The following is a 121000-nucleotide window of genomic DNA, read 5'->3' on the forward strand; positions in this document are numbered from 1 at the left end:
ATCAACTGTAATAACGGCCCCCCTGCTTAGATTTTGTCTCCACTAAGTTGTTTCTACCTGGTTTCCAAACTTTGGGAACTCTGGATCTCTTTTAAATCGTATTCAACCTTTATTGAACTCAGAATTGGAGCTGCTAAAGAAAATCATAATTTTTAATGGGTACTTAATTGTTTAAGTCTTTAAATAGGAGGGGGAAATGCAAGGAATCTTCTCTGTGTCTCATAGTTTAAAAATAAATAAATTGTAAACACAAACTGGGTGTGGAAAAGATCATTTACACACTTATCTGTATTGAAAATAAGTTGCAGCACTAGGCATGATTCAAATGATCATTTCTGCAGCTTCTGGTTAGCAGAGAAATGGCTTATAAAGTTGCCGGGTTGCTGGATAAAATGATCATAATGTTTGCAATAATCTCTTGTAAAGGAAAACCATCCGCTCAGTGTCTTGTTTGCACAGATGAGGGACTCTGTGGTTCCCTATCTAACATTACAGGGTTTTTATCTTATACTATATAGCATCTTGAGATTGCTGCTGTTGTGATCTGGTGCTATATAAATAAAACTGAATTGAATGCCATCAACACTTTGGGGGAAACTAACAAAATTCCATAGCACAGAACAATGTACTGCTTCTAGTGAGTACCCCAAGGCATACAGAAATATTATCTTTATGAGACTAACGAGTATGGGTTCCTTGGAAGCACTGTTGATGACAGTCACAGATAAGCAACAACTTACAGATAGGCAGCTGATAGTTATTGTTTGTCCCTTGTTAATTATTCATGCTGTGTGACTCTCTTACCAGCCAGAAAACAAGACGAGTGCTTTTGTTCCAGGTTTGGGGGCGTGGGGGGTGAGCTTGAAGTGTTTTCTATCCCTCTGTGCTCCTCGTGTCACCAAATCTTCTACAGATGGAGAGCAAGATAAGCGCTCCGGAGACTGATCTTTTTTGCCCACTCCTCTAAGGTCATGACACTGACATTCCCACTGGCATATGTGATACCTCCAACCCCCAGTCTCCTGACTCTTTGCTCATTGGCTCTCGGGACACGTCTGTTATTTTAAGTGTATTTCTAATGTTAAAAACAACAACAGCAAAAAAAAAGAAAAGAAAAGACATCCAGCGACTTAATGTGAAGTTTGGAGGAGGGCAAAGATTAGCTTATGGAAAGGCTGGATTCAATAGCTCGTCGAGGTTCAGGCGTAGGGCGAGTAAAGAGAGGTATATCTGGAATGATTTGGCTGCAGAGAGAACAGCTGTGAGGTATTTTCCTTTTGGCTCCTTGGGTATTTTCAGAGGGCTCAGAGTAAAGAAAAGCTGAAGTGAATCACTGACTAAACAGCCCCACTCCCATCTGAGCGCTCACATGGTTCACTGGCGATGGGAGATGTGCACTCTTTAAGCTCTGACACGGTTCAGTTGAGTGATTATTTGTTCTTTTCTTAGCTAATCAGTGATTGATCAACGAATGTACTGATCTGTTGTCCACATGATGCAGCACGTCAGTCACAGTCAATACACAGCCACAAAATTGGATTACAGTCTCGGGTTTTGACCTTTATTTGATGGCCTAAGTCGTATTGTAATGGCTTAGAGTGACATTTTATCCCCCAATACAAAAGAAAATCCAGGAAGTTATTTGTTCTCGAAACTCCAAGTCATATTTAAGGTGCTTCAGATGGAAACTGGTGCAATTAACCATTTATTTGTTTATCATTGCTGAGAGTTTCCAGCTAAGTCATGTGCATGTTAAACTGTTTAGAATTTGGATTGAAAGCAGACTTCATTACTGTTTCTCCTCCATCCATGCAGCTGCAAGTAAAATTTACTTTTGTGTCCATGTTAATCACATAAGATACACATGCTGACACTCGCAGGCAGAACTATCTCAGCCTATAGGCAGCTCCTCACATGCACATCCTTATCGCACACATACCCATTTAATTCAATTTACACTGCCGGCACTTCAATTTCACACACATAGCATCATAACACATGCTATCTCATTAAACTGGCCATGTCCATGCTTCACAAGCTCACACAAAGTGGGGCTCATTGTTATGTACACACAGAGACATGCATAAGCACACACAGGGGATGGAGTCTGAAGGAATTTCCCCAGCAACAGCATAGGAGTAATTTAATTTACCGCATTTTGTGTTAATGCAATGCTGTCTTGTTTTCTCTTTAAATGTTTTGCAGCATGCAAATATCAAGTCCTTATGAGCAAAGGATGAAATATCACCATTGTGTAGCCACAGGAGGGAGAAAATAATGCTCCTACACTTCAGCAGCACATTTTAAAGCCGGAAAATCTGTGAATGTTTCTGCTTGAACAATCATTTCAGCCATTAATCAATACATAGAGAGTGACAATTTGTTTATATCGATCAGCTAATCAATAGGGTAATTGTTTGTGTTCTAGAGGTTGGCTAAATATGTAGCTAGAGTCAAGGGGCCAATAACTTGGAGGGGTAGGATCACATAGGTTTGTACTTCTTCCTACTCCTTTTAGGAGTTACTTATATGCAGATGCATGGTTAATATATTCCGTATGTTTGAAATAAACAAATCTATCTATCCAACTTATCTTAAAGACTGAAAGCAGATGGAAACAGCTGGCTAAAAACTACTACCAACACCCATGGAGCTTTCACGCTAACACCGTAAGTTTACATTTAAAACACAGAGGAGCCTGGCCACACCTTCTGGAGCAGAACACATTTAGCCCCATTATATGCATCTGTCAGCTGAAGTGCTACTGGCTAGAGCTCTGTGTCTACTTAGTTGTAAGAAAGCTAATGTCAGTTATGCGTTAGCAAGGCACTATTTAGCCCTGAATTAGCAAACATAATTAGCGTTACTTATAGCTTTTAGAGTATTTTACATTGCAGTGTAACACTGTTCAGTGAGCTAAAGGTGATATTTGGATTTTTACCTTATTAGTGACATAATGCTTGCTCCAATGTTAGATATACTGATAACTGTCTGATTCTTTCAGTGTTACCTCATATCTTATATCTGTGTTACTTTGGTCCCTGAAACACACAGGATTGACTTTCTTGCAGTGCAAATTAAATGAAGCAGAATTAAATTGTATAAAAGATGGACACAGCGTGTGGGTCTGAAAAGTAAAGGCAACCGTAAAGAATCTTTAAACCTGCATTGTTTTTTGGCTAGCAAGAGGTGACGCCTCTAGGTGCAAAAACAGTTAAGATTGTATAAATTTCTATGCCAAAGGTATGCCAAATTATGCAAGAACTGGACTTTCAGTGGCAACAGATCTTATGGGTAGAATGTGAAATTGAATGGAGGTGGTCAGCAGAGAGGTACAACAGTGAGTGTCTAGACCCATCTGTAAAACACGGTCGAGGGTCTGTCATGGTTCGGGACTGCATTTCTAACAGTGATGTTGGGGATCTTGTCAAAATTGATGGCATTATGAACACAGAAAACTATAATGAGATTCTGATCCGTCAGCTAATACCATCTGGAAAGCATCTGACTGCCAACAGCTTCATTTTTGAACATGGCAGTGATGCCAAACACACTGCCAATGCAGTAAAAGCATACCTAGATAGCACATGTTTCAGTAAATCACTGCACCTATTTTTCATTTCCCTTGCAAAATATAATGAAATCAAGGGTGACTCTTGCACATTACTGTAAACAGAGCAGTCCAGCCATAGATTTTTATGACAGATCAATTTTTTTACATGTTATTTACTTGAACAAACAGAGCTTTACTTGTCCCAAACTGCGCAGTTTGTCAATTCTGATTAATGTAAGACCCTTAAGCGCAAACAGTACACAAATGTGAACACATCCTTGCAGCCTCAATCTGTCAGGGGGCATCAGCCAATGCCCAGGGGGGACGTGGCATGTGTCCCAGCTTTTCTGCCCCCTCTAAGACTCCAGGACGGGGCTCAAGCTGTGAGGCAGAGAGTAGACTCATCTTTTGGATCAGGGCTGTGTAACACACATTCAAGTTGCAATGCCACTGCACTGAATGAGCTTGCTGTCTTTAATTTTCCATTGTATTGTTTGAGTCATAATTTGGTTTTCCAGATTGAATTTAGGCATGCATTTGCCCAGAGAGGAAAAATGATGATATATATATGTGAAATATATGGGATTTAAGCTGAAGCAGTACTTGTGAAGAGAGTGGCAAACAAATTTCCCCTCTATGACTTTGTCTGCGACACCATTTAAAATCAGTGTGCTTTCACATGAAATCATGTGTGAATTCATGCGGCTCCATCTGGCTTAGTGAGCCTGTCTGCATCTGTCACGTTCACCAAGCTGATGGAGAAGGGTTAGAGGAAGGTGACAGTAGACGTGTCTGTTTCACTCTTAAGCCAGAAGCTAAGGAATCATCTTTATTTGGAAACACCTTCATCTTAACAACTCTGTGGTGACTGCGTGTGTGTTACCTGGTGGTAACCTAGCAACAAGCCCCCAGCGCTGTTTAGAGGAGTAATTGGACAAATCCGTGGGAAGAGGAATAAAGAAGGAAATCAGAGCATTAGCAGGCTAAATCTGGAATTAGAAAGCTTTGACAGTATCTTTAAGGCTCACTGTATTGAGACCGCTCTGGATTGTGTTTCTCCCTCTGCGTGTGCATTCCTTAGCATTAAAAAACACCTGTAGGCAATCTAGCGCGATGCCTTCCTCCACCTTAATAATTATGGATGTCTACCTGCTGTATCTCAGTCTGTGACAGGAGCCTGAGGATATGAGGGGGTGTGAGGGGGAATACCGTAGAGTTATATGCCAGTCTAACCAGATACTTTATACACCTCTTCATTCAGGAATGCACACAGCAGAAACATCTGGAGGGCCTGAACTTAACCAAGCGGAAAGGGGAAAAAAAGAAGCCACACACGAGGCTTATAGGGCCACGGGGTGAGTGCAAATGGAGAGTGTAAAGATGGAAAAGAGGAGCGAGCGGTCCATTTTTTACCTTTACCCATCCCCTCTTGCTTGATGAGTGCAGCCATTTCTTTGCTGTCTCGTGGTGGCAGGCCAAGCGTGGCTGAACTCCCTTCATATACCGTACCTCCAGTCTTCCCAGGAGGATGAACTGGCTGATGAATGGAGGAAAGTAGGCCAGGCAAGCCACCGCTGCATCCCCTCCTCTGATTCACTGGCAGGGAAAGATCCATTTGTCTGTCACACTGAATTTCTCTCCTTCTTCGTTTGACATGGGCTGTTTGTTCTAGCTTAGATACAACATGCACTTTCTACTCTGTGCGTGTGCCACACAGTCTGCGTATGTTTTGACATACTTAATTCAAACAGGTTTACAATGAAGCCGCTGAAGCCAGTCAGAGCCCCATGGTGCTTTGCAGAAGTATGGAGCTCTGTGGTTACTGGTTGAGCCAGACACATTTTCTGGTCTGGGAGTCTTGGAAAATGGAACCATGGGACATAGAAGGGTTTTAAAAATTAATGATGATTTGTGGACTTAGGTGTTGTGGCCTGTACAAAAGTAGAACAGTTAGTCCTAACCTTTACAATCTTATGTTACCCCCTCCACCCCAAACACATTCACTTTGTGCATAAGACAGTCAGACTCAAGCATCACTACATCAGTACCATCGCTCATATTCAAATGAGTTCATTTGAACCAACATTAAAGTAGAGACATTACAAGTAAGAGACTAAAAGGATCCTGTAAGAAGTCTCCAAAGATATGCTACCCCTGCCCTCAAAGAGCCAATCATCCGAAAGAGAAATGAGCCAATCAAACTGTTGCACTGATGCGCTATACAACAGTTCAGCTAATATCTGGTGGGAATTATATCCACTTGCTATTGGAGTAAAGATGTAGGTGAACGTTAAGCTGTTAATAAAGCTGTAATAATATAATGTTGGGGGAAAAGCTTCTTAAAACTTACATATTGGGGCAGAGACAGCAGAAATTTTAATCGTTGGCAGTTCTATAAACAATTATACTGTAAAATTGCTCCAATTTTAATTCCGATTACACCTAATATCACTATAATTAAAAAAAAAGATAAACAAAATAAAAACTATTATTGTGCTGGATTCTGATTTGTAATAATGCTCTTTCAGCTTTCAGCTTTCATTTTCCTTTTTCCCTTTCTCAAAATGTCCAAATTCACTCCACGGAAAGGGAGGCAAAGGTATACAAGATACCTGCCAGAGAGCCCTCATGCACTTGACAATTTGAAAGCCCTTGGCCCTCATGGACTTAACAGAAAGTCTGTGAGTGTGAATTTGAATGTCTTTGCTGCTTTTATGTCACATATTGGGCCAGGATAGGCATCAAGTTTTTGAGAAAATGCATGACCCTCTTACCGTAGCAGCATTTTGCACCCATGAGTCGCTGTTCTGCTTCTACTGCGCCTCTCAATTCCTTGATTAAATAGTAATTTAACATCTGGGATACAATCACTTGCTGCAGAAGATCTGTGGATCTGCTGTGATACATTTAGAATGAAGAACTGCTTTAAATTGCTCTCTGATGTTTTACAGTGTACTTTGGTGGCTTGTCAGCTATAGCCTGCTTGACTGGTTTTGAGTGGAGAGCAGCAGTCAGGTGTGGAAACAACATCACGGTGGTCACTGTTTTTTTTGCTTTGCGTCTTCTCTCTCTTCGGGCCAGTTTGGGACCTCGTTGACCAAGTTTGATGTGAAAACCTGTTTATAACATTTGAATACGGGGCCATAAGTCTAACGACTGTCATATCCAACCACTCTGGTTGTTGTTTTAATGTCCTGTGCGCCAATAATGACGTTCACAGAGTTTCTTTTGGATCTGATACACTTTACATTGCAGCCTTCCTACAGATGTCCAGGTAATTTTCCTCCTTTGGCTTCAGAGAACTCGTATACATAAATGAAATATGGATGTAGCTTGAAATCATCTCCAGCGGCATCCAATCTCTTGAATCAACTTTGGGGATGTTTCCCTGCCAACTTCTGCTTGGATACCAGCACTTCCTTAGCAACTGCATGGCCAGAGGCTATATATGTGCATTTAATGCTGACAGGAGCTGCAGGGCTCAGCTGTTGATGGAACACAGTTATCCTTTTTCTCATTACTGTCTGCTCTATGTGAGATTCAGCAGGCCTGAGGGAAACCATCAGAGACTTGCGCGTTTGTGTGCACAATGTGGCCAATAAGGAGAACAGGCCGGCTCCTTGGAAAAAAAAAACACCTGTTCAATACCCCGAACAGAAATCTGAGCACACAAATGAAGGATTTCTTCCTCATCACACTCCAGATGTCATCAGATATGATGTCAGCAGAAGAAAAATTGCTCAGACATGTTCAAAGCGCCAGAACTTGCATGCGTGATTTTCGCTGAGCTCCCGAAACACAAATCACAGGCTTTTCCTGTGACCCTGTTTGTACATGCACTGGAACTGCAGGGTGGGCGGGTACTCTAAATCCACTCTGCAAAACAAAATGTACCATACTGGATGGACCTCTATTTTGGGCCTAATTCTAATGATAGATAAAAACCCCAGGGCAGAGAGACGTAATCTAATTTTTTTTAATGAGACATCTTGACATTTCATGCTTTACAGCTGGTATCGCCAGACAAGTTGCGATGCTTGTTAAACCAAGTAGCTGCAAAAGGAAAAATGTCACAGAAACCTATAATGTCATTGGAGGAGAAAGCAATATAAACACTGTATTCCTCTTTATTGATTCCTCTCCTTCCACCCACAGAACTTATTGTGCGTGGGCAGCTCCTAATGGTCGTGCAAGGTCAACAGCACAGGCTTTCCACTGCCACAACAATGCATTTATAATTAAAGTTCAATATTGTGGAGCCGTATAGTCTTCAAATGAAATCTGCAGAATCTCCAAAGATATACAGTTAACTGAAAAACTGTCTAGATTGTGTAGTTTATTGTTTAAAGCTTATTATTACAATTGGTCTATGCTCACTTTTTGGCTCCAAGCAAGCTTAAGATTTTGAATTGATTCGGTTTTTTTTCACCCATTAAATTAGTAAGCACCTCCTAAACTCTGTGATCTTGTTACTTTGCACACTCTCATGAAATCAGTGAGGTCTGCTGACCAGATGCTCCCGGCTGTCACGAGGTCCAGATAAAACCACTGACAAGTAGCTACTTCTAAGTTGTTGAACTGTCTGCTGCTTCACACGAGGATCTCACTGAAATCAGACGTCATTAAAAACCCAACTGAAAACACTTTTTTTAAAAATTCATCAGCTTTTAAACCAAACTGAGTTAAGCCACGTTGTGTTACTTTAAACTACAATGACTCGATTTGAAAGGTAATAATATGTCTGTGTTGTGCTTACAACCAGACTGCTAGGTTTTCAGCTGCCTCCAAGAGCCCAGAAACTCAGTTAATGCAGGGCTTTGTGAGGGCATACAGTACTAAAGATACATATAAAGTAAAGGGAACTTGTGTCTGATTAGATGATAAAGTTAGCTCAAGTATGACTGTATTAATATGTGTTGAATCTAGTTTTTACTCACAAAAATGTCATATATACAGCATGTGTGTTTATGACATATATGTGTATATAAAAATAGTAATAATAATAAATAAATAAATAATAACAAAAAAGAAAGATTCTTTAGTTTTAATTTATGGTTTAGGGCTACCTCTCATTGTTAATGAGTCAGAGTTAAGGAAATTTGGAGATAAAAAGCTATCTCGACAAATGCACTGCACTTATAAATAGCGTTGTGTTCTTTTTTCATTTTAATTTTTATTAGTAGTAGTATTAGGAATAATTATTTAGACATAACATGTAGACACAGAGTAACCTTTTAAGCAAAGCTATTAATTTGTACTCCACACCTCCCATCTGTGCTTTTAGTGATTATTGCCTCGCTGCCTTGCTGTCAGATTCACAAGCTACTGTGTTCAATATCAGTATAATTATAGGGACCAGGTGGTAATTATTAAAGGGTACAAGCAATCATAAACATCTATCACAAAAATTGGCATCTATTAATTTTTTTGTTTTGCAGAAAATATAAAGTCCTGAATAGTTCAGGACTAAACCTTGTTAGTCACAGGTATTCGTTCATCATCGACCTATGATGAGTTTAAATCTGAATATATTTCTCAGTTTGCTCAGACTTGAAAGGAACAAACAAGGGTTGGTAGCTACACGGCCCTATTAGTTAAAGAAAGTCTTAATGCTCCATTGCATCGCTGAATTTTTTTCAACAATGCTGCAATTCAAGTACTGGAGTAAAACGCACACTTAGACGACATACTGTTTACCCGTAGATCATCTAATTACTTGGCTTGTAATTAGATGATCAAACTGATGTTAAATGTGACAAACATACTGCATATCTAAATCACATGGGCTTGGCAAGGCTCAGCAGGCAGGTCCAAGCTGCTCTCTCTGCCACAACAGGCAGGCACTTTAAACAGGTATGACTCTTCTGCAGGTGCTGGGATGCCCTTGTGGCAGCTGTCATGCTAAGGGCCTCCTCTTTTGTACTTTCTCTACAAGGGAGACATGGATATGTAAGTAACAGCAGCAAGCAGGTTCTGGGTTGGTGGAGTCAAGTGTGCATGTGGCTATGAGTGCATGGCTTCTAGGTTGGGGTTGGAGGAACTCTTCCTACCCCAGTCCAAAGATATGCTTGTTGGGTTAATTAGTCAATGTTTGTCTGTCTCTTTGTTTCACAGCCCCTGACTAGCCCTGTTATAGACTGTCCGGGTTGGACCCCACCCTTTGTACTATGACACACCTGCCCTCACTCGCAGTGGTTAAGAAAACACATGGATAGATCTCATTTTTCATCTTAAACTCTTTTGTGCTGATATGAATTTAAAAAAAACAACCCTCACACATTCTCAGCTGTTTAATCTCTTAATGATCAAAAGATTAGAAATTATAGACAGCTATAAACATTGATGGACTGTAATTAAGTAGCTGCCATGAAGACAGCAATTACAGCTTGTCCACTTGTTCTTGCTGGGACAGTCACGACACCATCAAGTCTGTCAAAGAACGTGAAAGGGCGAACAAGAAATAGACATTTATTTGTTCACCGATAAAAGACAAAGATGATAGCCATTTTGTCAAAATGATGTGACACTTTCATTTACCGATGAATCCCCATCTCATTATTTGAAGATGTCCTAGGTGTCGCAGAGACAATCCGGGTGATTGATTAGAACAATCTATCGTGACAAACTGAGAGTCCATGGTACAAATCTTCGTAGAAAGGACGAGGTTGGTGGGGGCTGATATAATGTTTAACCTTGAAATCACATCAATGGCAATGAGTCAAAGCTCAGGCTGTGCTTACAGAGTGCAAAGCTGAACTATTGCTTTATCAAAGTCCAGCTTCAAGATCCAATGTAGCAGCTGTTCCAAGAATAAAACATGTATAAAACCGAAAGGTTAACAAAAAAGGAAAATAACAGGGAAGTTGAAAAAGAAAAGAAGGGGAAACAACAAAGCACAGGTTAGTTCTCATTTTCCTCATCCTGTCAAAACTCAGCAGGTAGTTTCAGGGGAAACACCTGACTGCTGAGTTTCATATAAAATCACATTTTTAAATCAAAAATCCACCCTGGCTCGGGTCTATCAGGGGAGAATTGATGCCTTTGTCAGCTGGCAGTGTACATATTCTTAATAAAAAGGATCTGATTCTTTGATGCGATATTTATATTCCCCTCGGGATGAATGTTCAATTTGCTCCGATTCTGAAACTGACAGTAACATGCAACTATATACACTGCATCAGTTTATCTTGTTGGAGCTTTACAGGAAGACTTGTTATGAATTTGTTCCCGGCAGTCAGAGCGCGCTTCAAACTCGACTGCTTTCTGTTTCTTTATTAAGCTGTTGTCCTAAAGGTAGCTGCCTTGTTAATTACTGCTAACAATAGTGACGTTTGATTGCCGCAGGGTCGTGTTTAATAATGAATGCATTTTCCTCTCCTGGAAGCGGGGTGTGATAAACTGCACAATACTGGTAAATTGGAACAAATGAATTCTTTTAAGACAGCGCTGCTTTAAATACACCGTCCACGTGTCAAACTCAAGACTGAAGAAAGATTTCCTTTTTTTAAACTCGTATTTATTGATTGTCACATCACATGCCCATGGTTTTAGGTGCTTGTATTGTTCAGTCTGCTGTATAGTGTGTTGATCTTTTAGAGTGTTGTTGTTGTCTTCTCTTGGCATTAGGCGCGTCATTGGCCTCATTAATATGCAGACTCCACTGTATCTTTCTTTGTGCCTTTTGTCTGCTATTTACACAGGCTTAGACTGCTCATAAAGAGAAAAAAAACAAACTAGGAGCTGCATTGTCTTTGAGCGGAACAATGCTGGCACAGTCATGTGAGAAAAAAATTACACCCTCTGTCAGATCTAAGGTTTTATGTATCAGGATATAATAATAATAAATAATAATTTAAAAAAAGCATTTTGTCCTTAGCAGGTTATAAGGTAAATGGTAATTTGGTAAATGAACAGCAACACATGATATATTACACCCTGCCATTAATTATCATTTACAGCAACTAAGCCAAAATGCAGAAGTGGGAAAAACCAAGTACATCCCATGATTTAGTAGCTTGTAGAACCACCATAGTAATCGTTTTCTGTATGACTTTATTAGTCTCTCACATCACTGTGGGGGAATCTTGGCCCACTCTTCTTTACAGAGTTGTTTCAGTTCATTGAGGTTTGTGGATATTCATTTATGCACAGCTCTCTTAAGTTCCAGGCCACAACATTTCAATCTGGTTGAGGTCTGGACTTTGCTGTGCCATTGCAACACTTTAATTTTTTTCTTCTTTTTCAGCCGTTCTGTTTTAGATCTGCTGCTGTGCTCGGGATTGTTGTCCTGTTGCATTACCCGGTTTGTCCTAAGCTTTAGCTGTCGGAAAGATGGCCTCATATTTGACTCTAAAATTGTTTTGGTATGTAGAGGAGTTTCTTTCTCTTGGCAGCCTTTCCAAACAAGCCTTACATATTCAGTCTTCTAATTGTCCTGTCGTAAACTTTAATATTTAGCATGCTAACTGAGACCTGTAGAGTTTGAGATGTAGCTCTTGGCTTTTTTGCAGTTCTCTGAGCATTGCATGGTCTGACCTTGAGGGTGAATTTGCTGGGACATCCACTCCTGGGAAGATTGGCAACTGTCATGTGAATAAATTTTCTCCCTGTAGAATGATGGACTTTAAATTGTTTGTAAAAAGCCTTACAACCCCTCCCAGACTGAAGGGCAGCAACAGCTGTTTCTCTGAGATCTTTACTCATGTCTTTCCTGCTTGGCACTGTGTTAACAAATACCTGACTGCTCCAGAGTGGCAAACCGGAAAAACCTCTGTTTTCACAGAGGTCCTCACATGTGCTGATGATCAGTTAACCACGTGCATTTGATTATCAACTCTATTATTTACCCTGTCATTTCCTATAGAAGCAGTTAGGCTATACTTAGTTTTTTCACAATGCTTCTGTATTTTGGCTTCGTTTTTATTAAATAAATAGTGACTAATATGTTGTGTGTTCTTGTTCATATTAGTTTGTATTTACCTAATTGTAAGACATATTAAGGACCAGGGGATTTTGTTTTCTTATGTCCTCATATATAAAACCTTAGAAGTGAAAGAGCATGTGCTTTCTTTTTCACATGTAGCTGGTAAGAATGTCTGTCCTATAATGCAGGATAGTGCTTTTAGAGATCAGCTTAAAAAAGGAATCTTGATTATAATTGACCGGCTATTTGACAGAAGTAATTTCATGTCTTTTCTAAGCTCCAGAACCAGTGTGCATTGTGGTAGCCTTCCCGTATGAGACAGAAAGCAAGCAGCAAACTCTAAAGTCAAAAACTGAAGCCAAGCACAAAGTGCTAAAAACTGAAGTTCCTCTAATGGCCACTTGAGGCTGTCTCAAAAAGTGAGTCAATACACATAGACTCCCATGTTAAAAATCTGCGTGTTTACACTCTAGTGCAAGAGTTTTTTTCTATTCTATATAAATATAATTATAATATATCATAGTTTTTCTCACCATCACAACTGTACAGTTAGCTGAATATTTGTACTTCAGTTTTGATGAAATTCTAGCATTAGCCTGACACTTAGCATAATTACCTGTGAAGTGTCAGACCTGAGCAGTTTATGGATGCAGACTGCTAAAAAAGCAACATAGCAGATTGAAAATAACCCCACGCCTGGCTGAAAAACAACGACGTAGCATTCCCCTAAATGCTAATGTTGACACTTCACAGTGCAGAGTGCAGAAAACAGTGAGTATCATCGGCTTAACGATGTACATCTTTTATAAACAGGCTGTGGTCAAAGGTCAAGAAGCCCAACAGATACTGAACAGTTGAGTTCCAACAACTTTATTATTGTTACTTTTAGCCTGAGACATTAAAAACTCAGATACTAGGAAGGATGTCAGACAGATTACACATTCAATTTTAGACTTAGGGCTGAATCAGGTGACTCTGAACCCTCCCTTCGTTATTGTGTTGTAGGCTTAGGTGTTATTGAGGCTTCCCATGGCACACTAAATGTTTATTCTTCACTCACCTCTTTTCTGCGATGGCCCTGAGAGTTCAAACACACTACAACTTAAGTAAATGCCACAAATACAAAAAAAAAAAAATCTTTGAAAACACAATGGAAGTGTTTTCAGAGAGACAATAACTTGAGGGAAGGCTGCAGAAAAGACAGAAACCAAAAATGTCTCCTTGTAGTAATAACTGGATTCAAAAAAGGAGTGATTTTAAGAGACAAAAGCTGAGGAGAAAGCTTTGGGAGAAAAAAGCTGCAGGAGGAAAATTCTCCAAATGTTTATCGACATTGGGGTTAATGATCTGTGGGAAGTCTTATATTCATAAACAATACAACAGTTCAAATGGAATATAACCGAAAAGCTGTTAGTAGGTGTTCATGCAAAGACTTGGACTGAAACCTGAACATAAGAGTTTGAGGCAATATGTAAAAAGTGTTCCAGGTCAGTTTCTGTATTGACAAAACATTAAAATATGTTCAGAGGTTATATTTTTACAACAAATATGGAAAATAATAAAAAATAATCAGTTTCATTCAATATTCTCTTTAACTGGTAAATATCTAAAAATGTTAGAGAGATATCGTTTGCACATATTGCTAAGAAAAACAATTATAATACCAAAACAATACTTTTAAAAGACAAACCTATAGCTACAGCTGCTCTGAAGAGTAATAAACTTAGTTATTTAAAAATTAAAGACATCCAAAGACCAGCTTTGAATGATAAGAGAAACTGAATGTTTTAAATAATTAAAAAAAGACTTTTCTGCAAAGTGAGAGGTGAGATAGGGAGGAGGACTGGACCATCCTCTATTCACATCATTCCCTGTGAACCCACTTCTAATGGCTGTTTAATTCATTGTACTAACGGATTATCAAAGCCTTTTAAATTAGTCATTATGGAGAGGATGGATTGTGAGACAGCCATGGGAGGTTGGTCACGTTAACCAAAAGGCCTGGAGGAAAGATGGGGAAAGCATGCAAATGAAATATAAAAAGGATCATTTTTCTTCCCTCCCTTTAGATTCCAAGGACTCTACGTATAATTTAATCTGCTATAAATCTGAGCCCACTGTGGGAGCCTCTATGCTGAACCTTTACCAGAAATAATGTTACAGATTCAAGAGAACTTCAAGAGAAAGTGCAAAGACAAAAGAGGATGTGCGCATTAGAGAACAAAGCTGGAGAGAGAGAGAAATGGGGAAGCGGGGCGCCGAGTGTGAAATCCAGGCGGCACAGAAGCCAATAAAATATAGATCTTATGCACATTGAAGTGACAGGGTGACCTTGTAGCCAGGGAATGCAATTTATCAACACAGAATGAAAAGGCAAATACAGTAAGATTAGACTGTGTTCATTTAAAGTAAGCCTTTTTTACTCTTCCTGCTTTTCAGCTCTGTTTCCACATGGCCAGAGAACAAGATCTATATTTTAAATTTAAGAGTAGTGTGAGCAACATTTATCAGTTTTCAGTGTAAAAAAAAAAGAAAAGAAAAACACATGGGTATTGTTGTTCTTATATTGACTTACCTATTTTTGCAATCAATGAGAAGACTGATGTCATATAGTCTGCACCTTAAACAAGTTCCAGCAACCAGTTAGCTTAGCTTAGCGTAAATTCTCAAAGCAGTGGAAAAAAAGTTAGCCTGGTCCTGTCAGATACATCTGCCAATATATGCCTCTAAAAGTACAACACATCACATTTTGTTTATTTGAAGTGTAAGAGCAACATAATGATTTACACCACGCGACTTCAGAGACTTTTGATGTCAGGCTAGCTGTATCTGCAGTCCTAATGCTAAGCTAGGCTAACCATCTTGATGCTCTAGATCCATGTTCATTGGACATTAGAGTGGATCCAACCTTTTCTTTACATGTTGTGTTGTTGCTCAAAAAATATGACAGAAAGCTTGGTCACAGTCCTAGCAGATTAACCAATCCCATGGCCAACCCACATTGGCTAACTACCCATCTGAAACCCATACTTGCATCCAACTGCCAGATGGATTGGCAAATACAAGCAACAATTGCTCCACATTTGCAAGCCACCTCAACCCCAGCTCCAACCAGTGCCCTGTCTGTTGTCACATATGCCCGCTGTTTAGCAGAGGAGGTGTTGCTGTGTGTCTCCATGACTGCAGCTTTCCACCAATGCATGTGGAAGGTTGTGGAGGTCTGACAACAGAACTAAATTTTCAAATGCTTTTTTTTTTTTATCTCACTTTAATAAACCCTAAAAACCTGCTTAAAGATAGTCAGTATTTATTCAAATATTTAGTATTTTTTCATGCATGTTTTTTCTCAGTTTATATTGATAAAAACTCTTGGTTTGTATTTACGTGTAGACGGTAGACAGGACTATCAGAATCAGCATACTTTATTAATCCCTAAGGAAATTAGGGACGTTTACTCTCACCCAGTGTGCATTGTGGTTAACTGGCTATTAGTCATTGTCATCTGTATGTTTTTCAGTTCCTCCAGAGAGTATGAAGGATATAAGTAAGTTGTGAATGTAAGTGACCCAAACCCTAGCACTGCTTGGTGCAGATAGCGCCCGTCTATGTGAATCCACTTAGAAGTAGAGAAATTAGGCTTACTTGTTACATTTGGGATGCATAATTCATGCTTTGTGAATTTATCTGGGTTAGCTAAGCATTTGCTCAATACAGGCGCTAATGTGCAGGTAGACTGTGTGGTGATAAATCAGCAACATTTTTTTCTTGCATGAATTCATTTTATACAACAAAGTGAAACCACTTCTGTTTCTTGATTTTGTGAGGGGTCTCTTGGGGAGATGCTGCTCACATGACCCATTCGCTGCATGTAAGTATGCAGGTGGAACGTGAATTAAGACGGCAAAGTGTGTTTGTGAGTTTATATATTCTGGTGGGCTGGATTGGAGTCTTTGCCGGGTTGATTCAGTCTCCCTGGCCTTATGTTTAACACCCCTGGTGTAGGTTAACGCAAACAGACAAACCTACACCTGCGTGAGATTATTATTAGTTAGTTAAAGTTCAACACCATCTTTATTATGTCCCACACTGATCATACCCCCTGCCCAGCCCATCGCTTAACCTGATATAAAACAGAAGAAACAACAGAGAGTCTGGATTCTGTAACTTGTCAGTATTCTGTTGTATAAATTGCCAAATCAATTAACAAACTGCTGTTTTTTTTTCTTTGCTCACTGCAGTCAAAGAATACTGTGAACGCTTCATTACCACGGCTCTGCAGCAGAGATTAACTGTTCAAATACGGAGCACGACTGAAGATATTCAAATGTATGTTAAGCACAATGAGTGCTTAATTTGCATGTTATAAAACCCAGCATCATTATTCTTATACAGTATGGTGCTGAGCAATGCACTTGCGCCTCCACACATGGGCACACCGACACAAATGTCTGACACGGACCACCTCATCAGCTCATGTCTTTGCTCGCCACAGGCCACTGGCTCTCCTCCACCGTGAAAATATCTTCCAAACCGTATAAATATTTATGTCCATTAATAGTAAAGAGGCAGTGCGCGTAGATGCATAATGCTGTGTGCTGGTCTTATTTTCGAAGGAGATGCACTCCAACTGCCACGACGTCTCCGTCGCCATGACAACAGAGTTCAGTGTTGCGAGCCGAGCAGGACGTGGCCCCGTCAGTCTGCTCGCACAGAAGCAGCACGACTGTCATGGAGAGGTGAAACAATGTGCGCGTTAAGTGTTCTCCGGCAACAAAATGCATGTTAATGTTCACTTGAAGCTACTTAAACTGAAGACATTCATCTCAGAAGTAGAGTTTGAACAGCACGCTTCAGTGCCGCCTCTAAACAGGCTGCGCCGCTCCGTCAGCATGTGGACATGGACGTGATTAGATGATCTCAGGCCATTTCTAAATGTTATTACTGAGTAGCAGGAGCCACACGGAATAGTTTGACCATATAAAGATGTGGATACTCATGAGAAAAGCAGATGTGAGAAATTACAAGCTCTCACATTTAAATTCCACAGACCATAGTGCACCAGAGTCCGAGTCCAAAACATTATCTTAGGAAGGAGACAAAGATTTATTGTCCTCTTGCAGTCAGAAGGGTCGATTGGAGGGATTTAAAGTACTCACATCGGACTGCACATATGAACGCACTCGGTCTCATTAACAAACAAATAATTTCCCCATTGCTTTACTTTTGCTCTCTCCCACACACATATACATGTGGTTGCTGTTGCCTTGGACTTTTATCATGTCAGTGTTGACGTTTTGTGAACGTGGAGACCGTTTCTCTTTGCACTGATATCTGTCTTGGGAACAACAACATTACTGGGATGTGAGGCGGAGGAGAACGAAGCGGGATTCTTTCCAGGTCTAGCCAGTGGATGAGGCACAAATGAAAGACAGGAAGCACCAACAAAGCTGAGGCGCGCGTGAGAAAAACAGGAGCAGAGGGTTATTAGAGTGCACGTTGAACACAGCACACTCCACGAGAGATTAGAAGGCCGAGCAGCAGGAGCGCTTTGCCCCAGAGAGTAGAGCGTACAGACTTTCAAGGTAACACGTCTTTCACTTCCAGACTCAGCAAGCACGCACGCATCAGCTCAAAGTGCCTCTTGCAAGATTAACAAGAAAGTTTGCTCGTTGTGTGAAGAAAAGACATGTCTTTCATCAGAAGGAAAGTTGTGTTTCTTAACTGTCTGGCTCTTGCTGTACTCAAAGATCTGACCCTGAGAGAGAAGCCCAATTGAATTAAGTTTATTCTTTGTTTAGCACCATTACCGATGATGTTGCATAACAGCCACGTTTTTTCCTGCTTCAAACTTGAAGTTGAATAGCTGGATACTTCCAGGAGACAGTAAATGACTTGCAAATACACGGGGTCAAGTATCTAACTGAGCAGATTTATAAAGAGACATATAAATCAGTAGCAACACTTAATAAACAACTGTAAATATTTAGAGCAGGGCTTGTCAATCTTTTTAGAGCTAGGACCAACGTTTTTAAGTCAGCAGAAGGTAGTCTATGTCTTTAGTAGTAGTCGTTTATAGTCAAATGCTTGTTATGCTTGCATAGATTTATACACCAAGAACACATGGGTCAGGTTTAGGAAAAGATTAATATTTGGGTTAATGTAGGTTAGGAATTTTCACTATGTTTTTCTGAATTCATTTCCATCAATTTTGAGAAGATTCCCAACATCACTGGTTGAAATCCAGTCCCAAACCATGACAGAGCCTCACACTCACTGTTGCACCTCACTCCTGACCCCCACCAAAATGTTCACATTAGGATTCAACACTCCATAAGACCTGTTAGCACTGATTTTCAGTCCAGTTCTTGTGTAATTTGGCAAACTTCAGCCTTTTCTACCCTGTTTTCCTTCCTAAAAAAAGGCTTCTCGACAGCAACCCTTCCACAGAGACTATTTCTGATGAGGCTTCAATGAACAGTAGACGGATCATCTAAAAGCAAAAGTGCATCTTTCAGGTTCAGATTGTGCTTGATTTCTTTTTCTATTTATTAAAGACATGACCTTCAGATACTGTTCATCTGCTGCCAATTCTTCATTCGTCTTCCACTTGTGCAGTTCCCTCAAATTTTTTAGTGACGCACTGCAGACTGTGCTGAGATATACAAGGTTGTCTGTTAATAGCTCCTTGGGAATCACCTTGATGACATAAAAATACTATTTTATGTCGGTTAAACTGTTTTATCTTTGGCATTTTTTATAGACTGTTCTGAAGAAAATGTAACAAATTATGTGTTTCAGCAACAAGCTGCTGGTAACAAAGTGCTAAAAGATACAATTAAAATTCATTCTTTGCTTTATATACCAGAGTGATTCATAAGTAGGTTTTAAGCTTTTTAGCAAACAAAGAAGAAAAACATTCCTCTGAAGATGATCCGGTACAATGACTGGATTGAAAAAAAAATGTAGAAAGTCAGGCTCCTTGGAAACAAAATATAAAGAAAAGAGCGGTTTCACTATTGTCATAACTCAGTGTGTCAGCCAAAGACCCCAAAGGAAAATAAATAAGAATGAGCTACCTTTATCTTTGCCAAAAAAACAAACAAAAAAACTATGGAAGGAGGCAGTGGAGACATCATGTAAGTTTGTCGGCGTAAATGGTCTCTATCTGCCAATGTACACTTTTTAATATCGCAACTTTATAATCCTCTAGGAGTTCCCCACATCCACTGATTTAGGTTTATTGATTATAGCAAGATTGCACCGAACAGATTAGCTAATCGTGGGATGTGATGACTTCACTTAAAACGGTCAGACTGGAAAACAATCAGTCTGAAATTATTTGTAAATATAGAAAAATGTGAACAGTAACATCGTCTCACACCCTGTAAATCTTTGTCACAGCTCATAGGCTGACATTGTGCTACAGCTATGGGTTGGCTCCCATATAAACTGTTCACAAGGGTTTCATTCATGTTCTAGTTATTACTGAAAAAAGTAATGCATTCCACATTACTCTGGAAAATTGCTACTTCTACTTCCTTCCTTTTTACATGTTACATTGCTGTTGTACAATCCCACAGCATATATTCCCACCTAATTACCAGAAACATAAATATATATGTTGGTGTTTATACATTAATGCTGCTGACTGCTTATTGTTACTTTTCTTACCTGCTGAATATCGAGCTCGGGCTGCTTGGCTTAAATCCACATACACACAGCTTGAACATCACTCTGACTCTCAGGTTCCACACTAGTAGCTTTGTGTTAGCATGCTGTATTTCCAAACAGGACACGGTTTGTGCTTTAGTCTGCCATTCTTGTCCTTGTGCAAAACATAAGAAAAAGGAAAAAAAGTGCTGTGCTAAACAAATAAAGACCACTGCCATTTTTTCTTCCTGCACAGGAATTGGTCAGATGATTCCAGGAAAAGGGCTCTCTCTCTCTCTTTGCTTATCCTGCAGCTAATCAAAGAAATGATGCAAGTAACCACACAGTTGTTACCAACTTGTTACCAAATGCACTGTGATTACAGTTACACAAAGGGTTTAATGTGAGATTTGGCAGGTAGGTAAATCCTATGATCAGGTGCAACATGGGGCAAAGAATCACTTAGACATAAGTCACATCGATTATAAAGCAGATTTCATTCTGTGTGCAGGCTGTCATCGTGTGACCTGCTCTGCTGCTCTTTGGGGATGTGTTTCTGCTTTTATCTTCTTGGATTCCCACCCTTAGACAATATGGCGCAAGTACAAAAGGTAAAATCATGAATCATGAATGAATCTAACCAGCATCCTTACTTTAAATCTAAATTAGCTGATTTAGCCTAGCATTTACCATGAACACTACAACCTATTCTGCACCAGTGTTGTTGTAATTATTATTGTAAACTTCACTACAGAGCTGCAGACTACCAAAGTGGTTAGTACAGTATACTTGTGCAAAATTTGGATAACACAAGAAGAGCACACTTAAGTTTGTTTTGCAAGAAATTCAGAAGAACAAAATTTAGCAACACATTATGTACAGAGACAAAAAAATCTGATAGTCTTTAACTAATTCCTTTTCCTCACCCCCTTGTTTCGCTCTTATTTTTGCCCACAAGTGACAGTATCAAACATTGATGTGTTTTTAAAAAGTTTTCAGCAAACATGAAATGCTTCATGTTTGCTGAGTTGATTGAAAAGTTGCACCTTAAATTGCTAGCCGCTTCATAAAGCTGTCCCTTTTATGCTCACTCCTCTACGGTTGTGCTAACTAGATGCTGAAGCGCCACAAACGTAACTTTGACATCTGCACCATGAACCCATCACAGGGACGAGAAGGAAAAAGTGATGAGCTGAAGGTGTAAGCGGATGGTGGGACGTCATTATTTTATTGAAACAACACCAGGAAAAATTAACTCTCTAACTGTATTATGTATTAGCCTTCATACAAGATTCAATTGCTCGTTTATTAAAGGTGGCCGAACGCTGTTCCAGATTGTTCCAGCCCACTTAAACCCCTGGTTACACATTAATGTGGAGCATATCAGATCCAACACTGACCCCCTAATAAAATAGTTTAGATCAGATGGTTTAGGGTTCTCAAACTGACACGCTTTGGTGCAGATCAGTAACATTTGATGCTGAATGAAAGCACAGTGAAGAAAGAATGTCGAGCGATTTGAGAAAGAAATGGTCATTTGTCGCGTTACTTTCAACTGCAGCCAACATAAAGAGTAAACCTTCCTAACACTGACAAGTATACTTCTGTCAATGGGGTTTAAAAAATGTATACACATGAAGGAGCCCTGACATTTTGATTATAGCACAAGCCAGACATATTACCGGCAGTAAAACTGTTTGATGTGTGCATTTCTTCAGCGCCGGCCTCAATTATACGCTCACTCACTAAGTTGGCTTTGAGTCGTTAAAAGTTTGAGAACTCTTGTTTTAGTTTTAGATAATTGGGCGTAACTTTTGGCTTGCTTAAAACTGTTTGACTGAGTAACCCCACCCACCCTTTTTAAAAAATTCCCTCAATTTATTCAAGGAGACATTTGTATTATAGCAATGCTCATATTCACTCTTCAGTCTCTACACATGATCACAGCAGTATGATAAGGTGGCCGATTAAGCATTTGAGATTAAAATTCTTGCACCTGCATCTGTTTCACATGGATGGGAGAAATCAAGATTTAGTGCAAATGTCTTGGCATCAAAGCAGTGACCCTGTTGTTATATTTCCCTCACCTTTAGGACAGGCTTGTGGTGAACGTAAAACTAACAGCTAGTTGAAATAATGACTGCACCTACACAACAGCAGCCAGTATATTCGCATTTCCCTGGTTCTTGTTAGAACACTGCTTTGTACTCTCTGCTCATTAGAGGGGATGCTGTTTGTTCAGACTGCAACCCCTCCCAACATCCCCCACGCCAGCTCGGGAGGGAAACCGACCCCATGCAGAGACAAAATAAGTAAGAGCGTGAACGAAGGCTGGCCAGTCTGGAGTGACAGCGTGATACACCCCACACTCTCTCTCTCTCACACACACACACACACACACCAACCCTCTGTGTCATCCCTGGTAGCCCAAAAATTAGCAGGAACCCCAGGGAACAAAAAAGGGTGGAGGATCAGAGGGTGGTCTTCTGTGATCGGCTGTATCTTTGTATGGGTAGAGCTCTAGACTGCGCCTGAGGACAGTGAGACAGCAAAAACCAGGACAGTAATGCACACATAAATACACACACACACACATACACACACGCATGCACATGCACATGCTGCTCACTGTTATTAATACAGGTTGTCAATTAGGCATGACCCAGAAAGCCTGTCTGCACGCAGGGTGCACAACAAGCTGAGACAGACTGACGGGCTCAAAACACTCAAAATCCCTCCACTCAGCTCGCTGTCTAGGAGACTGGATTAACTGACAACAACAACAAAAAATGGGTACAAGCATTTACGACACAAAATCCATACAGACAGAAAAGGCCAGTTAACTTAAAATAAATCTCTTGAGCCACAAAGCAGATTTGCAGATGCACCTACTGCAAGACAAGAAACAGATATGGGTGGAGCTGACGTAATTAAGGCATTGTGAAACGGTGCTGTTGTCAGCAGAAGAAATAATTAGTTCCAGCATGTCTATGACTTGTTTCGGAGACTCTGCAGGTGCACAACAACAACAACACAAAGCTGCTGAACCATGTACTCTAACCTGCACTGAGTGATATGGATGCCCTGCCTACTATTTTTTTGTTCCTGTGTTTTGCTTTTTTCTTCTGGAGTGTAGGGAGCGACTGTCAGCTAAGTGAGAGTATTAGCAAAGGAGGCGGGGGGCGGATGTGGAGGCAGAAGGATGTTCTGAAGGTGAAAAGGGTGAAAGTTGCCCTCCCGTAATCGGGGTGCGCTCTTTAGTTAGCGCGCAAGGACATGCCAGGGGCAACCAGTGGTGTTTGGCTCTGTTCCCTGCCTCTCAGTTTTCATTCACGGCCTGGTCTTAAAAGCTTTCCCCCTCCTTCATTGTTTCACAAGGCCTATCTAAAGGGTTTATGCCTCTGACTTGAGCTAAGCACTTTGGGTGACACTGCTCATCACAAATCCTAAAAACCTCTGCAAATGCTTTTTTTTCACCCCTCCTTCCTCCCTGCTCTCTATATTATTGTTTTCACTCCATCCCACCGCCCAGACCCGTCCCTTAGTCCCCTCCCTCCTCACTCTGTGCTCTCTTCATCTCTTAATGCCTCTATCTCCTTTCCACTCTCACTATGACAGTGGAGTGCAGGCGTGCTCTAATCTAAGCCAGATGAGCTAGAAAAACACAGGCTTCCAACGCCAGTTGCTTTCGCCATTAACCAAGAGGCCCATCATTTCTCTCTCCAATCACAAAGTAGACTTCTGGGGTTTACCAGCACAACTACATATGCACAAAACCAGACGAGCCAGTAAAACTCATCTATAAGTGATTTATAATGACACTTGGACGGCTTTGCTGCTGCCATCGTCTGTCTCGCCATCACAGACGATTTGGCTGTGGCTTTGAGCCAGTCTCGTAGCACCTGTTGAGGCGACTGTGCTGTCAAAGCCGTTTTACATGATTCTCTCTTTTTATGGATGGATTTCCAACATATTTCAGATCCCAAAGGTATTTTTTTCAGATCATATGGGTGCAGTGTTGCATGTAAACGTGTGGCCTCTGACCACAGCGAGAGTCCAGTCACCTTCAGGGTTGAGCTGAGGCGCTGTCCTCTCTGTCACGATGAGTTTGGGCTGAGCATTTCATTTAGGATTCGCTGAGTCTCGCTCACTGCTGAGGCAGAAGGACGTCAGGTCCCTCTGGGGACATTGCTGTCCCACCCTGTCACTTCCACTCTTGTATCCACAGACCACAAAGCACATGGTGCACAAGTCCAGACTGCAGCAAAGCAGAGGAGGAAGGAAGAAACCAACTGGACTCCTGGCACAGGGACAGAGAATTGAAGGAATAACTTGCATGAATTTTTATATGGCATTTATCTGACTTACAAAAATAGTTTTGCTTTTCCACTTTCCTGTGCGTGTCAGAAAGACTGATTCTACTCTTGTGTCGTATGGTAAATGTGAATCACCAGCAGCTGATTAGCATGATTCAGCACACAGACCTGAACCAGTATTAACCCAGTAAATATAAGCCTCTTTAAGTAACACACTATATGTTGTTATTTAAACTATAGAAAAACAAAAGTGCCAAAATATCAAAGACCATGTCTGGAACTGGCTAATCACGTTTTTGTAATGTGACAACATTACAAAAGTCATGGAAAAAAGACTACACCAGAAGGCCTTCAGTGCACTCTCAACAAGCAAGCACCAAGACCTTTTCAATAGATAATTAATGTTGTGAAGCATCCATTTTAATTGAAACCATTATCTTTTCCTTAAGATAACTGAGGGTTTTTTTCTTTTACACCTAACCAATGTGTGACTGAAAATTGCTTTAAGTAGTGCCATGTTTACTTTTGGTTTCAGACAAAGCCCTGCTTTTGATCCTTTTTTGAGGGGGGGGCAATTGTGGCTCAAGAGTTGGCAGTTCGTCTTGTAATCGGAAGGTTGCCGGCTTGAGCCCCGGCTTGGACAGTCTTGGTCGTTGTGTCCTTGGGCAAGACTCTTCACCTGCCGCCTACTGATGATGGCCAGAGGGGTCGATGGTGCGATATGGCAGCCTCGCTTCTGTCAGTCTGCCCAAGGGCAGCTTTGGCTAGCTAGCTTGCCTCCACCAGTGTGTGAATGAATAGTGGAATTGTAAAGCGCTTTGAGGGTCTCGAAAAGCGCTATAAAAATGCAATCCATTATTATTATTAGTAGTAGTATTTTATCCATCACAACCTTAAAGAGAAGTAGTAGGCCTAAGAAAATAAGCCAATCTGGAATTGCCAAAAACTGCAGTTTCCCTAATGGTTACTTGGAGCTGATCAATTGAATGAGGCCTAAAGACTGATCTAGTCATAAGGGGAAAAAAATTGTATTCCTTGAGCAGTTGGTGAGCGGTTGCTGGAGCTTGATGGCAGTTGCAGGAAAACTGATGCTAAAGCCTCAGTCATGCAGGCAAGAGTACAAACGGGTTCAGTGCCCCCCTGTTAACCACTGGTCACTTGGGAAAAATCTGTATTCCCCAAACCTGTTGGTAAAGACTTGTGATTGCTTTGCTTGCTAGCATATTGCTGCAGTTGCAGACTGAAGGAAGGTGGCAGACCTGTCTACAAACACTGTCCAGCCACTCTCCAAGCTTTAGTGAAACTGTGGAAAGCGTGAAACAAGCAGGAAATGGAGACTGTTTACTGTTGAATTAAAAGTGGCGCCTTTTGAAACATGTTACCTGCAGAGCTAAAACACAACTTTTACTTTGAAGGTGAACCTACTCCATTTCCAGTTTGTATCACATTAGTTTGCCACTAGTTTGCAAGTGTTTAAAGACAAACTGATGGCTACCAATGCTGACCCCAAGACTCCTAGTAGATCTGTGGTGTCTGTTTCTATGGTATCTTTGTCACCTTGTTCTCAAGTTATTGCATACACAAATTTGGGTGTTCACGCCACCCACAGTAGGTGGGTGACCTGGACAACAATACGCCATGACCCTTTTACGGCTGAGGGGTAAAAACTACCGTGGCAATCTGTTTGCAAGCAAAAAAAATGCTGGGAGGTTTTTGCTGCAGCACCTTCTTTCAACCAATTTTGCCCAGCAACCTCCAGGAACCACTGCCAACCAATCAGTGAATAAACATTTTTCCCAACCAACTGGTGACTGTATCACAGCCAGTATGACAGACCACTACTGAGCAATGTGCACATGATGTCACATGATAAAAATGCCCAATTTCAGCTGTGAAAACATGTTTCTTTTGGTACATAAACACTTTCGTCTGGATGGATGGTTCTCCTTTTATAACATAATATGCATGACAATTTTTAGAAGTTCATTTATATACTGTAGAGGTCTGACAGGAAGGGACTCGGCAGCTTTGATTAGCAGATGTCTCGACACTAGCCGCTGTAGCCAGTAGCTGTCTCCAAGGCCTCATCTCTGCTAATTGGTGACACTGAACTGGACCTTTTTACCATGTTGGAGCCTTTTCATGGAATTATCTGAACTATTATGTCAAATGTAGTAGAACCCACCTGCACCCATACATTTTATGAATGTTGCTTTGTATCAAGGCTTGATAGCATTAGCTGATAACACGTCAACCTCAGGCCACAGTGGCTACATCCATCTTTATAGAATTTCTATGGCCACGCGCCAGTCTCTTTTCTTTGAGTTAGAACTATGGAATCACAACCAGCATGACTGGCCAGCTGCAATGATGGTCCAGGATCAAAGTGCTTATATTGAAGGGACAACACTAACAGTTATTCCTGAAAAGAAAGCAAATATACTAATTTTACCACAATGTCAAAGCAATCTGCACATGAAACAGGCTCAGAATGCTATCATGGGATGCCAGTGGTTCTGTCATGTGAAAAAAATACCACTGGTAATCCAACAGAATCAAGAATTATTCATCAGATCTTTTGTGAACAGTTTGTTTCAGTTTCCCATGTGGGTGACAGAAATCTTGTGGCTGCAGAGAAAGGGAAAGGTAAAAAAAAAAAGAGGCTGTTACATCATGCACTGCTAACTGTTTTGTCTCCTGTACCTTCTCCTCCACACTCTTTCTTCTTCCCCTTGTGTCTCTCTTGTCATCCACCTACCTTCAGCTCACAGCAGAGGGTACAATATGTAAAGACTTCAAGGCTTCAATCAGCAGCAAGTTTCAGGGAGTAGAAAAAAGAAAAAATTCTCTATCAATTTATCATTTTCCAAGTCTTCCCGTGGCTACTCGTCTCTTACAGAACACATCTAAGATGCTAAGTTAATAAAACCAGACGAGAGCGTGGTGAGCCAGGAGAATAGGCTCAGGATTGCACAATAACACACTCGGCAGTGAGCCCCACATGAATCAAAATGACAAAGCCAATCTGGCGACAAATTCTCTCTTGCTGGCTGTAAACTGCTCAGCTCTCGGGAAGACCGGATACAGGAGTACAAGCTAGGGAAATTTAAAAAGTGAAATTCAGTTAGATGTACCGTCTATATTACCCCCCCACCCCACCAATTCCCTGTGGAGGAGTTAATCAAATCCTGGTTTACTAGACTAGTCTTCTTCCCAGTCCTTTCACTTTATGTGAGGGCACACGTGTATCGTAAAGACCAAGAAACAGAGACGAGGAAGATCTCTAAAACTCGAGTGTGTTCGTTTATCGCTGCAGATGCCTGAAGAGTTCAATCTAATGAGAACCTCAAGTGTACACAGCATGCTCTATGCAGAGCTATTTCTCAATTTTACTGTTTGTGCTGTAACTAGAAAAAAATAACAAAAAAAAACTATACATGTGGTCCATAGGTCATCTGACAAGATGAACTGATTGTGTCTCGCTTCAGATACACCACATAGTTACTGGTGTTTTCTCAGGTTACTTCAGTTAAGTGAGGGGGGAAATCCCAGAGTTTAAAACACATTGTTTTTCACTGTGTGTGGGGTTTTTTTTCCACAAGGTATGCTATTTCCTCAGTGGCACTGTATTTGAGATCATTGAGATGCTGTTGTCAATCAGACGCTTTCCAGATGGTGTTGCATGATGTATGAAAATCAGATGGTGCTTTCCTGCATTCATAAGCCATCAGTTTTACAAAGATCCCCAACACCACTGACGTATATGCAGCCCCAAAACAGGACTAAGCCTCCATCATGTTTTAGAGATGGCTGCAGACATGCACCGTTGTACCTCTCTCCTAACCAACTCCATATATACAACCAAAAATTTCTAATTAGGATTCATCACACCACAAGACCCACTAACACAGATTTTCAGTGCAGTTCTTGTGTAATGTGGCATACCTCTGCCTTTTCTACCGTTTCCCTTTGTAAATATGGCTTCTTGACAGCCACCCTTCCAATGAGCCCATTTCTGATGAGGCTTGAGTGAACAGTCGATGGATCAGCTGAAGGGTCAGATGAATCTCTTAGGTTCTTTGTCAAGCCTTTGGTGGATTGTTTCCTATTTCTTAAGAACATGACTGTGTGAATAGAAAGTGCAAAAAGAAAGTATATTGATGATGTCCAGCCAATAGCTTTGCCGTATAAATCTTTTTTTTTTGTTTTTACTTTTTTGAATATCCTTTACTAAATTGATGTAAACATACCTTTAGTAGTTTCTATTTGCAGTGTACTTGTGAATGTAATCTCTGAATTACAATAATTTTGAGAAATACATGTCAAGCTATGAGTCTTATCTCTGATTTCTGAGCAAATACTTCGCACAAAGGTAATTAGATATAAAGGTATTTAGATATAAGTATGAAGACTTGTTTCTCATGTCTCTATGTTCAGTTTAGACTGAGTTATGACTGAGATGGAGAATTGATTCTGACACAGTTGCAAACTGGGAAAACAATCTATAAGGGCTGAAATGAAAACATGAAGCATCAGGACAACCAGAGCAAGGAGACCAGGGGTTAAGCTTCTTTCTCTAGCTGAGCCCAGGTGCAGCGGGCTTCACCCACAGGTTGTGAGAGAGTGCGCATGCCGAGCTCTTTAATAACCTTGAGATGGAAGCGCACTATCCCCCAGTAGCCCTTAAAAGACAGCGTTTCTCCATCCCATTCCCCCCGCCTGTCTGGTAGGGCCTCGTAAAAGAGTTAACTGGTCTCACATGACCCCCCTGTCCACTGGTGCAGTGATTGGCTGAAACCTTAAAAACAAGGGGTGTGATTTGTTGGTTTTTGAAGTGGTTCACAGCCTCACAGATGAGCTCATCCTGTCCTCCTTCCTGGTCATCAGAGATCAAAGAAAAAACATTAGGGAAATATTGTTCACGGTCTCAAAGAATTGTGATGCCACAAGAAAGTTGCAAAAGAGCCAGTCGTACCCAATCAAACTGCAGCCAAGTCTTTTTGTAGCATTTTCCATGTGTTTAGTTTTTTCCCATGTGTTTAGTTTAGTGTTTAGTTTTCCCTTTTAGCTAGGGTTTTGGTATTCTTGCAGTTTTTATATTTGGAGCATATTTTCCTTGGTGTTTGTATGGGTTTTTTTTCATTCTCTTGCATTTACACTTTGGTCAATTGTGTCTACTTTACAGCTTTTCCTTGACCAAAGAGGGATATTTAGCTTACAGAACAGCAAAACAGGCATATCTAAATAGACATCAAGCACTGGGCACAATAAAATCGATCATAACTTACAAAAAAGTTCACACATAGACTGTCCTGATGATAATCTATGTGTGTGGTTTGCTGAAAAAAGGTGAATTGAGGAGAACTCGAGTGAGAGATCAAAGTGAATCAGCTGTGTATGACCAAGCACCCCCCCCCCCCCCCCCCCCCCCCACAGAGCTGAACAGTGTGTCAAAAACTGCAGTTCCTGCCGTGCCAGTGAGGCAGACTCAAGAAGCAAGTCCGTTCCCATGAAGTTCCACGTTAGAGTGCCTAACTTAACTTCGTTTAAAAAGGATGCCAAGGCTTGTGGATGGATTTTGCTGTCATATCCAAAACTGTTATGGCCTCTTGTTTGGTACAGCTCAGTCAGGTTTATGCTCCAGATTTGATGAATGAAACTTACACCCTCTTGTGTAAATATGGTCGTTTTTGGCTCCTAAAAAAAAGAAAAAAGACAACATAACAGGGGCCAAAAATGCTAATGCTGAGGGGTCAAAATTCAGAGACTAGAGTCATTGTGACTGTGTCCATCTTTTATATACAGGCATTGAGGTTGACCACAGACTCTGCAGTACAGAGTGTGTGTATGTGTGTGTGTGTGTGTGTGTGTGTGTGTGTGTGGTGGGGGGGTCTTTGGGTGTTTGCTTGTGGTTTAGAAAATTAGTTTTTCCTCAGCTGGGGGAAGGTAAGCGATGCGACCAGAGGGCACTCGCACCCTGCGAGCCATCCCTCCATCTGACCTCTGCTAAATTCTCTCCCTGTTTGTCACAACACTGAGGCTGCAGCTGCTGGGCCAACAGAAAAGGGGAATCGTGAGATGCGAGGAAGGCCATTAACTCCAGCATGACTTTTTTTTGTAGTGAAAGCTGTTAGCCTGCGCACACAGACACGCTTCTGCTTAATAGGGAACACTTTTGTCTGGCACAATCACACTCTCAACTATTTCCTTAAGACCCCGTTTCACTCTCTCTATCGGACTCTCTCACACACAGCCACAGGCATTACCAACGCATTTGTGTCTGTTTCCACATCTGGCTTATTATTTTTGTTTTGAAGTATCGTTATGGCAAAATGGCAATTAGATCACAGTTTATTGGACCCAAAGCACCTGAACAATAGTTTCATCTTCAGTGTTCACTGTACACATATGCACACAAAATGTCTGGATTAAGACTTTCTTTGGGGGTCAACAGAGCTGAAAGCCTCAGATGTTCTCCCCATGAACTCATCTTTCAGCTTACTGAGCTAAAACAGCTGGTTCTCCCTCCTCCTCCTCTGCACAGTTTTCCACTGAGCCCTGAGATGGACCTCTTAGCATGTGGCTGCATATGAAGTGTACACAAGCACATACATCTAAAAGACACATACTGGGTTACTCCTTTGAGTGACAGTACCTGAGAGCTTCAGTTTACTGCTTATATATGAGAAAACCAACAGCAATCGCCCGTTTGTCATTACTCCTGCTAATGTGACCCAGCTGCCTTCTGCCTGCCTTTCATATGGCTCCATCCGTACCCATCCCAAGGTACTTTGTGCGTAAGTGTGCATGTGTGTGTGTGGTGGGCTGCTAAGAACAGTCTTCCTGTCTCTCCTTCCTGAAGAAGACAGGAGGACTGTGAGAATCGTGTGCTGTTAAAGGTAGAACTCCTCAACTGGGATCATTAAAGAACTTGGTGGTAAACAGACGGATCCCCTGCTGTCCCAGTCCAGTGAAAACACGATTTCCTCTGTGAGGACGTGACAAGCAAAGAGGAAGAAACTGAGAAAAAGAGCAAAATACGAGCCGAAGATGGGGACTGTGAGAAAGGGACAACACAGACAGCCGCAGCAGGGGGCATGCTGTTCTCCGTATTAGTCTGTCAGTGAATCTCATTAACAGGGCTTCTCTAATCAGCAGCCGAGAATATTCCACTGAAGGCCATCCGCTCTGCTCCCCACCTCCTTCCTCTCATTTTGATTACTCTAATGCATAAATTTACCATTACCTTTTTCTTCTTTTTTTTTAAAAAAAATAAAGGGTTCTAATTTAAACTCCTCGAGAAAGCGGCGTCTGTTCTCAGCTTCAATTATGTCCAGCGTGGGCTCCGTCTTTTTTACATGTTAAACACAGCGGGCTGCCGTGTTAAAGATATCCACTTTGCCCTCGTCACATTAAGAGAGGCTTGCTTTCCAGTACTTTTTGCTCCACTCGGTAAGCAGTGGAAATAAATGAGCACTTGTGCTGAAAATGTGTATTTTCCAAATGACAGCTTGCCGGGCAAATACAGCCAAATAACTTCAAAAAGGTACTCGCGTCACTGCTGACAATTTGAAACGTGTGAATTCATTTGTAAGTGATTGTGGGTTCTGTTACATCTCGATGATCCGCTTATAGATGAAAAGCAAAAGGACGGCAGGATATTTATGCCAGTTTAACCGCGGGGAGTCAAAGGACAAAAAGAACACACACAAAAAAAACCAAGACAGAGACCCCAACAGGAAGCTGAATGGTTGTTAAACAGGAAGGTCCGAGTCAAAGCACGGGTGTTCCTCTTTTTTTTATTATCCCTGTGCTTTTCCTTAATGAGCGCAGCTGGTATCCAACAGAAAACAAACTCAGGCTATTGTCCAGAGACATTAACAGTTCAAGCAATGTTTGATTGTCCTTGGAGAAATGAGCGTGGCATAAGATGAAACAGAGGAGATTAGAGGTTGGAAGCAAAGAGTCATGCCAGAGACATTCCCAGCACCACACATGCTCATTCTTTAATCATGATCACGTCCTGCCAATATTGGGAAATCTGAATTCCAAAGGACGCTCGGCATCAAAAGGCACTAGTGCAGCCTCCGCTGTCTCTCTAGCCTATGACTGTGCCTCATGGGAGCCGCTGAAGCTCCTCTTTGCCGAAAAGACCCAAACCTAAACATCCTCAACAAATTCACAGACTGAGAATCTCCACTTATGTCCTTGTGAAACAGCCGCGGCTCAACGGTTCTGACACACGTCTTTACTGATTTACAGCCTGTCCTCTGAAGTCCTCCCTTTCTCGACACTCCCCAGCAGCTCGAGAGAGTGTGTTCACGCAGCCCTGCGAGCTCTCTGGGCGTGTTCCTGGCTCTAACTAAATGTGCAGATATGATAAATAAATCACACACAGGCCCTCTGGAGAAAAGAGAAACCGAGTGGAACGGGCTACAGGGAATAAAGAAGACATCTGGTGGAGGAACTGGAGCCTGTCTGCTGAGGAGAAAATGACTTATAGAGACACATTATTATAAGACACTGACTACTGGAGATGATTGTGCCAGCTCGCCTTGAGTTCAGACGTAATGGAAGTGCTAATTAAAACAATATTTACACATCACAAAATTAACACAAGCCGCATCGTGGGTAGAGATGTTGTTTACCAAGTGTCAGGTGCACATAGCTAACTTGTGTGTGAAAATGATAATATACGGTAAGCACATCTGACCCAATATAAAGCTGTATATGTTTAACATTTTGGCATTTTTATGAATTTTTGAAAGTTGTACAAGAATTCTGATGTTCACCCCTCAAAGGAGCAACCTTTGCAGGCCTGTGTTGACTTCATGTTGATTGCTACATATGTATACATATATCTCTGTGTACCCTATCGCCTCCTTAACAGGTGGGACAAACTTTGCATGAACATCACACATACAGTGATTCTTAACATTGATATGTCTTTGAAGAAGACTTATTATAAATCACAACTCTTTTAATTTTCATACCTATTTTATGTTAATTTCATCATCCCTTTAATGTAACGTTCTCATTTTTCATTTACTTCAGTTCAGTGTGTCATCCGTATGTGGTTTAGTGGTCACAAAAATCTGTATGTGTGAAAGAACTTTATTCGAGTCACCACTAAATACAAAATGAAGACTTTAAACAAGCCGCGTGTGGGGTGGGTTTTTTGCTAGCCTACGTAAAAGATATACTTCGCCACTGATTCATCACCTTCCAGTTCATCGAGTGCCGTCTTTAGGACTTTGAATTTTGCCTTATCGGTGTTGCTATCATATTCCAGAGTCTGTCTTTTGATGAGACAGGTGGACCACTATCAGGTAAGGGTAGCAAACATGAATGCTAGCAAATGCTTAGCAACTTAGCCACAGATTGTGTGGGTGCATTGCACAGACATCTGCTTATTGGTGTTAATGTAGAAATCAAATACATGATTTCTCCCCAAAAAACTGAAGTAGCAATTTCACAGATGGGGTGACATTGAAAGTGACTTGAAATCAAACCATATTATTTATCAGGTTTGTTTCTTAAGTGGTCGCCACAGTGAATGGGTGCACATACTTGATCAGACAGATTTTACACTACATGCTCTATCTGATGCACCCCTCCTGTTTATCCAGGTTTAGGGCCAGCACTATGAGTACATTAGCTTGTGACCCTGTTATGCTAGATTTGTGTCTCAGGGTATTTTTGTGTGTAAGCTGAACGTGTTGACCACTGCACCTTAAGCTACTTTTGTTTGGCAGGTAATTGCGTCAGAAATGCTTAAATATCCCAACACCACAGATGCACTTGATAGGTCCAGTTCAGTGACCTGAATTAGCTGAGGAGGAGCCTAGCTAGGGCAGCTAGCAGCCTAGCTGGGACCTACCTTTTCTTAAAACACCTGATTTTAAACCTTAATAAAATGTCAATAAGTCAGTTATATATATGTGCTTGACACATTTATTAAATCACCTGTCATAAAAACTAGTAAACAAAAATATTTTAGAAATTAGAGGTGTGTCGATCAATTGATAGTATCGATAGCAATCCTGGTATTGGTATCAGCTTAATACTAGCGTGATAGGACTGATAGTTTGATTCTATCTTCCAAGCTCAGTACATAGACTATTGAAATGTGTTAAATGAATTATTATTATTATTTATTTTTTTAATGAAAAAGTATATCTCAAGCAAAACCTTAACCCTATCATGACACAATAAATTAGGTACAGAGACTTCTTTTTTGTTGTTAGTTTCTTGCCTTTGTAGTCAGAACTGTAGTTATTCGTTACTCCAAACTTACCACTTATTTGTAGACTTTAGATACAAATTTGGATTAAAATGTACATCGCTGGCATAACCAAATGTGTTTGAATTGAAAGAAAAGTTGTCTCATTCAGAGTTCAAATTCACCAGAAGGAGAGATCACGTCTCTACCAGCCAGAAAATAAGTCAACTCGGATGGCTTATGTTGTGTGAAAGCACATACTGCTGCACATACTTGCTGCCACATTTGTAGTCCATACACAAACGCAGTCTCGAAAGCTGGAACGGTTGATCTCGTATCAGCCCCTGTCCCGATAGGTTAGTGAGCACAGATCCTATTAAATACTGTAGCTGCTGCTCTATTCAGTAGAGAAGGGGAGGGTGCTAACCTCCATCTGCTGTGGTCAATTTTGGCAAGGAGTCAACAAGGCTCTCCAAAGGCAGAGCTTACTTTGTGTGTGTGTGTGTTAACATGAATGTAGAAGAAAGTGAGAAAGAAAGGACAGGCACAAGGAGATGGATGAAGCAGGGAGGGAAACCGGGCAAAGAAACAAAAAAAAAAGGGGGGGGGGGGGGGGGGGGCTGAAGAAGAAGAAGCGAGAACAGTCATCCGCAGCAAATGTGCTGCAAGGCTTTCGTATCAGGGTGACAGGTGCATTATCATAGGTTAATGAGAAGTCTAGTGCTGCCTGTAGCTGCAATCAGGGGGAGTGCTGCCTCAACTGCAGCCTCCATCAATCAGATCAGACGTGAACTCCCACTCAAGCGCCAAATACTCACGCACACAGACACACACTCACAAATACATAGATGTTTAAAGTATACCAACACATCAGGCACGTACACAAACACCCTCAAACATTCAATTCAGAGTTATCTCATTACAGCTGGAGGGAAACAGTGATGAAGAATGCAATCTGATGCAGAAGATTGCAGTGTTATTATGAGGTATTTATGGACACAATGAACAATAATTAGTACCTCAAGCACAACTGTCAGGTGTGATCTAGAAGATGTGTTAGCTACAGGTGCTACCGCGGTCTGCAGTTTCTTTGTAGATGATAGATTCAACATTCAGATCCTCCAATTACATTTTCTTGCACAATCAAATTTTGATTATGAGTTAGAGCGATTGCATTAATGTAGTGTAATATTCTCTTTCAGTTTTTGCACTGGCCCTCCAGGGTATCGCACAGACAACTATGCAGTCTATTTAGAATCACCATTTAAGCTAACATGTGTGTCTTTGGACTGTCGGAGGAAGCCAGAGTCCCCAGAGAGAAACTGGACAGAAAGGCCTGAGGATTTAAACTCTCGCAGAGGATTTGTACCTTCTTGCTGGGAGGTGACAGTGTTAACCACCATACTTCCTAATCCTAAGTGCCAGAGTTGATGTTGCATGAGACATGGCACTCCAAGTGAAAATACATAAACAGTATGTAAAAGATGGTTGTTTCCTGTGTTCTTTCTAATGATGAACACCGTTTTGCCTGCACAAACAGTAATCCTGAGTACGTTTCAGGGCATGGGGAGAGACAAGCGAACACCTCATCTGTAACATCTGGTTTCCAAAACCAAACTCAAGATTTCACAATGGGACATCGCAAACCCAACAAGCGATGTCACTGTGGCTACATCTAGCTTTTATATAAAGTCGCTGTCAACCACATGTGCACGGTTAGCACATTTATACTAGCTTTCAAATAGGAAGATGCAAGCTATCTTGATTATTTCTCTACAACCCTACGAAATCGTGTTTCAAAGCAGTCAAAGCTTTGCATGAAACCTAATTAATAAGGAGTGTGTTGGTGGTCTCAGATAAAAATAAGTCACCATCTGATTCTAAATTATTGCTGACTCAGGTTGGATGAGAGCAGATTTTTTTAAACCTCCATGTTGAAAAAAAATGTATAAAATACTGTATTTATGAATCCAGCGCCTCTATCTAATGCTGTAGCCATGGTACAAAAGAAAATGAACCCTCTATTAGTTCCAAAGTTTGTATTTATTGTACATGTATCATGTGTAATAAATATAACACGGTCATTAATAGGCCTTAAAATCAGGCAAATACAACCTGAAATTAACAACCACACATGACTGAATACACCGTGTAATTATTGTTATTTTTTTAACAAAACTAAGAAAAAATGCAGAGGAAGTGTACAGAAAAACTAAGTACAATGTTACTGCTTCTATAGGAAGAAAGAGGGTAGAAAGAGGGTAGTGGTGGGGTATCCCCCAACCGCTCTCCCTGCCAGTGGCAGACGCCCTCAGACATCGGTGCATTGGTGGTTCTTGGTGTCTGGGGATGGGCGTTCAGGTACGCACCGGCGCACTCCTGGTGGCTGCTTGTTGGGGCCTGGAGCCTGGGGCTCGCTCAGGCCCCTTCGGGGGGGGGGGTGCCCTCGGCCTCTGGGCCTGGGGCTCGGTCACTCTGGCACAGCTGGCTGCCAGCGGAGCTTATGGGCACATCACTGCAACCCCCCACCCCCCAGCTGCTGAGTGACCCCTCATCTGGGGCTCTCCTCAGCTCTTTCCGGGAGAGTGGCATAGTTGCCCCTCCGTTGGTCTTCCTTGGTCTCTTCTGCTCTGAGGGTCTCTGGATGTCTGGAGCCTTGATCTCCTCTATACCTGCTTCATGCCCTGGAGGATGGGGCTGTGGCTCCCCACACCCTCTAACAAATCATTACATGAAGGAACTTTTTAAATACAAGCGCGCTCACGATCACAGGTGTACACACGGGTACTCACACACACAAACTGCACCCTTTTTGGCTCCTACCTCAAAGCACACTGTGCGCTGACGTGCTGCACAATAATATTCAATATTTAGTTTTTACTGTTATGTTCACATAGATTATCGCGATGATGTTGTTTATTATATTGCTCTCTTTTTTTGCTTGTTTTCTCTTTTTTCTTTCTCAACAGGTGATCCAGGTGATTGATATATGTATTTTTTGTTTTTTTGCCCTTTATCACCGTTCCTCTTCCCCGCTGTTTTTCTTTCCTTACCTCTCTTTCTTTCTCCCTTTTCTTTCCCCCAGTCATGTCTGTCCTGTGTGTAGCAAATGAAAATAAAATAAAATAAACAATAAAAACAAAGGTCAATCCATTGGGCATCTTTCTTGGCCTTTAGACAATAATTCTGATTGCAAAAGAACCAAACGGGACAGGTGGGGAAAAAAAAAAAAAGGAAGAAAGAGGGTAACAAGGAACCAGGAGCTACTGGTCAAAAGCACTGACGAGTGGGAGAACTTTCAAAGTAGTTTTGCAGTTTTCTGGTCTGAAACATTCAGATGTGGGTTAACGAAGATGAAAGGCCTCAGCACCGATCTTCCCATCAGTCTGGAAAGGGTTTTAAAGACATTTCCAAACAATTTGAAAACCATCCTTCTACGGTGAGAAGGATGATGAAAACCATCTTTCTACAGGTGAAACACTTTCAAGAGAGTTACCAAACTTCCCAGGAGTGGATGTCCCAGCAAACTGACTCAAGGTCAGACCATGCAAAAAACCAAACACAGCATATGAGTAAAAACACCTCATTGAGTCGATGACTCAGTGACTTTGTATACGAAAGCAGCCTTGAGTCAAATGTGAGGCCATCTGCCTGACGGCTAATGCTTGGCCCAAATTAGGTCATGCAAAAGAACAAATATCCCAAGCACAGCATTAAATCTACATCAGAGTGAAAATAATCAAAGTGTTGCAATGGTCCAAAGTCCAGACCTCAACACCAGTGAAGTTCTGTGGTGAAGAGTGGGCCAAAATTCCTCCACAGCGATGTAAAAGACTGATAAAGTCATACAGAAAACAATTACTCCAAGTTATTTCTGATACACATGGTTCTACAATCTGCTAAATCACAGGGTTCATTTAATGTTTCACACTTTTAGGTAAGATTTAGGTTTTGGGTGAGGTCATTTCAGCATGTGATCTCACCAGCAAGCTAGTTTTGATTTAAAGAACAAAATCTCAAAGTCATCAAGACAAAATGCTACACCCAGTGGATATGAAGCAATTTGCCAGCTGTCATAGTATCCTCCCTGGACAATTTGCCAGTCTATCATAGATTAACACAGAGAGACAGACAATCACTGACACCTGCTGCCAATTACGAATCACCACTTAACCTAAAGTCCATTTTCTAGACTGTCAGAGGCAGAATAACCCAGCCTGTGAGGACGTTCTTGCAGGATTTTGTTGCAGTGAACTGATAATTTTTCAAAAATTGGGGACAAAAACAAAATGCATTCACAGTGGCATAATTCTTAATATATATATAAATTTCACATTTCTTATATTATCCAGGCATATGCTCAATATATAAAGTAACAGATCTAACATAGCATCAACTCCCAACATCTGTTTAATTTCTTTTTGAACATCTTATCAGTAAATGAGGCTAATCGCAAATTCCCGATATAGCCACAACCTCTCCAACAAAGTTCTGATGAGTTATTATATTTTGAAGTAATAATTGGTACGTCTCGTTTTGATTTTGATTTTCCATCTTGGGCTATTTGGTAATTTACGTCCACCTTTAGATGTTTCCTCCCATTTTTCATCTGCTATAATTGGGCTTAAATCAGGTTTCCATTTAACTTTAACCTTTTTTTTGTTCACACATGAAATATAGAAAATAAGATTTTTTTTTTAAGTACTTATGGACAGGCTGCTGCTTCACAGCTAAACAATTCTGGGCTCGAGCCATCTGGTCAGCTGAGGCCTTTCTCTGTGGTTTTTATAGCTGTTTGTTTCTGCATGGGGGATTTTTCCCCTCCAAAGTCCAAAGAAATGCTTGTTAGGCTCAGTGGTTGTGAGACTGTGCTGTTATCTGTCTCTGGTTGTTTGCCCTGTGATGGGCTGGCAACCTGTCCGCTGTACACCCTCTATCTCACCCTGTGTCAGCTGGTAATCCCCTCAAATGTAGTGGTTTAAAATATAAAGTGTCAGGTAAAAATAAGTGCTTAAGAGTTGTACTTTTTCAAAAATTTCACCAGCGGAAGTAAAGTTTATGTGGCGCTTTTCTGGAAAATATTAGACAGGGCAGCTGACCACAGAGTCCAGCTGTAGTTTCTTATTTCTCTCTCTTCCTCCACACTTGGTGCCAAGATTTTTCTCTCCGTGCCAGTTTCCCTTTCCTCTATCTCACTGGACTTTAATAAGTTTTCACAGGCTCCCGATGGTTAGCGGAGTGCCAGAGTGATTTCAGCAGTCTTAACTCTCCACAGGCCAAAGAGGCCACATGAAGAGGAGAGCTTGCCCTTATCGTGCTGGATTTGCCCGCAGAGGTGGGGGAGAGACAGAGGTATAAAGAGCTGAGGAGAGAGGAAGGAAGGTGGCTCAGAGTGTGAGTCAGAGTATCATTCTTCTGGTTTCTGCCAAGCTGCTGGGCAGGAAATGAGGCAGAGGACACCCGCTGACCTGCCGCCACTTGCCGCCTATCAGCCTATCACAGAAACAATTTAAACAGCTAATGGAACCGGGCCGAACCTCTTTCGATCTCATACAGGGGGCACCGTGACTCATGCTCCTCATTTCTGATTAGAGCTCCTCGGGCTTCAAGCGCTCTGCACCAGACAGGGGATGGACCCAGCTAGTTATTTTATTAAACATATCTTTCAGGCGGATGTGTGCAACAGACTGAGTGCACACAGTTTGTTTACGTATGATCGCTTAGAGAGATTAAAAACAGGAAGGACAGTCACGGCCTGTGCAAGAGGAAGGGAGTTGGTGAGGGGGGTCAGTGTGCAGGTGGAGGTGGGGTCCGGCAATGGGTGACTAAGGGGCGATTAGGGATTTTTGCCTGAGCATGTCCCTGACCCAGTCAGAACAGGATGAGGGGGAAATAGGCAGAGGGGCAGCTGCAGAGAGACCCCAGCAATTGTTCCCTTTTCAGACCTTGTGTGTGTTGACGGCAGAGAACACACATTTGATATGACAAATATATTGAATCATCTTTTTATATGTAAATATATTTAACATCATGTGGGATGAATGAAGTTGCAAGATTTTACAAAAGTGGGTGTTCACTAAAATGCCTCCTAATCAAACATTCTCAACAAAGAGATGGATTTAAAGTCCTTCATCAGTCTCTTCATCAATCATTCCATGCAGTCTCAGTGGGATCATCATCTTTCCTACTTCCTTTGACCTCCGCTCGCTGATTGACAGCTATGTGGGAAAAAAACAGAGGAACGCTTCCTTCCTCGTTGTGTTTGACCAGAACAATGCGAGTGTGGGTGTGTGATCTGATGAACCAGCAGCAGCAGCGCACCACCCTGCTCTACAGGGGTTTGTAGACCTGTTTTTCACAGCCTATAGCAAAGAAAATGTAATGTATGCAACTGTACATGTGAATAACATGTAGGGCTTCTGTCAGTAGTTGTTTACTTTATAGAATCGTGTGGGAATAGATGTGCCTGGAATAATCAGTTTGTTATTTGGTGTATTAGATAACGGTGAAAAGCACCTTCATGTTAAAGAGTTTAAATGACTCGTGAAATAATTATGAAATAGTTACTAAATATTTGTTGCAGCACTATAATCAACAAAAAAAACATTTAAGAAGACTGGGATCATCATCTCATCAGATTGTACCAGCGATCCAGTCTTCTAGGTAAACCCAGTTCCTCATAACTTTTAGCATTTTATGCCGACATAAAACAGCAAAATTATGAAATTCCTCAGCCTCTGAAAGCTGCAAACACTTAAATATATGATAAACGTGCTGGATAGATTGCTTTCTGATTTATGATCTTCTGCGATGCAAAACTGTTAATGTTAGAACAAATGTAATTATATGACTTTCAAGCAAAAAAAAAAAAAAAGTCTTTTGTTTCAAGCTGAACGACTCCGTCGGTGTGACTAATTGTCAGCATGGTTATCGTTTTGTTCCTTTGTGACTTCTCTGGCTTTCTTGTAACTACACTCGTATCTGAACACACCTGACGGGCTCATATTATATATGGTTTTTTTTACCGGGATTTAATAGTGTTGCCCAAATGATGTAATCAGTTTTACACCTACACCTATTAACCCCTTCAACGGTTACACCTTGCTCAAACTCCTTTTTTGCCTTCAGAACTGCCCTAATTCTTCATAGCACAGCTTCAACAAGGAGCTGGAAACATCCGCCACATCACAAAGGATCTTTACTGGATTGAGATCTGGTGACTGTGGATGCCATTTGAGTACAGTGAATAGTGTTGAGTACATGTTTAAGAAAGCAGTTTGAAATTATTTGAGCTTTGTAACATGATGTGAAATCCTGCTGGAAGCAGCAATCAGAAGACGGGTACACTGATGGTCATAGATGGATGGACATGGCTGTGGGGTTTCATCAAGCCTAATTACACTTAATTATCGTATTATACCACCAGCAGCAGCATGAAGGATTAATAGAAGGCAGGACAGATCCATGCTTTCTTTCCTCAATCTCAGATCCTACCATCGGGATGCTGAGGCAGAAATCAAGACTCAACAGACCAGGCAACATTTTTCCAGTCTTCCGTTTGAATTGTGGTCTCAGATTTCTGTTTTCAGCTGACAGGAGTGGCACCCGGTGTGATCAGCAGTTTCTGAAATACTCAGACCAACCATGCCACATTCAAAGTCCCTTTTCTTCTCAGTTCTGATGCTCAGTTTGCACTTCAGCAGGTCATCTTGTCCATGTCTTTATGTCTAAATGTATGGAGTTGTTGCCATGACATTCGCTGATTAGATATTTGCAGTTGAACAGGCGTACCTAACAAACTAGGATGAGTGTGAGTTTTTGCCAGCGTGAAAATCTTAGAAAAGTTTTGGAAGTTTTAATTCTCGCTCCTTTTGGACTGCCCTCTCAGCAGCCACAGTTGTTTAAGTTCAGTGTTGTGCTTTAAATGATGAGTTGATGTTTGCCTCTTGAAGTTCACTGATGAGATGTAAAAGCAGCCTCCTGAGAGGACACTAAGCTGTACTCATTACACCGAGGTTGAGGGCCTTAGACAATAGTGGATTAGAGCAGCAAGGTCTGTGCTGTAATTGTCTTGTTTCCTTTAAAAGCAGCAAAGGTATTGGTGAGGTATTAGCTTGTGGTATGACATTACATCATGGGGCTCGCTTTCCTTGATAAGAGTCACTGCATTTAGATCTCATAAGACAATCTTACAGGGGAAAAATCCTGTTGAAGCAGCGAAATTTCTGCATGTGGAGCTTTTTGTTGTATTGAGCCACGGGGTAGTGAGACTACATTAACATAAAAAAAAAAAAACTAAGAAAAGAAACGATAATACAAAAAAAAGAAATTATTTAGCTTAGAGGTGCAAAACTGGAAAGGTAGTGAAATAACCAATTTCATAAGAATCTGGATGAATCCCATTAATTAAACCTGTAGCTTTTATAAATCAGGGTTTTAGAGCATAATTATTCCAGTGATGAGAATTCTTTCATTTTACACATAAAAGGCCATAACAGGGAAATTTACTAATTTTAGCCAAGTGCAAATGTTAGGTGTACACTGCCATCTTCTGGTTGCTTTGAGTAAAACACAAAACAAACACGTGACATCTGAACACACAAATAACAAGCAGCCTGAGAAAGATTGACTCCAGTCTGTGCGTGAAGTCGTACCAACTTCTAACTGGAGTTTTAAATAAAATGAAATCAGCAGTCAACAGTTTCTAGTGGGTTCATGTTTATTAATAATTCTCAGTAATAAAAAGAAACAATTAATTACTAACATGGCTTAAAAGTTCCACAAAGGTAAAAGTGTACAAAATATTCTAAACATTAAGGAAACCTTCATTTTTCTTAAACTTAAATTAATGTTTTCAATTTGGCAGCTCATGCAGTAGAAGCTGACTGTAACAGCTTTTAATCCTCTGTAATTACAGCGTGTTGAACACGCTTTCGAAGGCTCATGAAAGTGCTCATTAACCATAAATTGAGCTATAATAGTGTATTGAAGTGAAAAGATGGGATTTTATGGAGAAGACGGCTAAAAAAAAAAAAAAAACATAAATGAGGAAGAGAAAAGGTTTTGTAAAAAGTATTTTTAGAGAAGAAAGTATAAGTGGGAGAAGAGTCAGTTTCTGAATATGTAATAACTTACAACTTTTTTTGTCTTTCCTTTTTCTCACAGACTGATACTATAAACTAACTTCTTGGAAACGCTATGACAGAAATCCACTGTGGTCACACAGCTGCTAAAAGACACGAAAAAATGACTTTTCAAAATAAAAGCCAAGAGCTGTGTGTAAGTTCAAAAACAACCACGCCATGTTAAGGAAATGAAAATATAGCTTTAAGACTGATGACAATTTACCAAGGGATCCAATTTCTCCAATTCAGACCAAAATAGTGCTGACGGGCAGCCGTGCTCTGCTCTTCATCAAGAACAGAAGGAACCGAAGAACAATGGGACGTCTTAAAACAGGAACATGTGGGTGAAAGCTTTCCCATATAAAACGCTGACCGAGCTCTCAACATGCCACGATCACTATCTAAAGTCATATATACAGCTGTTTAAAAACAACAAAAAAGAACAGATAACATGAAAATACTAAAAAAGAACATAAAGAAATAAAATATTCACTCAACACGTCATACGCATACGTACTTCAAACAGAAAAGTTCATTTCGAAGAGCCGCTCGTTACGAATCATGCGAAAGGAAGACAGACATGATTTAGAGATGATGGGTAGGCATGAGGTGGAGCCGGTGGTGGGTGTCAACAGAGGGCTACTGGGTACGAGGAGTTGACGACAGAAGCCAAAACCTCCACCGCAGCAGCCATGCCCTGCATCCATCCTCCACCCACTGCACCAAAAATACCTTGAGAGGGTAGCATGCTCCGTCCCATTTTCCTCTCATCTCCGTGCCTTGAAGTCAGAATAACTGGCTCTCAGCTAACTCAATATCACTAAAGTGCTCTCTTTCTCTCACCAGTTAACCCTGTAGCGCCAGGTGTACATTTCATACATGAGTTTTTGAGACTTCTACATCATCAATGAATTGCACTTTTTTTTTTTAAAGCAACAGAACATTTTTAAACATAAAAAATGGCTGTGGCAAATATGATACCAATTTAAATGCTTACACGCAAATTAATACTTCCTTTTTAAAAAATGCGTCTGAAGGTTCAATTAAGACACAATAAATGAAGAATTTTCTGGCAGTTTTCTTATGACTTTACAGGGTTAAGCGCATCACTGAGGTCAGCCACGGGGACACAAAAAAAAAAGAAAAAAGACGACAACATACAAATGAACACTTGCATAGTATCAAACGCCAGAAGCTTCCATCAAAAATAAAAACAAATAAAATGAGGAAAATTAAGTAACTTTTCAACTTAGGGTCCACAAATATATCACACTTGAGAAGTGTGTGTGTGTGTGTTTGTGTACATGTGGGCGTGAGAAATCTGTACAGCTGTGCAGACATGAGAAGCTCAAATGGTGGAGACAGCTGTCATTTGTCTGTGTGTCTGTGTGTGTGTGTGTGTGTGTGTGTGTGTGTGTATAAGACTGGGCTGTGAGGAGAGAGAGGGAGAGTCCGTCCATCTGTGTGTGTGATGTGACGCTGGCTCCAGCTCAGTACTTCGGCACTTTGCTGTAATCTTCCCGGCCAACGTTCTTGCAGAGACACATGGAGAGGATCATCCCGAGGAGCTGGAGGAAAGAGAAGTTGTCAGCTTAGATATTGCATTTGAAACTGATGAGCAGAGTGTGCACTCAAACATGCAGGTGATAAAACCAAAGAATTTCTGTGTATTTGCAACAGGCTACAATTACTGAACCACAGGCTTGGTTTTTTCTCCAAGTCTGTCTTGAAACAATATTCACATACTTTAGTTATGTCCACTGCAGAGCTTCAACCGCACATGTCCATTTACGCTGGCATGAGAAACATGTTTCCCCAAATTCTGCTTTAATGTAATGTGCCCTTAACCCTCAGCTTAGCTTCAAAAAAGGGTATTTTTTGGAAATATTTTACACTGTCTTTTAATTTTACATTTTTTAGTCTGCTGTTCGCTTTATCTTCTTTTTAACATTTTGCATTGTGTCAGCACTTTGTGATTCCTGTCTGTGAGACGTTTTGGAAACACTACATATCCAGTCTTAGTTTGAAAACAACAGCACCGTGTTTTAGTCCAAAAAGGCAGAAACTGAGACTACTGGAAACATTATTATATAGAAAAAGCAGGGATAGATACTACATAAATAAAGAGCCAGATTCTAATTTCACCTTCAATTTTACTGCAAATTCTAAAGGTTCACACACTCTCCTCCACCTACATTTATATATTATTCAAAAAAGGTAAGCTATATAAATACGTTTTTGCTTCATTTGTTTAACTTGGTTTTCCTAAAACTTTGGAAGTTTTGTTTTCTAAAGGCTTCTTCACTTTCCTTTTAGTGCCTCTGACATTCAGTTAAAGAGGAAGGAGAAGCTTTTCTTTTTAACCAAACTAGATTCTGCCTACAAGAGTTATGTACAGATGCTGGCCAGCTGTTTCACTCTGCTTCCAGCTAAGCTAACTGGCTGAAGCCAGAGGTATGGTAATGAAGACCAAACTTTTAAAGGAACAGTACATGTGGCACCTGGGTGTAGGATTAAGCTGCTGTTGTCGGTGTAGTTACACATTCACCTAACAAAACAAGCAAAAGATCCATAAAGGAAAGACCTTGGGAGAAGGCACAGATCTTTTTGGGGTTATGCCACAAAAGTCTTCGACTTGAACTCAAACCCACTTTGGTGACCTTTTGTGAATGAGGAAGGAGTTAAAAGTAGCCTATAGCAGCATATATGGAGGATTATAAAGTCTATCTACTACGATAATCTAAAAACATATGTTTGCTTTCTGCCATCGTTGTGATGAACGAACATAATTTAATGCATTTATTTTATTTATCTTGTGTCTGCCTGACCTAACTTGAAACTGTATACCAGCTACGATCCAAGCAAATGCAGACAAGGTGCAGTTAAAAACAAATATACTGGCAGCCTTAAGGCACTCTTGATAAAAATCAGAACAGGAAGAGGCGGATACTGTACCTCCACGACTGCCACGGCAGCACAGATCCCCAGAATAACTCCCAAGTTATCCTTTAGCCATGTTTCTATGGTGGTTTTACAGCCCTACAGGAGAGAACAAGAGAAGGGGGGGGGGGGCATGCAGAGAGATGAATGATTACAGGATCACAGCCGGACATGAACTGAGCCTTTTGAAAGCACAACTGTTAGCTCTGGGTTGAGCCTGTGAGGGGAAGAATAACAGGTTTAGCTTAGCCGAGGAAGGGAGCGACTGGGGAGTGTAAAGTTTCTCAAACAGGCAGACCAAACAACAGAACGGTGGAGCTGTACTGCTGTTTGGATAAATCAGGGCAGTATGAACAATTCGCCTCGGCTGTCACCGATCACGGCGCTGATTGAGTTTAACCACAGTCGCACACTGAGCTGCCAGTCTTAGTCAAACAGTTATGTAAAGATTAAAGGTGTGACGTCTGTGTCATCTCCCTAATCATGGCCTGGACTTAAAAACAAAACAAAACAAAAATCCAAACTGGTGGGTTTTCATTTTGAAACGTGTAACTTTTGCTATGTTTATGTCTACTGTCCATTCTGCTCCACAGTTTTAGGACCCTTAAAACAGAGTTGTGTTTTAAGATCTCCACCCAGTCTTAGTCTGAAAGCTTCAGCAATCTGTTTGGTAAGACTACTGGAAAATTCAACTCCGACATCTACTTTACCTTAATGCTGATTGGGCCTTATCAGATACAAACATTAAATGTTAAAAATCTTTAAATTCCCTAAAACAAAGAATCATAAATTAAAAATCATTCCTATGCTTACGTGCAGCTGCAAAGTACTTCAAATAAGTCTATACTTCTTGTAGTACACATCCAATCAATAAGTAAGATACTTTTTAAATGCAGTGATAATAATGTAGTAAAAATCCGATGACAGCAGATCATCTGCCTCCATTTCATCCCATCCCTAACATTCGCCTAAGTCACAGCAACCGTCTACACGTCCTCCTTCACTACATCCATGAATCTTCTTTGTGGCCTTCCTCTTTTCCTTTGTTCAGTGTATCCACTAACCCTCCTCTGCACATGTCCAAACCATCTCAGCCCTGCCTCTCTAACGTAGAAAGGCCGAATCAAATGCAGATCATCAGTTACTTTTTTGTTTTTAATACTGTGATATTATTAATTTTACTACAATATTTTGGGGCTGTCCCACTGCCCGGAGAAAACATTAAAGAAAATACCAAAAAAAAAAAAAATAATAATAATAATGATAATAATAATTTGTATAAGCAGCGATATCATGGTATGGAAATAAAACAATTTCAGTCTTGGTTGTATAATTTAACAGTTGCTCGCCTAATTTTCAACTCTTGGCGCACAGACAGGAGGCTGCAGACTTTACATTGTGTTATTTACCGTTTCATAAACAGGTGGATCCGAGGACAAGGTTGAACACAGGCCTGCTAGCACCTTTTCCACTCCAGGCAAGGAATCATTACGACAGGAGCAGGAATACTGCACCTGGGTGCTGTTCTTGATCACAGGGTTCTCAGACCAGTTGCCCGGCCCAGTAAAACCACAGCATTTCATCTGGTAATATGGGAGAAAGCAAGGATGTGAGACAAATTAGAAACACAAAAAACCCCACAGAGGATGGATTGAAAAGGTTTTGCTGACTTTTATTTCTTTAAAAGAGACAAAAATGAATTGGAAATGAAACTGGATCCAAAATTAGCAAATCCCTTGGCTCTGTGAATGAGTACTTGTATTATGATATTTGAGAACAATATATTCTTGGCTGCTGCTTTCAGAAAGACCAGGAGGAAAGAGGCTTGGCAAGAAAGAGGGAAAGGTGGAAGAAGAGAGGGAAGAAACTGGATACAGGCTGATTAGTTTAATGAGGTAGTTCATCCAAAGTGCAAAGCATACGTATATTTTCACGTATCCCTCAGATCAGTTTTATTTGCAGAGTTCTGAAAAGGCTGTCTCCAGAAAACGGTGGATGTGATGGAACTTAGGGACCCCATCGTATTGGATGAAAGTTAAGTTAGACGAAGGCTGCAGGTTACAGACCTACAACTATTCAGCACAATTAGTCTCTCCTGATGTATGGAAAGCTGCAATCACACTGTTAGCTGCTTGCATGATAATTGTTGATTGACTGAGTTACGCATTAAAAAGGATAGAAAAGCTGCTTATAATGTATTGTAATGTGATTCTTGAAGAATTATTTAGAGTAATCACGCCTGCCACCAAAACAATCCAAACTGAAATCTAAACAAATGACTGATTACGTTTACTTTGTTTGATTTGAAATAACTTCCACTGTGGAAAAACAAATGGGTTTTTTGGGGGGGGGGGGGGGGGGGCGCGGTTGACAAGGCGTGGAAACACACTGAAGCATCAACTCACCGTCCTCTGAATGTAGTCCAAGGGGTGTTCTGTGGTCCTGTTATTGGGGTAGGTGATGATCACAGTCTTAATAATGCTGTCCATCTCATATGCCAACTGGAATTGAATACGAGTATATTATTATCAGTGTCTAAGAATCAGAAAACACACCATGGCTGTACGTAAATAAAAGTGCTTTTTATTTTAGGCATTAAAAAAAGGTTGAACGCCAGCCAGAGAGGGTAAGTGAAACAGTGGTGATGAAGGAAAACAAATAAACAAGCAACAAACCCCCCAGAAATCCCACAGATGATCATTCTTTTCCAAATTTTAAATTTATGTTTCTTCAAGCACCGCCGCAGTCGTCTCTTGCTGGGCTCAAACATTGTTCAAATACAGCTTAGCAAGAGAACGACTCCGTGTTTATGTGTGTACGACCACAGAGCGGTTGTAGAGATGCAGCTTCTGAGGCTCTACAGCGAGAGCCTCACCCTATTCTGGGAATGGGCACCACCCTGCCCTGTGGTGAGCCTTAAACACAGGGAGGGTGTCTTGGGCTACAGATACGCAGATACACATGTACGTACACATACATGCATATAAATGCTGGAGGGCTGAAACAGCCACCACCTATCCTGAGCGCAGTGGTGAGGTTTATCAAGGGAAAGGCTTTTTATGTCTTGGAAAAGAAAGGCCATGTTTAGAGAACAAAACCGGTTTTAGATGTTTATGTGCTCCAACTTAACACTCCCTTTAGAACAACACAAAGGTGGTGCTATTACTGGTTTGACCTGTATAAGAAAAGTTTTAAGGGGGGAAAGCATTAAAACATCAAGAGTTCAGAAAAACACATTTACAGCTACGCAACAGCTTTTTAAAATTTAATCCAATACGTTTTGAAACTCTTAAGCTGTTTTTTGGTGTTGTTGTCATGGTTTTTATTTTAGCCAGCTTGCTTTCTAATTCAAACCCCACCTGCCGAGCTAATAACATCTATCAAAGGATTAAACTTTGCCACAGTTTGGTTGTTGTGGTTTAAAAAATTTTTAAAAAAGAGCAGAAATGGGTGACATGACACTTAATACGATGACAATTTCTGCCTCTGGGGTGTAAAGTACTAAAGTATAGAAGATGAAGACAGACTTATTTCATATGATTAAAGCTTTAAAAACATCATTTAATGTGATTCTCCAGCACACTCGCTCCACCTCACTAATATGATGACGAAAGCCTTCGATTACAGCAACCCACAAACTACTTCCGGTACTGTTATCATATATCTCCTGTCCTCCTTCTTTATCTCACTTTTCACAATCCAATCACATGACACAAAGTCACATACTGAAACTTTCCATTTGTTGAACTTTGGATTACAGGTTAAGGTACACACAGCCAGCGAAAGCTGTGAAGGGGAAACAAGTACCCAGTGGGGCCAAACTGTACTAGTGGGTGGAGGAGTAGTGGGTGGTAGAATGCACGAGAAGCGGGGGCAACAGGTTAAATTGGGAAATATGGTAAAAATAAAAAAGGAAACAAATATAACACAAAAAAGAAAGAAGATGTGAAATTAAAAATATAAGGGAAGAGAGTAAAGCAGGATAAACTAAACTAGCTTCTTACCCGATCTCTCTGGAAATAAATGAGAACTCCAGCAGTGATCTGGGCAACGAGGATGAGGAGGAGGCAGGTGAAGTACTGTGAGGGGACACAGACGTATGTCAGTTTTACATAACCACTGATAAGAGATGAAAAACACTGATGCAAATTCTTTTTTAACAGGAGTGAATGAAGTAAGAAAGCTTGTATTGGTGAACATATATCTATAGTTCCCATCAGCTTTGCAGTTTCACAGCAAGTTTCAGGTAATTATAGGCTGTTGGTTTAGTTTAGGTTTTTTATTTAGTAGCAGCAGGAAGACTTTCAACAAGCTGATAGATAGAAAATAGATTATTAAGTCATGAATATCATGAACCTCGGTTATTTTTGGGCAGCCAAAACACCAAAACAAGTGTTGACACTTTTTCTGAATGAAAGAAAAACCCTCTAAAAACAGATTCAGAAGAATTTAATGAGGACAATCTCACGTTAAAGCTTATCTTCTCAGACATGTCTGCTTTGGTCCCGACAAGTTCCAGCATGAATACTGTTTTTAGATCTTATTCCGTGCTCTATGATTTAACCACAGACCTCAAACTTGCACAGTGGTCAAACTTTAACTTGTCTTTTCAAATCAACCTGAAGTTTGTGTCAGACTCCACAGTTTCCAAGCCCTAAGGCAAGTGTGTGGGGAGAGGTGCGAGACCGGGGGCATACTAGTCACTTTAGTTTCCAACATGGTGCACAGTGAATTCATTCCCCGCGGTGAAACTGTCAACGTGGAGCTCTATTCGAACTTTCTGGGGCTTCTGAAGAAGAACATTCAGCAGAAGTGATGTGAATTATGGTGCATGTCAGCCAGCCATCTCCTGTCAGCTCAGAGCACAGTCAAAACGCAGGAGTTTCTGGACCGCTCACCAGTTTTGCTTCCCTATATTTTCATCCTTTTTACGAAAATGACAATCAAGTTGCAGGTCCGCCGTTATGACACACAGGAGGACATCCAATGAATATTGCAGAAGCATAAAAGTAAAGAGTCATAACAGGACTTCGACTAAGATAGCAGCCGTGCTGAAAACAGTGCAGGAGACGACTGTGAGATCAGCCAACGGTAAAGCTTTTAATGTTTATAATCCTGTTCTCTTAACTTTTTTTTATTGCATTTCACCCTCACACAGTTAATGTACTGAATAGATAGAAAGTAAACAAATTATCAACTCTAATAAATGGAAATTTATTCACATGTAACAAATAGAAACAAAACAGAATAAGAGAAAAACACTTTCTGGGCAGACACATCCAGCTTTTCCAGGCTTCCCTCAGTGTGTGTGTGTGTGTGTGTGTGTGTGTGTGTGTGTGTGTGTGTGCGCGTGTGTGTGTGTGAGTGTGAGTGTGTGAGAGAGAGACAGAGATAGAGGCTCTACTGCCAGCTGGTCACTGTCACTGGAAGAAGTAGGTCACAGCAGTTATTCAGTTAACCCCTTGCAGGTTTAACGCTGTAGGTCACGCACCCATCCCCACTCTTGTTGTATCCCCTACATTTTACTGGCTTTATCCCCCCCCCACCCCACCACCTGTAAATCCACACATGCTGTGATAGCCTGGCAGCACACATTTAGCAGAAATGCTGAAGGGTTTTAATGTCAGCAGGAATATATCACATGTTCTTAGCCTTGAGAGCTCAAGCAGGTAGGTGAATGTTTCATTAAATAAAATTAAGCTTCTGTGTGTTTAAAACGATAAGACAATAAATATAAATAAGTAGGAAACAATACTTCGAACAGTATTTACTGTTTTAATTATGCACTCGATTGCAGATAGAGGCAAAAGAGATTAAAAAGAGTTTAAAGTCAGTGTAGCTTCTCACCAGACCCAGAAGACAACGGACTTCGTAGATGGATCCAATGCAGCCGAAGAAGCCCATGGCCATCGTCAAGGAACCCACTCCGATGAGGATGTATGAGGCCACTTTCACAGTATCTGATGATTCCTCTGGAGAAGATGGAAACAGGCAGGGGCACACGGAAAGAGATCAACATATAGAATTACTGAAATCTAAAAGGGTGGCACAAACATGATTTTTATGGTGACAGGCGCCTGACTTCTGTTCTTTTTCTGCACTAACTGTAATACAAATGCAACTGTGTCTAGCAGGCCAAGTGAGACCGACTTTTGCACCACATACGTGGGGGCCTTTTTACTTCTGCAAACCTATTTTTACACACACAGGTTACGGTTAGCCAAACCTCGTTCACCGAGCAAAGTTTCTATGTTGAAATCATGCAAGCTTTTGTGTGAGAACACATTCTTTTCTCACACAAAAGGTTTTTCTATCAGAGTAGACTGAGACAAGTCAGTGTGTGGCGAGATAAATTGATTTCCCTTTCTGGTATGTAGAGTGGGAGGGATTCTGCAGGAGGAGGGGGCCGGCACTGGGAAGGTTGGAGAGGAGATAAATTGGAGCCATTATGTGACTCTGTGTGTTATCTGCTTTGGAAGAGCTCCAAAGACTTCAAGCTCAAACCACGGATGAGCTCTGTCAAATGGCTCCATCTTATCAAGGATTCCTGAGCCAAGCAAACAAAACAGCAAATCAGATAACTCACTCGCGACAGTTTGGTAAAAGAGCTGACAGACAGAAAGGCTCCGACACCTCACCTCCTTGAATATATTTCTGTGTTGCTTTTCTTTATATGTGCTCTGTCAGATGCACAGTCAATATATGTGCTCTGTCAGATGCACAGTCAATATTAATATCTCTGAAGAGTGTTAAAATCAAGCTGAACTTTATTACTATACATTATGACTGCAAAGAAGGAACATTAGCTCTTCTTGAACTAGCACCATGCTACTTTGAAAACCTCCATGATACACTTTATCATCTGCACTTATCGGAACAGGATGCATCATTAAGCAAAGATAAATAGAAAATCTTTATGGCTGCAGCACATTTTCATATCCTGTCTTAACTATAAATAATATTTTATACCTCACGCAACTTGTCAGAACACTAAATGGAAGCCTTTACAGCATTTACAGTAATTTCTTGTTAGTACTGAAACACCTTTAAATACGTGATATAAACTTACCAAAACTATGAACAAGATGTGACTGAATGCATGTACACTGCTGATTCGACATGAGCTACCATAACAGTGCATGCTGTGGTGGTTTAAGAATAATTTCTGAAAGTGATGAGGTCACCATGTATCGAGTGTTTATGAGGTAACATTAAAAGGGAGGCAGACAACCATGTTGTATGTTCTATATCCGGTATTCAGCTGAGGCATGTTATTTCTGTCTTTCTCATAACCGCACGCCCACCCCTCCCCTCACACACACGCAACCAACTAGTAGCTGCAAAAGCAACAGATGTCCACGGGTTTCAGTAATTAACCTGAGGGATTTAGGGGACATGCATGAAAGTATACAGTAGGTACAGTTAGGAGCCGGAGCGAGAACTTTTAGCAACACTGAATATATTAATGCATGTAAGAGATTTCTAAGGCTCTAGTTAGAGGTGCAACAAATCAACATTTACATAGTCCGATGAGAGAGAAAAGCAAAGAAAAAGTTATAAGACACAGCAAGATATGTGCCGACATTTTGCTTCCTATATTGTCATCATTACATTTGTTAGTGTAATTCAACGCACTGAAGTAGAGGTTCACTTGAAGAGTATGCAGCTACAGTGGACTGCAAACATGTATTTTCCATGTAGATGGTAAACCGGTGTGCTATGATTATTAACTACAGAGTTTAAATTAGATGTTGTGTGTGGTTTTCATGCAGCCCGGTGTTTACGCAAACTAAAAACATACACCCAGAAGTTTGAGGAACTGCAGTGCAACTCTAATGCAATAACATGGGTATTTGTAAGGAGCAACATTTTAGTTCACAAACAGAATTATACAATCATGTAGACATCCCAGCTTCTGTATGAAAAATGTCACCAAACAGAATTAAAGCTGTAGATTTTAATTAGCCTGCATAGTATAAAATGCAGGCTAATTTCAGTTAACGGAAATGTTTCAACACACTTAGTTTTAGATTGTTAACATAACTCACTACAAAAACCTTAGCAGCAGCTAACTGAAAAACACAATCAGGGGGTACTGAGTCTGCTTAGTTCTTCTTTCCATCTTTTCATCACACATTTAGAAAAAGGAAGCCTTTTTAAATAAAAAACAAAACAACAGTTTCCTTGTACTCCTAAGACCAGTTGCAGGTGTTTCAAAGGTTGCAGCAGCAGAACAGAAACTGTTCTTTACAAGCTTCCTGCATCTGTGTGCTTCTGGAGTAATACCAAAAACATAGCATCCTCCTGCAGTCAGCATGTATTAGCCTGGTTACTGTGCTATTCTGTCACCTACTCTGGTAAGTTTCTATGTAGGTCTCTGTTAGATATTCTAAAATAGTTACTTCAGTGGTTTCCATGGAACTTTCCATTTAAAGAAGGAAAACTCATGGTGCCCTTCAAGACGGCTGGCGAGGGAGAGCAGGAGTTAGGATTGTTTGGTGCTGCGGGTCCTTCTGTAAACATGACCGAAGCCACACACTGAGCTTCCATACAGATGGCGAAAAGTCATACGCACAGATTTAAAAATTAAACAGGCAGATCAAGTTTTTTTCCTTTACTTTGCTGAATTCTGAGTTGAAAGAGTCCAAAGAAAATCATTTTCCAGCATGTTCTCTTTTTCTCTCCCGGTGCCTCTGTAAAAGTTTCTGAATTAATATGAAGCACATTTCCAAACTGTGCTTTGGCGCGCTCTCCGTCTCACATACCTCTTCTCCCTGACTCCCAGGCTGACTTGTCTAAATAATATGCAAGCTGTATTTTAGCAAACGCCAGCAAGATAAACTGAAGGCATCATGTTACAGTAAACTATTAACATCAGTGCTCTGATATAGACGAGTATATAGTGAGGGGAAGATGTCTTTTTTAACTTAAAAAAAAGGGGGGGTAGGGGCGCCTGAAACCACAACATCCTCACAGTTTCCCTGCCTGAAGTCACTGGGACAGCTGCAAAGGCCTTTGCTAATATAACTCATAAAGAATGGAAACTAAAAACACAAAGATCCTGTTTATAGGCAGACCAGGCTTCTGAGGGGAACGCACAAGAGTCAATAAACAGAGCTGGCTGGAGCTTTTGTTCTTCTGCAGAGTGATAAGATATTTTCTGTGAGGTTAAACATCCAAGGCGGAGCAGAGTTTGACCAGTCCTTTGTATAGGGAACATAAATACAAGTAGGGGGGAGGTCATTAGACTCCTCCTAGCACGAATAAGGTATGAATGAATCATGCCATCTCTTGGGGAACAGCTGGATTATCACAACAATAGGCCTGAGGCTGAAAAGGATGATGCACACTCTACTGCCTTTATTTCCTGAAGGCCTAATTTGAGATAACCAAACTCAGCTGAACAACAACCTTGGACTCACTAAGTTTTAGGACATTAAAGGTCAATTCCAGAGATTGTTTTGATTAAACTCTAGTCTTTTCACAAACAATCGATCAAGATAGCAAAAAATGAAAAAATAACCCCAAACTTCCAACCAAAATATAGATGACTTCTGCTCTACTTGACCTAGAATTTTCTTAACTCATTATCAAAGAACTCAACTTTTATTTTTGATCATTCAGACTTCTATTTAGTCCATTAATCGTACTTGTTAAAAAATCACTGGAAAGTTCAACCGATGCCGTAAAACCAAACAATGCAAGGCGTCGAAACAATTAACAAAACAGTAATTAAGCTAATTTGACTGATTCAAACTGAGTCTGTCTAAGAGCAGTAAATCTCACAGCCCTTCTAGCCTGGCACAGTGAATCAGGTCACAACCACTCATCTGAGGTTGAGTTAAAGGGAACATTAGACCCTGCTTCGGCAAACACGACATATGCAGATCTCCTATAGGAAAGAGGTATCAGAGTCACGTAGAAGAAAGTGCTGCATCTGACTTCCAACATGTACCAAGTTGCCAGACAATAAAAAGAAGGAATTTCTCTTTACAAACTGAGAAAAAAACTTGACTGCTGCTCTTGGAAATGCTCCACTTGGGATGAATACACTGAAAGCATTTATAAAAGAGATTTATGGCAACTAAGAGTTTCCATCCGTGGTTCTCTGCTTTTTCAGGCGAATCTGGACATGGGCTTCATTATGCTTTCTCCAGTCTTCTTCACAGTAGTTGGAGACATTTCTATCTTTAAGAAAGCTGATAACTGCAATAATAACGTATTTCTTACTATGCAGTGTCTACAAGTAGATATGTGAGAACATCTGTACAAGTGGGAAATTTTATCTAGCAACTCTGCCATCTGTAGGACTAAGAAAACGGGCAAGTTCTAAGTGTGGAAAGTGGAGTACAACTGCCATTTTCCACCCTAAGATGAAACCTTTTAAGATGCCCTAGTAATCAAGAGCCCGTCATCCCCCCTGAGTAACCCACTTCTCACAGATGTGCCTGTCAGTGTGTGTCTGTATCTCTACAGGGTGCACAGGAAGTCATCAACGTTCATATGTGAGTCACATCTTTAGTAAGGTGTGAGCAGACCCTCGTGACTTTTTAGGAATGCGTCTCAGGGGATAAAATCTGCATTAGTTGTAGAGAGGAGGTACTTACGTAGAACAGCAATGAAGCTCTTGTTATCAAGCAGAACCCACAGTCCAAAGCCCAGGATAAGGGCTCCAAACACCTGTGGAGGTGACAGAGAAAAATCAGGCACAATATGTGCTCTAATGTCTTACACATGGTTTGTAGTTGGTTTGTTTTTTTCTTTTTTGCTTTCTTGGTCTGTCACATGTGGGATAAATCTGATTGCATCTTGTCCCTTGTGTTTCTGTCTGCCTTTCTCTTTCTCTCATAAGAACATTTGGAAAGAAACAGGATGTGGAGGCAGTCATTCCACAGGCTTTTCTCACAATTAACATCAGCATTCATAACAGAACTGGAAACTGGAACATAGTATAATTGGTTCCTTAAAGCCTCCAAAAATTATCAGATTTACTTTATATACCCTTGTAATGAGGCTATGAAGCTGAGACTATCAATGTAATTAAGTGGGGCCTTGTTTGGAAATTGTGGGGCACTGTAGAGGGGGCAAATTCTCAAATAAGAGGCTCTGTTGATTCCCCAGCTATCCACTTGTATCGTTGTCCCTCCCCAACCTCCCAGCAGTAATTAAAGCCTTCGTTAAGAGCCGTTCATTTAGAGAGACTCTTGTGCTCCCGGCTGCCATCATTAGCCCACCACTTCCTGGCTTCCCCTAACCTCTCCTAGACTAATCTGTCCACATGGACAAACACTGACACAGACACACACGCTTCCTATTAGACACCAGTGGCGCATTCACATCAAAAGGTCTGCATCAGGTTTACAGCCACAGACCCACTAGAAAGGTCTGGACATCCTCGCAGAGTCAGTTTTAGGAGTCTGGGGTTGTATGAACCTCTGGACTTTATGTTGTGACCAGCCCAAGCGACTAGGAAACAAACAAAAACCATCTGTTGTAATTTAGACCTGACCGAACTTCATATCTCCTATCACAGAGAGAGTCACAGCGACATTTCCCTGTGTATCTCTACCATCCCCTGGCAACATCTGACAGTTATTCAAATATAACCCTGAAAGACATCAGGCAACTCTAAGTGCGTCATAAGTGTAGGATGCAGCATACTCATCTGTCTAGCTTAGCTAAACAAAACTGCTGACAAGGTGAAAGTTGGTTTACTCTAACAGTGTGTGCAATGCATGTGCAGATACTTACAAAGAAGAGGAGGTTGAAGAGAAATAGAAAGTATTTGGTGACTGCAACGCATCCATTCCCCATGGCTGTGTTTCTGGGAGACAAAAGAGAATTTATTGGCTATTAACGTCAGAGAGTTATATCACAGTACAGCGTGGGCAAGAGATTAACAAAAAAGAGAGAGAGATCACCAACTGACTCAAGATGAAGAAAAGACACAACAAGGAAAGTTAGCTTTGAGTCAAGGACGTGGAGAAATCTGCACAGCTGGATTCCTGATTAAACACAGCTTCAAATCTTCAAAGCAGCGTTAGCCTAGTTCATTTTTAAACAGTCACATTTCTCCAGGCTTAAATAACTCAACCGACCAACTTATTCCCTCTTTTGTGCGACAACTGCTGCCCTGTTGTTGGAAAATATCGTGTTTTTGCAGTAACACTTGTTAACGAATGCAGTTGCGTTCTTGACAAACAAGAAGAACCACCCTGGTTGGAAAGAGCGGCAGGAGGACCACCACAAAGTGACGAGTGGTGAAGTCACGACGGCTATGTGGAGAGGATGACGGCTCGTGTGGTTACGTGTACTACTATCTCAAATCGAGAGAGACTAGGCCAATCTACCAACTGCTATAACACAACACGGAAACAACGAGTTTGGTTAGCAACAGTTTTTTTGCAGTGAATTTTATGAAGGAGCCTATATGGTATAAAACTACAACCAATAAACACACGACAGAACACTGCTGTGATCACACCCTCGAGGAAAGACTTTCACTGTCTGATATTCTTGGTTTTAGAATGGAATATCATCAGCTGCACTGTTTTACAGTAGTTTACCTCATGCTCACATACAGCCTGTTTGGGTTTCATACATACACAGAGTGCACTTGGTGACTTTTCTCCAAGTAATTTTTTCCCTTTAAATAAAAAAAAGAAAGAAAAAAGAAAAAAAGTAGGCCAGGCCAGCACCACACACTCAGTACACTTCATGAAGCCTCGCTGGTAACATGATTCAGCCTGAGCAGAACCAGTCCAACGACAATATTCACCACAGCTTTCTCATACTAAGGAAAAACTGGAAATATAACCAGCTATTGTGGTTATTTGAGGAGTCTGAAATACAACATGGAGGCACTTGTATATCTCATGACAAGCTCTCTCTTCCTGTGTCACTTATTTCATCTAAACCTTCTTCCAGTATCTGTAACAGGTAATTATGTATTTAGTTCTTTTTTCTTTTGCCTATGTTAACCAACAGTTCAAATTAACAACATGTATCTTGGAAATCCACTCAAATGACTTGCAAATGAAGACAATTTACTTTGCTGACATCTCTTAATCACATCTCGTTTCCTCTTTGCTTGATAAGAAGTCTGTCTACAGATTATGCATAAAGGAAGCTGCCGTGTTTTTCCAGACGGTGTGTATGTCAAAGAAGAGAACATGAAAATTAATTATAGCCTAAAGATAATAAGAAAAATAGGTTCTGCTCAACAATACTTGTTGTTAGTTAAACTTAGCCGGGTCAGATCTATGATACGTGTCACTGCCTCGCTCTCTCCTCCTCCCCCATTTCCTGTCTATCTCCTTCACTGTACAAATAAAGCCAAAAGCTACAAAACAGACAAAAACAGCAAAAAAAACCCAAACAAACCCCAAAGCTTCGATGCTGTTCAGTGTAGTTCAAACTGGTTTTACCATAAAATTTCATTTGAACTGCTGGTAACTATCACATGAGTGTGAGTTACTTAGACTACACAAACATAAACACAGACAAACAAATACTTCAGATTGCTTTCTGAAGAATACTTTCAGATTCAACATGCTTTCGTGCTTTTAAGTTGTTTGTCAGATACACAGTCTGTAGAGCAGCTCTATCAAAAGCCTTTCAATATTATTACTTATTAAATGTAGCATAAAAATACTGATAGAAATACCAACACAATTTCATATTTACAAAGCTACACACAATGCAAAGCCCAAACCACACAGCAGATACCCTTGCAAAGTAGATAATCCTTAAAGGAGATTGTTGGTCTTTATGTCTAGATGGTGAGCAGCAGCAGGGATTAAAAAAGGCTTAGTTATGACAACCATTGTTTGCTGACTGAGCCCCCAGTCCATCTGAAAACAGTTCCCAACAATGCCTCAATGCTACTTATTATATTTCTGAAACAACAAACATAAATAGGATAACGTGCTAGCCTAATTTATTACGAGGCAGTAACTGAGGTTATACTCTTTTGGGAGTATAGCTTTCATAGAAGCTCGCACACTGACAAGATCAAGTTGAAAATGCATTTAGCGAATTCTTTTTGCGTAGCTTACACAGTCAAAGCCAATCACAGTTAACTTCCTGGAAGCATGAGAAAATAAAGGCTCGGCAGTGGAATGGGAAGTGGAGCTAAACAGCCACCCAGGAGTGGCATTTTAACCATTCATTACAAGTAGAAAATATATATATGCTGCTGCTGATGTCAAAAGGCAGTTTACTAAGGTTATTTTTCATCTCTCCAATTTGAACTAAGTGAAGGCTCAGCTTGGTGTAAAAACAATGTGCAGGATAGAAAAAAAAATTCCCCTGAATAAAACCGCGACAGAATTACCTGAACTTTCCGGCCCCGTGATCTCACACATTTTTTCCCCCCTCTTTACAGCCTCCATCTCCCTCCCTGAGGTTTGGCGTAAGGTGCGAACACCTACTAACAGTATTTTGGGTGCAATAAAAGGTTAAACGCGTTACGCTGAAATAAGTGTTTGTACAAAGGGTCAGTTCACAAGCATGGGTTACAGAGACGAGACAGCACGAATGGCAGATGGCAGCAACTGTGTCTGAAATGGACCCAGCATTGATCAGCTATGGTCGTGTTGAACACAAAACGTCAGGCAGTGTGCCAAGCTCCCTCTACTACCTCCTCCTAACATATTTAATATGACCCACTTACGCATCTGTGAGGCCACAGTGTTGGAACGAATGCACCAGACACCATCCTGGTACTACTAAAGCTCTTAATATCGGGCCAGAATTCTGCTTTAACATTTGAAAAACTGTTGATCACCATGCACAAACAGGTTGTAGGTTGTTTACTTCTGCATTTCAGTGACAAAACAAAAGAAAACATCTTCAAAATGCATGCATTCCTAGAAACAGCCCCTGGAGTAAAATCCGCCTCTGCGGTCTGCTGGTGAGAGAATCAGGGCTGCTAGTATTGATAGCTTTCGTCAACATGTTATTTTTTATGTCTATGAAAGTTTTTAATTCGCCTGAGTCATGGGGTGTCGGTAATATAGACGATGTTTTATCAGTTCAGTTGCTTTATTAGTTGATAAACCTCAGTGGGTTTTCAGGGATGGAGGGGATTTCCCATTTTGCATGTAATGACAAGCTGTATGGCAAAAAAAATCAGTAAACTCCCCATCTGTGGTTGGGTGCCTGGTACCAACCCACGTAAATGAAAATGATGACACATCTGTGGCAACAAGACTAAACACAGATTTGGTCTACAGTCACTATATCATGTAATTGACAACATTTTTATCCACCCATCCAACCATATCCATTCCCATCATTGCCAATAAATCAGAGAGAGAGATTTGCTCCCGTTTCTCGGTTTCTAAGAACAGCCAAGGGGTTGAGGTTATCAGGTGTGTGATCACAGAATTACGTCTTTGTTTTCTGGGGTGGGGTTCTACTGTTTCTGGTTTTCTATTCAAAGCTGAGTGTGAAATGGTGTGGGTGAGATGTGCACCTCTAATTGTGATGTCATGGTTTTTGGCCGGAAAAGTGGTCAAATCCCTGCTCCGGTTTGAAAATAAACTCCTCTACTTGAGGTAGCAACTTTTAAGTATTTCAGAGAGTTTTTTTTTTTTGTTTGTTTTTTTTTCAAGTGGTGAAACAGTGGAGTCCAGCATTGTCAAATAAATGTCGATATACTGGTCAAGATTCCTACAATCTACGGGCTGTGAGCTATGAGAGAAAGGGCAAAATCATAGATACAAGCAGAAGAAAGGACTTAAAAAGTGTCTGAGCTCCCCCTTAGAAATAGGGTGAGGACTCCAGTCACTCGGGAGAGGACAGAGTATAACCACCATTCCTCTACATCAGAAAAGACAAAATGGGGGGGGGGGGGGTTCGGACAACTGACTAGTCGTGGTGTTTGAGAGATTTTCTGGGGCAGATACAGGACATTCAGCAGAGATGTCGTCTCTCAGCTGGCTTGGGTACACCAAGAAGAGCTGAAGACAGTGAGGATGGACAGGAAGAGCTATATTTACACTGCTGTCCTCATGACACGGACCCTTACAGGTCATAGAAAATGGATGAATGGAATTTTGTGAGATGACAGATTTCAAATTTCCACTTATGTGACATTTAAACTGTCAGAAACCAAAAAAAATCCCCCACTATTCAGTAGAAAAGATGAGGCATTTATGGCAACGAGACAATCATTTTGTGTATAAACAAAAAAAAAAAAAAACAGTAGCAAAAAATCCCACCAAACTCTAAATTGAATGATACATAACAGCAGCAGGATGAAAAATAATGAATGGAAAGAAAGGAATCTAATTTTAACAGAATTAAATATCAAAGTTTAATGACAGCAGAAATTCTTTTGACATCCTTAAACCAAGAAGAGTCAAAGAAAAAAAAAAAGAACAAAACTGTAGTTACTCATCTATTAACACAAAGATTTGTGGTGCAACAGCAGTGGGAGAGGGGTTTTTTGTTTAGTTTTTTTAGAGAGACTTCTGTCTGGAAGGTATTTTGCCAGAAAGTTCTCTTTTCTAATACATCATTTTTTAGTTTTCATTGGTAGTTTGGTCCACTTTTTAGAGAGCCCTGCTGGCATATATTCTTAGTTGCTGATGACCTATACAGCGAGTCATCAATACCTGTTATGGTGCTTCCAAAATGAGATTTTATTTTGTATAGGCTCTATAGGTCCAACAAAACCACCGAGTAACTTGATTACATCAATCTACTATTGTTCTCCAAACCCTGAAATACAGTTTTACAAATTTAACAATTTGTCCAATCACAAATACTTATACTACAAATACTCCAGAATAACCAAACAATCAAATAGTCCCTTACTCTACTCTACATTAAACTTTAGAGAGAGGCGTTTGAGCCCAGGCAGTCACTGAGAATTCATTTGCCTACTCAAACTTGAACTTCTTCTCGTACACCACAAAATTGCTTAAAGGCATACCACAAATGCAGAAAGACTGCAAGACTGTATTAACTGGATGTTACCTAGAATTTCAGTAGCTTACTCATTGCTTCCCCTTCAAACTATCTCAGCTTACAATTAGGGCTGTTGCACTGAGAGAAATAAAACAGTTACTAGGCCCCTAACATGTGGAAGGACCACCCAAACCCTGGAATTACAGCACCATTTTTTGGATGTGTTTTTTTTTTCCCCAGTGCTCCAACAGAGCCTCCACGGTGAAAAGTGCAAAAGGTTTAGGCCACTCCTGCTGGAGAATGGCCAAAATGTTTCTGGTTCTTCTTGTTCTTCTTGTTCCATAGATAAGTATCAGAGCACTTAACTAGCTGGATTAATGAAGAGAAATGTATAAAATTTGAAAAACAGCCCCATCTTCTCAGATTACAGACAATATCAGACAGATTCAATAAGTGGGTAATTAAAAGTTATTTTATATTCACCATGAACACTGGCTACTATGTAAATAATACGTTTTAGTGTCAGTGCGTCACCTGTTTTTTTTACTTTGAATATTCAGACCACAAGTTTATTGGGATTTATTAAGATCAACATGGGAGAAGATTTGGAAACTAATTTACTTTAATTACAATTCATTTTATTTACGGATTTATTTTCTGTAATCTTTCTGTGTATGTTTGTGTGTATGTTTTGTGCTCACAGTATAACAAAGACGTGAAAACTTTGAACTCTTTTACCCTGAAGCTTCACACTGTAATTACTGCATTAAGGGGATGAACTATGCTGAAATTTCATATTTAAAAAGACTTTGATGCTGATAATCTTGATAACTCTAATAACCACTTCACATCAGTTATTACAATTTTCTGATTAGTATGTGTTTTATGTGCACTTTGCTTTCAATTCAGTTTAGTTTCAGTTTAATTCTTGTTTTTGGAAATTCTTTAATTTTCGTTTCAGTACTAGCTTTTCTCAATTTTTAAACTGTATTAATGGAAAATGTCAGAGGCAGGATTTAGACACTACTGATCTATTAATATTTAGGGGTGGCTGTAGTTCAGAATGTAGAGCAGGTCATCTACTAATTGGAAGACTGGTGGTTCGATCTCTGGCTGCTCCAGTCCACATGCCAAATATCCTTAGGCAAGATACTAACCCAAAGCTGATCCCCTTTTTAAATGCAGTTGAGCCTCAATGAACACATCTATCAATGTCTTTGCCAAATTTAAATAAAAACAAAACTAAAAATATTCTCCCTGTAATTCTATTTTAGTTCATTCTTGTTTTGCGCTATATTTCAGTTAACTAAAACTAGATGTGAAAATATATTTGAGTGAACTACAATAGCCTTACTTCACATGCTTTCACGTGTTTATTATACTGATCTGGCATGTGAGACCACATACGTTTGGGCCCCAGATTTCATAGGTACGCCACTGGTGTTAAACGCTTGAAACTTTGCATTACGTTGCCTCATTTTAAAAAAAAAAAAAAAAAAAAAGGGGGGGGGGGGAGAGTTGTTTTATTAGTTTTTTTAAACTTGCTCAAGTGTAAAGTCTAAAAAAAATAATCACAAAATACCAATCATTACAGTTATCCACACTCAGCCATTTTTTCAATGCCCAGGAAGGTCGAAATAATGTAATTACACCATGTCGAAAGCAGAACCTTGAACATCTGTTTTAACGTTTGCCCTACAAACACGTATAGCTCTCACACAACATGTTAAAGTCAATACACCAGCATTAAACGTGCACAAACGACAAAAAGCGAGGACTTGAATCTGGCTGAAAAAGTATTTTTACATCTGAATGACTCCTGGGACTGAAACTCCGGCTCTGCCTGACACTGAACACAGCATCTCGTGTCTTTCACGGCTAGCTGACCGTCCACTGACCAGCTCCTCAAATTTCCCCGACAAAATTAACTACTCACTCTATTAACAAGTTTCCAGCAACTTTAACAGAAAATAAACGACCCATAAAGACCGTTGTAAACTAAACAAAGGGTCTCCAAACAAAGTACAAAAAAGGGGGCATTCCAACGGCGTGTTTTCACAAGCTAGCGCGGGTAACTCTGAGGTTATTACTAGCTAGATACACAAAAACATCGCAAACACTTACTTCGCGTCTCTGGAGGTGCTCAGAGCTGACAGAGGAGTCTACCGTTGAAACAGAGTCTGGTCTCGGAGTGTGAGAGAAACAAATGACGGTGTCTGTCTGACTGGTTTGTGTGTGTGGTTTATGTGCGTGAGGGGGCAAATTCGTTACACCCACATTTAACCCTCTCCTGCCTTCCTGGTGCAACACAACTGCAGGCTACAGGTGTGTTTTCTAGTTCTTTTATTACAATTTCACAACCTCAACCTTGTGAGTTTTTTCTTTTTTTTTTCTTTTGTGGGTGTCTCGTTTACACAACGGGCACATTTTTTGTTTTCTCCTGATGAAGAAAAGAAAAGAAAACAAACAAAAAAACAAAAAAAAAAAAAAAAAAAAAAAACAGCATTCAACTTCCTGTCAGACATTGCATTTGCGCAGTTTACAACGGCATCTATGAAAACAGTGTAACACCTGTAACACCTTAGAAATCAGTAAAGGATTTTCGTGGCTTTTTCTGCGGCTGCAGCTGCAGTTTCATTCGCAGCGGATGTCAAATGTGGGGCCCAGCATTAGACGAAGCACCGTCTTCTGATAGATTATCATCAATATTATTTCCCTGATCGCGTCAAGACCGTGAGTTTTGCAGACATTTTGCAACTTCTTTTAAACTCTCATGAGAGAACAAGACTTAAGCTCCAACAGAAAATATCAGTCTAGATATTTTCTCGTTTAGAGTCTTTGTCTTTAAAGTAATGCAGATTATACCAGCACACGTGTTGATAGTTAAACTTGACGAAACATTTCACACAGCTTCTAAACGAGTCATTGTATGTCACCCCCAAGCAGTAAACCAGGGTTCAATAAATTAAATGGGAAAATGTGGGGAGAATGCATACAAAACCGAGGCACATGGGAGCCTTTTGCCTATAAACAACCCTAACTACGCACACGTTTCCACAGCCACACAATCCCTCTTTTCACCCTTTGCACGCTGTGCGTGTGTGTAAAGAGGTAAGAAGAGCCCGGGGAAAAGGTGAGACCTGGAATAGTATGTAGTCGAGCTGGAATTCACCGAATTATATTTGTACAGATGATCGTGTTGTGACACGCTCAACAGAAACAGAAAACACCAAACAAAGCACGGGCTTGCGCAGCTCCTCTTAAGTTTCTTGGTTAAACACCTTAAAACAAACGCGTGGCTCGTCTTTTGCTGGGTGATGCGTTTGGCCAAGTTGAACGGGATGTTTTGCTGAAGGGTCTAAAACGTTTAAGGCGGTGTCAGACAAGTGAAAGGGATGTGTAGAGACTGCACCCTAGCATTGCCTGTGCGCAGAAGTCGCTCCCTATCTGCTGGGCGTTAGGTAGGCAGGTATATTTGAAGTTGATCTGCCATTAGATTTAATAACAGGAAATGTGAGGATATTTTTGTTAAATAACTGCAATAGTCCATTGCTCAGAAAAAAACAAACCTTTCCCTTTGTGATTTAAGACATGGCGGTATATTTACAGCCCTATACATTTATTGCAAGGACAGCAAGGAAACAAGGTGATTGGATACATTGTCAAGTCTTCAAAATAAACAACGGTGTTCTTTATTTCAAACTTTGTAATGCAAAATCAATAGCAATGCATTTTTGAGGTACAATATACCACATAAATACATATAAAACAATGCTACAACTTGAAACAGAGTAAGGAATGCTATTCACAACAGTATAACGCATGATGGATGAAGGAGGGAATAAATAGCTCAACTTGCCATGTCTTCAAACTCAAAGAACACTGGCTGCTTGTGAATGTTTTGGCTAATTTATGTCAGAGAACCAGAAGATGAAAGAGCCATGTCTTTGCCATCCTCCTCCTGCCTGCCCATCACTTCAAAAATAACCTGTTTTGTAGAGCTTTGAACATTTTCGTAAGGCTGATGATTTGAGGCCTCGCAGTATTGAGGGAAATGGAATGGCATTTCTCTTACACGCCATAATTATCGTGCTAGCCAGGACAGAGCAGTTCAGGTTGAGGAACAGAACGTCACGCGGGAGCGCTACATCTAATTAAACCCTGGCAAAAAGGATAATTACTACTTTTCAGGGGTACAGGAGACCTCACCCATGTTTCGCGTTCCCTATCTGAACTGAAAGTTCGCCCCAAGTAACGAGCACATCTGCCTTCAGCACCGGACTGCAAACCCACAATCACGGGTCACTCCCTTCTAGGGCAGGACTCAAGTGTGGTCTTTTGTAACAATACGGACCACCTTTGAAGACCTACAGTATGTTCCCTTTTCTTTTTTTTTTTTAAATTCGAACTTACAAATGAGTCGCCTGTGTTTGGGAGTGTCTCTCTCTATCAGGTTTTAGGTGCTGCTGAGTCAACAAACTGGATTGCTGGCACTGCTCGAAAACCAAGCTGAGTTATGATGTACCTGAGGGCATGCTGAGGATTTGGAGGTAGAAATGTACTCAGCAATGGGTGAAAACTGTCAAATATATATGATATATTTGTTTTAAAGCACATACAGTATAACTGTCTTATCAATCAGCTTTTCATGTTTAGGTTTGTTTTTTTTGCCATTTTGGTTCATTCAGCCATTTACTGCTTTGCTGTCTTCTGTTTGTGGCAACTTGCTACAAAGTTTTATGGATTACAGATCTTTCAGTGGATTACATCGCATGCATGATGTCGAAACACAAATGTCACTTAAATAGGTACAAAATAAGACGCGATAATTAGGATAGGATTAGAATTCAAAATCATTTTACCCAATACTGAAAAAAGTTCCCTGTTTGGTTCACAAGAACAGCACAGAATAGTAAATAATTTTATTTACAATGTACAGGAAGCAGGATGCAGTGTAGATGACTGTTCTTTTAGTAGTTTTAAGGCAAGACTAACGATATGGTGTATATAAAAAAAACAAAACTGTGCTACATCACCAAAGTACAGCCAGCTCAGATTTGTTTACCTGCACACTGACGTGGTTGTCTTGTAACACTAGCTTTAAGGTAGTCTGAATGTTACTTGGGATAAAGAGTTGTAGTGCACACACAGCAAAGAGAGAACTACTCTGCTCCTCTTGTATGAGTAACTTCACGTGTTCATCAACATTGCATGTATTAATGTCAGTAGTGAAAATATAGTCCAAAATAGTCCACTCAAGGAATAATAATAAGTCCCTGAAAAGTATTTAGATCTGAATATTATTAATGGCCATGACAGAGTAAACACTGAACTTTAACAGTTTTTTTCAGTGTGAAAGCTATCAGTTTAGAACAGTTTTCATCGTCACTCATTTGGCTTTTTCCGAATCTTAAACCTTGGATTGTGTATTTTGAGTGTTCACTGGAAAGCCGTCAGAAAGCATGCACAAGCTCAGTTATTAGAGTACATCGTGTGATTTAACGTCAACAGCATCAAAACAACAAACAAATGACAGCACAAACTTTTGGTCCTCGAGTGTGACTCAGAAACAGCGTCGATGCAACTTCTTATCAGACACAAAATACTGAGTCGGGAAATCATGAGCTGTACATGAACAATAGATTCAGGTGTTTAAAACTACTCTGTAATTTTAATTAATATTACAAATCAAATCAAATAACTCAGTATTAATAATAACTGCACATAGGAGGAATACAGGGTTGGACCTCACAGCCCCAGTGAAAGTAGTTCACTTTCACTATGAGGTTTCTTGTTCTTGTTGCAGAGTCTGGAATATGAGACTGTGCCCATCTTTTAAATATTCAGGGTTACATTAGGCTAGGTCCTGTAGAAGGGGGCAGGGGGCATTGACTGGCAAAGTAATGCTCCGAGCCCCAATCAAATCATAATCCAAACCTTCTGGCCCCGCATTTGTGACCTGTGCTTAACTGTCCCCACCCTGGAAGTTATCACACAGTCAGCTCAGATCTTCTTTGGCTTACGGCCCAGGTGGTAGTAGTAAGCCATGGTGACCAGCAAGAAGAGTACTCGACTGAGGAGAAGCAGCATGGCGGCGTTGGGAAGGATGCCGATCTCCACTAAAGTGATGGACGTCACTGAAACCACAAATAGAAATTTACTTAAATTAGATATTAAATGATAATAAACAACAACAGTCTCTGAAAAAAAGCATGAATCAGCACAATTATCAGTATATTTTTGATAAAGACAGTGCATATATGCAAACTCCCTGCTTGTTTTTCATAAAGTATTAATTACTTGAGCAGCTATGGAAAGAGAGCAACATGAAAATTGACACTTATGCCAACTATGAAAAAACACACACACAAAAACAGCACCATTTATACCCATACACACAATGCTTCATTGTACATAAGAGCTTAAAAGTACCGTTTTAAGATTTAAATAAAAATGTGTCTAAATCTGAAATAGAAGGATGTGACACCTCACACTGAACACAAGAGGGCACTACCTGCACATTTTTCTTTCTGCAAACGCTCCCACATGAACAAAAGTAGTCATCCTTTTTCTGCATGAGGCAGAAAAGGATGAAACAAAACAAGATGAAGATAACTTGTAATCTGTGTTGGAAAACTCACCTAAAAACTGTACAGCAAAGTAGCAAGCCTCACTGAGTAGAGTCCACTGGATGATGACCTTTTCTGCTGTGTAGAGTCCGTTCCACATGATGAGGGACAGGCCTGGAAAAGAATGCAAAAATAGGAAATTTATAGGTTCAGGGGCATGGGAATGAAAACAGAAAATAAGAGCAAGCTCGGGAAGGAAGACTCCTACATGTCCGAGAGAATTTCCACTAACAAAACTACAAGAATCTTGACACCATGTGCACATGTTGCTAACAGGGCCTGTTGATTCAGCTCTGACTCTCTGTCTGTGATGACGGGCTTGCGTGCAATCATTTCAGTGCCTGCTCTTCTTCCTGTTCATTTTCCTGAATTTCACTCCCACCTGCAGAGAACAGTGAGGCTATGGAAACAAGAAGGGGTGGCTGAAAGGTGGGAGGGCTGATGGACTGCATCCTCTCCCTGCCTGGTTCCATCTGTGCAGCAGATGAGACCCCATCATCCGCCCCCTTACTGCACCTAGTCTGATAGGCCATCACCTTCTTTTGCTAATCCCCACAGTGTGAATGACATTTATAATGAAGAAGCCAGTTTTTTCAAGGTCAAGCTGGTTCATTCATGTGTTCTTGTAGTGGTTTAGCTTGGATTTGTTCAGATTTTACATTTTATATGCATAAAACATAGTATTATGTCTTTCCCTTAGTATTCATGTTATTGAATGCCTATATGAAGTTTAGGTGCTAGCATTTTGACTGATTTAGTAAACTAAATTAAAATGACAACCTCACAAATTGTACTTAAACATTAAGCCTTCTCACTCGCTCTGTCTCTCCTTTGCATATTCTCCCATTACAAACCCTGCGATCACCTGACTGACAGCTCTGTTTCAAGTCAAAACCCATTAAAATAATTGCTCGCATCTCAGACACGTTGTATGCTATGCGTGAGGTGGGAGCTGAGCAAAAATGGCACTTTGTCTCGTTGTTAAAGTGACATTCAAAAACAAACATTTTTATGCCACTGCAAAAGAGAAAACTGCAAAATATGAATGTAGAGTATTACACTGCCTCCTCTTTTAGTTCCAGGGCACCTCATTCGCACACACAAACGTACTGTTCTGCCACCATGTACCAACTAGATCCAAATCTTATATATATACAGCTGCAAAAAGGAAGTGACTGTGGCCGTTCTGGAGAACTAGTCTTTTACCTCATAGAGAAACAGAACTTGAATTATAGAGCCACCATTTGCAGCCTGAAGGAAGGATTTTGGAGGAAGAAGAGATCCCTTTATACAGTATCTGAATGCAAGAAGAGAGCTCTTTCTACAGTATCTGAATGAGTGCTTGAAGTGTTTGACTCAAAATGAATACATTAGAAGCTGTAAACACAAGAGGCAGTGCAGTGCAGTGAGGCAGTGTATATTTTTAGCATGTAAATAAATAAATATTAAAGCATCGTGTCTGCATCGGTGCTGCACGGTGAATGCACTTGTTCATGCAAGTATATTCACACTCAGTAGCATAAATACCTTTATGAATGAATTAGCTGCAGATCTTTCATAAAACTTTGGACTTACTGAGCAATGCTCCTCCGTAAAGGCGAACAGAGATGTTAGTAGTGGAGAGCTCCTCCTCAAAAACGACCTCATATAGTTGGTTGGGAAACACCAGAGCCTGTGTAGGGTAAAAAAAAGGAAAAAGCACAACATAGCTTTGTCATATCAGCAAAACAGCACTGTGTGCTTCCCAAAGTCTCCCTATTTTTGAGCTAGTATCACAGTGAATGCCCTGGAGGATAATGTGAATGTAGATGGTGAGGTTAACAAAGGCGGAGCTGTTTCCCCAGATGTCCCTCACTGATATCTTGGAACAGAACCTACAGTAACTCAGCGCTGCGTTTGCATAACGTGGTTTTCACACTTCTAAAAAGATACATTTCTTTCTGCCTTACATTTGAAAATGAAAAGACTTTGAAATTTATCAGTGCAAAACATCTTACCATCAGAGCCATAGCTGTGAAACCCACTGCAGAGATGAGTATCCACACCCTGAAAAGAGAGAAATATGAAATGCTACACCCATCCTGTGAAAATTACAGATTGTAGACTTTGCAAGACTGGCAATGATGCACGGATGACCTTACACAATCTGCTGTGTTAACTGTGACTGTTGTGATGTTGAGTAACTGAGCAGCTGAAATCTCACCTCAGCCCGAAAGGCTCTCGCACTGCAAACTTCATCTCATTTCCGAGCATCTGACTGATCTATCAGCAAACGAGGCAAGACAAAAGAAACAGGAAATGAGTTATGAGAAGGTAAATGCAATCACAATCATGTCTTCATAACAAATACATGTTATGATAACCTTCAGCAAAACACCACATAACCAGGAAGAAAGAGTACTCTGGAGGTGTATTTAAAGTAGTTAATGGAGAGAAGCACACAAAACAGAGTGTTCAAGAGAAAGGAACAGAGCGGCTGAGTGTCAGAGAAACATCTCTTAATGTTAATTAGAAACTGTAAATGTTCTCGCCTTTTTAATTGCCTCCTTAAGACTCACTGTATGTCATAATATCTTTTAGTGAATTCTAGACGAATAACTGACTACCATGTCAATGCCACAAGAAATGCATCATCTGCAACAAATGACCGCTGGCAACAGTAGCAGCACATAATAATCAATTTATAATCCTGGAAGCCTGAAATCGTTAGTGGGAAAAATGTCTGACAAACTGAAAACTAAGTGTGACGTGCCATTTCTTAATGACCAAGTGTTCATTCAAGCTGACTACAAGGACAGATAGCAGTAAATATTTCATGAAATGCCATGCAAGCTGATCTTATCACACAGCAATATTCAGAAGATATACAATATCTGATAGGATAAGCATCTCTTATTACAGATGAGAGTAGACCCTGGAATCCTAATAAGCAGCAACTATATTTTCAAACTCAAAGAACCCAAGAGTTATTGGAATTTAAAACTAATTCATTAGCATGCTACACACATCTGACAATCAATTAATCACTTAAAAGGGACCCATTATGCTCATGTCTTCATTTATTTATTTTAAATTGCTGTAATGCTGTTTTAAGAGGGCCTATTCATCTATACTGCAACATCTCAGTTCACCCACCCCTTCTTCTTCTGATGGGGTGTTGTATGTGCCTCACAAGATCATTTTTATCATAAAGAGATCACAAAAATCTTAGAGCATAAAAAACATCTGAAAGCATTTACAGCAGGCTGAAGCCTCATCTCATGGCTCAGAGGGATTACTCGCACATATGCTGACCTTATTATCTGAAGGCCTGACCACATTTAATATTAGCATACACCTTTGGAACAGTAACTATATGAAAAAATATGAAAGGAAGCTAATAGTTCAAATTTAATCAAAGAAAAAGTGAAAACATGTATTTCTTTCAGGATTCATTGTAATTCTATACTGCATTGTTCAGACTGTTGGTTAGATTGAAACAAATAATTTGTGCTTTTACAACACAAGGTAATTGCTTTTCAATGCACTACATTAGTGTTATGTGTTTACAGAATGTGGATTCGTAGTAATTTTTTTCCTGTAAGAATAAACAGGAGAAACAAGCCCAGAAATGTTGTTAACAGATTCAGGGTCAGGCTCATGAGCAGTAAGGAAAACAAACTGTCCCAAATAACCACAGAGAGTGAAAATAAATAAATAAATAAAGTTTTCTGCCTGAACAGACAGGAACCCACAGAGAAATTACAAGTGTTGGCTGGCTGTGAAGTTGAATTCCTTCATCTAAAACCCTTCAGGTTCCATCATATCCTTAACATGAATGATTTCCCTTCATCATAAAACATTCTCTTCCCTCAAAGGGTTCCGGTGCTGGAGCCAGACGTAGCATCACACAGAACTAAAAATACACAGAAGCAAAAGAGCTCTAAAGAAGAGGAGATTAATCATTTTCTGGCTACGAGTGTTTACAGGGAACACGGAATAGTTTTTTATTTGATAAGCCTGTGAAAACTTAATGTGAATGAAACAATGATCGATGTCACATCAAAACATGGGTTTTCACTGGCTTTTACCTTCTGCCATCTCCCACAAGGTGCATGGTAATAAGTGCAATATCTGGACCATTTTCAAAAGAAAGTGTATTTCAAAGAGTTGATGCATTACATCATACTTATTATGTAATATAACAATATCAGCAAGACCTAATTTCACTGCAGCTGGAGAGAGCTTTTTCCAGGATATCATTAAACATGACTTTTCCTTTTTGCCCTCGGGGCCGAGATGCAACTATACTCGTGTCTGTTGACTTTCTGTGAAATTCACATCATGACGTGAATTTCAAATGTCACAATTTTGAGCACTTCTGTCAAAAAACTACATCTGTTGTGTTTGTTTGAAGAGTTTCCTAAGTTAAATATGTAATTTGCAACCAGACATTTATTTGTAATGCACAGTAATTTGGCATATAAAAATAACCTCATCATGGCAATAACTTTAGATGCAGATAAAAAACACACCATGTTTAAACAAAATATATAAGGGTAGTGATTCATGTGTGTGCATTTGCATCAATCTTTGATGTATACACAAACAGAAGGACTGATGGCCTTGAACTTGTTAAGTAGCTTTAGAGAACCCGTGTTCAAAAGTAGCAGAAAGGAAAACAAAGACTTCATGTGCTTGAAGTAAGATGGGGGAAGGGGATTTTTCTTTTTAAGATTGTTAAATTCACAATGTCTGCTGCAGTCTTTAATTTAGGGGTAGACATGTACATCCCTCATTGCAGTGCAACTGAAGCACCTGTACATGAATCCATCTGTGCCAGCTGTGGTCACATAACCAGGTGAATCACCCTTCCTGTGCCTTTGGTTTTAGGGGCCGTTTTTGACAAGAACACATAAATATTCATGACTGGCATGAGAAATGTTCATACTCTGAAAACTGAGCATCAATTGATGGTACCATGGTGGCTTAGGGCAGAATATTGCAGAAGGCAGTTGAGTGGAAAGAGGGAGAAACAGGAAAAGAAATACACAATGTTGTTTGTGCAGAGAGAAGCTATAGCGCAGCTGTTGTGGCCTTGAGTTGTCATCAATCACTCCTTCAGCTATTTAGTAAACAATGAGCAGCTTTTCAGCCATAGAGGATGAAAAATATTCAGCTAATACCAACTAGAGTAGCAGTACTCTGGAATATCAGTATCTGTCAGTTGCAACATCCCATTACCACTTAAATACAGGATCACTGAATTAAACAAGCTGTCAGCAATGGTGCAGCCAGGTGAGGCATTATCTTTTTGTACAGTAGCACCTAGATAAAGCATTGCAGTAATGCACTACTGTCTTTCTGTCCCTTAAAGAGGAAGAGTATTCCTATCTCTAAGTAGTAGAAGAAGCAGGAAGGCACAGTGAACAGAGTGCAGGAGCACTTCCTTCCATTGTTTACTGAAACCACCGGGATGGAGTCAACTGTTTCCTCTATAAATTTAAAAAAAAAAAAAAAAAAACTATGTATGGCAAGGATAAATGGAACAACAAGAGTAAGCACAATGGAGTAGAATAAGTGAACAATTATACTGTCACAGTAACAATTAAATTCTAATTTAGTTCAATGTCGAAGTTAAACAGGGAAACACATTTTTTCAAAACAGCACGTACAGTAGAGCCCATTAACCAAACTGTTGTTTTACTGTGGTTTGTATACCCTGTTGTTGGTTCAGCCATTACAGTGAATATGCAACCACAAGACTCAAGAGAGAGGAGCAACTGCCACATTCGTTTCTGTCTTTATCATACCGTCCTGGAAAGGTTTCTGAGTGGCAGATGTAGGGTTAGGCTCCGTGCTAAAACATTGAGAGAGAAAACAAACACTCAGGAGAGCTGAGAAAAAGGGGGCTGACATCACATCACGAACTATCAGCCACCACCGTATGCCTGCTCCATTCTGTTCTGTCCCTTTTTCACACTTGCATGTTAATGAATATTTCAGTGAGGAACAATCTGCTATGCCTATGCTCACTGTAATGCAGTCTGATAATGACAAAAATGTATAATAATAATCTGAAATCTTGAAATCTGAGCTCAGTGAAATGGAATAAATTACTGTCAGTGTGCAACTGTGGAACTTGATATTAAAATATGATACTCTGTCTCCTAACATATACCTGCATGTGTGCTGTTGTGTTTTGGTATGCACCATCCATACTGATGTGCTAATGCATGGGAGGCAGAAAGAGAATACATATGAGATGCAAGAGGCAGGAAGTCTCTCAAGGGACCAAGCCACATCTCAGTGGAGCTGCCAGAGCTTGTTGGATTACGTGATCTAGATTTACTGATCCATAAAGAGCAAATGCAGACAATGGGACATGAAGAGAGTGATGAGCCAATTAGCAGCCCACTGTGGCTTTTAAAAAGAATCCATAGCTCTTCTCAGGGCTAGTAAACACATTTGTGGTGGAAAGTCATTTTGCTTTTCCAGTAGTTTAACTGGTGATAGTTAACAAATGCACTCATTTCTAACCAAGCTGCTTGTTGCACTAATGTACAAGCCATTTGACTGTACATTAGCGCTTAGATTGAGTCAAACTCGCTGGAATATGTTTATATGATGTAATCTGACCTTTGAGCGGTGCACTTCACCATCGTCGTCCTCGCCACCGACTCCAAGGATCTTCCGGCTCTTCAGACGGCTTATCAAGTCCGTCTGACTGTGCTTCTTCATTAGAGGAGCAGGAGGTTTAGATGCCATGGTGCACACCTGACACGAAAATAAAAAAGGAGACACATGGAGGGTGTTGTTAGAGGAGATAAAATAATATGAATTATTACTTAATAAGTAGGACTGAAAGAGGAATGCAGGAGGATGGATTTAATTTTGTTTTTCCCTAGACCATTTATATAATAAACATCAGTGGAGTTCTCCCATCATCATTTTACGCCTCTGTCTGAAGACGACATTGCTATCACATGGGGCAGGAATAGGTATCAACCAATCTACAAATAATTCCCTTGAGGATGTGACTTATGCAACACAATTACGTAATCCGGGTGTAACAAATACAGGCAAGCCATAAAACCTTCCTCTTAAGTCAGACTGGAAGCAGGAGCCAGCTGTCCCCTGTATCTGCTGAGAGCCCAATAGACGCAGGTGGCTGCTTAGAGAATCACAGCATCTAATAGTGACACACATATAGACTCACACACGCGCACACAGGGGCGTAGCACAGAACTCTGGGCCCTGCACATAAGCAGTCTATGTGAACCCCCTTTTTATATTTTAATTAATTAAGCCAACTACTGTATGCAGTAATCTGTAGTGGTCATTAGGGTAGCCACCAATGAACTGTTCATATACCACATTTAATAAAAACCTATGATGCGTCCTTAGAATTCAACCTTAATATCTGGATATACTGTAGTCTTTATCACATCGTCACTGCATGTATGCTTCATCACGGAGTGACACATACAGGATTGATACAGGTTAATATATTAACCTGCTTTATAGCCCAATACCGTTTTCAATGTTTTTGGCACTAAAGCATGTCACAGGCCACAGGTCAAGGCAATCGACCTATAATTAATAAATGTGAAAGTTCAATTAAATCTCCAAACATTTATGTTTATGAAGCTATAACAGTAAAATTACAGCTCTTGGTGGGAGCTGGCAGAATAACAGTATTTTAAAAAGCACTGGATTCAATTAGTTTTATAAATAGGACATAAAATGGAGATTTCTTGTTAGTGTTCCTTTGAGCTCATAAAACACAAAAGATGTCATATATGTCGTCTGATATTCTTGCAGATACTAGATGATTAAGTATTACATAAAATTATGGTATTAAGTTGTGCTGGTCCATTTTGAGAGCTATATTGTTACATCTGGCAGAGGCGCAATGTTTAACACGTGCTTTTTAAAAAAAAAAAAAAAAAAAAAAAAAAAATGTCTCCTCTCTTTAGTTTCTTTTTGGACACGGTGCGCATTAGCAGTCACCTAGATGGAATAAATTAGCTATGATGTAAAGGAGAGTCAAGTGGGGGTCAATCTGTAATTTGTAACAGGTGAAAGTGGAATGAAAGCTTTTTTTTGGTCTCAATTTATTCAGGCAGTTTAGTTATTGCTAATTGTGTAGAAATAACAAAAACAAAAAAAAAAAATCAAACACAATCAAACTCTTCATTGCAAGTTCCACTTCAGCTGAAATTAACCCTTGGTAGTTAAAGTCACCACTTCCCCCACGACGCCCCTGCACACATACATGTGTTAATTATCTTGCAGACGTCACTTACTGTCCACAAGAGTGGATGTAAATGCCAGTGGCAAAAAACAAACAAACGTGTAATTCATTTCTTGCCCTTGCTGGCTATGAACTGTGACAGGAGGTTACACTGCAGCAGTCCTATTGATCAGCATTACTGAGAAGTGGCTGCAGACTCGATGGGCAACCAGTAGGCAAATCAAAAGTCATCATCACGGACTCAATAACATAACCTCCACAGTGATTAAACTGGAAGCAAAGAGATATGCACAAACATGCACACGATGGAACGGCCCGTCCGAAAATTGATGGCTTCTCTACAGGGCAGCTCTCTGGAGAAGTCCGACGAGAGCAACTACAAAGACAGAATCTTTAACAGACAGCCTTGTCCACAGGAAAGGAAAACAATTTGTACCAACAGGAGACAGCTCAAAGTATTCAGCTTTCCATCCACTGGGAAGTATATCATCACAGTTAAGCTGACAAGGTCAAATCTGAGTTATAAAACTACTACAGTTGGGTTTTTCAAGGTCACACTGGCAAGCTAAGCTGCACAGAACCACTTACAACGCACAAACACATTGTTAACACTCACACATGCCAAAGCACTTCAACACACCTCAGCAATAAAATATGGAACAACTGTATGACACAAATCAGGAAGCATACCAACCTTTTAATTTATGAAGCTTTGTAGTTTTGTAAACAACTTGTTGAACAGGTTAATCACAACTCTCCCACATATAAATCAGTGTAGTCAATAATCTTGTGTAAATTTTCTCATCTGATTATTTTCTGATTTTATGCTATCAGGTGAGAGACATAGATCTCTGAATACTTAATACTACTGCTGACAAAAGTAGCTACACATTTTAGTAATTTTCAGCTTTTTCTCAAATGAAAAGTAATAATTCTTTTTCCTCCACACCATTCCTCCACTCCAATTATTGCATTTTTACTTTTTATATCTTCTTAGCATTTGCATGTTTCAGCTTTGTGTGTAGTTACCATGGTTATGCAGATCTGAACTCCCCCCTCCCCTTGTTTGACATGAATGAAGTTTCCAAAAAGTCATATTTCTTGTCACCTACTGAAAACACTTGGGGCATCATTAAACAAGTATAGAATGCACACAGTCCAAATTTATACCAGAACTACAGAGCCATCATTTTGCATTATGTGTAGAAAGTGGTCTGCAGCTGTCTTAATAAAAAAAAGGAAGCAAAGCCTTCCCTGAAAATGGCACCATCCTCATAGAAGCACATCTCTTAGACAGACACATAATAGAAACAAATGTATCTAATATATATTTTGGGCAAAGGAGAAAACTTTAATTTACCAGTAGCTGCAGTGTGTGACTAAAGAATCAGTTTTTCCACATTTCTACCATGAGAAAGTTTTGTTCCGCTTCCCAAATTGTCATCTTAAAAATACTACTTTTTATTCAGCTTTCCTTTCCTTTCCATCATCTCAAAAATGAAAAAAAAAGCAACACGGCAAATCACACATGTAATCACTTTAACTTGTCTTGATTCATTACATGCCATTCGTATTCCTTTGTATTTTGTCAATACATATAATTCTGATATTGTTTAGTTTTGTGTGGCATACCCAGAACAGTTATATGCTAAGGTGTTGGTCTAAGTGCATTCCTGTGTCGGATATGTGTAGTAGGGCATGGCAGCAATCCCTTGTATTGGTATGCACACACAGAATAGGATTGCAAAGGTCAGTAAAGGTTACACAGCATGTTTACAGGCTTCTGTTGTCCATTTTGTCCCCCACACAGTGAGCGAAGTACAAGACTTTCCCCTTTTTCTGTAACAATCAACAGGAGGCGGCGCAAGAAAGAAAGAATGGGGAATGGAAAGTAATCAGTGCAGGTAAATCTATTTTCACAATGGAGAGGGGTAATCTTTCTGATAAAAGGGCCTCCCCAAACCCTGTATACAATGGCTGGAACTTGAAGCAAAAGAAGTATGCAGCAGGCTTTAATTCCAGCCGTTCCACACACCGATAATCACAACGCTTCACAAGAACAGAGGAATATTTTTTCCTCAGTAACATCTTTCCTTTTTGCCAGTTGTAAAGTCTGATGCAAAAATCCATTAGTGCTTTCACACATTTGCTTTTTATGCTTAAAGGAACTGGTGCCCACTCAGAATAATTGCAGTGAGACATTTGCCTCAGGCTTAATTATATTTTCTAGGGAAATACACAATTAGATTACTACACCCCCCCTGAAAAAAACAAAACAACTTTTCTACTTTCCAAGCAGCAAAGTTAAACTGCTGGTGTATGATGATGGTCCCAGAGTGCCAAATTACATGATGACATGATTACTAAATTACTGCACAGCCACAAGTTGTTAAATTATAGTTTAGTTAATATATTGTTCAGGGTATTCTACCCTTATGCCTTATTTGCTCCACTTTCATGTGGACTCGACTGAGCCACAAAGAGAAAGGAGACCTTGCATCATGTCCCTGTAAATGATGGAAAACCTAAGCAATGGCTCTAAAGCCCCTCGACTCTTGATTTGCTCCACTATCGTGACCCTATCAATATCTGTAATAAAGCAGTAAATGAAGGGCATTTTACTCCATACATTAGTAAATCCCACATTTCTCCCACATGCAATAATGTCCCTGCATGTCTCTCCCTTTGGATCTCCCTACAGGCGCTCCTTGACTTACAAGAGTAATGCCGAGGCAGTTGCTTAGCAACTGCCAATGGACCAATTGCTTCTTCATTATTGAAAGCACCTTTCATGACTGAAGACACCTTTGATGACAACGTCTCTGCCGTCATTCTCCTTGATGTAGGAAGTGACATTTTAGGAATTTTTAGAGAGACTTTAATCCGAATCCCATTAACTGCAGTGGAGGCATGATGTCCTGATGAGTGGCTTCTTGTGACAACCAAAAACCTTAAAGCAGAAATACTTGCTCTTTAAATCTCAAAAGTTGAAACAAGACTGAATAAATTAGGTACTTTGTAACAGCTAAAATTAAATATAATATTTAACAGTTCACATGTAATCTCAGTTACTCATCAGGACACCGAGATAAGAGAAGTATGAAAAGTAAAGACGAAGGATGAGTCATGTAAAAATAATCAATTATTAAGCAAGCTGGGAAGCACAAATAAAGAAAACAGATACAAGTTTATTATTTTGGCACCTAACAGTGAAACAATGGACCCAAACACAAGAAGAGCTCATGAAACTGTGATATTATATTTTTACAATACTTACAGGCATGTGAATTTAATACACAACAGGTGTGTGTCAGGAGAAAGACCAGATTAGTCTACCAGAAGTCAAGAATGAACCAAATCTCCCATAGTCTGGTACTAGCAATATGAGAAACAAACAAAACCCTCTCAGTTCATTTGCAGGCTTTGCGACAGAACATGTGCCGTAGAAACAAAAAGCTGCTAAACACACGGAGGAAGATATTATGGAAAAGGTGTGAACTCCGGACAAATCTCTGGTTAGCAACTAAAAAGATGCTCTGTAAAATATAATTGTATCATAGGAACAAAGCAATGTGTGGGTGTGAAGGAGCAACTGTGAACAAATGTGCTACTCAAAATAAGAAAGCAGATCTTACAGCCTGCTCTTCTTCTCTTTTTCCACAAATAACAGAAGACACAGTTGCTCAGTAGCCTCCAAATCCCCTCACCACCACATTTTGAATATCGACAGCACCATATAGTGCCAACAGCAGACAGCACACAAATTAAAGCCTCCACTAAACAGACTCTAGAAACAAGAGTGAGTAGTTTTTCCCTCAATGAAATGTCCATCTCTTATAACCACCAATAATCATTTACTGATCTTCATAAACATATTACTCCATGGATTTCTCATTGCTCTGATGAAAACTGCAGCTTCCACAAAGGTAAGGACAGTCTTTTTCTCGCCAACTAAGATAAAGTTTCCTAAACCCTTATTGGACTTCAAATCTTCTAAGCCTAGAGTTACTTGTCTTTTTTTGAATTTGGAGCCGCAAAGTGGTGACTAAAATCAGAAGTGGGGGTTGTAACAGTGGAACGCAAAGATTTGAAAGTAGGATACTGCTTCAGCCCTAATCTGTGTATGTCAGTCGTATGGCTCACACTTTAGGACGACTGCTATTAGTTACCAGAAGATGAATCACAGATATTCAGAATTTTTTTCCAGACTAATAATGTCACAGTGACAACTTTTTTTTGTGCTGTTTTTCTTTTGTTAGTGAAATATCATGACGACTGAATAAACTGGCAGATAATTTGTCAGAGATATTCAAACCTGGAATGTGTTAATTCTGAGACATTTTTGCAAATGAACTCCAGACCATTTATGGAGAATTAGATCCAAAACAAAGCATAGTTCATTTTAGGGCTGTTCGAAATCGGATGACGATATAAAAACGTCTATCGTTTCATTTTACGCTATCGTTTGTTTCGTGGTGTTGCAAAATAAACTGTTTACAGCAATATCTTTTCATCGTTTTGATGGTCACTGTAGTGGTTATATTAATTTTTTAAAGTTCTTTCTTTCTCTTATATTTAATATAACCACACTACGGACAGACAAGCGCCTGTTTTTATGCGTTGGCGTTAGCAACAAAGACGGTAAAACCACCGCGTGTCCTCTTGTTTATTATCCACATAAACCTTTCACAATAAAGCTCAAGATCCTGTTGAGACTTTTCAAAATAAACTGAATCACGTGAAAGAGCAGATTATTTACGGATGAGAAGCAAAAAAAGAGTCGTCAGGTGCTAAAAAATAAACCTTAGACTCAAAGGTTAGAACAGGCTTTTCCCCGCAGCACGCCGTGTAATAAATACTCACAAAGAAACGGCGGCCGTTACAACTTGTGTCTAAAAGTGTATCGTTTCATGCATCGGTTAAAACACTTGACTCCAGGTACACGACGCCCAACTGGAAACACTTCACGCAAGTCGAGCTGCCCGAGATTCACAGAATTTACAGAAAATGTTAAATTTTTGTGATTTATATCGTTATCGGGACAATAGATGTCTTATATCGGGATATGAGATTTTGGTCATATCGCACAGCCCTAGTTCATTTTACATACTTAGTCACAGGTGGAAATCCTCTGGTTTAGGCTATAGGAGTGACATTAGGAAGCAGAAGACATAACTCCCGCTCACTCACTAGACCTTTTACTATAGCACTGACCATTTTATCAGTCGGTTCTCACATACAGCTCTGTCAAGAAAGAGCTGACACTGAAAATAACGGCACTGACTTTCTCTGGTAGCATCGGCAGGTCAAAATTGTCATGTAATCGGCACCATTACACCATTACAAAACTTTATACAAATTCAGGTATCAGGTATGCCCTAGTGACTTGTCATTCACTGACATTTGTGCAGACGTTAATGTTTTTGAACTTTAGAGCCTGATCCAGAGTCCTAGTTTTATTTATTCTACTTCCTTGCAAAAAAGACTCAAAAGGCCAACTCAAAAGCCACAGGCAACACACAATATGCTTGAATATGGGAATAACTCATATTTTGAGACAGATTCAGAATCCATTTATATTACTTACATAAGAAGAGAGACTGTGTCAGGAATCAAAGAAAGCCTCTCTCTTCTCACTTGTGTACATCACACAGATGGCCCTGAGGGATTCAAAGCTATTCCACTATCTGACCCTCATTTCTGTCAGAGTATAGTGGCTCCTTTCTTCTTACATTTTTTTATATTTTACAGTGAGCATTATAACCTCACAGAGCCTCACTCTTCATCTTGCCCACTCATTGATGAAATAGTTTACATCAAAATGACATCTGGCGCTTTCATGTCTTACTATTAACATGCATTATCACCTCTTAGTGACTAAAAAGACAAATTAAAAATGTGCTGATTTGCTTGTTGAAGGACAAAGTAAGTGGAAAATTATTCTGACAACAATTTGTAACTGCATTACCACATCATGGTATCTCTGATTATGTGTGACCACATCCAAATTCTGGGGAAGACAAAGGGCAAAAAGGTTTTCCTTCATGCAGACTAGTGCTCCAGTCTCTCATCTTTAAGTGTTCAGTATTTCCCAAACACTCTCAGATAGTTACTTAATGGTAATGAGATGATTCACTTCAGCAAACTCCCAGAAACATTCACAAGATCTGTGGACAGATCTGCTTATGGTTTGACTACAAGTTGGATATTCAAGGTTTATTGCAGGGAGACTAGCTCTACTGGTTTTTGTGTTTTGACATAACCCATAGCTGAACTGCAAACTGCCTTCAGAGTACATTAATCCAGGGTTCAGTAAACGCCTGCAGTTCGGTTCCAACTATTCATACAAAGCAGATAAAAGCCTTACTGTTTTCTGATCTGCTCCCTTTTTAGCTGATCTCTATCAGAGAAGCTATTTAGTCAATTTCTCCCATGTAAAGATTTATTTTTGGGGAAAAAATAACTAAGGAATATAATACACTTACTTTTAAGTACTAAGCTGGCTTTCTGTGATATAAAACAAAAAAAGTGGTGAAAAACTCTTCTGAGTTTTAACTGCTTTAAAAACAGTCCATTTAATTTTGTTGATAAATGAACACAATCCTGACACATTCAGAACTAAAATGGATCTAGTTGGATTTACTAATACTACTACTATTATCAGTACTCTTACCTGTATCCATTTTCTTAGGATGGTAGCTTCCTGTTAGCTGTCACTCAGTTTTATAGCTAGCTACTTTAGCATTTTTAACTGCTCAATAAAACTATACCTGACTACAGTTAATTACAGCACACTAATGATTCCATCATCAGTGGTAGAGCTAAGTGATATAGCCTCAAAATTATATCAAGAAAATTTGCAATTACAATATTTCTGTTGATACTGAGGAAAAAACTACAGACTCACCGTTTCATTGACGCGTGCAACCAACAGCATTTATAAGTTCAAAGAAAATAAGGGAATTTTCTATCACCCCCCCATCCAATGAGCTATCATCACTGATGACACTACCAGATAAACTCTTAGGTTGATAAGTTGAGGGCGTGGATCCCAACTATCTATGACTATAATATCCAGCGGTAAGGGTTGGAAAATAAGGACCAGTTCCAGTTAAGAGCCGCCACCAAATTGCCCAATTCCTTGAATCCGTGCTGGCATGTTTTCCTGAAAGTTAAGCACTGCTAAACAATGACGTCAAACTCATGTGAGTGGAGCCACTGCACACCTGACTCTCTCTCTCTCTCACACACACTCACACACACACACACACACACGGGCCTGGCTCCTCTTTTTCCTACAACATGTTCGCACAGTTGAGTTAAACCAGAAACCTTTAAGGGACTACTCCCCAATATCCACCAAACACACAAACCGGTAACCAGAATCTATAATGACAAAGGTATGAAGAAAATCTTCAACATCCAAGTACATTAAAACTCAGACTTCTTCAAAGTAATTATTCCCTTTCTTGACCAATGCTGGCTCTGATGTAGATGAAATTGCAAATGAAATTCAGTTGTGTGGCAAAAGGGCAGAGAAAAGAAGATGGGCAAGGAAGCAACAAAACTGATAGCTGGTGATACACAAAGGACAATCGAGAAGGCCACAAATTCCTGTCTTGAGTCAAAACAGACCACCAACACAGGCCCTGGATACTTTACTCGTTACAGCACAGGCAAGATCTGCACACAGTTGGTCTGAGAACAGAAAAGCTCCTCGGTTACTATCAATGGATTATTGTGCTGACTCAAACAGATGATTACTGTCAGATCATCTGAGGACAGTTACCATGGAATGAACTTGCCCTAATGATTTCTGGGATTTGGAGTTTCCCTGTCCAATATTCAGTTATTACATAACCTAGCGGAGGGGGAGTATATTCTTTTATAGGATGACCTACTCCATCCCCATTACGTAAGGGAAGCTTATTGTCCCAGTCATCATTGTTATTGTAAGATGTTACCACAAAATCTTTTTTAAAACAGTATAAATCTGTTGTAAAACCTGGTCTCACATATTGTGATATATCAAAGAGTGCATCAATAAATTTTGACTTCCAGTGGTTATGAAACCAAAATATTTGGGACAAAAAGAATTATTGTTCAAACTCTCTCTCTGTTTTCAGTTTGAGCTAATATGACCCCCCTGGTCATAAAAAAAATAAAAGTCTTTGATCAAGAAGATCCATCTAAAGGAAATAAAACTAAACATTGTAACAATGAACTATTAGAAAGTTCATTAAGAGTTCCCTGTAGCTGCCTTTGTCTCTGGAGCATTCAATCTCTCAGTCCATTTTTGGTGGCACAAAACAGTCGGTTGTGATCTTTGTCTCTTATGTGGCTACTGTGCAGGTCTCCTGAAGTAAACAGGTCTGATGGTGCCCGAGGCTTTCTTCGCTCCCATCTGCATCCATGGATATCCCGCAGTGAAGGCAGGGACTGAACTTGGCCTTGATAAGTTGGTTATATTTTAAGAAACACCCCTTAGACAAAGCCTATTTTTTTAAACCCCCAAATGTATGTATTTGCATGTCATTCACATAACCTCTAAAGTTAAAGAAAATCCCCTATAAAAATATGTTTTACATTTAACGTTAATGAATACCTGATTTAAACCAATAACATCTGTTGTTACATTTGCCGTTTGATTCAATTGGTCTTGCTGTTACTCTCCCCACCACTGGCTCATGCCCATGTATAAGGCAGATAATGCATGCATATTATTTAATAAATGTAGCAATCAATTTTGAACATTCTGCCTCATCAGCCCTGGACTTGAGAGCACAGGCTGTAAACACTAGGCAATATCAAATGTGATCTCTCAACACCAGCAGCTTCATTACTGGGAGAAGAACATCAGCTATGTTAGAATAAATTTACTTTGCATTAATTCTAATTGCGGCACCGTTTGTCAAGGCCCTTATTTATACTCCAGTACTGAACAGTCTGGAACCAGTACCAAATTAATGCCTGCTCTCAAATGATAGGAGATGCACTGACTTCAATTTGTGTTTTGTTTTGTTTTTTAATAAAGGCTAACCTGCAACTTTCACCATGATTTTCTAAGAACCATTACTGTCAGCGTGCACTCAAAATTTTTAAACTTCTTCTCTAATTTGATTCTCTAATTAGAATAACACATTGCTCAGTTAATGTTTTCTATACAGTGACTTAGAGTAACCTCTACCTCTTTTACTCAAACAAGTTGCAATGTTACATAGTTAAACACTTTTTTAACAAATAAAATCCAACTGAGAATGCACTATTTTACACTTAAGGTTTGTGAAGCAGCTCAGCGCCTACAGCCCTAGCATGAAGTGGAGCTTATACTTAGAGACACCATCAGTCCATACTTCTTTGAAGTTTGATTGAAGTCCACCTAAAGGGTTCATGCATAGCTTGTGTACTATAATGTTTTCTCTCCATGTATGACAAATAAACGCAGACATCACAAAAGTGAGGATTCACATCACTCAGAGCCAAGCAGACTCATCAATCTGTAACATATGCATTTGCATTATGAGTAAAATAGATATATTTATCATATTATGTATTCTATTTAGCCCCCCCCCCCACACCCCCCCCCCACACCCTTAGACAGGGACACAGGTAAACACAGTTAACCAAAGTTACACTACCATGAACAATGCCATGAAGCTATTCTTCCTTTTCTCTCCGTCTTATGACTAGGGCTGCCACAAACGATTATTTTCATAGTCGACTAGTCACCGATTATTTTTGCGATTAGTCGACTAATCAGATCATGCGTCCATTGGACGTAAAACGTACAGCTTATTGCACCAGCACCACTCGAGCATCTCACACTTCTGATAATCAGTTGTCTGCTTGACGTTTATTCAGCTGTGTAAAAACTATAACTTTAATCTCAGCCAAACCGATTTACTCAGGAACAAATAAAATACTGAAAAAAGCCAAACAATAACATTTTTAAGTTATCTAAGTGACTTATATATGTTTAACCTGAGTAGTAAACGACGGCGGTGGGTTTGAAAATGATTTGCCGGGAGTCCGGTGTTCTCATCGGCTCTAATGAGCCTTGAACCCCGGCTAGCTATCGAGCTGGTGGGTAACAGACGTCTTCGAAAACGTCGGAGTGCTTTTGGGAATATGTGGTGTCTTGATAAACTGAGCAGATATTTGAAGTTTACACAGCTACATTCTTGCCTGAAAATATGTTAAACGTTTATTTTGTGACCCAGAAAGAATAATAAGAGTAATGTTAAAACTAACTAGCTGCGGCCATTGTTGGAAACTGAGCAGGGCCGCGCTATGAATTCTGGGATAGGTTGGGCCACGAAGCGACCCATCCTTCAAATCTGGGGAAATGAAGGGCGCGTTTGTCGGCCCCATTTGTCGGAGTCTTCGAATTTGGACAGTCTTCGTCGTGTCGCTGTAAAGTAATCGGCCTACAAATGCGGGCACAGGAGGATGCGGTTCCTGAATTTGGACACAGTTACGATACCGGACACGGCTTCTTCTTCTTCGAGGTTTAACGGCAGCTGGCATCCTCGTACATGCAGTGCTGCCATCTTCTGTTTCAGTCCGTTATTACACTCTTAAATCCTACTACTTATTCCTGCGATTTTGGGATCTTACAAAGCTTCAAACGACGCTTCGAGTATTAAATTAGTCATCGACGATTTGAATAGTCGACGTAATCGTGACTAGTCGACTAATCGTGGCAGCCCTACTAATGACGCACATGAATCTGTGTTTACATTCACGCACAGAGTTGCTGTAGTTTGCTTTTGCAACATCCATATGCATAAATAGATAGATGCATAATATATGAATGTATCACAGTTGAATATTACACACCTCCTCTTTTTTCCAAAATAATTTCTGCCAGACATTTTCATCTAATCAGCCCAATTTACTAGTTGCATGCCACAAAAAAAAAAAAAAAAAAAAGAACAGTGAGGGACAGCAGTACAAGTGACAAAGCTTTGTTATTTATCAAATAATGTGCAACACAGAGGTGTGCAAGTAAGGTAGGTGGCTTATGTTTACCATCTGTTACACTGGGACAATGTGGGGGATGGAATTGAGAGGGAGAGACTCTTCTAATATGAAGCCACAGAGGGCTGCCAGGCATTGTTGGGGTTTCTATCTCTGGAATCACTCTTTACACAGCAGGCTAACTGTGAAGCTATCGCAGAAGCTGCAGAATAGAGTGCCTACACGTGGCGCACACGCACACCTGGGAGATGAATGATCTCCTCCCAGGAACAAAACCATTGGAGATCAGTGTGTGTGTTTGGGGGGGGTCCCGTACACACGACAAAAATAACACAATGCTCTATGACGCCGTCGACACCAGCCAGTAATTATTACTACTTACACATAATTATTATTTTTGCTGTTTAATTTGCTCATCTGTGCAGCAGCAGCATATTATTACACTGACACTATGATTTTTGGACTGTACTACGTTAGTTTTAAACAGGCATACCAAATAAACAGGCAACTCTGAAATCTGGAGAGTTTACTCAGGAGAACTGAAGGCCCTGGTGGTGCAGCACAACCACAGGTAGCTTGAAATACCAGACATCAAATGCTCGTTGTCCAGAGTAACTGTTAGCCAACCATAATTAAACGAGCTAATGAGGCAAGCTTTAATAACGCACCTCAAATGGTTATTAGTAGCTAAAACGCTGCATGCCCAATTTTCCCCAGGAGACTACTGCCACATTACAGGAGAATTTTGAGTATTTCATGGGAAACTCCAAATGATTCAGCATTAAAGCACTAAAGTAAAAAAAATGGTTGAGTTAAATCACTTCATCCATAATGATAACAGTTTACTAACTACAATCCTGTACGCTTTACTTTTTTCTCTTGCTTGTTTGAAGACAGCTTGGGGAGGGAGCAGGCCAAATAGGGTATTAAAGACTCTTCCCCCCCCCAAAACAACATGTTATAGTTCCTCCTGGAGGATTTTAAAACACTCTCACGCCAGACAAGATATCTAATCTCTACAGTGAGTTCTGGGTCATCCACTGGGTCTCCTGTGAGCTGGGTGTGGCAGGAAACTACCAAAGGGTCAAATACCTGAACCAGCTCAGCTGGCTGCTTTCAATGCCGTGTCCTACATTGGTGTCCCTGTGGCACAACGGAATATTTCAGCCCCTTCTTTTAGCCACTACTCAGAGGTCATGACCTCTGAGTGGTAAGTGGTGGAGAGTAGGTTGGCTGGTTAAGCAGAAACATCGCCTTCTAGCGCAGTTCTCTCATCTCCACAGAGTTAAAGGAAGCACCAATCAGATGGCCAATCTCTAGCTCCATCTTGCATCACTTGAGAAAAAGATCCTAGAATACTTTATTGAACTCCTTTATTAAAACTTTGTGTTACCAGTGAAACATAAGCAGTAAGTAAACTGGAAGTTCTTTCATTTTATTCTCCACCACTGAGAGAAACAAACTAAAGAAAACAAACCACACAAGTCCAGGGGACACAGCGGATATTTTAGTAGTCTGATGTGCAACAATGTATGATCGACATTGATACTCCAATATTATACTTGCACAGCATATTTAGGAAACCTAAGGAAAACCCACACAGGCCGTCTAACAATTTAATCTTAAATAAGTCCTGCTAGTCCAACTTTCCTGTTGACATTTTTCTGTGTTTCTTTAATCTTGCTTTTGTGCAGAGAAGCTAAAAATGGAGTATGATAATCTGCAGTTTCTAGAAGTGAAGCAGAAAAGGGAAAACACAGGGTTGAGAACATTTACTTTGTCCAGATGAGAACAAGGTCCAAAATCAACACCTGGTAAATGCCAAATGTAGGTAGAATTTTCATTTGGTATGTAAATGTGCCACACTGGCTGGTAAATGTTAACAAAATGAATATTCAAGGTTTAAAGCACAATGCACAAAAATCTCTAGCACATTTTGGCATCCTCCTTTTCTCCGTCATCCTCAAGTTCAACAAACAACGAGCAAATACTCACCAATCAGACGCAGAGTAAACTTGATTTCTATAGACGAAGAGTTTTGCCGATTAAAACTTCTAAAAATTTAAAACCTTACCATTCCTTTTTGTACTGACCACTGATAAATAAACTGTATGTCAAAGTTTTAGTTTTAAAGTATTTCAGTTAATCAATTGTTCTGAGGACAGATCCCTCAGCCGGCACAGTACTACTATTTCAAGACTTTGACTTGATCCTTGCTTTCTCAGCACGTCTTGCTTTCTGAAGCGTTACCTGGTTGCTAAGCAGCACTGCCGGATGACGAAGTGTACTCATTTGAGGTTTCAACTTGCGTCACTAAAACCATGTCCATGTGGAATTAATGGCTCAATAAAGATAAAAATAGAAATTCTTTAAGTACCCAACACGTTGGTGTTATTTCAACATCTATTAATATGTATTTTAGTACATCAAAGGTGTGCATTTATGTTCTCTGTGGTCTCATTTAGCGTCCTGAGCGAAAGCAGTAGTTCTAGTAATGACTGTAAACACACATAAGCTGGTTTCCACAGAAATGTGTCCACTTTTATCGGCTATAAAGCTAAATCAGGATTTACAGAGCTATTAAGGTTCCCATGATAATTTTGTTATGATGATAGTGATTCTATCACACTTAATACACTGCAAGGCAATTATCAGTAATACCTCACGATATCTGTAAAGTGACTAAGGAAAAATAGGCCTAGAAAAGCCAACAAGCACTGCATTTTATATGTATTACATTCGTGCATCATTATTATTCCATTTTGATAACAGTTTGATAAGAGTTTCCTCTTCACAACAACAAGGTGGATACCTTTCATTTAGTTTAGCTTCATTTACCTGACATGCATGAGTGATGCAGGGCGCCATAAAGCAGCAGCTCTAAGCCAAGTGGCTGCAAAAATCTATTCAGTGTACAGACAGTCATACTGATAGAGGAAGTCAGAATGTATTGTCATATCAATATTTTGTTCCATCTCTACGTACTACCCTGCAACACATTCGAGTATGTATAGGTGAGTGAAACCAAGCACAACTTCCTTGTTGTGCCATAAACTGGGAAGCAGTCTTTTGAAGCACAAGATGATGTTGACGTTACCATTATTACCTGGCAGCATGACAATCACCATGCTCTGGGGCTCACACTAAACAAGCAATGAAGAAAATGTCAAACAAAACAAGTGAAATGGTCTGCAGTTATACAGCACATTTAAATCTTAGGAGTTATCCAAACTATTCAAGCAAGAAAGCATTACTTGGGCTGGCTCACAAAAAAAATACAAATAGATAAATAAAATCACACAGTATTTAAAAATGTCTTTAGAGACATAAGAGTTCAGAACACAGAGAAACAACCCTGAAACTGAAAAGCTGACTACCATTTTGTTCCATATGGGAGAGCAGCATCACACACTGCTACCTTTCTCACGTTCACACCTTTTGTTAATCCTGGTTCTAACGTCATATACTGGGCTTAAAGGGCACATCAACCAGGTAGGTCCATTAATTGGTGGGATGGACTGGGATCCTTGCCAAACTCAGCGAGTGCAACCAGAAAGCAGAGTGACTGGCACTATTGTCACAGATGAGGGACTGTACAGCATGCCCACATGCGCTTAACTAAATCAAGTTAAGCGCATGTGGACAACAATGGTCACGGCTGTAACAAACCATTTCATTATTTTGAGCTGCCTGTCTTATTCTTTTATGTATGCTGACAATCTTCTGCAGCTTTCTTTAGTCTGAAGAACTGCTATGATTATTACTTCTACAGTGATCATCAAAATTAACCGTTTCACACTATAAACCACTGTGTATTATTAGCAAACCTAAAATGTCAAAAGTAAAAGTATGTCCTGCAGAGAAGTGATCCATGGCAGTTTTATAAAGATTCATGTTGCTGATAAAAATCTTTGAGGTTAATTTTAAATACACTGCTGTTTAATCTACAGTAAGGCCAGTGACCGTAACGATGCTCATTAAAACAGGGTTTAATGAGCACAGAAAGAGGCCTACACCCTGATTATTAAAATACACCGACATAAACAACCAGAATGTCATTGATGCAGTGGTTCATCAACCTAAAGATCCATGTCACAAGTTACTTCCCATTAATTAACAAACATGACCTTGGATTAACACAATTTGGATGAATCCCCTAAGGTAATCACTGTGTCCAACTTTCACTCAAATCTGACCATTATTCTAAGAGGAGGAGAGATTCTTCTGAAAACGGGGGAAAACGTGCCCATGAAGCAACACATATGACCCTGAGCACAATTTGGATGAAGTAAATAGACTAAATTCCATTCATTATGTGATAATTTTGTATACATTTGCTTAAATTCTGCACTGCTGAAAACTGCTTGTCCCACAAGCATGGCTAATGTATACTACTGTTGTTTTTGTATGGGCTATATGAATAAATTACTTTTTACTAAACCTGCTTGATAAATCTGACAGAAATAATACTTGTGGAATGTCTGTTTGTACGCTGATAATGAAAATTTTTCCAAACCCAAATTTCACTATTACATGGATGTTTCTTAACTTACAGTGTGCTTTTCAGTACTCTTGTGCTGTCACAAGCAGGTTTTCAGCTCCTTTCTCTTACTGTTCCTGCCCACAGCTCCTCTTCAGCCCTGGCGGCTACTAAAACAGGGAAGGCATGATTAGTAATGCTTTCCAGCTGTGATGACCAGCCTCCCTTGACTGCTGCTCCTCCCCTCCCCTCCCCTCCCCTCCCATGCAGCTGAGCCACCAACCACACCTCACCGCATTAATAACAACAATAATAATAATTTAAACATTTCATCAAATTATGAATGGTTCTACATAACCAAGCTCTGACTCATTGTCAGAAATACTTGAATCAATTTCCCCTGTCAGTAAGAAAGTCATCTTCCAATGATAGAGCAATACACGTTAGCGGTCCATGCCAACAGACTCACACACCATTCTTGTTAATATTCAGACTTTGCGACTGGTTTGTCGATCTTGCTCCCACACAGCAGGCTCAGTGCAAATGATAAAGGTTCTCTGTGGCAGAAAACCAATACTTGGAACAATGCATTTTACAAACGGCCTTCAACTTTCCTCTCAATTCTATGCAGAAAATACAAACCAGTCTTTACAAATGCAGTGATAACTATATAAATAAACTTTCTTAGCAGACTGCAATAAATTGGACATAATTATGAGATGACAGATCAGAGATTATAATTCTGAAAAATATAAAGCAGCCTACAGTCAAAATGACTATATGCTGCCCATTTAGCAAATGGCACTAACAGGAATTAACTTTTTTCTCAAAGGCCACTGGTTTCATCTGACTGAAGCTTTGCTCTAAGTCGTCAGAAAGTCCCCAAACTCAGTGTGTGTGAGGCCTTTGATGTGTGGATATCACCCTTTTATCCCAGATGCTTTTAAGCCTTATTAAAGTGCCAGAAAAATCACAGCCACTTACTTAAATCGTGTTCAATAAACTTCACCAGTAGCAGTAATCTGTGTAGACCAACAGCTAATTAAGTTGATTTTTACTTTCAGGTTGGGGGGAAAATATAAACACTAAAACCAATGGGCAATGAACAACGCTGTCACTGTCTATGCTCAGGTATATGATGTTGGCACTTAATGGCAAAACCATGCAGCCAAATGTTTAGCACATGTGGAAGCAACAAGTGGCTCTATACCCTTTGCCATAGCCTACACTGTAGCTTAAGGTACACTTTCCCAGAGAAGTAAACAATGTATAGTGACTAGCAAGCAATTTAGCTTCAAAAGGGATTTCAGTAAAAGCAACTGTTGTTTAACATTTATAAGCTCCAAATCCAAGATGAACATTTCACTGCAGAGTAGGTATGTCACTAGAAGAGATGCTTACGATACTTTTCCATACAAAAATTATATTAAAGAAAAAAAGTGACTGTACTTGTTTTTTTCCTTCTTCCAGAACAGAGAGGGGCACTGTAAGCCTATGACTTTCGTTTCTTTACATGTTGAAGATGGACAACCACAACAAGAGGAAATACTACACACAGAGATAGCAAGTAATGCAACTGCCACCCTGACTCACTGATAAAGAAGGCAGTAAGTAGAACATAAAAGTACTTTCTGTTGTTATTCCTTACTTGTCAGTGTAATATCAATTACGCTCCATAAGAATTTATATAATGCTAATGTATTATAAATGCTTAAGCTAATGTAATGCAATGTTGTACTCGTAGTAACATTAGTAGGCTACCTAGCAACAATCCTAATATTTCAGTCTTTATTCCATTAGGCCTAAAACGTTACATTTTAACTTTCTTCTCTATGTCAGTAAATTCCTACACATAAAGCTTCTGATCCAATTTCTGTATAGTAAGCCATTTATACAGTTTTCCAGTTTTTGGCCCCATTCCTATCTCTACATTGCAATCTTTGTATACACCAAAACCTCTTCCTAATAAATGTAAGCACATCTGAGCAGCTCGCCAATCAGGTTTTTCTGAACACCACAAAGACCATGTGGGCTCAGCTGAGTTTACACAGAAACAAATGAGGAAATCAACCTTAGCCAGTGGCAAATCAATGCTTGCATAAGATGGTTGATGTCCAAGCACAATGAGGTAGACATCTAATCATGAAGAAGGTTGCATTTATCTCCTAGTCCTTACTTCAATTATTCCCCTGGTAAAAGTCTAGTTGTGACTGCACTGCCTTAAACCATTTAGAAGAAAATTAAACCTTTCAATAGAAAGAAGAGTCTTGTCATTCTGCCTCACCAATGTCAGCAAACCACGTCGGGTGTAGTGCAGATAGAAGTATAACACCATTATAGCTGGACAACATGATTAAGAAATGTTTATGATACCCTTTAGATTTAATCACAGCAGGTCAAATAGTGAAAGAAATTCAAAATGATGAATGTACATTTTGGTAATACAAAAATAATATCTGATGGCCCATACAATCACCCAAAAAAAAAAAAAAAAAAAAAAAAAAAAAGGGACTCTTCCCCGTCACATCATGTCACGCTGCACTGATTGCATAATTTGTAATGTAATCAACCAATAACTATCCTGTAGAGCTTAATCACACAAATTGGAGACATATCTCACTCAATTTGGATTCTCATTTTCAACTGTGTTTCTACTTTAACATACAGAAGAATTATTCCTGGTGATTTCACCTCTAAACGAACTTATGAAGTGCTATTCAAAGTAAGCACTTTGAATTGGGTGATTTTATGCAACTTCGTGCACACATCAGGGTTTTAATGGCTGCTATCAAAACGATGGATGATATCTAAATGAAATCAACATGAGCTCAAAAATATCTGAGAATTAGTGAAAAGAAAACTGCATGTGTGGTTGTTTGGGCTGTACCCAGCTGTTTTGAATATTCAGATATTCACCTGTTGGGTTTGGTATTCAGTTTTTGGATAGTTTTCTTGTATAGAAATACAACACATCTTAGATTGACCATCACAAACCAACTCTGAGATGGTCTAAATGTAAATCTCTGGTGTCCTACTGCTTTGCAACAGTGCCTTGCTCTCCTTCTTTCTCTACTGTGTTTATTGGGTGAGGATTCAGAGGGAAAAGAAATGAGAGGTCTTCTAACTTTCTCTCTGAGCAATCATAAGTAGGGATGGGTATCGTTTAGGTTTTATCCAATACCGGTGCCAAACCGGTACTTTTGAAACGGTGCCGGTGCTTAAACGGTGCTCAAACCGGTGCTTAAAGAATGGAGAACACAAAATTGGTCCAAAAACCTGTTCAGCTGTTTTTTGTAAAAAGATAACAATGTCAGCCTTTTCTGCAGCTATGGGGCATATATGGTATCACTCTTGGCTGGAAGCAGTGCTTAATCAATGGAAAAAACACAAACTTTGTCCAAAAACCTCTCATGTTTAACTGTTTTCCACTTTTTCTTTGGTCATTTTAGCCTTTTTGGCCAGGGTGAAGGGAGTATCTGCCATCAAACAAGAAGACAGCCGCATGTAGCTATGATGATGTTTGCTAGTTCACCTTACATGCATTAATGTAATAACGTGGTTAACCTACTCAACGTAAATTACACACAAACAACATTAAGCTACTCACGCAGAGAAGAACGGCTGCTGCTGCCATCATCATCATTCGTCATCATTTCTGCTACACTGGCAGGGCTAGGGGCCAGGACTCTACTCTTTGGATTTTTGGGGGATGTTGCTAACTCCAGGTCCAATAACAGGCACCACACCCGCAGTAGATGTGCACGGTGTGAGGCCTCACAGCAAGCTATCAAATACGGCGCATTTCTCGGCTTTTAAAAAAACGCTATGCGTCGCCAGGTGTTTCATCAGATTTGAGGTGTTACCTCCTTTGACAGTATCAGCTTAAAGCACTTGCTGCAGGCTGCTGAGTTTGCATATTTTGCTGTGAAGTACAGCCAGACTTTTGATCGCTTCGCCTTGGGCATTTTTAATCTGTAGCTCTGCTCTAAAAGAACGTACGTACCTGGACCCGCCTACTATCCTCGGAAACGTAAAATGATTGGCTAGAATCTAAAGTGTATCACAGCTCAGGCAAAAAAAAAGCACCGAAATAAAGCACCAAAATGTGCGCTGCTTTTCAGTCTGGTTACTACTGTTTATGTCGAATACCGGTACCCATCCCTAATCACAAGCAATTTACAAGTAAATACAGCCAAAATCACAGCACAGTCATTGTCTGAACTGTCACACTCAGACCCTAACAGAATGGAGTTATTTGCCTATTTTAGACAAAATAGGGGAATGACATCAATAAGCAGGGTGACAAGTAGAGCAGGGCGATATGACCAAAAATATTTATCACGATATACATTTGAAAATTTGCGATAACTATATAACTGACAATATAATTGACACTAGACAACATACTTTACAACTCCACAACTTTATTAGTGCAAAAAACCCCATCAATGTATTTTCACTTAAACAAGCAGCTGTTTTTTATGTGCATTAAAGTTATAGAAAAATGTAACAGTGCAAATGCATATTCCTTGCTGACAGTTTAACCAAAAGGCATTTCCAGTGGAAACTGGCCGACATATCCTCAGCATAACCATGTATAATATCCACAAAACTTAAAAGAGGTTATACACACACACAATACGATAATATTATGTTGAAGCACAGTACGTATCACTCCGCGAGGCTCCTGCCTACAATAGCCGTAATGCTCCAACAGCGGTGCGGGTTCGTAGCTTAGCAAAGTCGTACTAAAACATTTGACAGATTTTTGAGCGCCGTGTACATAAAACCGTTTCAAGGTCAGTAAACACAACCAGAATTCATACATAAGGCACACAGGATTATAAGGGGCACTGTCGATTTTCAGAAAAATCAAAGGATTGATTTTAAGTGTGCCGTATTTTCCAAACAACACGGTAATAACGACGGCCCGCTAGCATGCTCTACCAAAAATAGTGCTTTGTTGTGTATCTGACGGACGAAAGCTAAACCAGTTCCACACCACTGAAGTTGCAGCATTTTTACAAACCAATTCTGATTCATCTGTTTCATTTAACGATCCGCTTTCGCTCTTCTCATTCTGCGTGGCAGCCATGTGCGTATGTAAACATAGGCACTGCGCATGCACGTTTTACCCATATTCTATTGCGATATTTAATTTTCCTATCGTTGCCCAAAATTAAACCGGTATTACAGTGAACGGTATGATATAGCCCAGCCCTAGTGACAAGCCTGAGCTTTTATATGCAGGATGACAAAGACTACCCTCAGCCTGACATTTTATCAGCAGTCATCTGAGAGGAATTCTCAATAGAGCCACTAGCCAGACCAAATCAGCAATGTCGATCTGAGGAGCGAGACACAACAGCCGGTAGAAAAAGAAACTGGAACAAGGTGGTAAGGATGAATTGGGAACATGGTACTAAAACTAGCCATGCATGACCTGACATAGAACACCCCCAAGCCATGAGCAGGGCCAGCCATCCAAGAAGCACGTGGTAAAGACACCTTTGGCAGGGACAGCTCAGTAGGTAGAGTGGTTGCCCCATGATTGGAAGGTCGGGGATTTGACTCCACTGTACGGCTACCCTGCAGTACCCCGAGTACCGACCCTACACACTGCTCCCCGGGTGCTGCATTGGTGGCTGCCCACTGCTTCACTGGGTGAATGGGTTAATTGCAGAGTAGCACACGGGGTATGTTAGTCGACTACAGGGACTAACACATTTACATTATTATTATTTTTATTATTATTTAGCAGACACCAAGAAAAAAGATCTTCCTTGGAGCCAGCTAGAGGCAAAGGCACAAAGGCCTCTTGTTGATGGCGCCTAATTCCACAGGCACAAATGGCTAAAGAAGAAGAAAATGAGCCTTCGTCTTTAACCAATTAAAATAGTGACCTGCTGTGACCACTGTAATATGAGCTGCATGTGCATTATACAGTCGAAAAACAAAGTGGTCAATGCTCACTTGATACTTGTCTTTATGCTTCTGCTCTGATCTAATTAATAAAAATAACAAGAATCTAAATATGATATGCTAGCTCATTACACATTTAAAGTTTAAGGCAGAATTAATAATCAAGTAACTAATAAATGTATTTAGACTGGTCAAGAGAGCACTGGTTGTAGCCTGGACAGTTATATAAACACACAATTTGCGTTTGAAAGAGTCTGTGTGATTACACCAACTTGCAAACTCAAAGTTTGTGAATCGCGTCATAGGAAATGAGACTCCCCTCCTTATCTAAACCATCACAGCAGGAAAAGTCACTCACTGCTGAACAAAGGTTGGCCAACTTGGACCAGGGACATCTTTTCTGCTGACAAACACAGTCGCTACCAGATGCATTTGCCTAAAAGTAATAGGCAGCTTAGGAAAACTGGATGATAAACATTTTTATAAGCAATAATTCCAGCCTTTTAGGCTTACTTTGTCCCTTTTAATTAACAACTGCTTAATTATTTGTCCTGCTGAGTAGTCATATGAAACAATATAAACATAACAACTTTGAAAAAAGGTATAAAGACGTGTTTTACTCTTTGGCTACTGTCCAGAAAAATCAAGTAAACAAGAAAAAAATCAATTGATTAATGAAAACTTTATCTTAAATGTTGCTCAACAATACTTAAATTAATCATGCAAGTTTGCTATTGGAATAGAAATCTAGTGACTTTGGTAGAAGACCTGTTTCAGTGAAAAGACCTTTAGATTAACCTGGAATGTGAAAGTAATGCATAATGAAGTAAAATGTTCAGTGGTGAACTTCTGATGAGGAATCTGTGAGTGAATAAAGAAACCAAACTATACCATCGGGATTACTGAACCTCCACAGGGGTGGCATGGATGTGACACTGTGGTCCTACAGGGAGGTGAAGCTGCTGCCTTAATTCTCAACATTTAGCAGAGGAGATCCTTTATTTTCTTTCATCACACTGTAGGTTTGAATCCTCCCAGTAAAAGGGTGCCAGGAAGTCAGCTAACCAGACATACGAGGGTGTTGAAAACGTCAGACGTAATGTCTGTGTGCTCCTGAGGATAAATGAATGGAGACTTTGTTCAAATGGCAAAGGGGAAAGGTGAAACCATGGGGGGAATGTCTCAATGCAGGAGCACATACGAGCAGCCAAAACAATCACAATGTTCCACTGTGAGCACGAATACGTACAGACTCAATTAACCCAACTCCACAGCATAGCTCTGTGAGCAGCTAACCAGCACAGCATGCATTATTTCTTATTGTGGAAGGCAGCAGGTCTTTTACCAGACATACCCATTTCTATCTCATTTCACTGCTGACTTCTTTCACTCCTGTGCTATTGTACAGGAGTGAAACAAACCAGCTGTAGTGCTAAACACAGATTTAGATTCTATTGGTTATTTATTCTATGAACATATGCACACCCATGTGTCCATACTGTTCTGTTACAGCTGTGCATGCTAGCACATGTACACTTGCTCACTGTTTATCACAGCTTCAACCAAGATGACTAAAAGAGAAATCTCAGTCAACAAGCTATTTCTAAAGGAAGTAAAACTCACAAGGTTTCCATTATTAACCGTTGTCCCCAGATCGCTCAGGGTCTCTCACATGGTCTGCTTTCCGTACTCTGTCGCTCACCCCTGCGCTGCTATGCAAGCCAGTCTGCTGCTGCAGGGGGCCCTTTATAACCACATTTGTACCCTAGGGATCCCACAGTGGAGGCTGTGGACCAACAGGCACCACTGGTTGGTGCGAAGGGGCTTTAGAGTCAGAAGTCCCAGTCAGACAACCCTGTGTCCCCTGGAGCCCACATATGTTTTGTTTTTTCTGGGGGGGTTTTCACATACGAATTATATTTAAAGTATAAGGAAATCCCCCATAAATAGTAAAGTTTTAATCTTCAGTAAGTGCAAAACTTTCAAGTTTATGAATAATCAAGATGACTGACCAAAATAGTTGTGTTTATGATTTTTGCTGTAATCAAACAGGCTTAATACAGTTTAAAGCTTTAAAAAAAACAAAAAAAACCAGAGCAATATAATCAAGGGTCTCTTCTGTAAGCCTCTAATCTTGCTGATGAATTCAATCTTCACCGTCTTTGACTGCAGTTGCCGATGGCAGTCTTTGTTCTGCTCAGCAGCCTTGCTAAGCTTGGCATAGCAGCACACGAACCAGCTCTCCACCTGCTGCCAGTTCTGATTAGAGTGGCCTTCCAGCTCCCTGTGGAGCTCCGAGCAGAACAAGGACTACCATCACCAGCTGCAGTCCAAGATAATAGATAGATGAGATCCTCTCTTAAAACACCTGAAGGATAACTGGAGGTGTTTGAACCAAACTGTCCAGTAAGCCACTCCGTAGGCATAACAACATAATCAAAGGGCAGAGGAGAGCAGGTTAGCAGCAAAAATTAGACAGGAGTTGTCGACAATTAAACTGATAATGAATGGCATCGCCGTTTGAGAAAAAAAAAAAAAAGAAAAACATAGCCTGTGTGTAAGAGGCTTTACTCTACTTCCTGATTATAAATACTATTAGCTGTGGTCACACCTTGAGCATAAGGATGCAAGTGAGTCTGACAAAAGATTACAGTAATATTGCAGTGCGCATCAAGGAAATGGACCCAGGATGAGATTTTGTAGAGTCTGTCTGTAATTCTCAAAATGAAAGGCCTTGCCAAATATTCACTAAAATTGTCCAGGCTTTTGCCAACATTCAACCACAGAACCACTTTTCTGCCTTTCCTAGATCAATAAGTCTACAACCTCCATAAAACGACAAAATCTGAAAAGCAACATGGAGTCTTAGCTTCTCTAATCTTGTCCACTAGGAATAAACAGGGACTCATCTGCTGAAAGGTCCTTATTAAAGCCTATAGCTAACCCAGAGTCACAGCAGACAGAAGGAAATTAAAAGCAGAGACACCAGGAAGAAAGCCATCTTCACTGGCATGACAATATTGCTGGTACACAGTAAGCCCTGGAGACAGACCAGAAGTCAGTAGAAAAAGATTAAACTAAATATAGCTTACCACAGTTTCGCTCAAGTAAATCATATTTGTTGCTATTTTGAGGATAGCCTACATCTAAAGAGACGGTTATGAAAGGAGCACAGTAGAAGATGCCCTCATTCAGGGATGTGGTTTGAACAAAATTCTTACTCTAACCATTTACATAACACTTAAAAACAAGGCTTGAGGCAAAACTCTGATTTTTCCCCTACAGCAACAACGTGTGCTACATTTTCATTTTTAAAGGATAACGCAATAGAAACAAATGTTCTCTGTGTTAAATGGAATAGCTAGTTTGGGTCCATGCTGGTGCACAGTGTTGTGAACTGAAATGTTTTTCAATTCACTGAGAGGTTAATACAAAAAAAAATTACCATATTACCTTTCCTTACCCATCAGGCAGCAAAACAAGAATGTTTATGTGCCTGTGGGACTGCCCAGAGCTGTACTCTGTGCTGCTGCTTGTCTCAGTGCGCTCTGATATAAGACTACACAGACACATAAACACATCTACATATGCTTCTGCTTAACTCTCACAGGATGATGTTGGCCTCGCAGCCCAACTCCACCGAGACCAGCCCAACTCCCTATCCAGCCTGGTGGAGTGCACGGGGACACACTCAAAACCTGCAGTTCTGCACTGCAGGCACCCCTCTCAGGATTTCATTGGTCAGACAGATAATAAGCACAGTTGCATGACAGTGTGTGATACTTCTGTGTGACACAGTGAACCGTGATATTGTTCTGCATGAGAGCCATTAGTGAGAAGGGCTTGCAACAAAAGCCAAAACAGTCTTTGAGGGTTAGCTAAGGTGACGGTATCCTGCAGGCAGAAGCGTTCACGGGAAAGGCAAATTGCCCAAAAGGTCAACATCGAGCCACATCTGACCTACTAGAGCCACCACTTCATTCAGAGTGCTACTATGTTAACAGTAAAAATACCTGATGGTTAGATTATCCTCACTTAGCTTAAAAGATTGGCTAATTCTGAGCAAGTACCTCAGCTGGAAAACATGTCTACATCAATACAGCCACAGTATCACAAAAAGGCATCCAGTGCTGCCCACTCAACATCAGGTTTTTGTTGTTGTTGTTTTTCGTTGTTTGTTTTTTTTATATTTCACAAAGCTGGGAACTTTGTCGCCATGACCACTAAGAATAAAGATCGAAGCGCAGTTTACCATTTCCTTGACCAATAAGAAACCACTGCCCACACAGAGAGCCTGGATGAGATGTCCAAGTGCAAGATGATTAGGGGGAAAACAGTGCGACTCAAATGCATGCAAAAAGGGATGGGGGGGAGCTCCATTCATGAGAACAGCAATCCAGCGATGCAATTTTAAAGGCTTCAAGCTGAGAGGAAAAGCCCTCATTTGTTTCCTTGTGTGACATTTTGAAATATTAGATTTTTTTTCAAAAGCTTCTGAGGCGCTTTCGTCATGCTGCTTTTTGTCTGACTCATACCAGCATCATGAGTTAGGTGTTCAATCGCTTGTTGCCTTGCAAACAAGGGCGTGTCAATGAGCACGCATGAACCGAGTAGCGGTATCATCAGGGAGGGGAAGGGGGAAAAAAATAAACAAACAAAAGAAACCACACACACACACACACACACACACACCTCTTCACCATCTACCCTTCCAGCTCAACATGTTCAGCAAATTCAGCAGGCAGAAAGTGAAAAACGCACTTTTAGTTTAGATTTCAATCAGCAACTCTCAGGAGAAAAAGAAGCGAGACTTTCCCCTCAGACAACTAAACACTCACAGCATGACTGTTTATTCAGCGGCTACTCAGGGATTGCTGAACTCCGCTTGGGACAAGTCTTGACACACCAATCACTAACGTGACCTGCAGGCGTTAAGCAGGCTCCCACACACTGAGGGATTTTTAACTTCCTACAATGAGGGGCAGCTCTTTAAACACACGTCAAATCAGTAGCCATGCTTCATCTTAATTCATCTTAATTACAATTTCAAGAGAAAGCATAAATGTGGACAGTGTACACTTGCAGAAATTCCTTTCATTTTTATATTACAAACACTGCAGCACACTGAGGTATGCATGCATGTGTCCTCTCTTCTCTTTATAATAAACACAGCTGCTTCTGAGGCATTTCTCAAGAAACACATTAAGATGTCATTCTAATCTGCCAGTATAAGAAGATATTAGTTTGTTGTGGCTTTCAATGCCCAACCACTCTAGTTAAAATGAGTTTCCACCTCTGTCATTAAGCCAATGCCTTAACTCGTTTAAAAATAATAATAAATGTATAACAAAATCCATAAACTTGGAAGACTGCTATTTAAAAACAAGCCAACAAATTGCAGTATAGACTGTGTCGTGTTGAATAACGACAGTAAAATGCTTTTAAGCCGGATAACCAAACAATTATTAGCTGCTCCCAAACATGTACTGGGTGGGGTGCAGCAGCTCAGACGTTCACACAGATAGTTAGGAAGCTAATGTATAGCTAAAAATTAAATACTAACACAGCCTTTTATCCCTATAGCTACAACGCTACGCTAGGAATAGCGTTAAACTTACTGAGGTGGGGTTTGACAGAACTGTTCACCACTTTCAACTTCATTGTCCTCCGGCTGGGGTAGCATACTATTAAAGCTTTTAAGAAAATTGAAATAAACTACTCATACAACAGGAAAAAAACTAACGGGTGCGAACAAAAATTAAAAAAAAAAAACTCAGGAAGAAAAAAAGGCTTTCCGAGTCATGCAGCGCGTAATGACTTCTATTTTATCTGGCAGTTAACAATTTACTCTCCGAGACGAAAACAAAGCGTGAAGCATCTTAAAGTAAAACTGTAGTTCGTTAAAAAGGAAGAGGAAAAACGGAAAATGTGCCAAAAACACGAGGACGTGTGTGTAACTTACAGCTGGGAGCGGAGCGGTATCCAAAGTTTGCCTCAGAGGGAGACGTTAGTTGCGGTTACAGCGGGAGAGCAGAGCGGGCTTTGTGGAGGTTCATCGCAGCGCTCGGCGCTTTCACAGACCCCGGAGCAGCAAACAATCATCAACCGCGCTACCGTAATAACCGGCGCTCACACCAGGGCGCACACGCACATTCTTCTACCGTAATACACAGAGTAGCAAAAGCCCGTCAGAGTGATCTACAGGCCAAAATTTTAAAAGCAAAATAAAGAATGGTTTAATGATTGTGCTGATCTGTTATTCGCGGTAAGTAAAAACATAAAAAAAAAATTGAAAGTATTTTACTTCATTTGTTAGTGTTTTTTTCCTAAGTTAGTCTTTAACTTAGAAAAGTTAAGTCTAGTAGATGACCAGTGGCTCCCTGTGACTTTGGGAAAAAAAGAGAAATGTGGCATTAACGTAGTTAAAGTACAAAAAAATCATATAAACCCACTGCAGAGTAGTCATATGTGATTAAAGATTATAAGTGCCACCTATAAGTAATTCTGTAAGGCTAAATGTGCTAATAAGACTAAGGAGCTTGAAACGAAAGCTGCTGGTCTTAGTTTTTTGAAGACATTTCCACCTCCCATCAAAGAAACTTCTAAAGTTCAAGGTCATTGAACTACCACGGCAAGTACACAAACACATGCTTAATAGACTGCTTCAACTTCATTATAAGGCTCACATATTTTGAAGCTCCATAAAAATCTTGGGGATGTAGGAAAAAAAATACTCAATCAGCAATCTCCCAAAAGGCCTATTATATATAGAAATAAAAAAAATAAAATTAAAGTCATTACAGGCATTACATCTTTCACAGTAAGAGGTAAAGTGTCAGGTAAATGCACGTCAGAGCTGTTGCCATTTTAATATTACTGTTTTTCAGAATCACAGAGCAATAGCAAATGCTATAAACTAACTATGCAGCCCTTCGCTTTCATGCTGTTTACTGGAATTATGCTAAACTTCCTCATCGCCAAAATAGATACCCAAGTAGAGAAAATTGAGTAAAAATGAATGTATGCTCCAGAATAAAGTACGCACAAAAACTAGGCACACAGCAGTGAGAGAAAGCATATATGAAGATAAACTATTACTCTCGTCTGAATAAACAGTTTGCACAACTATTTGATCAGAGAACCTTCCTCTCAAAGAAAGGCTCACATTTATTAGCCTGCCAAAAGAATATGTTAGATAAATGGGGTTTTTCCAGTTGCTGAAGACTTTGTGTAAACTCCAAATGTTATTTAAGTGAAAAAAAAATCAACACTAAGAAACATAAATAGGCTATACTGTATAGAGCCTATGATAAGAAAGAAATCAGAGAGAAAGTGAGTTGCTTCCTTTGCCTCAAAGTGTTCCCCCATATTTATGTTGTGATTCACAGCTTTTCCCCTAGGTTGGGAAATAAAGTAAACATCCCAATCCCAAAAAACACCCTGCGCACTCACTGATGGCATGCTTCTGCAGAACTATGAACACTTTCATTTTGGTAATAACATTTCTCTGCTCGTACTTTACTCATACTTTACAAGCTATATGTGTATACATATGTACAATTTTGCAACCTCCTATTTCCTCATGCTATTTTCACAGCTTACAAGGGAAAAGGCAGGTTTATTTGTTTTTATCTTCTGCCTTTGTAACAGCTTCAACAATACTCATCCAGGTGCTAATAAAACACGCTGCGAGCTTTGAACAGAGGTGCTGAATTAGTGTTGGAGGAAGTGTCTCTGAGGATTTGCCTGATGTAGCTGCCAGAAGTGAAGTAGCACACATTAATCAGAACGGCTTCACGTTGCAACGTAGCCCACACAGATTTCTCTGACAAACAGCACCAGAAACACAGGTTTCTGTACATTTTATTGCAGCACCACGGAAAGACGAAATTAACTGGATGTGTCACTTTTGATGCATATCCCCCCCCCCCCCCCCCCCCCCTTTGTTTTAAAGGCTGTGGGTTATCTTTCCATGAAAAATGCCAAGCATCACATTTCTGATTTGTGACTGCTCGCGTAAACTCCAGTTAAACACTGAAAACAGACTCGAAGCCGACATGAGACAGATATCGTCTTCCATTAATAGCAAAAAAATTTTCGCTTAAACACAGCAGGGTGTTTGCGTAAACTAGTAATCGCAGTCATGGAAAACATCTCTGCAGATCTGATTTATTTCTGTGGCATTTTTGCTCGCCTGATTATTGCACACACACACACACACGCAGTTCCACGGTTCAGCCGGATATTGGTTACATTTGACACTGAGCAGTGACAGGACTGGTTGTTACAGGTAAATGGAAGAAGATGGTAGGTGTTGGAGTGAGCAGATTGGTGTGAGAGGACTGAAGATATGGGCACATAATGAGGGAGAAGACACTGATGGAAAGCCACAATGGGTTGAAATAGAGATTTTTCTCTTTTATCCTGTCCATTTTTCAGTGCGTGCCATTTTTAGCCTGCAGACACGGGGATGCAAGCATGTTCTGTGTGCAATTTGAGCAATGAACAAGCGAATATGGGCTCTAAGAAAAGGGGCTGGTATGGGGGAGGCATGTGTGCTTTGTCTTCACCCACACTCAAACCTGTCAAACAAACAACACTCTTCTTACACCCCCAATGTGTAGCGAACCAATCAGGTTCCAGTATCACAAAACTCAATTTTTTTTGCCTCCTGCCAACTCTTTTCCATATGGGATTGACTGGAACAAGGTGTTTGATGAATGTGGATAAAGACACGGGGCTTTAAAACCTATCTTGTTTTCTCTCACTGATTTGAAATGTAGGGTTCACGTCAACAAAGCAATTGGGATGGCAACGGGAAGAGAAACAGTTTTCTGTTTTCACTGAAGATAAAAAGATTAAAACAAAACATATATCCTGTAATCCTGGAAAATCAGTGTTTGTAGCCAAGACAGCTCGATTTCTTTACTAAACAAGAGGATACAAGGCTAACAAGATTCATTAACAATGATGGGGCACACATGGTCCAGATAACAAATCCTTAAAGACTAGACTTAGGCCATAAGCATCATATACTAAACACCTCAACAGCCCCAGGTAACATTGGGGTCTTGTTATCAGCTCTCTTCCAGGCACTCTACATCCTCATCTAATCAAATCTGACAGCCTCTCAGGCATTAGTCCTAAATTCTCCTGCTGTGCTTCATCTCACTTCATGTCCTACGATTCCAGGGTGTTTTAAAAAGCACGATGACTCCTCGCATATGGTAATCCTGTTCCCTTGAAAATGTATGAAGAGATTCCAAAAAAAAAAAAAAAATCTTTCTTTCCCCTTAATCCTTCCCTTTTTCTATAGCGAGCAGGATATGCTGTTAAGGAGCAATGCTGTGATGGGCTATTTGCTTTATTTTGAGGCAAGCATCGCAACAGGAAAACTGTGCAAAATCGATGAGAACAGTGACTTCCTGAAAAAGAGCCAATACTGTCCACAGCCAATAATGAAAGCTGAAAGATATGATGAAGAAGACAATGAAAAAAGGAAGAGGTGATATGATATGTGAACTTTTCGAGCAAATCAAGTTATTGATTCTGGTGGATAAACCTCCTTGTTTTTAGAAGCAATACCCGATATTTCTAATTATTACTACAACTGTCCCAGTCTCCTCTTTCTTGTATAACAAATATGAGGGTTGGAGAGGTTTCTGCTGGTTTGGATGTTTATCAGAGAGACTCTCTCACGAGGCTCAACTTCAGTCCAATAGCTGCTCAAAAGTGAAAAGAGGCAAAGGTCAAGTATTAGTTAAATGCAGTTTTAAGCTACAGTGCCTCTTCCCCACCCATTCTCTCTGCTTACAAGCTTGTTGACCCCTCTCCCACCAGGTTGGACCAGCGCACAGCGAGTTAATCATTTCCTTGGCTCATTCTTTGCTTTCAGATTAATCATTATTTTCTCTATCTGATCCTGGCGTGAATTGGAAGAACCTATAAATTCAATAATAATCAGGTCATAAGCTGAATTACTGCTCCACTGAATTGTGTCCACACAAAAGGTGACAGAGAAGAAAAAGAGAAATGCTGGAGCAGTTATCATTGGAGTACACAGATGAGGTATTCCAAAAAGCCAGAGATCTGCAGCCAGTGAGATTACACAACAGAGTTCATTTAAAAAGACTTCAAGCACATGGAAATAATGTTTCGATACAAAAATGAACACTCGGTGTGCTGTATTGTACTGCTGCTGGGGGGGATCCAACTAAATTTTTAAGCTTCACTTCTTATGGAAACAATAGGGTTCCCTCTTTCAAGTGTAATTAAAGTTCCTCTTTACTCCAGCCAAGAGCTATTTTGAGACTCGTGTGCCTATTTGTTCCAAGTAGGATAAAATATTAGCAAAAACATAGGTCTAATTTAGATTTAATGTGATGATGAATCACATTTTATACGATGTATGAAACGAGCTGAGCAATTTCCCAAGAGTGTTAGGAAAAAATTGAAAAAACAAACAAACAAGAAAAATGGGTTCTTTCATTTAGGTACCTACACACTCTCACCGGTAAGAAATGCTAATAACTTAATTAAAAACAGATTAATTCTAATTAATTCCAGTTTGAAATGAAAAGACTGTGCCAGCTGAATGGCTGGACTCAAAGCTTACAAAAACCAACAGTGTTTGAACCTTTTAAAGCAATGAATGCAGGCATAAAAGATATTTTTAAGTCTTAAAATACCAATATTTGTTCAGGGGGAATAAAGCCAGGCAGTGTTTTCTGATGGATCAACACGCTCATCGCCTTCTAGGATGAGTATATGACTTCCTGCACACAGCTACATGCGTTGTTTACTTAATATTTCATCATTAAGGCAGAAAACTGCTTGGTGGATCATTTCACAGGCGATGTCAGCAGATTTCTCCACTCCTTCCAAAAGCACAGAGGATAAATGAACACCATGCGGCATGCACAAAAATGGAGAGCCGTTTAAATATTTTATTAGGCCACTTTTGTTTTGCTGGTAGGCTACAATATAGTGTTTAACGAGATACCACTTTGTTGAGACTAGACCGAAATACTTTGGAAAATACTGCACGGATAGAGTGACTGGAAATTTTAGACAGGCAAGCCACCCCCTTCCTGCTCACTTTGATGACTGCTTCACGTTTCATGTCAGCCCACCACGATAACTCTGCTGTTTAGAAAAATGTCTCCACAGCTCTTAGCCACCTACGTGCTTGTCCTAAAGTTTACACATAGCCAAAGTTGAGCAACATATTTTAGGAATATTTAATTTTTTCTAAAAAAGCATAACAAAAACTAACAATGTTTAGTGTTAAGTAAGATCAGGTATTTAAATATACCTGTTGAAAATGTGCATCTTTCAGCAAAACATTATAACTGACAGGTCATTCGATAACCTGGGTTATCTCCTCTCAGTGCAATGTTCTGTTGGGAAACCTTGGATCCTGGCACTCATATGGATGTAACCACCCATGGAAGGGAAAACTACACAAAAACAGTTTGAAAACTTCAGTGGTTCATGGATGTAGTGAAGGAAGATGCTACGGATCGGGTGAGATGAAGGCAGAGGGTCTGCCTGATGACCCCCCTAAAGAAATCAGCCAAAGGAAGAAAAAGAGACCAAGTTGTTGACTTTGCCTCAGAACTACCTGAACTGTCTACAGAGGTCACATCCAGCTCAGAGGATCAGCCACCAATGTCAGGCTATTCCAACAGGGGTCATAAGTGCTTTGAGGACATGAGAGCTACTTGGGTAATATGACAAAATGAATGGTTTTAATGTTATCGCCGATTGGTGCATGGTCACCGCATAATCCATGTATTATTTCACCAATATCACTGGGAGATGGTTAATGGTTCATGTTATTATTTAGTTCAAAGCACCGCGGAGCCACTAATGTAGCCATAGAGTAACTCGCCTGCATGAGCACACACAACATTAATGTGTCATTTCAATATCAAACAGCTGTTAGCAGCTAATAGGTTGAATTGTCAACAAGTGAAAGTGCTTGGATGATAAATGTATGCAGGAAAGAAGGAAATAATGTCCATCAGCAATCAGTGAGCATTTGATTAAGACCAAATAAAAGTATAAAACATGTGTCAGTGAGACACCAGTGAGGCAAGAAGATAAGAGCGAGCAGCAGAATGTAGCAGATTTAAAACATTTTTTTTTTAAAGTGCAGCCTGGCGCCCACGATGAACGAGGAACTTTTAAAGCTGCGGGGATAAATAGGAACCGACCTGCAAGCTTTGATCTGGTGCCGTGAGTGTCTGAACAAGGTTTTCTTTGTCAGAGTTCGCACCTCAGCAAACACTTCACAGTTCAGTTCAGTCCTGTTTGAATCAGTAGGAAAGTGGCATTTTGCCTCTGTCCACAAACAAACGTGTAAAGTTGCATTTCATCTTACTTAAGCTCAGAAAGTAAACGCTTTCAAAAAAATCTGTATTTCAATAACACAATAGTCAGTAGAACCTTTAAGTCTCCATCAGGCCCAAATTGGGCCTTGAAATACAGCTGAGCAGGGTTCAGACAACCTCTACTCATCAAAGATGTTCTCATGTAAAGGCACACATTGATTTGTTCTGTACCCTGCTGACGGGGCGGGCGTTTTATTGATGAGGATAGAGAAGACTCGGGGAACTGTATCTTTCTTTCCTCTCCAACAGGAGGTGAAATAAGATCCAGGCTGACACTCTGCAGGTCCCTTTGCTGCCTGGTGGAATATATGACAGCACTCCAAGGATAAAGAGGGACAGGAGACTTATCATATACTTTGGTTCGCTCCCTGCAGTTCTTTATGCGCAGGTCAGGATGCTCCTGCAAAGTCCATGCAGGCTGCTGCTGCTGCTGGGTCAAACCATATTTGGAAATAGTTCTGAGTCTGTATAAACCTCAACAGAATGGAATATTTTTCTTTTTTTTTCCAGTAAAAGCATGTCAAATCAAATTTCAAGCACTTTAAAACTACAGAAGCTGGCAGGGAAACAATAACTGTCTTGATATCAAGAAACAATGCTGCATGAATAATAGAAAAATACACAAAAACATGAATGTTTACTCATGGCTTGGTTCTGTGGGTTGCAGTGTAAATATGTGCTTTGTCCTTCAGAGTGAAATATCTCAGCAAATATTGCACAGACATTTGTGGTGTCTCCCTCTCTAGGTTTAGATCCACAGATAAAAAACATCCCACTGTGATCAGCCTGAGCACTTTATGTTTTACTGCAACCGTCCAATGTCTTCATGCTAATGTGCTAAACTTAGATGGTGCTTGGAACAAAAAAGGACTAGCTGCAGAACATGAACACGTTCAGATTATGACCGTGAGCTTTTTAAGCTTAGAATCTTATCCTTAAGGAGCAGCTATTGGGACTTTCTTATATGCAGAAACATTAAACGTGAAAATACTGAGTCAAATCCACAAAATACTTCACTTCTCTACCATTCTGACAGCATCCATATCTATGTCTGCAACCCGATGCTCCAACACTTGCCTCTTTCACTGCCCTACTTTGTGATTTAGGTTGTTAAGATGAGTGCTGTTTGAGTGCTTTGTTAAGTATATTACTTTTACATAAAATCTGTCGCCTAATGCATTGGTAAGGCACTCAGGGCACTCCAGTGTGCCATACTTTGTGGCAAACACCACCTACACATTTGTGATAAAATCAGTTGAAATAAAAAGATATTTTGTGCACCTGCTGAAGTGCAATAAAATCTACCCATGCAGTTTGATGCTGCCGCGCTAGTCCTGGCCAGCTCGTTCTCCTTGGTAGAGGTGATTTTTATTCATTCTCAGGTATATAAATGACAGGCAGGGATGGAAGAACGTGGGCTAAGAATGTATTCAGCTGTGACCAGCCAGCTGCCCTCGGGGACACAGACATTATTCACATTTCACCAAGAGGCTAAATTTGAGATGTGAATAAATCACTCAAGTCAGCAAAAGCTCGGAGGAGATAAATGAGAGTGTGAAGAGGAAGCAAGAGCGAGCGAACTGTGAGAATTCATAATGGGCCAAAAGATATTTGAAGGGGGAGAAATAGCAGAAATAGCAGGAGAGGTGAAGATTTCATTCTAATGAGCTTGCTTCATTTTAAGAATTGATTATACATCTACGTATTACAAAGACAAATACTCCACAGTCCACTGAATGGTAGCTGTTGAAAGGCCGGACTTAACATGATCTGTTTGCAATATGTGAATTATTGCTTTTCATATAGACAGCCATAATGTCATGATTCATATCGAATATTTCCGTCTGCAGGCTCACTAAGCAACATGCCAATTACCTAGAAAACTGGAAGCTGTTCGCCTCAATCAGCGATAGAAAAACATCCCGGCTAGTTGAAAGAAGGCTCCGGAGGCAGGCAGGAGGAAATAAAAATGGTGATTGAGGATGTATTGCTTTTACACCTCCCAAAAAAAGAGGCCTGATTACACTAGGCAGAGCTGATAGCTTCATCTCCTGGTCACAATGCTGCTGAGTGTAGAAATGTCAAACATTTTTTCATCCACAGCATCTCTTACCGCCTGTGAATCTGCTTCGAGTGAAGAGCTCTCATAGCTGACATTTTGATGGTGTAGGTGTGAGATAAATGTGATAATACTTGTGATAATACTCCCAGATTTCCCATTAAGAGTTATGTTCGTGTAATCAACGAGTGTTTGCGTGTATTGATTGTTTCATTTACTGTAACTGATTTATCATAGCTGATATAACCCTGCATGTTGTTCCCCAAAGTGCTTTAAAACATTATTAGACCAAATGCAAAGCAACCAGCGGGTGAGCGCCAGACTGCAGAAACCAGTACCTAAAATGTCTACAGACAGACTGGCCTGTCTGCCTTTTAATAACATGCTTTTGTCCAGCTGTAACATGTTTAGAATTTTGATATTTTGGGTAATATGCTGAATTCCTCGCCAGGAGTTAGAGGGGATTCAGACTGAAATAGCCCTGCAAGGATGGTTTGTTGCTCAAAGATGATTTGTGTGGTAGTAGAGTCAAAGTGATGTGCTTAATAGCTTGAAATGAGCATAATAAGGGATCTATTATGCTCAGTTCAGCCTTCACATTTTAATTCTTGAACTCTACAGCTGTAACTTTTCTTGTGTCGCAGTTCAACATCATCTGTACCATGTTTCACTGGATCTTGGTGCAACCACACAGTTCAATCACTCAGAAACACGCAGGGTTTTTCTGTTTGTTTGTTTTATTCTTCTCCCTTTAAGTCAATTTTCCCCTAATTGGTTGCCTCAGGGAAATAGGAGGTTTGTACAGAGGGTGGGTGGAGCTTAGCTGTGTGACAGAGATTACTTTTTCTGCTCTGTTTGACATCAAAAAGAACCAAGAGCTACATCTCAAACTCTGTTGGCATATTAAATGTTAAAGTTCAGAACCGTACAATATCTTTTTCTTTAGAAAAATTTTGAATAAGTATAGTTTGTTTTGAATGGCTACCAGGAAAAAGCCTCTTTTCTCTATAACAAAAAAAAAGATGACAACATGAGTTAGGTTTGCAAAGCTGCGTCTAAACAAACCACTAGACCTCTGACACAATGTCCTTTGGACAGACGAGACAGAGTGGAGATGTTTGGATATAATGCACAGCACCATGTTTGGCAAAAACTAAGCATAGCACAAAGATTTCATACCATCTGTTGAGCACTGTGGTAGAGGGGTGATGATTTGGGCTTGTTTTGCAGTGACTGGACTTGGGCACCATGCAGTCTTTGAGCTGACCATGAACTCCTTTGTATGCCAAAGTATCCTGGAGCCAATGTGAGGCCACCTGCCCGGCAGCTAAAGCTTGGTAGAATTTGGATCCTGCAACAAGACAATGATCCTGAGGACGGCAGCAGAATGGCTAAAAAAAAAGAAAAAAGAAAGGAATCAAACTGTTACAATGGCACAAAATCCAAACATCAAATATATACCTGAGCTGTGCATAAAGGAATGCCTGCAAATCTCACGAAACATAATCATCAAAAAATACCTCCACATGTAAGATACTGATAACATTTTCCAGTTTTAAGTCCTGTGAAAACTTTCTGAAATGATCTGAAAGTCTGCATGTACCATCATGTACCACTACATGGCTGTACAATACAAAAGTGTAATCAGTCCAACAGGTATTTGCAGCTCTGGAAAGTGACTCCTGTTGTATTGTCCATCACAAAAATTGTCACATAAAGAATAGAAACACGACATTCCAGGAGGTATGAATGGGCACAGGTATACTCAAAGCACCTGGAAGCAGATTGCTGCACAGCCCACATTGCAATTAGCTGCAGCAAAAGTTAGCCAAGTTACCCTTGTTGCCTGATGACGCTGCATTATTTCATCAAAGGCTTTCGTACACTGCTGTGTCAGCAGACTGGGTCCTATTCTAATGAATAAATGCATAATTTTTTTTATGCAGGGCTTGAGTCAGTCTGCAAATCAATGGAGTCTCATTTGTTCACTACAGCCAGTGACCAGACTGCTTAGCAAAGCAAATAAACTGGAAGTAGTGGACTGCAGCTTGCCTCTTCCACAAAATAGCAAAATACACAAATGTATACAATCTCTGAAGTATGAATTTGATAAATAATAACAATTTTAGAATTTGTTATAAAGTTCTTTTTAAAGTTGAAAGCAGTCAATGCCAATACCTTCCAGGCCCTCTGCCTTTCAAAGTTATATACTCAAACACATCCTTGCCAGATTTTAAATGTTAAAAATCAATCACATGGAAACATCCATAAAGTTAGAATAAGATTAGGTGCCAAAGGTTAGACTCATGAAGTGAAATCTGCCTTTTAAACTCTCTTATATCCAGGGTCTGGTTTTCTGTTTGCTCTGAAGTATTTGGTGCCATCACGCCAAGATCTAAAGAGCTCTCCAAAGATACTTGAGTCTGGCAAAGACATTTAAAAGATCGCCAAATTATTTCAAATAAATCAATATGGATTTCAGTCACCATGCAAAATTAGCCCAAGACCAGACTGATGGAAAAAGACGTTTCCAGGAACCTCATTTCACAAGACTAGAGGTAACTCTTACAATGTTTGGTGTCAAAGTGCATTTATGTTTAACAAGAAAGAAACTGGATGAGTCTAAACTGTTTGGGAGGTGCGCCAGGGCAAAAAATAACTGCTGTCAAAACATGAAGATTAGAAGAAAAAGAAGAAAAATATGTTAAAAACCTGACGTTTTAGAAAACTTCTTTGGCCAGACAAATTTTAAAAGTGTTTAGGCACAGTGACAGGAAATAAACTAATATAATTTGAGGCCAGTTTGGTGCTGCTTCTTTGCCTCAGGGACTGGGCAGCCTGCAGTCATTTATTCATCTGTGAATTTTGTCATATCAAGTCGTGCTTAAAAATAACGAGGCTGTCTGTCTGAAAGAAGCTGAAGTAGAAGTGGAGCTTTCAACAGGATTATAAGCACACTAGAAAATCCACCAAGAAAAGCATCAAAAAGAATAAATGGAAGGTCACGAAATTGTGTTGAAATGCTTTGTTGGGAATTAAAATGCAAGAATACAACACCCTTAAAACATCAAATTTGCAGGTGAGAGGATCTTTAAAGCAGGATTGGTCAAAATGTCCAGTTAACTGATGTCATGGAGCCATTAAAAAGGCAAGAAGTACAAGAAGTAAGGATAAAAGGTACAAACCTGCTTCCAATTTCAATGGATAATCCTACTATTCACATGACTTCATGATGCAGGTCATAGGAGTCCATGTCTGTGATTGAAATAGCAAATTATAAAAGGTCACTCATCTAAGACATGGAAGCCCCCCGAGTCATTCTAACTACCAGAAATCTCGAAGCACAGGCCGAGGGGGCGGTGTGGCAGCAATTTTTCACACCAGCATATTAATTAACGGAAGACCAAGACAGACTTTTAATTAATTTGAAAGCCTGATGCTTAGCCTCGTCCACCCCAGCTGTAAAACTCAGAAACCAGTCTTACTTGTTATCATCTATTGTCCACCTGGGCCACACAGAGTTTCTCTCTGATTTCTCAGACTTTTTATAAAATAATTATTGTGGGTGATTTTAACATCCATTTTAACATCCATGTAGATGCTAAAAATGACAGCCTCAACATGGCATTTAATCTGTTATTAGACTCAATTGGCTTCTCTCAAAATGTAAAAGAAACCACCCACCACTTTAATCACACTCTAGATCTTGTTTTAACATATGGCATAGAAACTGAACATGTAACAGTGTTTCCTGAAAACCCTCTCCTGTCCGATCATTTCCTGATAACATTTACATTTACAATAATTGATTACACAGCAGTGGAGAGTAGACTTTATCAAAGTAGATGTCTTTCTGAAAGCGCTGTAACTAAGTTTAAGAATATAATCCACCCACTATTATCATCTTCAATGCCCTGTACCAACATAGAGCAGAGCAGCTATCTGAACGCTACTCCAACAGAGGTCGATTATCTTGTTAATAATTTTACCTCCTCACTACGTACGACTCTGGATACTGTAGCTCCTGTGAAAACTAAGGTCTCAAATCAGAAGTACCTGACTCCGTCGTATAATCTCAAACACGTAGCCTAAAGCAGATGACTCGTAAGCTGGAGAGGAAATGGCGTGTCACAAATTTAGAAGATCATCATTTAGCCTGGAGAAGTAGTTTGTTGCTTTATAAGAAAGCCCTCCGCAAAGCCAGAACAGCTTACTATTCGTCACTGATTGAAGAAAATAAGAACAACCCCAGGTTTCTCTTCAGCACTGTAGCCAGGCTGACAAAAAGTCAGAGCTCTTTTGAGCCAACCATCCCTTTAACGTAAAGTAGTAATAATTTCATGAACTTCTTCACAAATAAAATTTTTATCATTAGAGAAAAAATTACCAATAATCATCCCACAGATGTAATATTATCTACAGCTACTCTTAGTAAAATTGATATTACGTTTTTCTCCAATTGATCCTTCTGAGTTAACTTCAATAATTACTTCCCCCAAACCATCAACGTGTCTTTTAGACCTCATTCCTACAAAACTGCTCAAAGAAGTTCTGCCATTAATTAATTCTTTGATCTTAAATATGATCAACTTATCTCTAATAATCGGCTACGTACCACAGGCCTTCAAGCTGGCTGTAGTTAAACCTTTACTCAAAAAGCCATCTCTAGACCCAGCAGTCTTAGCTAATTATAGGCCAATCTCCAACCTTCCTTTCATATCAAAAATCCTTGAAAGAGTAGTTGTCAAACTGCTAACATATCATCTGCAGAGGAATGGCTTATTTGAAGAGTTTCAGTCAGGTTTCAGAGCTCATCACAGCACAGAAACAGCTTTAGTGAAGGTTACAAATGATCTTCTTATGGCCTCTGACAGTGGACTCATCTCTGTGCTTGTCCTGCTAGACCTTAGTGGAGCGTTCGATACTGTTGTCCATAATATCCTATTAGAACATGCTGTAAATAGAGAGTCCTCTTCACACACTGAGGTCAATTATGGAGTTCCACAGGGTTCAGTGCTAGGACCAATTCTGTTTACACTATACATGCTTCCCTTAGGCAGCATCATAGCATAAATTTTCACTGCTATGCAGATGACACCCAGCTCTATCTATCTATGAAGCCAGATAACACACACCAATTAGTTAAACTACAGGAATGTCTTAAAGACATAAAGACCTGGATGGCCGCTAACTTTCTGCTTCTTAATTCAAATAAAACTGAGGTTATTGTACTCGGTCCTGAAAAGCTTAGAAATATGGTATCTAACCAGATTCTTACTCTGGATGGAATTACCTTGGCCTCCAGTAACACTGTGAGGAACCTTGGAGTCATTTTTGACCAGGATATGTCCTTCAACGCACATAGTAAACAAATATGTAAGACTGCTTTCTTCCATTTGTGCAACATCTCTAAAATTAGAAATATCCTGTCTCTTAGTGACGCTGAAAAACTAGTTCATGCATTTATTACTTCCAGGCTGGACTACTGTAATTCATTATTATCAGGATGTCCAAAAAACTCCCAGAAAAGCCTTCAGTTAATCCAAAATGCTGCAGCAAGAGTACTGACAGGGACTAGAAAGAGAGAGCACATTTCTCCTGTTTTGGCTTCCCTTCATTGGCTTCCTGTTAAATCCAGAATTGAATTCAAAATCCTGCTCCTCACATACAAGATCTTAAATAATCAGGCCCCATCTTATCTTAATGACCTTGTAGTGCCATATCACCCTATTAGAGCACTCGCTCTCGCTCTGCAGGCCTCGCTGTTGTTCTTAGAGTATTTAAAAGTAGAATGGGAGGGAGAGCCTTCAGTTTTCTGTTTTGTTTCCTTTTTGCTAAAGCATATAGTTAGGGCTGGACCAGGTGACCCTGAATCCTCCCTTAGTTATGCTGCAATAGACGTAGGCTGCCGGGGATTCCCATGATGCATTGAGTTTTTCCTTTCCAGTCACCTTTCTCACTCACTATGTGTTAATAGACCTCTGTGCATTGAATCATATCTGTTATTAATCTCTGTCTCTCTTCCACAGCATGTCTTTATCCTGTTTTCCTTCTCTCACCCCAACCGGTCGCAGCAGATGGCCGCCCCTCCCTGAACCTGGTTCTGCCGGAGGTTTCTTCCTGTTAAAAGGGAGTTTTTCCTTCCCACTGTCGCCAAAGTGCTTGCTCATAGGGGGTCATATGATTGTTGGGTTTTTCTCTGTATCTATTATTGTGCGATCTACTGTACAATATAAAGCGCCTTGAGGCGACTTTTGTTGTGATTTGGCGCTATATAAATAAAATTGAATTGAATTAAATTGAAAGCACATGGCTAGCCATCACTGACATCATTAAGAAACACTCTGTCTTTGACTGTCATATTAATGAATTAACAGTAGTGGAGACATTTCATTATTTGTGAATGTAGTCCTAGACAGTCAACAATTAACCCAATACAGGAAACATAAAACAGTAGAAAGACACAGAAGGTCTGTTTCTCTGTGTCTGAGTATGGAACAGCCAGCTTTGGTCAGAACAAGACACACTTCTAGAGGTTAAAGCAGAGACATCAAGAGCCACTCCTGTTTCTGCTGCTGGAAATGAAGTTGATTAAGATTAAGTGCCAAGAACAGCCTCATCTCTGCAAATACTGTTTAATTAAATGCTAATAA

The 121000-nt window shown here is 40.1% G+C and overlaps 2 protein-coding genes across 3 annotated transcripts; both read right to left on the bottom strand.

The window, feature by feature from the left end:
- Positions 1–43365: 43365 nt before the first annotated feature.
- Positions 43366–65950, bottom strand: cd82b (CD82 molecule b). The gene is made up of 9 exons (XM_087843212.1): positions 65771–65950; positions 58481–58553; positions 57337–57409; positions 52577–52701; positions 50734–50808; positions 49135–49230; positions 48139–48312; positions 46745–46828; positions 43366–45357 (listed from the first exon to the last, which is right to left on the bottom strand). The coding sequence occupies exons 2-9, from the start codon at positions 58541–58543 to the stop codon at positions 45280–45282; spliced, it is 768 nt and encodes a 255-aa protein (XP_087699338.1). The 5' UTR covers positions 58544–58553; positions 65771–65950; the 3' UTR covers positions 43366–45279.
- A 1516-nt stretch (positions 65951–67466) lies between these two features.
- On the bottom strand, positions 67467–105989 carry tp53i11b (tumor protein p53 inducible protein 11b). Of its 2 annotated transcripts, none has more exons than XM_006782615.3 (7): positions 105856–105989; positions 76894–77031; positions 72479–72537; positions 72273–72321; positions 71851–71947; positions 70288–70389; positions 67467–69783 (listed from the first exon to the last, which is right to left on the bottom strand). In XM_006782615.3, exons 2-7 carry the CDS (start codon positions 77020–77022, stop codon positions 69650–69652), a joined length of 570 nt encoding a protein of 189 aa, XP_006782678.1. In that variant the 5' UTR covers positions 77023–77031; positions 105856–105989; the 3' UTR covers positions 67467–69649. The 2 variants fall into 2 exon arrangements, with proteins under 2 accessions (XP_006782678.1, XP_006782679.1); XM_006782616.3 differs by lacking the exon at positions 105856–105989 and adding an exon at positions 94045–94090.
- Positions 105990–121000: the final 15011 nt, after the last annotated feature.

Source organism: Neolamprologus brichardi, chromosome 7, assembly GCF_056152115.1.
Source record: "Neolamprologus brichardi isolate AB-2024 chromosome 7, ASM5615211v1, whole genome shotgun sequence".
Taxonomy (NCBI): Eukaryota; Metazoa; Chordata; class Actinopteri; order Cichliformes; family Cichlidae; genus Neolamprologus; species Neolamprologus brichardi.

Bases quoted from the DNA above. Each gene is read 5' to 3' on its own strand.
- cd82b (XM_087843212.1), bottom strand. From the start codon at position 58,543: ATGGGGAATGGATGCGTTGCAGTCACCAAATACTTTCTATTTCTCTTC. The intron at 52,702-57,336 runs GTAAGTACCTCC...CATCTTCTCCAG, and splicing joins GAGCTTCATTGCTGTTCTAC to AGGAATCATCAGATACTGTG. The intron at 48,313-49,134 runs GTGAGTTGATGC...CCATATTACCAG, and splicing joins TGGACTACATTCAGAGGACG to ATGAAATGCTGTGGTTTTAC.
- tp53i11b (XM_006782615.3), bottom strand. From the start codon at position 77,022: ATGGCATCTAAACCTCCTGCTCCTCTAATGAAGAAGCACAGTCAGACG. The intron at 72,322-72,478 runs GTGAGATTTCAG...CTCTCTTTTCAG, and splicing joins CGAGAGCCTTTCGGGCTGAG to GGTGTGGATACTCATCTCTG. The intron at 71,948-72,272 runs GTAAGATGTTTT...TACCCTACACAG, and splicing joins TCACAGCTATGGCTCTGATG to GCTCTGGTGTTTCCCAACCA.